This window comes from Panthera pardus, unplaced genomic scaffold, assembly GCF_024362965.1.
Source record: "Panthera pardus isolate Hobbes unplaced genomic scaffold, ASM2436296v1 HiC_scaffold_24, whole genome shotgun sequence".
Lineage (NCBI taxonomy): Eukaryota > Metazoa > Chordata > Mammalia > Carnivora > Felidae > Panthera > Panthera pardus.
Window position 1 is genome coordinate 40,705,200 of NW_026526810.1, and position 144,179 is coordinate 40,849,378.

Sequence of the window (144,179 nt, forward strand, 5' to 3'; positions counted from 1 at the left end):
TTTTCATCAGCTCCTTTAGCATATTAATCATAGTTATATTACTGTTTAATAATCTCCCAATCTGTTCTGTTTCTCCCAATCTGGTTGAGTCTAGTTCTGATGCTTACTTTGCCTTTCAAACTGACTGTTTCCTCGCCTTTAGCCTTGTTGTTTTTTGTTGAAACTGGCTGTGTTATATTGGGTAACAGGAATTGAGGTAAATAGCGTTTAATGTGAGTTTTTTATTACATGGCTAGGAGTTGGGCTGTGCTTCATGTTTGCTGCAGCTGTTTGTTCTAGAGGTTTCAAATACCTCTAGTATTTTTGTTTCTGTCTCCTGTTGTCTTTGGATTTCCCTAAGAATTCCTTGTTAGTATGTGATTTTGCAGTGCTTTCATCTGTACTCAATGTTAAGTGTGGGAAGAATTCCATAATTTTATATTTAAGCCTCTTTAAACCTCTTTGGGCTGTGAGTGTTTCTTAGCTTCCTCCTCTCTACTTAGGAGAGACTGGCAGGCTGGAGGAAGCTATAGTCAGAGAACTGTCCTTGCCTTGGGTGGGATATAGCTTTGGTACAATCTTTTCTTCTGGGAAGTAGGCCTTTATTAAAGAGAAGGCTCTAGATATATTTGATAATAATTATTAATCTTATCTGCTTCCTGGAGCCACAAGATATCTTTCTTGGTTTTTCATGGTGAAAACTTGCTGGAGTTCGTCAAAGCAAAACCCATGCAAGTGTTGGGGCTCCCAAGACTGCAAACCCCGGGTAGTTTAACTCACGCCAGTCTGTGCTCAGTTTCCAACAATTAATCAAAATTAGTATTCAAGTATTCCTTGTTTATGGCTTCAGAGGCTCCTGCTCTAGATAAGTAGGTCTTGGCTGTTACCCCCTGGACTCACCTCTCCAGATTTCAGGGTTGTAGGTTGCCCTGTGACCTCAGTTCTTTGATGAGTCCAAGAAAAGTCATTAGTTTTTAGTTTGTTGAAATTTTTCTGATAGTAAGGACAAGTGATAACTTCCAAGCTTTTACATTTTGGAGCTAGAACTGGAAGTCCTTTTGGTTATTAATCTTTAAGCACAATATTGCTGCACATGATGGGCTTCAAATTAGCTAGCACAAACTAAGTCGAGTTCCCACACTACGTTTAATTTTTTTTTTTTAGTATTATTTTTGAGAGAGATAGAGAGGGAGAGAGTGAGAGGGAGAGCGCAAGTAGGGGAGGGGCAGAGTGGGAGGGAGACACGGAATCTGAAGCAGGCTCCAGGCTCTGAGCTATCAGCTCATACTCACAAACCCCAAGATCATGACCTGAGCTTAAGTCAGATGCCTAACCCACTGAGTCACGCAGGCGCCTCATTTTTTTTAGGGACTTCTCTGTCATCTCTATAATCTTTGACTAATTTTTCTGACCCATTCTTGTTCTTAAATTCTTCCATTTAAAATGGACTGTAGTGTGTAACTGCCAGTAAAATAAACCTGATCACATCCTGCCATCATCTGTATGCTGGCTCATAGATACCTGGACCAGGTATTCCACAGCGGAGAAAGCTCTGTGTGGCCCATGCATTTTATTACCACAGTTTACCAACAGCGTCTGCGGGGTGTGAGGTGAAGGGCGCTGGAAGGACATGCCACCCGCAGTGCCTCACAGTTACCCAGCTAGGGAGACGGTGGCCGTGCCTCCCACTGCTAAAGGTGAAGGCAGTCATCAACTCAGGCAGAACGGGCTTTGAGGGCACAGTATGTTCTATGCGTGGAAAGTGACTTTGGCCCCATGGAATAGGAGTTTGCGTATTTCTGTGTAAAGTTTCCACAGCTTCCCCTTGGCTCCCAAACCCACCCAAATCACACAATTTAGCCGCTTGAGGGAAATCGTGAGCGCCCTAAAAGACTACAAAGAGCTCGCGCCTGGATACAGAATCTGAACTTCCCGCCTGTTAATTAGAGCTGGAGAAGTAGCCCCTCTGCCAGCCTTCCAAGAAGCTCAATGCCCATTGGCTCTTCCTGCGTCCAATGAGAGACTGCGCCCTGCGCCGGTAGGTGGGACCCTCTTTGGCGGCAGTTGCCAGGAAACCGCATCAACATCAGAGAGCTGAGCCTCTGCTTTGGAAGCGGGAGGTGGTGGCCGCTGGAGCACGAGAGGGGGATTTTCATCTGCCAAGATGGTAAGCCGGTTGGGGGTCTGGAAACTACTTGTTTATCTATTGGTTTAATTGTAGTTTAGAGCCAGCTTGCACCTAAAAAGGATTTGAAGTGCCTAATCTGAGAATTAAAGTGGGAAACTCGTACAATTTGCTTTCAGAGGCCTCCTGTGCTATTGTTTAAGCAACGAACACGGTGGCTTCCAGCCTTTTCTCAAATTTCTGGCTGTTATTAGATCTGCCCAGTAAATATGTTTTTTCTCATATTGTGGAAATTTGGGAAAAGATTAAGAACGTTGAACGAATAACTGGGGGAAGAAAACTCCAGGAGAGAGTGAATGAATTAAGTAGCAGCGGCCCGACCTGTTAAATCTATATTAGGAAAACCTGACCAGTTTCTCAACGGAACTTGATGGCCAAGGGGTAAGGGAGAGGGGGTGGAATGGGGAAGGAGGAATTCCCTGTATTGCGCTAAAAGCTAGTTCTACAGAGCTTGACTACGGGTCTTTGAATCTTAGTACTGCGGCATATTTAAGCTGAGGAATCCTGGGTAAAGTTGCTTTTACTTTTTATTCTTCATCTATAAAATGGGGAGTAATAAAAGTTTACTGATATATCAATATATTAGCTACCACGCGTACTTTTTTTTATTTCTCTGAATTTAGGAAGGGGGCCAAAGGTCCTTTGTTTTTATTAGTGTTCCCTATTTTTGTAATGGGAGCTTACATCAGTATACTTTTAAAGTTTATTTATTTATTTTGAGAGCGAGGGAGCACAAGTGGGGGAGGGCAGAAAGAAAGGGAGAGAGAGAACCCCAAGCAGGCTCCACGCTCAGCCGGGCTCAATTCCTTAGCGGGGCTCAATCCCAGGACTGGGAGATAATGACCTGAGCGGAAATCAAGAGTGGTGCATAACCCTCTGAGCCACCCAGGCACTCCACAGCAGTATTCTTTTAAAAATTAGATTTTGGAAAATCAAAGTATGCATACTTTTCTTTTTTTTCATTATAGGCTTCTAAAAGGAGAGCTATGAACTTCAGTGAAAGACATCAGAAATTAGTAGATGTAAACTACTGCAAGAAATTGCATGTCCAATCACTAAGAAAGATACAGAATCAAGTCAGGGACCAAATGGTGCAGAACGAAAATGATGACCGTGTGGAGCGCAGGAGATTCCTCAGATTATTACAGAATGAACAATTTGAGTTGGATATGGAAGAGGCCATTCAAAAGGTACATTTTACTATTCATTCTTACATCATTTTTTTCCCTTCATTTTCTCCTTGGAAATGATAAAAATCAACTACTGATACTGGAATTGAATAGATAACAGCATCAGATAAAGTATGCCTCATTGTATGTCAGTCCAGTGTAGTGGTAAAGAACTGGGTTTTTGGAGTTAGACTGTTATGTCTTTAAATCCTAGTATTGCTGTATATAAGCTGTTGAACCATGATTTTACTTGCTGCCTCATCTATTATGAGGAATATACAGGAATATAACAGGAATTATAATAGTACCCACTTTGTAGGATTGTTTTAATAGTTAATGATTTAATACATGCAAAGCACTTGGAAAAGTACCTGGAACAGAGTAAGACACAGGTTTTCTCGTTTTTTTCATAAACATGAAATCCATAATTACTGAGTTTTGCTCATATAAGTAAAATTCAGTTGCATTCCATAAAATTCAAAAGAAAAAATTTCAGATTACCTTTTTTGAATTTACTGATATTAAACATGTTCATTGTTCAGTGGTAGAAAATGAACATGTATGTATTAGATTTGAATTTACTTGTATTTTTGATTTTTGAAATACTGACTTGAATTCAGGTACAGTACATATATATAACTCCTAAAATATGGAGATAATTTTTCAATGGAAACTTCTAAATATTTTACAGAGTGAAGGTGGTAAAAAAGGGAAACCAATAAGAAACAAGTTGTCATAAATGTGAAAAAGGTGTTCTGATATTTCACTATTTATTGAGTTCCTGCTTTATGTTCAACATTTTGCAGGATATTGTGGGGAATGGCAAAAGCAACTTTTAAAAATGATATCCATCCCTCTGAATTTCAATTTCATAAAGCTTAGACATGATTTTCAACTCTGAGCAATAAGATCCTAGGGATTAGATTTTTTTTCCTATTTTTATTCTTATTTTTTTCTTTAATTTTAAAGAAAATCCTAGATATCAGATGCATCTTACAAAATACAGATATTTTCTAACATAGTAGCAGAACAATGCCATTATCTCACATAATAGAATTAACAGTAAATTCTAGGTATCATTTAATGCCATCCCATAATCAAGTTTTGGGGATTATGTCAAAGTCTGCTTTTACAGTTGGTTTGTTTTAATCAGGATCCGAACAAGGTTCATATAGTATATTTGGTTGTTATGTCTGTTAGGTACCTCTAATCTAAAATAGTCTCTCCCTCATCCTTTATTTATTTGAAAAGAAATTTTTCTTTAACGTTTATTTATTTTTGAGAGACAGAGAGAGACAGAACATGAGTGGAGGAGAGACAGAGAGAGGGAGACACAGAATCCAAAGCAGGCTCCAGGTTCTGAGCTGTCAGCACAGAGCCCGATGCGGGGCTCAAACCCATGAACTGTGAGATCATGACCTGAGCCAAAGTTGGATGCTTAACTGACTGAGCCACCCAGGCCTCTCTGGGTCTCTGGCTTTCTACTCTCAGATCTTAGGAATCACTTGAGCTGATTCATTATCCTATTTGTTCTTTTCCTCTGGTGAATACAAGACTCATCTTGTAAATTTCTGGCTTCACACCCGGAATCAGCCATTGTACCAAAGAGCACTGTTATCATCTAATGGAAATAATATTTAGAGACAATTTTTGAGATAAATTTAGATATATAAGAGTTGCAAAAAATAGTAAAGAGAATTCCTGTATACCCTTTACTGATTTCTCTTTAAGTTAACATCTTAAATAATCATGGAACAATTATCAAAATGAAGAAATTAGCCTTGGTACAATATGTTAACTATAGTATTTATTCAGATCACATGAGTTTTTTCCATTAACATGTTTTCTGTTTCAGGAATACAAACTGCATTTAGTTGTTATGTTTCCTTAATCTCCTCCAATCTGTAATAGTTTTTCACTTTTCCTGTCTTTCATGACCTTGACAATTTTAAAGACTACTGCTCATTTATTATATTAGTTTTCTGTTGCTATGTAACAAATTACCACAAATTTAGTGGCTAAAAACATCTGTTGATTACCTCACGGTTTCTGTTGGTCAGAAATCCAAACATGGTTTATAGCTGGATTGACTGCTTGGTCTCACAAGGCTGAAATCCAGGTGTTGTCTGGAATATATTCTCATCTGAATCTTGGGGTCCTCTTCTAAGCTCATTTAAGTTGGTAGAGTGCATGTTCTCATAGTTCGAAGACTAATGCTCATATCTCTCAGAGATTGCTGACATTCCCTGCCACTTGATCCTTTCCACAACATAGCAGTCTGTTTCCCTGATATCCACAGAACAGTGGCTTCAACTGCTCTTTGTCATTTTGGGGCTCACCTGATTAGGTCAGGCCTACCCAAGAGAATCTCCCTTCTGATTAGCACAGTGGTTATTCTAGCCTTTCTCCTTTCCTTATTCATAATTGCTTTCTCCAACAAAAAGAAACCTGGTTCTCATTATCTATAGTATATTTACTTATTCTTTCAACCCTAGTATACAAATAAAGTAGTCTCAGAATTGTTAACCTGCACCCCTGTGAACAACACATTTACTTACTACAGTACGGATTTGGATATAAATATTTTTTGTCCTTAGCCTTATAATATCTAGTCAGACGCTGTTTCCTAAAATTACTTATGTCTATTTCTACTGCATTTATGTGATTGTCTTTTTAAAAATTTTATTGAGGTATAATTGACATACATTATGATATTAGTTTCAGGTGCACAACATAGCAATTTGACCTTTGTATACATTGTGAAATGATGACCTCAATAAGTCTAGTTACTATCTATTTACCATACAAAGTTAATACGCTATTATTGACTATATTCCCCATCCTGTATGTAAATCCCCATTACTTATTTTATAACTGGAAGTTTGTACTTCTTGATCCTCTTCACTCATTTCACACCTCCACTCCTTCTCCCCTCTCGTCTGGCAACCACCAATTGGTTCTCTATATCTATGAATTTGGGTTTTGTTTTGTTTATTTGTTTTGTTTTTGAGATTCCACATATAAGTGAAATCAAAGATAATGGTCTTTCTCTGACTTATTTCAGTTAGTGTAATACCCTCAAGGTCCATCCAAATTGTCACAAATGGCAAGATTATCTTTATGGCTGAGCAACATTCTATTGTACTTACATACCACATTTTCTCTATCCACTCATCCATTGATGGACATAGGTTATTTCCATATCTTGATTATTATAAATAATGCTACATTTATATATCTTTTCAAATTAGTGCTTTTGTTTTCTTTGGTTGATACCCAGAAGTGAAACTGCTGGATCATGTGATTTTTTAAAAATTTTTGAGAGCTTCCATACTGTTTTCCATTGTGGCTGCACCAATTTATATTCTCACCACCACTGCATGAGGATTCCCTTTTGTCCACACACCAACACTTATTTCTTTCTGCTAATAGCCATTCTGACAAGTGTAAGGTAATAATCACATTATAGTTTTGATTTGCATTTCTCTGATGATGAGTGATGTTAAATATCTTTTCCTGTGCTGGTGGGCATCTGTATGTCATTTTTAAAAAGAGTCTATTTAGGTTCTCTGCTTATTCTTTAATCAGACTGTTTATATTTTGTTTGTTTTTGGGTTTTATGACTTTATATATCTTGGATATTAACCCCATATAGGATATATGATTTGCAAATACTTCTGTCATTCAGTAGGTTGTCTTTTCATTTTGTTGATGGTTTCCTTTGCTGTGCAGAAGCTTTTTAGTTTGTGGTAGTCTCATTTGATTTTGCTTTTTTATTGCAGTTACCTCTGGAATCAGCTTTAAAAAAAAACATTGTTAAGATTAATGTCAGGGAGCTTACTGCCTATGTTTTCCTTTCAGACTTTTATGGTTTCAGGTCTTAGCATTCAAATTTCTGATCCATTTTGAGTTAATTTTTGTATATGTTGTATGATAGTGGTCCAGTTTCATTTTTTTGCATGTTGCTATCCAGTTTTCCCAGCAGCACTTGAAGAGTTTCAACACCACTTTTCCCCGTTGTATATTCTTGCCTCCTTTGTTCTAAATTAATTGACATATATGTGTGGGTTTTCCTGGGCTGTCTGTCCTGTTATATTGATCTATGTGTCTGTTTTTATTTAAAAATTTTTTTAATGTTTATTTATTTTTGAGAGAGAGACAGAGCATGAATGGGGGAGGGTCAGAGACAGAGGGAGACACAGAATCTGAAGCAGGCTCCAGGCTCTGAGCTGTCAGCACAGAGATGGACGTGGGGCTCGAACTCATGAACAGTGAGATCATGACCTGACCAGAAGTCAGACACTCAACCGACTGAGTCACCCAGGAGTCCCTCTATGTGTCTGTTTTTAATGCCAATACTATACTGATTTGATTACTATAGCTTTGTGATAATAGTTTGAAATTTGGGAGCATTACACTTCTGACTTTGTTCTTTTTCAAGATTGCTTTGGTTATCTTAATTCTTTTGTGCTTTTATATGAATTTTAGAATTATTTGTTCAAATTCTGTGAAAATGGTGTTGATATTTCGGTAGGAATTACATTGACTCTGTAGATTGCTTTGAAAAGTACAGACATTTTATACCACTACTCCATGAGCACAGAATATCTTTCCATTTATTTGTGTTTTCTTCAGTTTCTTTCATGAGTATCTTATAGTTTTCAGTATATAGTCACCTTGGTTAAATTTAGTCCTAGGTATTTTGTACTCTTTGATGCAGTTGTAAATGGGATTGTTTTCTGATTTTTCTTTCTGATCTTTTGGTATTGATGTGTAGAAATTCAACAGGTTTTTATGTATTTTTTGTGTCTTATCACTACTGAATTGATTTATTTTAATAGTTTTTTGGTGTAGTCTTTAGTATTGTGTTATTTGCAAATAGTGACAAGTTTGCCTCTTCCTTTCCAATTTGGATGTCTTTTATTTCTTTTTCTTGCCTAATTACTATGGCTAGGTCCAGTGCTATGTTGTATAAAAGTGGGGATGGAGTAAACATTCTTGTCTTGTTCCTGATCTTAGAGCTTGTCACCAATGAGTATGAAACTAACTGTGGGTTTGTCATAAGGGTATTAATTATGTTGAGGCACATTCTCTCCATAATCTGCTTTTCCTGAATCAAAATGATCAATGATTTTTATCTTTCATTTTGTTAATGTGTATAATAGTGATTGATTTGGGGTGTTGAATCATCCTTGCATCCCTGGAATGTCACATTAATCATGGTGTATGGTCCTTTTAATATGTTGTTGAATTTGGTTTGCTTAATATCTTGTTGAGGAATGTTGCATTTATGTTCATCAAGAATATTAGCTTGTAATTTTATTTTTGTATGGCATCCTTGTCTGGTTTTGGTATTAGGATAATGATGGCCTCATGACATGCAGTGAGAGTGTTCCCTCCTCTTCAGTTTTTTGAGAGTTTGAGAAGGGGAAATATTAATTCTTTGAATGTTTGATAGAGTTAACCAGTAAAGCCACATAGTCCTGGACTTTTGTTTTTTGGGAGGTTTTATTGATTCAGTCTCCTTACTAGTAATCTCCCTACTAGTATGTTGATTTTATTCTTGATTCAAGAATTCTTCTTGATTCAGTCTTGGAAGATCGTGTGTTAGGAATTTATCCACTTCTTCTAGTTTGTCTAATTTTTGGCATATAATTGTTTATATTACTCTCTTATGATCCTTTGCATTTCTTTAGTATTAGTTGTAACTCCTTTTTCACTTCTCATTTTTATGTATTTGAGCCCTCTCTCTTTTTTCCTTGGTAAGTCTAGTGTCGCGACTGGCGCGACAAACACCGAGGTCAGGGTCCTGAGGGTAGGGGAATGCAAGAAAAAAGAGAGAGAAGAGAAAGTTTGGGAACAGGAGGGTCCTCTGGGCTGATGGCCCAAGTGACGGCTTTATTGTTGCTGTACACAATCTTTTATATCCAGACTCTTATGGGTCAGTCCATTCTAAGAATAAACAGGTTTCACATAATCGCTGCCAACCAAAACATTTAGTTCTGTGTTTCTTGTGCATTTTCTAGACGGGTCACAACAAGACCTTGTTGATAAGATTGCTAGCAAAACACAATTCCCATGTTTGTTTCTATCTGACTCGGGGTAGAAAAAGGGAGGTAGCATTACTGCCAACACCTGCAGACCACAGGCTTCAGGAATTAACTTTCTCAGCCTTGACAAGGCTTTGGTATGCCCTTGAAAGTGGGGAAATGGGAGGGGGAACCACCGGGTTGGCTAAGTCAACAGGGAACATTGCTCGACCGGGTCTCAGCCTGGCACTGGGGCCCGGTCCCCCACAGTCTAGCTGAAAGTTTGTCAATTTTATTCATATTTTCTTTTTTAAGTTTATTTTTGAGAGAGAGATAGAATGAATGGGGGTGGGGGCAGAGAGAGAGGGAAAGAGAGAATCCCAAGCAGGCTCTGCACTGTCAGCATGGAGCCCAATCTGGGCCTCGAACTCACAAACTGTGAGATCATGACCTGAGCTAAAACCAGTAGTTGAATGCTTAACTGACTGAGCCACCCAGGCACCCCATTTTTATTTATATTTTCAAAGAAGTAGTTCATAGTTTCATTGATGTTTCCTATTGTCTTTTTTTGTCCGTATTTCATTTATTTCCACTCTGATCTTTATTATTTTCCTCCTACTAACCTTAGGCTTCATTTATTCTTACTATAGTTCCTTTTGGTGCAAAGTTAGACTGTTTAATTGAGGGTTTTGTTGTTTCTTCAGAAAGATCTGTACTGCTGTGTACCTCCCTCTTAGAACTGCTTTTGCTGCATTTTGATGTTATTTTCCTGTTTTCATTTGTCTCCAAATTTTTAAAATTTTATTCTTTAATTAAAATTTTTTCTCAATGTTTATTTTTATTTTTGAGAGAGAGACAGACAGAGCATGAGTGGGAGGAAGGGTAGAGAGGGAGAGGGAGACACAGAATCCGAAACAGGCCTAGGCTCTGAGCTGTTAGCACAGAGTCTGACAAAGAGCTTGAACTTGGAAATGGTGAGATCATGACCTAAGCCAAAGTCTGATTCTTAATTGACTGAGCTACCCAGGTGTCCCTGTCTGTAGATTTTTTAAACATTTCTTCTAGGTATTTATTTCTTCGATGCTCTTGTGGTTGCTTTGTAGCATGCTGGTTAATTCTCACATTTTTGTTGTTTTCTTCTTGATAATTGGTAATTCCATACCATTATGGTTGGAAAAGGTGCTTGATATAATATCAATTTTGAATTTATTTAGATTTTCTTTTTTATGTGGCCTAACATTGATCTGGTCTGGAGAATGTTTTATATGCACTTGAGAAGCATGTGTATTCTGCTATTTTTGTACTGAATGTTCTGTATATATCTATTAAGTCCACCTGGTTTAAGGTGTTGTTTAAGGCTGATGTTTCCTTATTGATTTTCTTATTTCTGTCAGATGATATAAGTAGGGTGTTAAAATCCCCTACCATTATTGTATTGTTGATTTCCCCTTTTTGGTGTGTTAATATTTGCTTTATATATTTTGGTGCTTCTATATTAGATACATATATATTTGTAAATTTTATATTTTCTTGCTTGATTGACCTCTTTATCATGAAATGCCCTTCCTTGTCTTTTATTACAGTGTTGGTTTTAAAGCTTATTTTGTCTGATATGAGTATAGCTATACCAGCTTTCTTTTCATTTCCATGGAATATTGTTTCCATTCCTTCACTTACAGCTTGTGTGTATCCCTACTTCTGAAGTAACTCTCTTGCAGGCAATATATAGATGAGTCTTGTTTGTTTTTTGTTTGTTTGTTTATAATCCATTTGGCCAGCTGTCTTTTGAGTGGAACATTTGGTCCATTTATATTTAAAATATTACTGTTAGATCTGTACTTATTGCCATTTGGTTAATTGTTTTCTGGCTGTTTTTGTAGTTCCTCTCTGTTCCATTTTCTTTCTCTCTTTCCTTGTGTTTCATTGTCTTTCTTTAGTGTTGTGTTTAGTTTTTTTATTTACTTATTTACTGTAAGGTTTTGCTTTGTGGTTACTGTGAGATAATTTATGTATACAACATATATAACATCCTATCAACCTTTTAGGTTGATATCGACTTGAACTTACTCCAAAATAGTACACTTTTACCATCTCCCCCATTTTATGTTTTTGATGTCACATTTTATCTCCTATTTTATGTATCACTTAATTATTGTAGTTTTCTTTTACTGTTTTTGTCTTTTAACCTTCATACTAACTTTATGAGTTAACTTATATACTACCTTCACTACATATTAAATCTTACAGAGAGATTTTTACTTTCAAATGTTTTCTCGTTGTTAATTAGTGCCATTTCTTTTCAACTTAAAAGATCCCTTTAACATTTCTTGAAAAACCAGTTTAGTGGTGATGAACTCCTTTAGCTTTTGCTTATCTGAAAAACTATCTCTCCTTCAATTCTGAGTGATAAACTTACTGGGTAGAGTGTTCTTGGTTGGAAGTTTTTTCCTTTTAGCACTTTGAATATGTCATGCCACTCCCTTCTGGCCTGCACAGCTTGGGCTGAGCAATCTGCTGATAGCCTTGTGGGGTTTTCTTTGCAACAAGTTGCTTGTACTGCTTTTAGATTTTCTTTTTTTTTTTTTAATTTCTAAAAATTTTTTTAAAATTTATTTTTGAGAGAGAGAGAGACAGACAGAGTGCAAGCAGGGGAGGGACAGAGAGAGAGGGAGACACAGAATCCAAAGCAGGCTTCAGGCTCTGAGCTGTCAGCACAAAGCCCGATGCAGGGCTCAAACTCATGAACTGCAAGATCATGACCTGAGCCAAAGTTGGACACTTAACCAACTGAGCCACCTAGGGCACCCTAAGATTTTCTCTTTAATTTTTGACATATTAATAATAATGTGTGTTGGCATGGATCTCTTTGGGTTTATTTTACTTGGAACTCTCTGGGTTTCTGGATCTGGGTGTCTGTTTCCTTCCTTAGGTGAGGGAAGTTTTCAGCCATTATTTCTTCAAATAAGTTTTCTGCCTCTTTCCTTTCTCATCTCCTTTGGTATCCCTATAATACAGATATTATTTCACTTGATTTTGTCCCATAGATCTCTTAATTTATCATCTTTTTTTTTAAGAATTCCTTTTTCTTTTTGCTGCTCTGTCTGGGTGATTTCCAGTGCTTTGTTTTCCAGTTCTCTGATCCATTCTTCTGTTCTATCCAATCTGCTGTATAACCCTCTTCGTGTATTTTTCAGTTCAGTTATTATATTCTTCAGCTCTGATTTCGGTTTCATACTTTCTTATATCTTATATCTCTTTGTTGAAGTTCTCACTGTGTTCATTCATTCTTCTCCTAAGCTTGGTGAGCATCTTTATGCCTATTACTTTGAATTCTTTATCTGGTAAATTACTTATCTCTGGAGCAGTAAGGTCTTTTTCTGATGTTTTGTCTTATTCTCTCATTTGGAACATACTTCTCTGTATCCTCATTTTGTTTGGCTGTGTTTGTTTCCCTCTGTTAGGCAAAACAAGTACTTCTTTCAGTCTTGAAGAAGTGGCTTTGTGTAGATGATGAAACTTCTCATTCACCATTGATTAGTTCTTGGTTGTCTCTTGAACGTTTGTGATCGTCTGTGAACAGCCTGATTTTTATTCTTGATATGTCTGTGTTGTTGATGGTATGCCAAGACCTGTCTGTGTTCCAAGGAGAGGAATCTTATTCAGCACCTAGTTTCAGGCTGAATGGAAGCCAGACCCTCAGGCAGCAGCTTTTAATATATGCAAATATATGCAGTCCTGTGGGGCTACAATTGTAAACTCTGTTGGCCTCCAGATCTAGAGATGGAGGTGTTCCCTGGGCAACAGTTGTAAAAACAGGGCTGCAAATGAGTATATAAGCTCCTTTCTGGGAGGTCTTGTTGAGCTGCAGTGAGGCCAACAGGATGGGCAAGAATAATGTCTCCCTACTTATGTTCCCTGGGAGTGCCTTTGTAGCTACTGTTTGTGTGGGAAACCTGAAGACTCTTTCTTAGGCTGGAGCTCCAGGATAAATAGGCCTTTTTCAAGGAAGACTGGGCGTGCAGTGCCCTGGGGGGTTGGCCTGCCAAGAACTGTCTTCTGATGGTAAGAGTCCCTTGGAGCTCAGGACTTTCAGCCCTCTTGGCCACCAAGGCCAAGTGAACAAAGGGCATTCCCTGTGTGGTTTGCACACACCTGCTCCGAAAGGTGCGCTCACCAGGTTCAGAAAGGCAGGGGGGAAATGTCTTGACTGCATGTGACTGAAGGCTTCTGTGATACTGTGGGAGAGTGCCCTGTCTCTGTGCCTGTATGGCCCCAGGTTGGTGGCAGGAGAATGTCACAACTGCTCCCACTTGCCAGTCCAAGCAGGGTATGGGGGATTGCTATGACCGCTCCCACTGCCCAGCTGCAGATAAGCAGCAGGATGTCACTGAGGCCACCTGTCCCACCAGCCCCAGGGAGGCAGTGAGAGGGTGCAGCATCCAGTGTGCTACCCTGGCAGGTTAGGTAGAGAGCACACAAAAGGAGTTAGCCTTGCCTCTGTCTCTGGCAGAGTCCCAACTGTCCCTTACTTCTGCAGCAGATTCCCCCAGATCAGCAAATGAATTCCCTTCAAATTGGTGCTTTTGTGCTTGATCCTGGGATGAGTGAGACTGTAGGTGAGCCTTTAAAATGAGAATCTCAGTTTCCTATAGTACTTTGGGTCCCTTGGATGTCAGCCCTGTTGGTTTTCTAAGCCAGACATTTTTGGTGCAGCTCTGAAGTGTTGGAGTGCCTAATGTGGGGCACCAACCCCTCACTCATCTGGCAGAGGTGCTGGACTGGTGAGATCCCTCTCTGTTGTGTCTCCCTGCCTATTGGATGTAGGGTTTTTTGGCAAGACAGTGTCTCTACCCCTCTCAGTGTGGTCCTTTTATCCTTTGTTGTAGAGAAGCAGTTCATCTAGTTTTCAGATCCTTTTCAGAGAGAAATTGTTAGAAGGTGCAGGAGAGACATGAAGTATCCCCCAAACTGAGAAGGCACTTGGAGACCGGAAAATGAAGTAGGCCACTCCATACAGTTTACACAGTGTTTTACTTCAGGTAACTTACTGACAGGGGGATTGGGTGGAAGACTGACTATTCACAGCAACTGCATAGTTATTCTCTGCCAAATCCAGACCTTAGTCCACAAACCTTATAGAGCAAAGGGACGCATAGAAGGGCACTATACTGAGATCAAAAGGTTCACACACACCGCAGAGAGCTTGAATGTGTCTAATTGACAGCTAACTTTTAATTAGATCTTACAGCCTCACCTGTGCATCAGGAAGGGGAAAGACTATTATTTCTAAAAGATTAATGGGAGACCAAAACAACCTTCTCCCTATTTTGGTCTTGGTGGGCATTTCTAAGGTATGATTATTCATTTCCATGGAATGGCTACATGGAACCTGTAGCCCCAAGAAAGGTCATTGAGCAACCATGAACAAGATGGAGGGCTAAAGATGGAGTCGGTATTGTCAGCATTCCTACACAAATGATCTACATGTAGCTGTAGATTTTGTGTGTCCATGGGAGGAGATGAGTTCAGGATCTTCCTATGCTGCCATCTTGGACCCCCTGATTTTTAATACAGTTAATTTGACATAGTCTGCATTCCATTATTCCCCCCACATGTGGTTGATTTCTTTAAAAAATTTTTTTATGTTGAAATAGTTACAAATTCTTGGGAAATTGCAAAAATCATATGGAGAGGTCCATTGGGCACCATACAGAAGATTCCCCCGGTGGTTACATCTTGCATAACTGCAATATAATATCAAACTCTAGAAAATGATATTGGTACAATATGCATATATACCCATATGTCATTTTTTTCAAATGTGTAGTAGATTTACACAGCCACCACCTAATTCAAGATACAGAACTGTTGTATCACCACCAAGACCTTATTCATGCTACCTCATTATAGTCATATATTTTCTTCACCACCACTGCCCTCCCCTCCCCACCACCCCGCTGCTGCCACCGACTATGCCTGGCAACCATTGATTTGTTCTCCATCTCTGTAATTTTGTTCTTTCAGGAATGTTATATAAATGTAATTGTGTGTGATTCCATATATATGTAGAGTTATATGTGACCTTTAGAGTAGATTTTTTCACTCAGTGTAATGCTTTTGAGAGTCATCCAAGTTGTTGAATTTGTCAATAGTTAATTCTTTTTTATTATTGAGTAGTAGTGCATGGCATGGATTTACTGGTTGATTTCTTTTTAAATTTGCATATTATAAAATTAATTCTCTCTGATGTATATGTAGTTCTATGGATTTTGACAAATGGATAGATTTCTATCTCTACCCTCCCAGTGTCATTCAAACACTTCTATCATCCCCAAAGTCCCCTCATGCTGCCCCTTTGTAGTCAGCCACTCACCCTTCTCCCCAAATCCCTGGAAACCACTGATTTCTTTTATGTCCTGTTAGGTTCACCTTTTCCACAATGTCATAAAAATAACTGGAATTAGGCAATATGTTACCTTTTGGGTCTGACTTCTTTCACTTAGCAAAACAAATGTAAGATTCCATATTGTTGTATGAATTGTTCCTTTTATTGCTGAATGGTATTGTTGTATTCTAGTATATGGATGTACCACAGTTGTTCATTTGCATGTTGAAAAAAATCTGAATTGTTTCCAGTTTATGGCAACTGTGAATAAAACTGCTATAAACGTTTGATTACAAACTTTTATATGAACATAAATTTTCATTTCTCTTAGATAGATATCTGAGAGTAGGATGGTTGTGTCATATAGTAGGTGTATGTTTCACTTGATAAGAAATTGCCAAACCATTTTGCAGAGTTGCTGCATTTTTTTTGCATTTCCTTGGGTGGTATATGGGAATTCCAGTTGTTTTGTGTCATCATCAGTACTTGCAGTTGCTTTTTGTTAATTGAAATTATTATTTAGATAATTGTGGATTCATATGCAGTTGTAAGAAATAATACAGAGAGACCCAATATACCTTGCACCTAATGTCTCCTAATGGTACATCTTGCAAAACTGTAGTACAATATCACAGGCAAAATAACAGCAATGATACAATCCACCAATCTTGTTCAGATTTCCCTACTTTTACTTGTGCTCCTGTCTGTGCATTGGTGTGTGTGTGTGTGTGTGTGTGTGTGTGTGTGTGTGTGTATTTGGTTCCCTACAGTTTATCACACGTGTAGGTTTGTATGTCCAGCACCACAGTCATGATCCAGGGGAGCTCCATGACCACAAGGGTCGCTCATTTTGTCCTTTCATAAACATAACCATCTCTTTCTTGTACACCATACCTCATGCCTGACTCTGGCAACCACTAATATGTTCTCCATTTCTATAATTTTGTCATTTCAAGAATGTTACCTATACAACTCAACAATAAAAAGACAAATAAACTCTTTAATGGACAAAGGACATCAATAGCCATTTCTCCAAAGAAGATACACAAATGAATAATAAGCACATAAAAGATGTTCAACATAATGTCATTAGGGAGATGCAAATCAAAATCGCAGTTAGGTATCCCTTCAGAGCCATGAAAATTGCTCTAATTCTTTTTAAAAAGGATAGTAAGTATCGGAAACGATGTAGAGAACTTCGAACCCTTGTACATTGCTTTTGGAAATGTAAAATGTTGTAGTGGCTGTGGGAGACAGTTGGACAGTTCCTCAAAAAGTTAAATGCAAATGCTGTATCACTTAGCAATTCTTCTACTAAACCCGAGACAATTGAAAACATGTTCACACAAAAACTTGTACATGAATATTGAAAGCAATATTATTCATGATAGCCAAAAGGTGGTTGTTGGAAACAACCCAAGTGCCCATCCACTGATGACTAGATAAAATGTGTTCTATCTATACAGTGGGATATTATACAGACATAAAAGGGAATGAAGTACTGATACATGCTGCAACATGGATGAACCTTGAAAGCATTACACCAAATGATAGAAGCCGAGCACAAAAAGGCCACTTATTCTGTGATTCCATTTAAATGAAGTATCTAGAATAGGCAAGAACATAGAGATAGAAAGCAGATTAGTGGTTCTCAGAAACTAGTGGGTATGTGGAATGGTGAGTGACTGCTAACAGGTATGGGTGTTTTTTTGTTTTTTGTTTTTGTTTTTTTTTTGGAGGCGATGAAACTGTTCTGTAATGTTGAAACTTACATCTACACGAAAGCCTGCATGTGGATGTTTATAGCAGTTTTAATTGCCAAAACTTGTAAGCTACTAAGATGTCCTTCAGTAGATGAATGGATCGTTGATCCAGACAATAGAATATTAGTGCTAAAAGAAGTGAACTATCAAGCCATGAAAAGACATGGAGAAACTTTAAATGTGTATTACTAAGTGAAAGAATCCAACCTGTAAGGGCTTCATACTGCATGAATCCAACTATCTACCAGTTCTGTATGATAACTAATGGTAGATAAATATCATTACATGTTTCTCAAAACCACAGAATGTACAACACCAAGAGTTAACCCTAATATAAACTGTGGACTTTGGGTGATTGTGTCATTGCAGATTAACTGATTGTAACAAACGTACCACGCTGGTGGGGTGTTGATAGTGAGGTGGGGCGGTGCATATGTGTGGGCTTTGGGTATATGGGAACTCTCTTATTTCTGCTCAGTTTTGTTGTGAACACAAAGCTGCTTCAAAAAAAAATATCCACTTAAAAAAAAGTTCTGAAACTAGATAATGATGTTTGTTGCACAACACTGTGAATATACTAAAAAAACACTGAACAGGGGCGCCTGGGTGGCTCAGTCAGTTGAGCGACTGACTTTGGCTCAGGTCATGATCTCGCGGTCCGTGAGTTCGAGCCCCGCGTTGGGCTCTGTGCTGACAGCTCAGAGCCTGGAGCCTGTTTCGGATTCTGTGTCTCCCTCTCTCTGACCCTCCCCCGTTCATGCTCTGTCTCTCTCTGTCTCAAAAATAAATGAACGTTAAAAAAAATTTTTTTAAAACACTGAATTGGGAATTGTGAAAGGTGAATTTTATAATATGTGAATTAAAGCGCAATTGTAAAATAAGGAACGTGTTTCAAGAACATTATATAAATGGGCCCAAACAGTATATTGGGATTGGATTTTTTCACTCAGCTTAATTGCCTGAAATTCATCCAAGTTGTTGCTAGTGTCACTATTCCGTTCCCTTTTGTTGTCGAGCAGTCCTCCATGGTAGGATGTACCACAGTTTATCTCACTATTCACCTGGTAGCATTTGTCTGTTTATTTCCATTATTGGCTATTTTGAATAAATCTGTAAACATTTGGATACAGGTTTTTATTTATTTTTATTTTTTTATTATTTTTTAATATATAATTTATTGTCAAACTTGTTTCATACAACACCCAGTGTTCATCCCAACAGGTGCCCTCCTCAATGCCCATCTGTCACTTTCCCCTCTTCCCCACCCCCATCAACGCTCAGTTTGTTGTCAGTATTTAAGAGTCTCCTATGGTTTGGCTCCCTCCCTCTCTAACTTTTTTTTTTCCTTCCCCTCCCCCCTGGTCTTCTGTTAAGTTTCTCAGGATCCACATATGAGCGAAAATATATGGCATCTGTCTTTCTGTGCCTGACTTATTTCCCATAGCATAATACTCTCCAGTTCCATCCACGTTGCTACAAATGGCCAGATTTCATTCTTTCTCATGGCCAAGTAGTATTCCATTGTATATATAAACCACATCTTCTTTATCCATTTGTCAGTTGATGGACATTTAGGCCCTTTCCATAATTTGGCTATTGTTGAAAGTGCTGCTATAAACATTGGGGTACAAGTGCCCCTATGCATCAGCGCTCCTGTATCCCTTGGGTAAATTCCTAGCAGTGCTATTGCTGGGTCATAGGGTAGGTCTATTCTTAATTTTTTGAGGAACTTCCATACTGTTTTCCAGAGCGGCTGTACCAGTTTGCTTCCCACCAACAGTGCAAGAGGGTCCCTGTTTCTCCACATCCTCTCCAGCATCTGTAGTCTCCTGATTTGTTCATTTTAGCCACTCTGACTGGCACGAGGTGGTATCTCAGTGTGGTTTTGATTTGTATTTCCCTGATGAGGAGTGACGTCGAGCATCTTTTCATGTGCCTGTTGGCCATCTGGATGTCTTCTTTAGAGAAGTGTCTATTCATGTCTTCTGCCCACTATTTCACTGGATTATTTGTTTTTCAGATGTAGAGTTTGGTGAGTTCTTTATAGATTTTGGATACTAGCCCTTATTACCCAGTATGTCATTTGCAAATATCTTTTCCCATTATTTTGGTTGCCTTTTAGTTTTGTTGATTGTTTCCTTTGCAGTGCAGAAACTTTTTATCTTGATGAGGTCCCAATAGTTTATTTTTGCTTTTAATTTCTTTACCTTTGTAGATGTGTCAAGCAAGAAATTGCTGCAGCTGAAGTCACAGAGGTTTTTCCCTGCTTTCTCCTCTAGGGTTTTGATGGCTTCCTGTCTCACGTTTAGGTCCTTCATCCATTTTGAATTTATTTTTGTGAATGGTGAAAGAAAGTGGTCTAGTTTCATTCTTCTGCATGTTGCTGTCCAGTTCTCCTAGCACCATTCGTTAAAGAGACTTTTTTCCATTGGATATTCTTTCCTGCTTTGTCAAAGATTAGTTAGCCATACATTTGTGGGTCCAATTCTGGATATAGGTTTTTAAATAAACATAAGTTTTCATTTCTCTGGGATAAATGCTTGAGTGAAGTTACTGAGTTATATGGTAATTGTATGTTAGCTTTATAACAAACTACCAAACTGTTTTCCAGAGTTGCTCTATCATTTTACATTCCCACCCAGCAAACAATTTCTCACCAACATTTGGTTTTCCATTATTTTTCATTTTAGCCATTGTAATAGGTTTGTAGTGATCTGTCGTTGTAATTTTAATCAGCATTTCCTGAATGCTAATGATAGTGAACATCTTTTCATGTGCTTATTCCTTCCAAATACAGAATTTAGTTAAGCCTGTAGATTCTTCTACCATTTTACCTGTGATACAAAAGAGAAACAAGTTAAATGGTATCCTGGAGAAGCAATCAGTCAAATTCAGAATGTAGGACATTCTATGGGCTACATGTACTAATTTCTACAACAAATAAATGGCTTGAGGGGAAAAATGTGTGTATGGGATGACTATTACAGAACTTATAACTAGATGCCACATGTGGACCTTGTTTGGATTTTGATTTGAAAAAGCAAACTAAAAGCATCTTTGAGACAATTGGGAAAACCTGAAAATGGACTACACCTTACTAAGGAATAACTGTTATTTAGACATGTTAATGGTATGGTTGTTATATGAGATGAAATTCTTATCAGATAGAGATCAATACTGAATTACTTATATGGTAATGACATATCTAGGATATGTTTTAAATAGTCTAGCAAAAAAGAACAAAGAAAAAAATGAAATTGGAGTAGAAGAACAAAGAAAAAAGGTTGACAAAATATTGGTAGTTATTGAAAATGAGTAATGCTACTTGAGGGTGTATTTTAATATTCTTACTACTTAAGATATCTGACATTTTCTATGGTAAAATGTTTGGGAAAGTGTTGATTGAAATAGCGTTTTGTATTTTAAAATAAAACACAAATGGTTGTTGCTCCGAAGGCACTTGAAGTTTTCTGTTACAAAACAGAGTCTTCCTTGAGGAAAAAATATATCTGATTCTGAAGGACAAATAATTGAAGTTTCTGTTTTAAAAAAATTCAGGCAGAAGAAAACAAAAGATTGAGGGAACTTCAGATTGAACAAGAAGAAAAATTGGCTATGGAATTGGCCAAACTAAAACATGAAAGTCTAAAGGATGAGAAGATGAGGCAACAAGTAAGAGAAAACAGGTATCTTGGCCTTTATAAATTTCAGTTATTTTGTTTTTGCCTTTAAACTATTTATGTTATGCTTGGCACCTGAAAGTGAAATTTCTTTCTTTGTATCATTGCACTTAGTTAATATTTTGTCTGGAAATGCTTATTGCTTTAAGTCCTGTATATATTCATTTGAGAAAAGAAGTTGTATTCAAAGTAGTGTTTAAGGTGAAAATAAATATCACTTTCTTATCTTTCCTCTAAATGTAATTTTTTAAATGACCTAAAAAATAGACTCATGAATCCTACTCTTAAGTGAAACCTTACATAATTGAATTTTCTACCCCAGTATTACTGGAAAGTGGCTGGTCAACTATGGGTCAACACCTCTAGTGATTGCCATAGAACTTCTTTTTTCATTCAGCTGTAACTCTGAATATCTTTCCCCCATATTGTTTCAAAATTAATTTCCTTGTAACTTTCATGAATTTATCTCATTTCTGCTATCTAATAAAAAACAAACAAATTTAGTGCTTATTTAGGATATCCTTTCATATTTATGAATCCCATAAATGTTTTACTCTATAAGTTAAACATCCTTCATTCCTTCATTTGTTTCACATATAGTATAATTTCAAGCTTCACCATCCTGGTTCTCTTCTGTAGATATAATTTACATGATTATTGGTCCTTAACAAAATATTACCCCCATAATTATGTGTAATGCTCCAGGGTATTGCTTAATACCCGTACTAGAGGGACTGTTAACCACATTGTTCTAAAATATGTTTCTTAATGTTGCCTAAGACAGAATTACTTATTAGGAGCAGCCATGTCACGCTGTTGGTTAAAACTCAGGGCTAACTAAATACCCATCCTATACTTACATAGTTGAATATAATAGAAATTTATTTACTTTGATAATTGTTACATTTTTTCTTAACTGAGCCAAACTTCCTGTAGGACTATGACCCATGGGTGACCTTCAGGGATTCTAAACTTCATTAATTTATATTTATATGTTTGACAGATGTACCCATGTGTGTTTTTCTGGGTCTATAACTTTTATCAAATTCTTTTACTAATTCTTAAAGATTTAAAATTGCCACTAATGTCTTCGTATTGTTCTAGTCGCAAACTGTCTTTTTGGACATTAATTCTCTAATCATATGAGCTATCCCTTGTGGTTTTATGTTATCTGAAGATGAAACAAATATTTCATCATATTTTTGTCTAATTCACTGATCTAAAAATGAAATGGAGGAACTTTCTACTTCTAGCAATTTTTAGACAAAGTGATTCCAATAATTGCTCCCTCTGAGAACAGGTTATCTGGAGAAAGTATAAAAGTCAGATCTGGGAAAGAAGAAAACCAGAATGGTAAGCTTGGCATTTGAAGCTGCATTTCTTTTGGAAGCTTTGCTGATTCCAAAAGTATGGCTGAGAGTTAAGAACTGAAGCAGAGCTTAGCCAATAAGCATATGGCAAGGTGTTCAACATTTTAATAAACTTTATGTTTAAGATTTTTGCACCTTTGTGTATGTTTTACTTCACTAATACAGAATTCAATTTGATTTTATTAGAAAGAAACAGATGAAGAGAGTCATGTGCAAGCAGGCCAGTGGAAAATATCCAGAATGAAGCACAGAGAGACAAAAAGATAGAAAAATACAAAAGAAAGCTTGAAAGAGATAAGGGCTTTCTATCTCTTTGAAGAGATATTGGCCAAGAATGTCCAAAAATGATAAAAGACATAAAGCCACAGGTTAAAACACAACAAATGTTGAAAACTATACCTGTACTTATCCTAGTCAAACTTTTGAAATCCAACAATAAATAAAACTATGAAAATCACAAAAGCAGCCCCTCAAAAGACTATTACGTTCAGAGGAGCAACAATCAGAAGTACAACTCGATTTTGAAAGTAACAGTGAAAACGAGAAGTCCATGTATTGAAAGGGCTGAAAGAAAATAATGGCCCATCTAGAATACTATATTTTTGAAAATTTTCTTCAAATTTAAGGCAGAAGTCATTCAGCTGAGTGCTTTTTCAAATAGCGTATGTTACTTCTTAGCAGTGTCAAAACTGCTAAGAGTTTTTAATTTTGTGCATAAGCCGTGATGGAATTGTGACTGACGTGCAGAAAGGGACCAGTTTTCTGATCAGTGTTTTCATCTGCAAATTGGCAGTTCTCAAATCAAGGAAATGTTTGCAGTGATACTCAAAATACATCCTAAGTGATTAAAAACCATGTATAGTAAGATTAGCCTCTTTAAATCTAAAAGAAATGAATTTTTAAAACCCAAGGTAAATTTTTAAAGCTCATTGACATTTATTTTGAAAATAATTGACTTTGAAAGTCATGAGATTCTTTGTTATTTGATCTTTGAACACATGATTTTTTAATCCAAGAAAATATTTAAAAGACAGTTTAATTTTATCACTGCTTTTACCTTGAGATGGGACAATCACTTCCTATTTTTATTTTTTTATTTTTTTAGTCACTTCCTATTTTTAGAAGTCTTTTTTAAAATTATACCACAGATCAATAATTATGTGTGATTAATAATTTCAGTTAGTTATTTAAAATTATTATGCTTAATTATATAATTAATTATACAATTTATAATTACATAATTAGCAGCTATACATGTACTATATAGTTAATATATAGTTTTATAAAAGCAAAAACAAGTATCTCATATATAATTGATAGTTAAGTTTAGCAAACACTGGCTCAAAGAGGAGACAGAGATAGGCTTCCTTTATTAAACACATAGCCACTTTGTTCCTGATGGCAGTACAGTTCGAACAGTCAAAGGTTCATAGCAACCAAGTGAATGCTGAATCAAGAAAAAGGCAACTTATAAATGGCAGCAAAGCTTTGTAGTTTTTTCATTTGTCCTTGCTCCATCCCCTCCCAGCTCTAAGGCAGTCTTGAAAGTAGTAGCCTATATTGTGAGTATCTGTCCCTCATTCTGGAGAGAGGAGAGCAGATCAGATCTTATTAGAAAATTATTATGTATGTATGTTTGAACCTACCTGGTAGCTACCTGTAGGATTGACACAAGATGCTCATCTCTGTTACACATAACTCCTAACCAACTCAGACTAGAAAAGCAAATTACATCTCTGATAAGATTTTAATATCCTTGGGGTGCCTGGGTGGCTCAGTCAGTTAAGTGTCTGACTTCTGCTCAGGTCATGATCTCACAGCTGCATCAGGCTCTGTGCTGATAGCTCTGTGCTGATAGCTCGGAGTCTGGAGCCTGCTTCAGATTCTGTGTCTCCCTCTCTGTTTCTGCCCCTCCCTGTCCATTCTCTCTCTCTCTCTCTCTCTCTCTCTCTCTCAAAATAAACATTAAAAAACTTAAAAAAAAAGAATTTAATATCCAGAATATATAAATGATTCCTACAATTCAACAGTTTGGACATAGGCAAAGTACTTAAGAGATTTCTCCAAAGAAGACAGACAAGGGGCAATAAGCGCATGAAAAAAAAACACTCAACATCATTAAGTCATTAGGGAAATTGATAGGATAGCTTTAATAAAAAAATGGAAAGTAAATGCTGGTGAAGATGTGGATAAATTGGAACCCTTGGACATTGCTGGTAGGAACATAAAATGGTGCAAGCACTGTGGAAAATAGTTTGACAATTCTCAAAAAGTTAAATATAGAACTGCCGTATGATCTATCTAGGTAGATACCCACAAGGATTGAAAATTGAGGCTTAATCAGATATTTGTACATTAATGTTTAATGCAGCATTATTCACAATAGCAAAAGGTAGGAACAACCCCGTTGTCCATCAACAACTTTGGTATGTATATACAGTGGAATATCATTCAGTTATGAAAAGGAATGAAGTTCTGATACATGCTACAATATGGCTGAACCTTGAAAGCAATATGTTAAGTGCAGTAAGCCAGACACAACAGGATAAATTACTGTGTAAATCCACTTATGTGAAATAACTAGAACAGGTAAATTTATAGAGACAAAAAGTAGTAAGAGATTACCAGAGGCTAGGAAAAGAGAGGAATGGGAAGTTACTGCTTAAATGAGTACAGCATTTCTATTTAGAATGATGAAAAAGTTTTAGAAATAGTGATGATCGTTGTAGAACATTGTGAATGCAACTAACACCACTGAATTGTACACTTAAAATAGTTAAAAATGGCAAATTTTTCTTTTTTGTATTGTACCACAATAAAAAAATTATAATATGAAAACCCTCAAACTTATGGGGTTTAGCTAAAGCTGTTGCTCAAGAGTAATTTATAATCTGAAATGACTATTAGAAATGAAGGCTCAATCTGGATATTAGAGAATGTACACCAAATTTCCATCTGGAATGATTATAAAAAGAATGTAGGAAGAGAATAATAAGAGCAGAAACAAATGAATTAGAATGTAAACATAAAGTAGAATGAAATCCAGAATTGTGCCTTTAAAAAGGCTAATAAAATTGATTACCTCTGGTTAGAATGGTATAGTGTAAAAGAGAATGAATGCATAAATAACCAATTTTAGGAATGGATGATAAGATATCACTGTAGATCATACAAATGTTTACTAGATCATAGCAAGATATTGTGAATAATTTGATACAAATAAATTTGAAAATTAGATAAATTCTTAAATAGAACTATTTACCAAACTGGCATATGTAGAAACAGAAACATAAATGTTTCTATAACTTTTGAAGATATTACACCTATAATTAACCTTTTTAACAAAGAAACCTACATAGCTAGGTGGTTGGTGAATTTTACCAAACATTCAAATAATAACCCCGATCTCACATAGTTTTGCAGAGTGGGAAAAGAAGAAACACTTTCCAATTGATTGTAATCAGATCAGTACCTGAGTAGGGTAAGAACATTATAGACTAATTTTTCTCTTGAATTTAGCTACTGTAATCTGAAATTAGTTAATGTCAAATCCAACAGTGTGTGAGAAAGATAAAAATCTGACTAAATTTAACTTATTCTAAGAATACAAACTTGTTTTAACATTAGAAAATCAGTAAGTGTAATTCATCCGATGAACAGAATATAATAGAAAAACTGTATGAGCAGAAAAAAACCAATTGGTAGAAATCAACATCACTCTAAGATTAAAAGAGGATTAGCAAATTAGGAATAAAAGGAGTTTACAGTAACATCATACTTAATGGCAAACATTAAACACTTTACTTATATTAAGAAGACAGGAATGCTTGCTATAACAGCTTCTCTTAATAATTGTATTGGGCACACTAGCCAGTGCAATAAGGCAAGAAAAGTAAATGAAAGTTGTTAGGATTGTCAGTAAAGAAATAGAACTTTCATTATTACCAGATGATATGATTGTGTATGTAGAGAATCCAAAAGAATCTATGTATAAATTATAAAAATAAGTTCAGCAGTGTTGTTGGATGTGAAGTCAATATACAACATTAATTGTATTTCTGTAAATTAGCAACAATTAATGAAAGTTTTAAAATAATTTGTACAAGAGCATAGAAAAGTAAGTAACTAATGAAAGAGGTGTAAAACCTCAACACTGAAGAAAAACTATTATCAATAGAGTTTTTAAAAACCTAAATAATTGGAAGGATGTGCCATGTTTATAAAATTGAAGACTCAGTATTGTAAACATGTCAAACTGATATATAAATTCAGTATAATCCTAATCAGAATCTCAGCCAGTATTGTTTATTATGACATTTGACAAGCTTATTCTAAAATGTATATGGAAATGCAAAGTACCTAGAATGGCTAAGACAATCTTTAAGAAGACCAAAATTGGAGACTTATTCTTTAGGATATGAATACTTATTATAAAGCTATAATAATTAAGATATTGTGGTTTTAGCACAGAATAAACAAATGGATCGATGAAATAGGATGGAGCAGATCTTTTCAACCAGAAAATTTAAACCCTAATGGCCTATGGCATTTGTAATGAATTAACTTACTTCCTGTGGATCTAAAACAATGCCTGCTATGTACCGTCTATGAGAGAATTAAAATATAGACTCCATTTTCTGTGAGGCTTAGTTCTCTTATGGAACCCCAGTTGAGGAATGATGGGATGGGATATTCAAAAATGGATCCATGCATATATGCACACTTAAACTTTATGACACTGCAGATCCCTGGCACTACAATGGTAGTGCAGAACATTCAGAAATGGACATCTTTATAAAATGGTACTGCATCAATTAAATAGCCATATATACAAAAACGAACTTGATTTTTTACCTCACTCTACACACAGAATTCAATTCTTGAATGATTATAGTCTAAAAGTCAATGGTGAAACAAAATTTTGAGAGACTAACAAAAGAAAATAACTTTATGTCTGTGCAGTAGGCAACATTTCTTAAAACATGACACAAAAGTCATTGACAATGAAGAAACAGATGGGTGAATTAGAAAACTTCTCTTCATCTAAAGAAACAGCTATAAGAGTAAGTACAGACTGGAATAAGATATTTGCAATGATTGTAACTAACAAGAGACTTATATTAAGAACATACAAAGAACTCTTCTGTAACAAGAAGTAGACAATTTAGTCTAAAAGTGGGCAAAAAATTCTTGAACAAAAACTTCACAGAAGATGAATGACTTCACAGAAATGATTCAAACATATGAAAAGGTCTGAGTTTCATTTTATTAGGGAAACAAATTAAAACCACAGTGATATTTTACCCACAAGAGTGGTTAAAATGAAAAAGAATGACACGACTAAAAAGTGTTGCTGGGATGTGTAGCAGTGGGGGTACTGAAGCACTATGAGTGTAAATCTCTCTACAGAGCATGGAAAGCTGGCATTTTCTATGAAATTTGAATACAGCCTACCCTGTGACTCAGAAATCTCATTCCTAGGTATATATCCAATAGAAATCTGTGCATTTGTCCTTCAAATGAAAGTCATTTATTTGCATGTTAGTTGTTTGGAATTTGATGCACTTTGTTTTGGAGAGGTAATATTATAAATTGGGATTGGGTATGTACATTGGCTTACTAATATTAGTACCTAGCTCTAATCCAACAAAAACTCTTGTAAATATGTCAGCTCCTTAGAGTAAAATATGTGGACTAACCTAGAAACTTAATCCTCATTTATATTATTACTTTTATGAAAGAAGGCAATCTTGTGTCCCATACATTTACAACTACAGCAGTGAGGGCAAGAAGGACACATCACAATACCAAGAATAGCTCTCTTCCCTACCCATGATTGTCTCTTTGGAGGTGTAGGGTACTTCTAAATTGTTTATAATTAGGTGAGTGCTTCTGTTCTAGTAAGAATTAAGATGTGCTTAAAAAATTTTTTTTTAATTTAACTTAATTTTTTGAAACAGCATGCACGAGTCAAGGAAGGGGAAAGGGAGAGGGTGACAGAGAATCTTAGGCAGGCTCCATGATCCACGCGGGGGCTCCCACGACCTTGGGATCATGATCTGAGCTGAAATTAAGAATCAGATGCTCAACTTATAGAGCCACCCCAGTGCCCCAAGATGTGCTTCTAAGTGACATCTAAGTACCCTTCTGACTCAGAATTCTCATATTCAGAAATATGACTGGCACATTAAAATGAAAAGTTGTGTATGGCATATTATTTTCCACTATAGTTAGGGAAGGGATAGATTGAAAAGCAGTTCAGAGGTTTTCTGAGGGTGATCCTCATTTTTAACAGGTAAGTAAACAAGCCCAGAGAAGTGAAGCAAACTTGCCCATGGTCATTCCTCTCCATCATTAATCATCAAAAAATAGTCATGGCTTTCAGAGTGTTTACAACCCCTCCACTATAGTTCTTGTAGCTCAATAGTGTCAGTAGCTGGACAGAAATTTTAACCAATATTGATAAAGCATCTTCTCTGAGTCAGGCACTGGCAAAAAGATTTTTAGTGATGATTATTGGAAATAAAACAGTTGTTTTGTCTGGAAAATTAATTATAATGCCTCATTTTCATTCTGATTTTTCTTTAGATGAAGAGAGAAAAGAGTATTAACTTTCAAGATATTTAATATAAATATACATTTAGAAAAAATTATTTTAAATTTCAGGTACAGATTTTTAAGATGAAAATGTGGTCCTCAATTTTAAATTTCTGTCTTTTTTTTTTAAACAGTATTGAGCTCAGAGAATTGGAGAAGAAATTAAAAGCAGCTTACATGAATAAAGAAAGGGCAGCTCAGATTGCAGAGAAGGATGCCATTAAACATGAGCAAATGGTAATCATGTTTCTGGTCATTATGTTTTCTATATTTTTAGCTTCATTTAGAAAACCAACAATAGACCAATTTTTTGAAAATTGCTACATACTATGAAGAATTTACACTGCTAGATTTCTTAAATACTTTTATGCTTTTCAGATCCTTAAGGTATAGAAACCCAGAAATTATTCAATAGTGAGCCTTGTTTAATTTAATATTAGAGCCTTTCAGAGACACAAAGAATGTGGTTGCTGTTTAGAATGAATAGCTATACTCAGTAAGTCTGAGCATTCTTTGTGGTCTCTGACTGATAATTCTTTGACAAACCAATACAGTACAAGTTGTTAGTGTGATCAATTCATTTTAGAATGTTACTAGATTTTGCATTTGTTAAATGTTTTAAAAAGTGAACTATTTTATAATTTTAAGCAGGAAACTTTCCTGTTTTGTAAGTAGCTATCTCTATCTTTTTTCCTCTGTTTATTCCCTTTTCTAACTCCTGACATACTGCCAGATTCAGGGCAAGAGTTACTCTTGGGCAAAGGAGTTTTAGACACACTCACTAGTGGTGCTACAGTAAATGTAAAATAGGGTTTATTGAGTTAATTCTGAAAAGCAGCGTGCACACCATCACGTGAGCCCTCATGGTCCCCTGGAAAGGCTAGACATCGATGAAAAGGTCTGATTGCAATAGTACACAATCTTAGAAGTTCTTTTCTCTCGTTTCTCTATTAATACATAGAGCATTTTGGTTGTAGAGTTTCCTCTCTCTTGGATCCCTTTCAAGGATTATAAGCTATTAAAAAGAAGAGGTAGAGGTAAATGTTGTGGCTTTTAAAGTTATATTTTAGGTTAAAAAGAAAAAAAAAGTTGCAGAAAAATCAAGTTGGAGAGAAATACACATCACAGACCGTCTTTATTTTTTAAAAACTGTATATTAACATATGTGTATATATTTCAACACATATATGTTGATGCACACATACAATTAGAGGAATAATATCAAAATACTTAACCAGCACAATGCAACATAGGCATCTCATAAGAATAGATGCTGGCCACAGTGATGTGCATGCATGTGTGTTAGTACAGGAAAAGTCTGAAGGGTTGCACAGCATGCTGTTAACTGGGATTGCCTTTGGCGTGGCAGGTGGTAGGAGAGCATGAGGAGACCTCATTTCCTAAGCCATGTAGTTCTTTTCTACCCTTTCAAAAATAAAGTGGAACTGGGGCAACTGGGTGGCTCAGTTGGTTAAGCTGAGCCAGGAGTTGGTCCAACTCTTGATTTTGGCTTAGGTCATGATCTCATGCTTCGTGAGATCAACCCCACATCCTTGTGAGATTTTCTCTCTCCCTCTCTGCTCCTCCCCTCATGTTCTCTCTTTCTTTCTCTCTCAAAATAAATAAAATTAAAAACAAAAATAAAGTAGAACATGAACAGTGTACTCTTTGACCAGTAGTTTGCAGTTTTATTCTGATCATTGAAGTTTTTCCAGGTAGTTGTACATTTAAGTCTGACTCCTGAAAGAATTGCCACTATTTTCTAAATAAAATGAGTCCACAAAAATTAAAGTCAAATAGTCCTACAACTTGACTAGGTGTCAAGATACCTAGGTGCCAATATGGGCTCTGTCTGTCTGAGCTTTAGTGTTCTTAAATCTGTGAAATGAGAACATTGTATGTCTATAAGTGTGTGGCAGTGTGTACATAAATGTTTTTGTCATTTCACATTTTTTTAAAGAACCCAATACAACACGTGCTAAGAAAGTAGAAGAGAAAGAATTTTGGTCAAGTCATATTAATAGTGTATATGTTAAAAACCTCAATTAGATTAGGAATGGCATTCACATTCACATTTTAATCTTTTCTTGTCTATTTGATGCTATTTGGTATGTGATCATAATGGTCAAGGGTAATAAAAATTGCCTCAATATATTTAATTTACAACTTATTTTGTTAAGTGATTTCAAAATGCTCAAAACAAATAAGAGGTTTAACCTAGTTAAGAAGTAAGATTGTCTCTAACTCAGAGGGAATGGTCTTGAATGAGTGAATTAAAAGCTACAGAAAACAGGCACAATGATATATGTGACTCTTTTAAGTTAAAGTGATTATAAAGGGCATTTAATAAATGAAAAATGAGAGACTTCAAAGGCTGGTGGCAAGAAAGAAAGTTTAAGCTGAGAGAAACTTCAGAGTTGCTTAGAGCTGGTTAATAGGAGACTTGTCTGAAAAAGAGTACAATCCTTACTGTAAAGGGCAGCTGATACATAATGGAGCTAAAAATTGCCTACATGACTTTTAAATAAAAGGAAAAGATTACTACTGCTTTTTTTAAAAACAGTTATTAATAAAGTGCTTCTAATTTTTTCAAATTTTTGCTGTTTTTCAAATGCGGAGTTTTTCTAATTTTCTCACACGTGGAGTTATTAGTTACACTTATCTCGTATTTCCTTGAGATCTACTTGAAGGAATGGGAAAGCATCTTTAGGGTTTGACTCATCATTCAAACCCTTCAAGTAACAGTGACTTACCTTTGCATTTACCTGGACAGATGAAAATATTTTATGCAGTACACTTTATAATATTCAATTTCACCTGTTTTGAAATATTCTATCATACTGCACTCACATTTGAAAGTAGAAAGATGAATTTTGTTTTCATAACAGAAACGTGATGCTGAAATAGCCAAAATCATGATGGAAGAACACGAGAGAGCAATAAAGGAAGAGAATGCTGCAGAGAACAAACGGAATAAAGTAAAAGCACAGTATTATCTTGACTTGGAGAAACAACTTGAGGAACAAGAAAGGAAAAAGCAGGAAGCTTATGAGCAGTTACTGAAAGAGAAACTCATGATTGATGAAATTGTTAGGAAAATCTATGAAGAAGATCAATTGTAAGTTTATCCCAGTTTCTTTACATGCCTAAAAATTGAGATGAGATTTATGTCAGGCTTGTTGTGAAGAGGAGAAGCACCTGAACAGTGCTGAATACATACTAAGTTCTCAGGAATTATTACGATCACATAAACGGAGTCCAACTCCTGTTTATCTTTGTGAGCATGATAATTATCTGGTAACAAATGCTTATTAAGTAACAGAATGATTAAACCTTTGTTTTTCTTAAATGTGCCCATATCGTGTCAGAGGACTTGTCTTCTGATCATTTCTTTGCTAGACAACTGAAGTGTAGTGTACTGCTAGGCTTATGTAAACAGGTTGGTGCCTTTCTGAAGTGAGAGGCATAAAACTTCATTAATAGGTTAGAGGAAAGGTATAAGTAGTATTTTACTTGGAAAATTCATACCTGCCATTATATTTAGCAGTACATAGTGGACACTCAAAATGTTTGTGGTATGAATGAATGAACTATAAATAGAAAGGCTGTTTTTTCCCACATTATCAACTGAAGGAAATGACACATTTTTATATTTATATTATTTCTTGTACTATAAAACTGTACTCAACTATTGCTTTTTTAGGGAAAGACAACAAAAGTTAGAAAAAATGAATGTAACTCGAAGGTACATAGAAGAGTTTCAGAAAGAGCAGGCTCTCTGGAGAAAAAAGAAACGTGAGGAGATGGAAGAAGAAAACAGAAAAATCATAGAGTTTGCCAACATGCAGCAACAAAGAGAAGAAGATCGAATGGCAAAAGTTCAAGAAAATGAGGAAAAAAGGCTGCAGCTTCAGAATATGGTATTAAAATAGCCACTTCTTTAACATTGGAGAAATTCAGAAATACTTGATATAGAATTTGTTTCTTATTAATGTTTGTGTGTTTCTTTAAAAATTTAATAGCTGACTCAGAAATTGGAAGAAATGCTGCGGCAACGTGAAGATTTGGAACAAGTGAGACAAGAATTATACCAGGAAGAACAAGCTGAAATACATAAGATGAAACTAAAAGTAAGTTTTGGAAATGGAAAGAATGATTAACATAGAGAAGAATATCATCTTGAGATGAAGCAGTAGAAAAATAGTAGATTTAAACCCAGCCATATTGATAATTACATTATGTGTAAATAGCATAATCACTGCAATTAAAAGAGAAATTTTCAGGCTGGATAAAAAAGTCATACCTAGGTAACAGTTCACAAACTGCATAGAAAGTATGATTCAACTGTGTTATCTATAAGACACACAATTTAAATATGAAGACATATAGTTTAAAAACAAAAGGATGGAGAGAGATATACTAAACACTAATCAAAAGCAAGTGGTGTTGGAAATCATGGTAAATTCATCTAGAGGATATAATAGTCCTAAAGGGTGGATGAACCTAAATAAAGCTTTAAAATGCATGAAGTAAAACTGAAAGGAGAAAGAGACAAATCCATAATTATAGTTGAAGATTTCAGTATCCCTTCTCATTAATATATAGAATAAGTAGTCAGAAAACCACAGGATATATGTTCAACAACATCAAAAACCTTGACCACAAGTCAAGATGATTGGCCAGTTTTCTAATTGTGTTGTTAATTTATCGTAGAGTTTTGAGAGTTCTTTATGTATTATAGATATTAGTCATTTGTCAGGTATGTGGGTTTCATATATTTTCTCTTGGTCTATAGCTTGTCTTTTTATCTTTTTAACAGGGTCTTCTTCCAAGCAAATGTTTTCAGTTTCTCTGAGGTCCAATTTGCTAATTTTATTTTTTTTAGATCATACTTTGGTATCAATTCTAGGAAGTCTTTGCTTAGATCCTGAAGAATTTCTCCTTTTTTTCCTAAAACTTTTTGCCTTTTCCATTTAAGTCTGTGATCTATTTTCAGTTAATATTTTGTGTGGGATGTGAAACTTAGGTCAAAGTTTTTTGCTTTTAGATATTTAGTTGCTCTACATCATTTGTTGAAAAGATTTTCTATCCTACATTGAATTGCTTTTGCAACTTTATTAAAACACAGTTAAGTATATTTGTGTGGATCTGTTCCTGGGATCTCTATTTTGTTCTGTTGATCTATGTATCTGTCCCTCCACCAATACCAGACAGTTTTGGTTATTGTAGCTATGTAATGCTTCAAATTTGCTTTAGCCTTTTCATACATATTTTTAAAAATTTTTTTTAATGTTTATTTATTTTTGAGACAGAGAGAGACAGAGCATGAACGGGGGAGGGTCAGAGAGAAAGGGAGACACAGAATCTGAAACAGGCTCCAGGCTCTGAGCTGTCAGCACAGAGCCTGACGTGGGGCTTGAACTCAGACCGCGAGATCATGACCTGAGCCGAAGTCGGACACTTAACTGACTGAGCCACCCAGGCACCCCAGCCTTTCCATACATATTTTTGAATAATCTTGTCTCTAAGTACAAGTAAGTCTTCTAGGATTTTGAGAGGAATTGCATTAAATCTAAGTATCAATTTGGGGAGAACTGACGTGTTCACTGTTGAGTCTACCAGTCCATGAACATAGTATGATTCTCCATTTATTTAGATCATCTTTGTATTTTTTCTTGTGTTTCATAGTTTTCATCGTACAAATCCTGTATGTGCTTTGTTTTTATATTTAAGTATTTCTTTTTTTTGAATAATTGTAAATGGAATTTTAGTTTTAATTTCAGTGTCCACGGACTCATTACTAGTGAATTCACTTTTTTTATATTTATCTTGTATCTCACAACTTTGTACTGTAGGAGTTTTCTTTTTTTTTTTTTTTTTTTTTTTACCTACCCAGTTATGTTTTCTGAGAATAGGGACAGTTTTAATTCTTTTTTTATCTGTATCCTTTTTATTTCCTTTTCTTGCCTTACTGTTCTGGCTAAAACTTCTAGCATTGTCTACCACTGTGATGAGTAACAGTGATGAGATAGATATCGGCTTTCTTTGTTGTCTATCTTCAGGGAAAGCATTTTGTTAATTGTAGTTCTGTAGATAGATGCTCTTTATTAAGTTGAGGAAGTTCTCTTCTAACCCTATTTTCTGAAGATTTTTATCATGAAGAGATATGAAGTTTGTCAAATGCTTTTTTATATCTATAGATATAGATATCTATATCTATCTATATAGGTATCTATTTATATCTATAGATAACGTTGTGTGTTTTTTCTTTACTTTGGCGGGTTACATTTATTTTTTTTTTGAATATTGAACCAGTCTGATTACTGGAATAAATCCCACTTTGCATTGGTGTATAAGTCTTTTAATATATGGCTGGATTCTATTTTCTAATATTATGCTAAGGATGTTTTCATCCATATTATGAGGAATATTGCTTTTTAGTTTTCTGTTTTCATATTGGTATCAGGGTATTCTGATCTTCATAAAATAAATGCAGAAGTGTTCCCTCTTATGTTTTCTGGAAGATTGTGTAAAATTGGTTTTAATGCTTTGTTAAAATGTTTGGTAGTCTTTTCCAATGAAACCATCTGGCCCTGGAGTTTTATTTTTGAGAGGTTTAAATTATTAATTCAGTGTCCTTAATAGTTATAGATTAATTCAAATGATCTTATTTCATATTTGGTTACTATTAGTGACTTGTGTTTGAGAAAGTGATCCCTTTTGTCTAAGTTGTCAAACGTGTATGTAGAATTATTCATACTGTTCCCTTATTATCCTTTTGATGTCTGCAGGGTCTCCAATGCTATCCCATGTTTCATTCCTGATATTGGTAATTTGTTTCTTTGTTTTTTTGGTCACTCTTGCCTCAGGTTTTTCAAGTTTACTGACTTCTTGAAGTATAATTGACATATAAACTTGTAAGATATTTAAAGCATTATGGTGATTTGATATATGTTTATTTTGGGGAATGATTCTCCCATCTAGTTAATACATCTATCACCTCACATAATTATTTTTTTAATTTCTTTTTGAAGAGAGCACTTAAGTTGGACTTTTAGCAAACTTCACTTATATAATACAGTGTTATTCACTTTAATCACCACATTTTACATTAGATCCTCAGGCCCTATGGCTGAACTTTGTACCCATTATCAACCTCTTCCTATTTCCCCTACCCTCCAGTTTATTATTTTCTGTCTCATTATATACAAAGATTAACTCAAAATAAGTGTGACAAACAAAAAGGCTGAAACTACAAAATTTCTAGAAGAAAACAGAGGAGAAAGTCTTCACCCTTGAGAAGGGTGAAGATTTTTTTGGTACAGTAAAAAAGGTATGATCCATAAAGGAAAAAGTTGCAAATTGGGTTTCATCAAAACTAACACTGTTAGGAAATTGTAAATGCAAGCCACAATCTGGGAAATAGTATTCTGTACGTGTATCTTACAAAAACCTTTTATTAAGAATATAAAAAGAACACTTATAACTCAATAATAGAATAATAAAGAACTATTTTTTTAATGAGCAACAAGTTTGAACAAAGACTTCATACAACAAATACATGAATAGCCAAGTATACAATAGATTGTTGGTTATTAGCATTATTTTTAATATTTTTCTCCTAAAACAAAACATCATTTTAGATAAACTGGAAAGAGTTACCATGTATTGATATCAAAACCCTTTTGGGTGTATATTCTTAATGATTACTGCATGTAAGAATGGAAAATATAGGGGCACCTGGGTGGCTCAGTTGGTTAAGTGTCCGACTTGGGCTCAGGTCATGATCTTGTGGTTCGTAGGTTCAAGCTCCACGTTGGGCTCTGTGCTGACAGCTTAGAGCCTAGAGCCTACTTCGGATTCTGTGTCTCCCTCTCTCTCTGCCCCTCCCCCATTCATTCTCTCTCTCTCTCTCTCTCTTTCAAAAATAATACATTAAAAATTTTTTTAAATGTAAAATATGTACATTTCTTTTTAAAAACAACTTAATGTAATCCATTTATATATACCTAATATCAAATTACCCAAAAAAGTTAAGAATAAAATGATGGATGAAGGTGTAACAGGTATATATGGACCAAGGGGAAGCAAATAGGCAAGGTTAGCATCAGATAGATAGAACATCAAATGAATCCCAGATATCACAGATGAAAGGTACAGTTGACAATGAGGGTATTACAGGATAAACATTTAATCTTCTATGTAACATTGCATTGAAGTACATAACTTGAAAATTTTTTTTAATGTTTTATTTATTTTTGAGAGACAGAGAGACAGAGTGCAAGCAGGGGAAGGGCAGAGAAAGAGGGAGACGCAGAATCTGAAGAAGGCTCCGGTCTCTGAGCTGACAGCACAGAGCCCGACGTGGGGCTCAAACTCACAAACCGTGAGATCATGACCTGAGCCAAAAGTCTATGCTTAACTGACTGAGCCACCCAGGCGCCCCTGAGCGCCCCTGAGCGCCCCTGAAGTACATAACTTTAAAAGCTATTAAACTTCCAAAGAAAATTTACCAGAATAATACAAGGGGAAATGGTATTTATCATCACTAGAAATTAGTTACAAATATTTTCATCTTCTATCTGAAAATCTAAAAATATTATTTTCAGTTATTACTGGTTGAAGAGGAAATTTGTAGGTAATTTAGAGGATGAGATTAGTACACATCAAAATCTTATCAGATTTATAAAACTGATCTCTGAGGCAATTAATCTTTTAAAAATTTTTTTTTATATTTTATTTTTTTAATGTACCTCCAAATTAGTTCGCATTTGTGCAACAATGATTTCAGGAGTAGATTTCTTAATTCCCCTTACCCAATTAGCCCATCCTCACTCCCACAACCCCTCTAGTAACCCTCTGTTTTCCATATTTAAGAGTCTCTTATGTTTTGTCCCCCTGTTTTTATATTATTTTTGCTTCCCTTCCCTTATGTTCATCTGTTTTGTATCTTAAAGTTGGGGCAATTAATTTTTAACAAGAAATACTAGAAAAAATTATCCAGGCAGCCAACTCAGTAACTTAGAAAAACAATACAAATTCAAGTATGGGGCAAGAATATGGAAGGGAATCATAAAGATACAAGTGGAAATTTACCAAAATCAGGAAAACATATTAGAATTAATTAATCCAATTATTTAGTATTGGGTGGTAAAGCTTTTACTCCAGAAAAACATACTAAAAAGGAAAGCAAAAACAAAACTAGAAAGACTAAAAGGTCTGTAAAGAAAAAAGATTAGAAAATAATGAACGGTCATTCAATTGTATACTTATAAAATGGGAAAATCTTAATGGTACTATTTTCTGCATTAAAAATATAGTGATTTCAAAAAAATGTAGAAAAAGCCAAAATAAGATTACTAAGGATATATCCCATGTGAAAAGCTTGCTGTGCCCTGCCTCATACCCTCTTAGCCTCACCTCTAATTTCAGTGACAGCTGTGGAGAACACTTGTGAGGGTTTACACTGACTGTGCTTGACAGTGTCCTAATGTGTGGTGCTGTTGGTGGGGGCAGGGAGTGAACACCCTCTGAGGCATCCCTCAGCCAACAGTGGACAGGAATTAAGGGATAAATGCTTCTTCCTGTCAGCCTTGAGGACAGACCTGAAAGGTGCTTCATGCATTCCTCACAAGATTCTGGCAGGATTAAGCCACACTTGCCCACATAGTAACCAGTTCAGTGATGCACCCACGTGTTGGCTTTTCTCCCTTCCCTATTTCTCTCTGCTTTTCCCTCACTGCTGCTTCCTGAGATCTCTCTCTCTCTCTCATAAAATATGTATACGCAAATATTTGTGTAAGATTATGCTTTCAGAGGAGAACCCAGACCAAGATACCTCTAAAAGTTTCCAGGCTCAAAGTAGTTTTTTCAGCAAATTATTTCAAACCTGCAGTGAAGAGCTATTTCTCAAACCACATTATGGGCTTTAGAATGTAGAAAAGTTTGGAAAATTATGCAGTTCATATTACATTAATATATATTCCTGATCCAGGCATATCAAAGAGTATAGGGACATTTTTCTAGTTGAAAAAAAAATACAGTGAATGGTGTTTTGTTTTGTTTTGTTTTGCTAACATTTCCCTGATTTTTAGCCAGATGTCTTTACCGTTGATTGGATTAAACTAAAATTTGTATGGGAGATGGATGCCAGGAAATGTCAACAGTTGATTTGGTTCTATGTGTATTTTTTGTGTGCAAGGTATTAGGATAAACTCTGGAGGAATTCAAAGCTGAGATAATATCTGCCTTCAGTGAGCCTTCTGACTTCTATATAGAATACATAGAGATGAACACAAACTATAATATCATAAAAACACTGTGCCCAGCATCCCAAAGAAAAATAATATATAAGATAAATAAAATAATAAGAAATAATATGCCTTCTAGGAATTTATTTTTAGTGAGGAGATAATGCATGTATCTGAAGTAAAATTAATGATGGGAAAAATAGATGGTATCAGAGGCCCAAAAGAGAGAGATGTATGAATTACAGTGACTTTCTGGAGGAGGTAGGTTTTGAACAGATTAGATAGAAGTAAGTGAAGAAAAAGAAGTGGAACATCCAAGATAATTAACAAATAGGTGGAACAAACAGCTAATATTCCAGATTGGGTGGCTTAAAATCCACTCCTATACTTTTTTGTCTTACTTTGTTATAAAAGCTATAGAGTTAAAACCACATTTCTTTTAGCTAGAATTCTTCATAGGACCTAGGTTATCTTCCAAGTTACTCTCCACCTCAAGGTGTGAAGATAGAAGTGGGCAAAATGAGGTCACAGTCACATGTAGAAGACTGGGTCTTTGGGAGTAGTTTTGGTAGAGTTACCATCATGGAATTTGAGCCATGATGGTTAACTCTACCAAAGACAGATGGTAACCAAGATGGTGGCTGGCTCCTTGGCCATCCTGGAAGTTCTCTCATAACACCTGCTGGCCTGTAGTAAATCCCTTATAGCTTCTGTTACCTGTAAGAAACCTGACCAAACGGCTGTTATTAAGGCAATATTTTGATTGCCTTGAGGATATGGCTTACCTCCTGGAAATCGTGTTTGAATTAGGCAAGGCAGGTTACAGTTGAGAAGGAATTGTATCAGTCCTAATTGGATAGATGATAAAGCAAAAATAGTAAAATGTTACTGATAGTATCTAGGTGCTAGGTAGATGAGTGATCACTGTAAACTTCTATTTTCCAGTTATGTTTGAAATTTTTCATAATGTTAGGAAAATTAAAGCTTGTAGGAAAACACTTGAACTGCTCCAAGTAAATTTGAATTTTCCTGAAAAACCTGTGCTTGTCACTTGTAGATTATTATTCTGAAAAATATTTCCCAGTAATTTGAATCATAATTTCAGGCAAGATTCTAGAATGATTCTTTGTGGGTACAAATTTCACAGACCACAGATTTAATGATCTCAGTTATGCAAAAAAGTTTTTATGTCAGCTCCTTTCAAAATAGATACAAATTAAAATTTAAAAATAAAAGAAGGCAATCCAAAGTAACATGTCCTTTATCCAACTAGTGTTAACAGGGTGAGGGAAAGTGTTATCTTGAAAAGGCTTAATTTTTCAGCTTTATTTCATATTGTAACACTGCACTTAACCAAACTCTATCCACCCTTTCTTTATAAATCTGTTGTAAAGAAACAGTTACTGAATCAATGTTTATACGGATTGTTGTTTAGGAGGAAGCAGAAGAGAAATTAAGAAAGCAAAAGGAGTTGAAACAAGATTTTCTAGAACAAATGGCCCTGAAGGAACTAGTACTCCAGGCTGCAAAAGAGGAAGAGGAGACCTTTAGAAAAGCTACGCTAGCTAAGCTTGCTGAGGATGATCGAATAGAACTGATGAATGCTCAGAAGCAAAGAATGAAGCAGCTAGAACACAGGAGGGCTGTGGAAAAGCTTATTGAAGAGCGTCGCAACCAGTTCCTTGCAGACAAAGTAAGAAAAAGTGTTCATTTTTGTTATCACTGAACAGTAGTCAGCTCATCTATTCATCCACTCAGCATTTAACTGAGACCCTTTTATGTGCCAGGTAATGTTAGATATCTGCTTACTAGTCACATGGCATAGACATTTTCTGACCATTTATTTATGCATCTAGAATGTATTTATTGATGCTTTCTATGTGCTAGACACCGTTTGGTGTTGAGAACATATGTACAGCTAAGTCTATGACATCTATGATTTTATTTTATGGTCTTGGTTAAAGAAAATATATAAAAACAATCATTGTAAAGATATGCCAGGTACACGTGACAATAATTATACAGGTATGGGCATCTTGGTGTGGTAGACAGGGCACAGATCATGAGTGCCCTGGATGCTATTTTAAGGAAGGTGGTCTTTATCCAGGGGAACCCACTGAAAAATTAAGAAAGCTATCTGATAAGATCTGCACTTGGAAAGATGACTTGAGTAGTGGTACTGGGGGTACTGCCTAGAGTGAGACCAGAGACAGGGAGATCAGTTAGGACATTACTACCATCAGTCCATGATAGGTGGGGAAAGCCTGTGCAAATAGAGAAGGGGGCCATGTGAGAGATGTTAGGGAGATAGACTTGATGGGGCTTGCTGACCAGTTAGCTGGGTCTGGAGAGGTGAGAGCAGGATTATGCCTGCTACTACCACTAAATAATACTATTGCTTCCATCTTCAGTGAGTGAGTGGGTGATGTCCTAAAGAAAACAAAGAAAAATAGATTTCAAGGGGGTATATAATTCCATTTTGTCCACATTGATTTTGAGGCCCCAGGGGTTGATTTCTTAGTTGGAAATATGGATTTAAGAGTTGGAGATGGAACTAGGTTTGTGCCTTTGGACACATTGATTTATCTATTTTATGTTTGATTTATAAAACTGAAATAATACTTAATCTGCCACACCAGCTTGTTGTGCTTTAAGAACCAAATAAGAGGGGCACCTAGGTGGCTCAGTCGGTTAAGCGTCCGACTCGGGCTCAAGTCATGATCTCATGGTTCATGATTTCGAGCTCCGCGTCAGGCTCTGTGCTGACAGCTCAGAGCCTGGAGCCTGCTTCACATTCTGTGTCTCCCTCTCTCTCTGACCCTCCCCCACTCACACTGTGTCTCTCTTTCCTTCAAAAATAAATAAATATTAAAAAAATTCAAAAAAAAGAACCAAATAAGATAACGTATAAGTGCTTTGTAAAGATAAACACTCTAAATATGAAGAGTACAGATTAGGCATAGGGTAAATATTTTAAAATAATTAATATAAGTGGTAGTGTAACAACTAACATTTATTGAGCTTTTACATATGTCATTCAACTATTCTAAGCTCATTTCAAGCAAATAACTTTAACCTTTCAACTCTATGAGTTAGGTAGGTCGGGGTTTTATAGCAAGTAAGTGGCAGAGCTGGAATTAAGTTAATTGATATCCTAATGATGATCTTTTCCAGTATGAGTAGGCAGAAAGAAATCTCAGGATATTCTTGTAATCAATAGATACTGATCTGCTAGGCATTCTGCTGAGTATTGGTGAGAGAACCAAAATAAATACAAGTTAATTCTGGTACTTTCTAGTGTAGTACAAAAAATGGGGTATAGATTCCCAAAACTCTCAATTATATATAAAATTATACTGAGAATACATTTCTTAAATGTACAGTGTACATTTATAGAATTTGGTAGTTATAATTTACCAATTGTGCAATACAGTTGACCCATGAACAACACAGGGGATAAGTAAGGGTGCTGACACCTCCCTCAACCCCCACCCCAAAAATCCACATAAAATTTTTGACTCCTCCAAAACTTAACTAATGGCCTCCTGATGACCAGAAGCCTTCCTGATAACATGAAGAGTCAACTGGCACATGGGGTGCCTGGGTGGCTCAGTCAATTGAGCATCTGACTCTTGATTTCAGCTCACGTCATGATCCTAGGGTTGTGGCACTGAGTCCCACATTGGGCTCTGTGCTGTGCATGGAGCCCTGCTTAAGATATTCTCTCTCTCTCTCTCTCTCTCTCTCTCCCCCACTCCCTCTCCCCGCCTCTGTCCCTCTTCCCAGCTTGTGTTCTCTCTGTAAAATAAAAAAATAAAAAAGATTATCTTATTTTAAAAAAGTCAATTAGCACACATTTTATATACATATTATAAACTATATTCATATAATAAAGTAGCTAGAGAAAACAATCTTATTAAGAAAATCATAAGAGAAAATATCTTTATGGTACCATATTATATTACTGAAAAAAATCTGCAGGTAAGTGGACCCACGCAGTTCAAACCTGTGTTGTTCATGGGTCAACTGTGCATTTATGGCAGAACTATGTGGGTTTTCCTGGAAATACATAAAAGATGAATAAAAGCAGAAGAAGGCTATTCTAAGTTGGCAGCATATGGAATTACCCACAATGAGAAACTTGAGTGATAGACAGAGGACTTTAGACATGATACAATAGGAAATTGGTGATCACAACATGGTCTTAGGAAGAAGAGAATGTAGTGATTCAAGAGTGAGGTGATGAGTACCTAGAATAGGTTAACAAAGCATGGGAGAAGCAAGAAAGGAAGAGTTTAAATATTTTTAAAGGAATATGAGACTGGTATGTTTTGTTTTGTCTTGTTTTGTTTTGTTGGTGGATCATATAGGGTAGACTGGAGGAAGGAGTCAAAATAACTCCAAGGTTTCAACTAGGAGAACTCAAAGAATACCAAGTGCTGTTATGTTTTGAGTCAGAGAAAAAAGATAATTACTTCAGTTTATATCATGTTGGACTTGAAATAGAAATACAAATTGAAAATATCTTGAAGGCACTTGACTCAGAGGAGCAAAGCTTAGGTCAAGTTTTCCTAAACATACATATCTGGCATTAATTAGCACACAGAGATTCCAAGAATATATTATAATGAGAAACAATCAGAAGGCCAATGATGGAGTCTCAGCGAACATTCTTACTTAGGAGTAGAAGGAGGAGGAAAAAAACAATGACAAGACCAAGAGATGGTCAGAAAGGCAAGAGAATCTGGATGGTTGTAGTCACAGAAAACTAAGCGAGGTCAGCTCTTTTTTTTTTTTCTGCTCCATGAAGTGGGGAGGTGGGGGGGATACTTGGAGTTCAATTTTTAGGACTCTTCTATTCTTATTCATTTCATGCTTTTGTTCTGATGCCATATTTCTAGCTGTCTAAATGATATAGTTGGAAATTTTGTAGGTGCCTTAGAATTTAGTTTCCAAAAGTGAACATTCCACACAAACTTTTTACAGTTTCTGTAGCCTGAATCTTGGTTAAAGACAGCATATTCAGTCAGTCACCCAAGTCTATGACTTTGAAATCATCCTGGACTTTTCCCCATTCCTATCTAATAATTTTTAGTCAGCCACCAAATTCCATTGACTTCATTTCAGTAATAAGTCTTAAATCCAGTTTCTTTTCTTAATAACTTAGTTCAGACATTTAATACCATTCCTATGGACTACTGAAATTGTTATCTACTGGTCACCATATGACTAGTCCATCTGCTACTAGTTATAATGGGCTTAAAAAATTCATTATGTCCTCCTCGTACTTAAACCTAAGTGGATTCCTACAGCATAAAATCCCAATTCCTTATCTTTGATAAATCAGTCATGATCTACTCTAACCTTTAAGGGTTAACCTTTAAGCACCTAGCATTTTGCTTGACAAGTGGTGAATAATAAATGTTTGTTGAATCAAGGAGGGTGATCAACAGTGTCAGACAAGCAGAGCAGTCAAGGAGGATGAAAATTAGAATTTTGATGAAAATTTGAAATGATCAGAAGGTTTTGAATACTCCTTGCCTAGAAAGAGGTAGAAACAGTGATAGACCGTCCTATGTCATGGCTTACAGAGGTAATTAGAAAGCTCCTAGAAAAGTTAGCAAGGCAACTATAAATGGAAATCACATAAAACCACCTAAAGCATAGATATTTCTACAATTTATGTCTTAATTTTCTTAATTTTTTCTAATGTAAATATTCCTAATATAAAGCTGTGTGCTAAAAGTGTCTGTGAGATTGGGTCACATTTTTTTGCCCAAGAGCAAGGGTGGAGGTTCTAACTCTGTTTTTTTAGATTTCAGATATATTCCTAAATAGGTAACTACAATTCTGTCTACCTCTAAAAAAATCATATGGTTAGACAAAATATAAAACTCCCCAGGAAAGAGTTACCTAATACCAGCTCTATTGAGTTTGTCTAAATGGACAAATTGGTTTCATACTTTCTATTTACCCTAATTTACTATGAAAGTGTTTATTAGGATAAATATTTAATGTGTTTACCACATCCCAAGTAGAGAAATCTTATATTCTACCCCAACTAGAGACCATACATCATTGGACAAAAATCTAACAACTGACCTTTCCTCACAACGTTTCAGAATCTTTTGCATCTCCTTTTTATAAAGAACAGATCAGTTAGGATTAGGTTTGGCTGCAGGTACAGAGTATCAAATTAATAGTGGCATAGTAGATAGTTTACTATTCTCACATAAAAGTCTAAGGGAATTCAGGGGTGGAATGGAGGCTGTATTCAGCCTTCAGGAACCAGGGTCATCCTAGCATTTCGCTGTGGCTTCTGTAGCCTATACCCTTTATCTTCATGGTCTAAATTGGATCTTCACCCTTCATGTTTCAAGTAGCAGATGGAAGAGTTGAAGAGAGACAAAGTGGGTGTATACGATTGATTCCTGGAATCTGCCATATGACACTTTTGCTTATAGTCCATTGGCAGAAACCAAGTCCTGTTGTGACCACACATGATTATAAGGGAGCCTTAGAAATATAGTCTCAAAACAAATTCAGGTATAACGATTCCATGGCAGATTCTATAACTTTATATCATCTTAGAAAATAAGTAAGAGCCACTCAACTCTTTGATTCAATAACAAGATGGGTAGAGAGTGTAAGTCTTTTCTCAGCTACCAATGCTTCTTCTGATTCTGTAATGCAAATAAGGTAATATCATAGTAGACAAAATAGTCTCATTAGAAGCCATTAAAGGCTTAAGTGGCATTGGATATGGCTGTGTCCTAGCATCCTTCTTTATTTGGTAACTATGAAGAGTTTTGAAGAAATTGTGACCCTAGGAAACTACTTATTGCACAGACCAGCTCAACATTAATACTACTTTAATTCTATGTAGGAATTCATCACTACTTCAGTGGCCTGCCTTTAGCACCCTTCCCTTTCCAATAGATTATTTGGATACAATGCTGTAAGAGTTCTTTTAAGCCCTAAAACTTTTAAAACTGGCCATCTCTTCCATAGCATGTGGCACAGAATTTTGGTGCGGTTACATGAGAGCATTCAGAACTGTTGCCTGAGAAACACTGGTTCTCCTGTTAGAACTCTTGCTGCTACTCCTGTGCTTCATATGGGCTCTTAACATTTTTAACATACATGGAAATATTTATCTTTTAGATATCCCTATTCTGTTTCATCCAGTTTTTGGTTTTGTTTTACACTGAAAGCTGCCTTCAGCAATTGGCATATGGTAAACATTACATAAATATTTGAATTAATTAGGAAGTCCCTTCTTTGTACATTTTTTCCTTGGTGATGAAGATACTGTCCTGAAGACATATACTTGCCTCCCTAAAATCCCAGCCATGCCTATTTTTTTGTATCCTTAAGGGAATAGTGACTGTAAAAAAGAGATTTGTATATATATAATAAATATAAAAGATATATATACTACATAATATTTTCTGAAGTTAGTGTAAAACATAGTTCAGTTTTATCTAATCCACTGCAAGATGGCTTTATTTGATGACTTCTTAAAAGATTAATGTATTCTGTGACAATAAAATTTCATTTACATTTCCAGCAACGTGAACTGGAAGAATGGCAGTTGCAGCAAAGACGACAAGGATGTATTAATGCAATTATTGAAGAAGAAAGACTAAAGCTTCTCAAAGAACATGCTACAAAATTACTAGGATATCTTCCTAAAGTAAGTGAGATTTAATTCAAGGTATAATTTTCCTAAACTCTAATAATGGGGAAAAAAAACAGAGGGCCTGGGTTTCACTTACTTGTGGCTGTTACAAAGCAGCAGTGGGATCAGAGGCAGTCATTGAACATCTGTCTCTAAAATTAGAGTTGGTCTTGGCACATTCTTTTTTTTTTTTTCTTAATATTTATTTTTGAGAGAGAGACAGAGTACAAGCAGCAAAGAGTCAGAGAGAAAGGAGACACAGAATCTGAAGCAGGCTCCAGGCTCTGAGCTGTCCGCACAGAGCCTGACTTGGTGCTTGAACTCATGGACTGTGAGAGCATGACTTGAGCTAAAGTCAGAAGCTTAACTGACTGAGCCACCCAGGTACCCCAAATCTTGGCACATTCTTAAAGTAGGAGCTAGATTTACTGAATTTAAATTTTAGAAGTTCTTTTTCCCTTTTGGTGTAGGAAGTCTAAAACTAAACTACCCTAAAGGAACTGTGATACTTTTTGTACAGGAAACTCTTGTAATTGGTAACACTGATAACAGACACATGCTTGAACCGAGTCCGAGACAGAGCTGCTGTATAATGGGAGGTTATAAGTAGGTACTAAGTAATCTATTTTTAAAAGTACTTCCAGAAGGTAACAGATTTTCATGTATAAGTGGGATACATTCTGACTATAAATGAAGTAACAATGGATTTTCCTAAGCCCCATAAACATCTGGACTCATGTAAATAAAATTTACAACCTTCAAATAGGAATGTCATTTGATATTTTATTCCATTGGAAGAATAAAGTGCTTATTTTGGGTTCAGTCCAGTGCTAAGGAAAGATAAAGGGAAATATATGAGTAATTATTGCTTGTCCACAGGATGTTATAGTCTAATTGGCTGATTGGATTAATGAATATGAAATGATACACTGACAAAAGCTATAAGAAATTCATTTCAAAAAAATTAGACTATAAATTCTGGAGAATCTCAGTTTAGATACTTTTAAAAGGAAATAAATGTGGAGATAAGGAGAGTCTAACAAACCTGTTCTGCCAAAATGATTTTAATCTTTTAGGTCCTAATGGCCCTAAATGACCTAAATTATTCTTTAGCTCCTTTAAATTACATAAGTAAATATTTAACAGCCTTTTATTGTGTACTATAAGGAAAAGAAAAGTAAATAAAAGCATCAAGAATTTCAAAGGGCTTGCTTAAAGGGCATGTAACTCCAAATCTGGAGTCTTTCCTGCAAGACAATGTTTGCTGATCAACCATAGAATGGAGGTGAGAGCCAATCCCATGCATGAATCTGGCAAAGCTCAGTCTCTTAACTCTGACTGCTCTCATACCTTATGAAATTCTCATTCAGCCAATCCAAGCAGTGGTACTTGAGGTAGTAAAATAGAATTCCAGATTCCTATTACAAATTCCTATACTGGAGCTGATAAATAAAATCAGGAAATCAGGTCAAAGATTTCATTATACACAGAGTCATAATTTTCAGAGACTAGTGATATTATATGTAAACCTATGAAATAGATTTCATTATCTTGGAGATAACTTTACAAATTTTTGTAGTCTATATGTTAGTCTTAGAAGCATTTAGTTAAATATTCTGGCATTTGAAGTAACTCACAAAATATTTTTCCTGTAGGGAGTATTTAAAAAGGAGGATGATATTGATATGCTTGGTGAAGAGTTTAGAAAAGTATATCAGAAAAGGAGCGAAATTTGTGAAGAGAAGTGATACCATCAAGATTTGGTAAAACCTGGATTGTTTTGTTTTCACCACTAGATGTCAGTGTGACTTTTGTTTCACAGGTCAGTGATAGAATCCATAATCTATTTGGATTTTGTAAAGCAACTCTGTATTTCATCATTTGTAAACAATTATCTATAAGAAAATATTTGTTTTCTGATAAAATTAAATTGCAGAATATTTTTTATCTATAAAATTAATTGCTATTAGCCAAATTCTTGTTCTTGTACTGATAATTTGAAGAGCTGAGTTACACACCACATTACAACATTTCCTTTATATAAATACAATACAGCCAAACCCAGGAGACTAACTTTTCCATACTACTCCTCCTGCTCAGAGCTTGGTATTTGTGTTTAGGGAAATTATCTTTTTCTTTCTACTATAAGGGAAAAGAATAGTAAAGAGTGAGGAATTTCAAAGTGCTTTATTGTCAATAAGAACTTAAATGACAGTTTATGTGCTAGTACTGTTTTTATTAACTAGAGCTAAATCACCAGAGCATAAAATACTTTATATAAAAGGGCAAGTGGCTCACAATTTTCTAATAATCATCTATCAATTTTGTATCCACCCCAAATCTAAACAGGGAATTTGTTGCAATTGCTTTGATTTCATTATCAAATATCTTATTTATAAAGAGTAAAAATAAATCATTAAAACTTTAAAATGTATATGGGGCACACAGTCAGTTATACAGACTAATTAAAGTAGGTCACTTATCAATTTCCCCATTCAAGTGCCTTCATAAATTCCTCTTCCGTGAAAGACAGCATCTTGGCAGCTTCAATATGCATCTGTGTTTGTAACAAATCAATATTGTTTTAGCATTAAGAGTAGACCACAGGACAACACGCAGTTGATAAAAATGTGTATATAAATATGCTATCAAATGATAAGCTCTGTTGGAATGTGTACTCTAATTCCAATAAACATATTTGAAATAATTACATTCAAGGGTCAGCCTGTAAAAGCCTATTTGTCCATGGTGGTTACTGAATCAACCTGTTGAGAGAACACGTCAGTAGTATTTTAATACGTAACCTTTGCAAAAAGGGAAAGTGGCAGAGCCATGGCTTCGAATCTTCTCACCACCAGGTAATTCATGTGTAGAGAAGGGAAGAGTGATTTGGAATCCATTTTCACTCTTCCGTGTTTAAAGAGGCAAACCAATCCAATAAGATAATAGTATATTATACTCTTGTATATACTTTCTATCATTAGGGAGTACCCATACTGTATTTACCAGTCCCATTTTCCACATTACTAATTTACCTGCCTGAAAATATCCATTTGCTTGGATGACATGTTATGTAGAAATCTTATTATGTATGTTCTATAGGTAAAATTTTGTACCTAAGCATATCAAACACATCTAAAAATATCTACAATTTAACTGTGTTTTTTTTTAGAATAGACTCACCTTCTGCCTTTTTAAAACATCAATTAATTTTAACTGCTTCTTGAACCCTATCATTAATTCTCCTTTTTGTTTTTCTAGCTTCTTGTTTTCAGATTTTAATGCTTCAATTTTTTTGTGGTCTTCATTGGCTATATCCTGCACAAGGAAAAACAAATCCCATATAGTCTTCAAATTATAAAAACTATAGTCACTTTGTAATAACTACCTTTAAAATATAAAATTTTTGTAAATCTTCTTTGCATTACTGAAAAACTGACTTTGATAACTCATACATTTTAAGCATTTTAAATATAATTCAGTTCTAATTCCAGTAGTGGCAGAGTAACTTATAATGGACCAAACTCTTCTGAGGGTAACAATAACATATTTGAAGGCACAGATGAGTAATCAATAGTAAGCAGAAAGTGGAGATGATATGATCCTTGAAAAAAGGGAAATAAACTGACTGAGGTCCATATTCAACTGGCTTCTGAGAGCACTTTCCACTTAATGGGTTCACAGGAGATAGACCTCAAGGAAAAAGTAGTTTTACTGGGCTAAGGAATGAAAGAGCAGGGTTGCCAGGGTGGTAGAAATTTCCAGGTGGCAAATCCTGGAAAGAAAAGAGCCCTCAAAATTCCCTCAAATCCTTGGCAGATACCTAGATAGCCCACGTGCAGAGTGAGACCCCTAGGAAAGACAACATGAAAGGCAAGAGCTGTGGTCTAGAGAGCTGGGAAGAGAATTCAGCCAGTGGCCTGACAAGGCAGAGTTTGTAATTTTGGCAAAAATTACCTGAATGAGCTCTGCAGCAATTTCGACAGTGCAGAAAAAATATCTGTGAGCTTTAAGACAGGTCAGTAGAATTTATTTAAGTATGGGAAGATCTTAAAGAAATATTAAAGGAAGTCTTTCATGCAAAAGGACAATGATACCAGAAGGAAATCTGAATCTACATACACATAAAAAAGTACCAGAAATAATAGAATATTAGACTTCTTTTCAAAATAAATCTCTGTAAAAGATAATTGACAGCGATATCACCAAGATTAGGAAGCTCCAGACCCTTCTCCCCCCAACAAATACACAGGGAAACACTGAAGATACAATATACTCCCCAATGTAACGTGAGAACTCTAGAAGCCAATTAAGCAGCAGTAACAACCAAACACCTAACCAACAAAAAGTCACATTCAAAATGATAGGAAATTTTATGGCCTTTATGCTCACCCTTTCCCCTCACTCTCCTGGCCTAGTGGAAAAAAGCCTCTAAATTCATGGGAAAAAGAGTGGAACTTACTTGTGATGTTCTGACTTGTCTGAGGATTGCTTGAGGGACTGTCTTGCCTGACTCAGAGCACTGATGGGAACTGCTACACCTGAGGGCTACTGGGGGTCTGCAGAACCATGAATGCCTAAGGGCAAGAGATTATGGGCAGAGGAATAAAATACAACATCTAAGGCCCTGAGAAGCAGCAGGGCTGAGACTCCTAGGAAATTAAGACGTTTAAATGACAAAAAGAGCTTTAAGACATATAGAAAATAATACAAAATGGTAGCAGGAATTTCTTCCCCATCAGTAATAACTTGAAATGTAAGTGAATTAAAGTCCCCATAGATTGGATTTAAAAAACAAGATCAAGTATATACTGTCTACAAAAGACTCACTTTAGATCTAAGGACATACACAGATTGAAAATGAAAGGATGGAAAAAGATAATCCATGCAAATGGTAAGCACAAGAGGATGGAGGTAGCTACAATAATACCAGACAAAATAGACTTTCAGTCAAAACAGGTACGAGAGACCAAAAAAAGGCCATTATATAATAATAAAAGGCTTAATTCACCAAGGAGCTATAACAATTATATATGCACCCAACATGAGTTCCTAAATATATGAAGCAAACATGGACAGAATTGGTGGGAGAAAAAGAACCACTCTACAGTTACAGTAGACTTCAATACCCCACTTAAAATAATGGATAGAACCAGAAAGAAGAGCACTAAGAACAGTACTTGAACAACCCTAAAGACCAACTGGACCCAAAAGACATATTAGAACATTACACCCAAGAAAAGCAGAATATATATTTTTCTTAAGTGCACATGGAACATTCTCCAAAATAGACCATTTTAGGCCACAAACAAGTCTTAGGAAATTTTAAAAGATTGAAACCAAAGTGTCTTTCCTGTTCACAGTGAAATGAAACTAGAAATCAATAGCAGAAGGAAAATGGAAAATCCATAAATACATGGGAATTAACATACTTTTAAACAACCAATGGGTCAAAGAAGAAATCACAAGAGAAATTAGAAAAATATCTTCAGATAAATGACGATGAAAACCCAATATAACAAAAGTTATAGGATGCAGTGAGAGCAGTGCTAAGGGGAAAATGAAATGTATAGCTATAAATGCTTACATTAAAAAAGAAGATATCTCAAATCAACAATCTCACTATAACTAGAGAACTAAACCCAAAGCTAGTTGAAAACAGAAAATAAAGCTTAGAGCAGAGATAAATGAAATAGAGAATAAAAAAACAGTAGAGAAAAATCTATGAAACCGAGTTCATTCTTTGTTAAGATCAATAAAATTGACAAACCTTTACCTAGACTAAAAAAAAAAAAAACCCACGATGACTCAACTAACATCAGAAATGAAAGCAGGGGTCACCTGGGTGGCTCAGTCTGTTAAGTGTCTGACTCATGATTTCGGCTCAGGTCATGATCTCATGCTTGTGAGATCAAGTCCCACATTGGGCCCTGCACTGGGCATGGAGTCTACTTAAACTTCTCTCTCTCCCTCTGCCCCTTCCCTGCTCATGTTTGCTCACTCTCAAAAAAATAACAACAAAAATGAAAAAGGGGATATTGCAACTGATTTTACAGAAACAAAGCCATTTTGGAAGATTTTATTTTTTAATTTTTTTTTTTTTTTTTTTTTTAATTTTTTTTTCAACGTTTTTTATTTATTTTTGGGACAGAGAGAGACAGAGCATGAACGGGGGAGGGTCAGAGAGAGAGGGAGACACAGAATCGGAAACAGGCTCCAGGCTCCGAGCCATCAGCCCAGAGCCTGACGCGGGGCTCGAACTCATGGACCGCGAGATCGTCGCGGGGCTCGAACTCACGGACCGCGAGATCGTGACCTGGCTGAAGTCGGACGCTTAACCGACTGCGCCACCCAGGCGCCCCTATTTTTTAATTTTTTTTAATGTTTACAAGAGAGTGCAAGTGGGGGAGGGGCAGAAAGCAAGGGAAACACAGTATCAGAAGCAAGCTTCAGGTTCTGAGCTGTCAGCACAGAGCCCAACGTGAGCTCAAACTCACAAACCGTGAGATTATGACCTAGGTGAAGACGTTTAACCAACTGAGCCACCCAGGTGCCCCCATTTTGGGAGATGTTATTATTTATTTATTTATTATTTTTGGAAGATTTTAAATTAATGGGAGAGTAGACATTACAACTGATATCCCAGAAATACAAAAGGTAAGAGAATACTATGAACAGTGGTACACCAATAAATTGGATAACCTAGATGAAACAAATTCCTAGACATTCCCAATCTACTAAAACTGAATGATAAATTCAGTTTTTTCCTGAAATCAGTTCAGGAAATCCAAATAAATCTGTACCTAGTTAGGAGATTGAAGGAGTATTCAAAAACCTTTTAATAAGGTAATCCCTATTCAAAAACCTTTTAACAAGGAAATCCCTGAACTAGATGGCTTCACTGGTGAATTCTACCAAATATTAAAAAAAAAAAAAAAAATGAACATGAACCATCTTCAAATTCTTTACCCAAACTGAACAGAACAAAAACACTTCCAAACTCATTCTATGAAGACAGCATCAGCCTAATACCAAAGCCAGACAAAAATACAACAAAAAAACTACAGACCTATATCCCTCACAAATGCTTACATGAAAATCCTCAACAAAATAATAGCACACAATTCCACAGTACATGAAAAGGACTGTACAGAATGACCAAGGGGGATATACTCCTGGAAGCAAGGATGGTTCAACATAATGAAAATCAATCAATGTAACACTTCACATTAACACAATGAAAGAAACACACAATCCTCTTGAATGATGTCAAAAAAGGATTTGAGAAGATTAAACACACTTTCATGTTAAAAAACATGAAACAGACAAGGAACAATGATCCTACTTCAACATAATAAAAGCCCCACATGAAAAGCCCACAGCTAATATACTCAGTGGTAAAAGACCAGAAGCTTTTACTCTATTATCAAGAACAAGACAAGGATACCTGCTTTTGCCACTTTATCCAACATAGTACTGGAAGTCTTGGTCAGAGCATCCAGGGAAGAAAAATAATAAAAGGCATCCAAATTAAAAAAAAGAAGAAGAAGAAACATTATTCCTGTTCACAGATAACACATGTATGTGGAAAACCCTAAAGATTCTACATGAAATCAGTTATGTTTTATGTACTAACAATGAATATTCCTAAAAAGAAATAACCATTGTACAATAACCATTGTATTGTAACCATACAATAACCATTGTATTCAAAAGAATACAATACTTAGGAATAAACATAACCAACATGAAAGACTTTTACACTGAAAACTTGAAAACTGCTGAAAGTATTTAAATCCAAATAAATGGACAGATATTCTGTGTTTGTGGATTGGAAAGACTTATTTTTATGATGCCAATACTACCCAAAAGATATTTACAGATTCAATGTCATCTCTATCAAAATCCCAACTGTGTTTTTTTACAGAAATGGAAATATCCATCCTAATATTGATATGGAATCTCAAAAGGATATAAATGGTCAAACAATCCTGAAATGAATAACAACGTTGGAGGTCTCATACTTCTGGATTTCAAAACTTATTACAAAGCTACAGTGATCAAAGCAATGTGATACCTTCATAAAAGACATAGACCAATGGAACAGAATGCCCAGAAATAAACACATAAGGACAAATAATTATATTGACAAGAGTGCCAAGACCATTCCCTGGGAACGGACATCCTCTTTAACACACTGTACTTGGAAACTTGGTATCTCCAAGCAAAATAATGAGCTTGTACCTCTATATCATACTATCTACAAAAATTAACTCAAGTTTGGTTAAAGACCTAAATGTAAACCCTAAAATTATTAAAGTATTAGAAGAAAACACAGGGGACATGGTACATGATATTGGATTCAGTTGTGATTTCTTAGGATGCCAAAAGTACAAGCAACCACAAAAAAATTTTAAAAAATACTACATTAAAGGACAAAATCAACAGAGTGAATGGCAAATCTCTGCAAATCATATATCTGACAAGGAATTAATATCCAGAATATGTAAAGAATTCCTACAAATCAGTAACAGAGCACAGTCAACCAATTCAAGTCCTTGCCTATTTTGTAGACCTTTCTCCAAAAAAAGATATACATATGTCTAGCAAGCACAAAAAAGGTGGTATTACTGATCATTAGGGAAATGTAAATCAAAGCCACAATGAGAAATAACCCCCTAATAAATATTAGGATGACTACTATAAAAAAAAATAAAACAAAAACCACAAAAAATAACTGCTGGTGAAAATACAGAGAAACTAGAACCCTCATGCACCATTGGTGAGGATGTAAAATGAGACCCCTCCTGTGGAAAAGCAGTATGGTTGTTTCCTGAAAAATTAATAAGTATTTGCCATATGATCCAGCAATTCCACATCTGGATATATACCCAAGAAAACTGAAACCAGGGTCTTAAAAAGAGTAATTGTACACTCATGTTCATAGCAGTCAGTTAAGCAGCCAACTTGATTTCGGCTCAGGTCATGATCTCATGGTTCAAGGGTTCGAGCCCTAGGTCAGGCTCTGTGCTGACATTGCAGAGCCTGCTTGGGATTCTCTCTCTCTCCCTCTCTTTCTTAAGCAACCATCAGCTTCATAAGACTATGATAAAGGTAGAAGATGTTATATATACACCTAATGATAACCATAAATCAGAAAACAGTAAAAAATATGCAAAGAATAAAGAGAAAGGAATCCAAGTATATCACTAAAGAAAATCAGCAAACCATGAAAGAGAGCAAGACAAAAGTCAGAGAAAAACTACAAAAAAATCCTACAAAACAAGTAACAAAAGGACAATAAATACATACCTATCAATAATTACTTTGAATGTAAATGGACTAAATACTCCAATGGAAACACAGGATGACAAAGTGGGTAACAACAAAATCCATCTATATGCTGCCTATAAGAGACTCATTTTAGACCTAAAAATACCTGCAGATTGAAAGTGAGGGGATAGAGAAATATTTATTTTGTAAATGGATGTCAAAAGAAAGCTGGGATAGCAGTACTTAGACAAAATAGACTTAAAACACTGTAACATAAAGCAAAGAACACTATATATAATAAAGGGGACAATCCAAGAAGAAGATACAATAATTGAAAATATTTGTACACCTAGCATGGAAGAACCCAGATCCATAAAACAGTTAAAGACAAACATAAGGGAACTAATCAATAGTAACACAATAATAGTAGGGGACTTTAACATCCCACTTACATCAATGGACAGGTCATCTAAACAAAAAATCAACAAAGAAATAGTGGCTTTGAATGACACAGGAGACTAAATGGACTTAACAGATACATTCAAAACATCCTAAAATAGCAGAATACACTTTCTTTTCAAGCACACATGGAACATTCTCCAGAACAGACCACATATTAGGGCACAAAACAAGTCTCAACAGAATTTAAAAGATCAAAGTCACACCATACATCTTTTCTGACCACAGTGCTATGAAACTAGAAATCAATCACAAGAGAAAATCTGGAAAGAACACAAATATCTAGAGGTTAAATAATAGGCTACTAAAAAATGAATGTGTCAACCAAGGTATCAAAGAAGAAATAAAAAATTACATGTAAACAAATGAAAATGAAAACACAACAGTACAAACTCTTTGGGATATAGCAGAAGTGTTTCTAAAAGGGAAGTTTAGGGGCGCCTGGGTGGCTCAGTCGGTTAAGTGTCCGACTTCGGTTCAGGTCATGATCTCACGGTCTGTGAGTTCAAGCCCCGCATTGGGCTCTGTGCTGACAGCTCAGAGCCTGGAGCCTGTTTCGGATTCTGTGTCTCCCTCTCTCTCTGACCCTCCCCCATTCATGCTCTGTCTCTCTCTGTCTCAAAAATAAATAAACGTTAAAAAAAAATGTTAAAAAAAAAAAGGAAGTTTACATAAATACAGGCCTATCTCAACAAACATAAAAAGTCTTAAATAAACAATCTAACCTTACACCTAAAGGAGCGAGAAAAAAAAAAGACCAAACAAAACCCAAAACCAAAAGAAGAAAATAATAAATGTTACAGCAGAAATAAATGATATAGAGACTATAAAAATTATAGAACAGATCAATGACACCAGGAGCTGGTTCTTTGAAAAGATCGACAAGATTGATAAACCTCCAGGGAGACCCATCAAAAAAAAAAAAAAAAAAAAAAAAAAAAAAAAAAAAAAAAGAGGACTCAAACAAAATCATAAATGAAAGGAAAAATGACAACCAACACCATATAAAGAATTTTAAGAGAGTATTATGAGAAACTATATGCCAACAAATTGGACAACCTAGAAGAAATGGATAAATTCCTAGAAACAAATAACCTACCAAAACTGAAAGAAATAGAAAATTTGAACAGAATGATTACCAGCAATGAAATTGAACTAGTCAAAAAACTTCCAACAAACAAAAGTCCAGAACCAGACAGCTTCTCAGGCAAATTCTATTGAACATATTTTATTTTTTAATCTTTATTAATTTATGTTGAGATAAAGAGAATCCCAAGAAGGCTCCATGGTCAGCATGAAGCCTAATGCAGGGCTTGATCCCACAAATCATGAGATCATGACCTAAGCTGAAATTGAGAGCCAGATGCTTAACTGACTGAGCCACCGAGGTGCCCCAAATTCTATCAAACATTTAAAGAAGAGTTAATATCTAGTCTCCTCAAACTATCCCAATAAACATAATAGGAAGAAAAACTTCCAAATTCATTCTATGGGATTAGTATTACTCTGATACCAACACTAGATAAAACCACCACAGACACACACACATATACCCACAAAGAACTACAGGCCAATATCTCTGATGAACACAGATGCAAAACTCCTCATCACAATGTTAGTAAACTGAATCCAGTAGTACATTTAAAAAAATCATTCATCATGATCAAGTGGGATTTATTCCTGGGATTCAAGGGTCGTTTAATATTCATAAATCTCTCAACATGATAGAGCACATCACTAACAGGATACAAACCATATGATCATTTCCAAAAAGCTTTTGACAAAGTACAACATGCTTCATGATAAAAACACAAAACTCAACGAATTAGGTTTAGAGGGAACATAACTAAACATAATAAAGACCTTATATTGAAATCCCACAGCATATATCCTACTCAGTGGTGAAAAACTGAGAGCTTTTCCCCTAAGGTCAGGAGTAACACAAGGATGTCCACTCTCATCACTTTTATTCACCATAGAACTAGAAGTCCTAGCCACAGCAATCAGACAACAAAAAGAAATAAAAGGCATCCAAATTGGTAAGGAAGAAGTAAAACTTTCACTATGTGCAGATGACATGATACTCTATATAGGAAACCCTAAAAAGTTCGCCAGAAAATTACTAGCACTGATAAATGAGTTAAGTTGAGGGATACAAAACCAACGTATAGAAATCTCTTGCATTTTTATACACTAATAATGAAGCAGCAGAAAGAGAAATTAAGCAAGGAATCCCATTACAGTTGCACCAAAAATAATAAAATACCTAGGAATAAACCTAACCAAAGAGGTAAAAGACTTGTACTCTGAAAACTATGAAACACTGATGAAAAAATTGGACATGACACAAAGAAATGGAAAGATATAATAAACATGGTCATGAAATGGGAGAACGAATACTGTTAAAATGTCCTTACTACCAAGCAATCTACAGATTAAATTCAATCCCTATCAAAATACCAACAGCACTTTTCACAGAACTAGAATAAACAATCCTAAAATTTGTATGGAACCATAAAAGACCCCAAGTAGCCAAAACAATCCTGAAAAAGAGAAACAAAACTAGAGGGAAGTATTACAATTCCAGTCTTCAAGTCATATTACAAAGCTCAAGTAATCAAAACAGTATGGTACTGGCACAAAACAGATTAATAGAACAGAGTATAGAGCCCCCAATAAACCCACAATTATATGGTCAATTAATCCTCAACTAAGGAGGAAAGAATATGCAATGGGAAAAAGTGTCTTTAACAAATGGAGTTGGAAAAACTGGACAGCTACATGTGAAAGAATGAAACTGGACCACTTTCTTACACCATACATAAAAATAAATTCAAAATGGATTAAACATGAGACCTGAAACGATGAAAAAAACCTAGAAGAGCAGCAGTAATTCCTGTGACATCAGCTATAGCAATATTTTTTCTAGAGATGTCTCCTGAGGAAAGGGAAATAAAGCTTAAAAAATAACTATTAGGATCACATCAAAATAAAAACCTTCTGCACAGTGAAGTAAACAATGAACAAAACCAAAATGCAACCTACTGAATGGGAGAAAGTATTTGCAAATGGCCTATCCTATAAAGGGTTAATATCCAAAATATATAAAGAACTTCTACAACTCAACACCCAAAACCAAATAATCCAAAAATGGGCCAAAGACATGAATAGACATTTCTTCAAAGACATACAGATGACCAAAAGACATGAAAAGATGCTCAAAATCACTCATCATCAGGAAAATGCAAATCAAACCACAAGAGGTATCACCTCATACATGCCAGAATGGCTAAAATCAAAAACACAAGAAACAACAAGTGTTGGTGAGGATGTGGAGAAAAAGGAACCCTCAATGCACTGTTGGTGGGAATGCAAGCAGGTGCAGCCTCTCTGGAAAACAGTATGGAGGTTCCTCAACAATTTCAAGATAGAAATACCATATGATCCAGTAGCTCCACTACTAAATATTTACCCAAAGAACATGAAAAGAATAATTCAAAAAGATATATATGCATCCCTCTGGTTATTTAAAATAACCAAATAGGTAAGCAGCTCAAGTGTCCATCAACAGATGAAAGGATAAAGAAGCAGTGCATATACACAATGGAGTATTATTAAGCCACAAAAAGAATGAAATCTTGCCATTTGCAACACCATGGATGGAGCTAGAGAATATAATGCTAAGTGAAATAAGTCAGAGAAAGACAAATACCTTATGCTTTCACTCATATGTGGAATTTAAAAAACAAAATAAATGAGCATAAGAGAGAAAGAGAGAATGAAAGAGAGAGAGAAACTAAGTGAACTATAGAGAACTGATGGTTAACAGAGAGGTGAGTAGGGCAATGGGTGAAATAGGTGATGGGGATTAAGAATACGTTTATCAGATATGTGAGTACAGAAAATGTTTAAAATTGTTCAATCAGTATATTGTTTACCTTTAATATAACCTTGTAGGTTAACTATAACTGAATTAAAATAAAAAACTTAAAAAAACAAAAACACAAATTCATTATATGTCCACCATGAATTAAATTAGAAATCAGTAAAAAAAGTATCTGGAAAAATTACCAAATATTTGTAAATGAAACAACAAGCTTCTAAATAACTCATAAGTAAAAAAAGAAATCAAAAGGAAAATTAGACAGTATGTGAATAGAATGAAAATGAAAAAATGACAAATCAAAATTTGTAGCTAAAAGAATGCATAGAAGAAAATTTACAATGTTAAATGCTTATATTAGAAAAGAAAGGGTTCAAATCAACAGATTCTGTTCCCATTTTAAGTAACTAGAAAAAGAACAAATTGAACCCAATTAAAGAGAGAGAAGGAAATAACAAATAGAAATCAATAAAAGAGAAAACTGAGGAAAAATAAATAAAAACCGATTTAGTAAGGTTCTAGTAAGGCTGATCAAGATGATACAAATTACCAATATCAAGAATAAGGAGAAAAAGAAATCTATGAGAATGTGGGAAGAACATCAATATAAATTCTCTAGTTATTCAAAGGACAATAAAGGAATAACAAAAAAAATTATATGCCGATAAATTTGACAACATAGGTAAAATGTAAAGATTCTGGATTTCAGGGATGATGGTGACGTAGGAGGATGCTGGGCTCACCACGTCCTGCTGACCACTTATATTCCACCTACACCTGCCTAAATAACCCAGAAAACCGCCAGAGGATTAGCAGAACGGAGTCTCCGGAGCCAAGTGCAGACGAGAGGCCCACGGAAGAGAGTAGGAAGGGCGGCAAGGCGGTGCATGCTACACAGACTGGCCGGAGGGAGCCGGGGCAGAGGGGCAGCCTGCCAGCCAAGCAGAGCCCCGAGTCTGGCTTGCAAAAGCGGAGGGGCCAGAGGGAGTATGTTCCGACAGCAAGTGGGACTTAACATCTGGGAGGTTATAAGTTAACAGCTCTGCTCAGAAAGCGGGAAGGCTGGAGGACAACGGGAGGGAGAGTTGCTGAGCCCCTGATGACAGAGCTCAGTTTGGCGGGGAACAAAGGCGCTCGCCAGCGCCATCTCCCTTGCCCATCCCCCAGCCAAAATCCCAAAGGGAACCAGTTCCTGCCAGCGAACTTGCTTGCACTGCACAAACACCCAATGCTGTGCTTCTGTGGAGCCACCCCTCTGGCGGTGGGTCTGACTCCCTCCCACTGCCACAGGGCCCCTCCTAAAGCGGATCACGAAGGAGAATTGAGCTAAGCCTGCCCCTCCCGCCCCCGTGCACCTTGCCTATCCACCCCAGCTAATACGCCAGATCCCCAGCACCACAAGCCTGGCAGTGTGCAAGTAGCCCAGACGGGCCACGCCACCCCACAGTGAATCCTGCCCCTAGGAGAGGGGAAGAGAAGGCACACACCAGTCTGACTGTGGCCCCAGTGGTGGGCAGGGGGCAGACATCAGGTCTGACTGCGGCCCCACCCACCAACTCCAGTTATTCAAGACAGCATAGGGGAAGTGCCCTGCAGGTCCGCACCACTCCAGGGACTATCCAAAATAACCAAAGGGAAGAATTCCCCTCAAAAGAATCTCCAGGAAATAACAACAGCTAACGAACTGATCAAAAAGGATTTGAACAATATAACAGAAAGTGAATTTAGAATAATAGTCATAAAATTAATCGCTGGGCTTGAAAACAGTATAGAGGACAGCAGAGAATCTACTGCTGTAGAGATCAAGGGACTAAGGAAGAGTCAGGAGGAACTAAAAAACGCTATAAACGAGCTGCAAAATAAAATGGAAACGACCATGGCTTGGATTGAAGAGGCAGAGGAGAGAATAGGTGAACTAAAAGATAAAATTATGGAAAAAGAAGAAGCTGAGACAAAGAGAGATAAAAAAATCCAGGAGTATGAGGGGAAAATTAGAGAAATAAGTGATGCACTAAAGAGAAATAATATACGCATAATTGGTATCCCAGAGGAGGAAGAGAGAGGGAAAGGTGCTGAAGGGGTACTTGAAGAAATAATAGCTGAGAACTTCCCTGAAGTGGGGAAGGAAAAAGGCATTGAAATCCAAGAGGCACAGAGAACTCCCTTCAGACGTAACTTGAATCGATCTTCTGCACGACATATCATAGTGAAACTGGCAAAATACAAGGATAAAGAGAAAATTCTGAAAGCAGCGAGGGATAAACGTGCCCTAATATATAAAGGGAGACCTATAAGACTCGTGACTCATCTCTCTTCTGAAACTTGGCAGGCCAGAAAGGAATGGCAGGAGATCTTCAATGTGATGAACAGGAAAAATATGTAGCTGAGAATCCTTTATCCAGCAAGTCTGTCATTTAGAATAGAAGGAGAGATAAATGTCTTCCCAAACAAACAAAAACTGAAGGAATTCGTCACCACTAAACCAGTCCTACAAGAGATCCTAAGGGGGCTCCTGTGAGACAAAGTACCAGAGACATCGCTACAAGGATTAAACATACAGACATCACAATGACTCTAAACCAATATCTTTCTATAATAACACTGAATGTAAATGGACTAAATGCACCAACCAAAAGACATAGGATATCAGAATGGATAAAAAAAACAAGACCCATCTATTTGCTGTCTACAAGAGACTCATTTTAGACCTGAGGACACCTTCAGATTGAGAGTGAGGGGATGGAGAACTATTTATCATGCTACTGGAAGTCAAAAGAAAGCTGGAGTAGCCATACTTATATCAGACAAACTAGACTTTAAATTAAAGGCTGTAACAAGAGATGAAGAAGGGCATTATATAATAATTACAGGGTCTATCCATCAGGAAGAGCTAACAATTATAAATGTCTATGTGCCAAATACGGGAGCCCCCAAATACATAAAACAATTACTCATAAACATAAGCAACCTTATTGATAAGAATGTGGTCATTGCAGGGGACTTTAACACTCCACTTACAGAAATGGATAGATCATCTAGACACACAGTCAATAAAGAAACAAGGGCCCTGAATGATACATTGGATCAGATGGACTTGACAGATATATTTAGAACTCTGCATCCCAAAGCAACAGAATATACTTTCTTCTCGAGTGCACATGGAACCTTCTCCAAGATAGATCACATACTGGGTCACAAAACAGCCCTTCATAAGTATACAAGAATTGAAATCATACCATGCATACTTTCAGACCACAACGCTATGAAGCTTGAACTCAACCACAGGAAAAAGTCTGGAAAACCTCCAAAAGCATGGAGGTTAAAGAACACCCTACTAAAGAATGAGTGGGTCAACCAGGCAATTAGAGAAGAAATTAAAAAATATATGAAAACAAACGAAAATGAAAATACAACAATCCAAAAGCTTTGGGATGCAGCGAAGGCAGTCCTGAGAGGAAAATACATTGCAATCCAGGCCTATCTCAAGAAACAAGAAAAAACCCAAATACAAAATCTAACAGCACACCTAAAGGAAATAGAAGCAGAACAGCAAAGACAGGCTAAACCCAGCAGAAGAAGAGAAATAATAAAGATCAGAGCAGAAATAAACAATATAGAATCTAAAAAAACTGTAGAGCAGATCAACGAAACCAAGAGTTGGTTTTTTGAAAAAATAAACAAAATTGACAAACCTCTAGCCAGGCTTCTCAAAAAGAAAAGGGAGATGACCCAAATAGATAAAATCATGAATGAAAATGGAATTATTACAACCAATCCCTCAGAGATACAAGCAATTATCAGGGAATACTATGAAAAATTATATGCCAACAAACTGGACAACCTGGAAGAAATGGACAAATTCCTAAACATCCACACGCTTCCAAAACTCAATCAGGAGGAAATAGAAAGCTTGAACAGACCCATAACCAGCCAAGAAATTCAATCAGTCATCAAAAATCTCCCAACAAATAAGAGTCCAGGACCAGATGGCTTCCCTGGGGAGTTCTACCAGACGTTTAAAGCAGAGATAATACCGATCCTTCTCAAGCTATTCCAAAAAATAGAAAGGGAAGGAAAACTTCCACACTCATTCTACGAAGCCAGTATTACTTTGATTCCTAAACCAGACAGAAACCCAGTAAAAAAAGAGAACTACAGGCCAATATCCCTGATGAATATGGATGCAAAAATTCTCAATAAGATACTAGCAAATCGAATTCAACAGCATATAAAAAGAATTATTCACCATGATCAAGTGGGATTCATTCCTGGGGTGCAGGGCTGGTTCAACATTCACAAATCAATCAACATGATACATCACATTAAGGAAAGAAAAGATAAGAACCATATGATCCTGTCAATTGATGCAGGAAAGACATTTGACAAAATCCAGCACCCTTTCTTAATAAAAACCCTTGAGAAAGTCGGGATAGAAGGAACATACTTAACATCATAAAAGCCATTTATGAAAAGCCCACAGCTAACATCATCCTCAATGGGGAAAAACTGAGAGCTTTCTCCCTGAGATCAGGAACATGACAGGGATGTCCACTCTCACCGCTGTTGTTTAACATAGTGTTGGAAGTTCTAGCATCAGCAATCAGACAACAAAAGGAAATCAAAGGCATCAAAACTGGCAAAGATGAAGTCAAGCTTTCTTTGCAGATGACATGATACTATACATGGAAAATCCGATAGACTCCACCAAAAGTCTGCTAGAACTGATACATGAATTCAGCAAAGTTGCAGGATACAAAATCAATGTACAGAAATCAGTTGCATTCTTATACACTAATAATGAAGCAACAGAAAGACAAATAAAGAAACTGATCCCATTCACAATTGCACCAAGAAGCATAAAATACCTAGGGATAAATCTAACCAAAGATGTAAAAGATCTGTATGCTGAAAACTATAGAAAGCTTATGAAGGAAATTGAAGAAGATATAAAGAAATGGAAGAACATTCCCTGCTCATGGATTGGAAGACTAAATATTGTCAAAATGTCAATACTACCCAAAGCTATCTACACATTCAATGCAATCCCAATCAAAATTGCTCTAGCATTCTTCTCGAAACTAGAACAAGCAATCCTAAAATTCATATGGAACCACAAAAGGCCCCGAATAGCCAAAGTAATTTTGAAGAAGAAGACCAAAGCAGGAGGCATCACAATTCCAGACTTTAGCCTCTACTACAAAGCTGTAATCATCAAGACAGCATGGTATTGGCACAAAAACAGACACATAGACTAATGGAATAGAATAGAAACCCCAGAACTAGACCCACAAACGTATGGCCAACTAATCTTTGACAAAGCAGGAAAGAACATCCAATGGAAAAAAGACAGTCTCTTTAACGAATCGTGCTGGGAGAACCGGACAGCAACATGCAGAAGATTGAAACTAGACCACTTTCTCACACCATTCACAAAAATAAACTCAAAATGGACAAAGGACCTGAATGTGAGACAGGAAACCATCAAAACCCTCGAGGAGAAAGCAGGAAAAGACCTCTCTGACCTCAGCCGTAGCAATGTCTTACTCGACACATCCCCAAAGGCAAGGGAATTAAAAGCAAAAATGAACTACTGGGACTTTATGAAGATAAACAGCTTCTGCACAGCAAAGGAAACAACCAACAAAACTAAAAGACAACCAACAGAATGGGAAAAGATATTTGCAAATGACATATCGGACAAAAGGCTAGTATCCAAAATCTATAAAGAACTCACCAAACTCCACACCCAGAAAACAAATAACCCAGTGAAGAAATGGGCAGAAAACATGAATAGACACTTCTCTAAAGAAGACATCCAGATGGCCAACAGGCACATGAAAAGATGCTCAACGTCGCTCCTCATCAGGGAAATACAAATCAAAACCACACTCAGATATCACCTCACGCCAGTCAGAGTGGCCAAAATGAACAAATCAGGAGACTATAGATGCTGGAGAGGATGTGGAGAAACGGGAACCCTCTTGCACTGTTGGTGGGAATGCAAATTGGTGCAGCCACTCTGGAAAACAGTGTGGAGGTTCCTCAAAAAATTAACAATAGACCTACCCTAAGACCCAGCAATAGCACTGCTAGGAATTTACCCAAGGGATACAGGAGTACTGATGCATAGGGGCACTTGTGCCCCAATGTTTATAGCAGCACTCTCAACAATAGCCAAATTATGGAAAGAGCCTAAATGTCCATCAACTGATGAATAGATAAAGAAATTGTGGTTTATATACACAATGGAGTACTACATGGCAATAAGAAAGAATGAAATCTGGCCCTTTGTAGCAACGTGGATGGAACTGGAGAGTGTGATGCTAAGTGAAATAAGCCATACAGAGAAAGACAGATACCATATGTTTTCACTCTTATGTGGACCCTGAGAAACTTAACAGAAACCCATGGGGGAGGGGAAGGAAAAAAAAAAAAGAGGTTAGAGTGGGAGAGAGCAAAAGCCTAAGAGACTCTTAAAAACTGAGAACAAACTGAGGGTTGATGGGGGGGTGGGAGGGAGGGGAGGGTGGGTGATGGTTATTGAGGAGGGCACCTTTTGGGATGAGCACTGGGTGTTGTATGGAAACCAATTTGACAATAAATTTCATATATTGAAGAAACAAAATAAATAAAACTTTCACTGTGCTTTTTATCACTGGCTGTATAATGTTCTACAATAAATAAAAAAAAAACAATGACTTCGAAAAAAAATGCAAAGATGCTTTGAAAGACACATCCAAATCACACAATAAGGTACAGATGGCCTCTATATAGAATACTTATGTATCTGTTAGAGAAAATGAATTTGAAATTCAAAATATTGTCACATGAACTAAGGATGATTTTCTTTTATTTTGACAAGATTAATTTTTTTAAAAAATGAAATTTGGTGAAGGCCACAAGGACAATATGTAGCCCACAAAACCTAAAATAGTTATTAGCTGGCCCTTTATGGAAAAAGTTTGCCTACCTTTGTCCTGTGTAGAATCCTAAGGATAGAATACGTGACTTTACCAAGTTTCAAGATACAAATTAAATCTATAAAAGTAAACTGTATTTCTCTATACTAGCAACAAATAATTGAAAACTGAAATTTTAAAAATTTACAATAACATGAGGAAGATTAAAAACTAAGGGACAAGTGTGAAAAAAATGTACAAGACCTGTATTCCAAAAACTACAAAAAACTGCCTACAGAAAATGAAGAAGGCTTAAAAAGTAGATATGCTCTATTCATGATGTGGAAAACACAGTATTAAGATGTCACTTTTCCAAGTTGATCTACAGATTTAATGCAACTCCAAGCAAAATTTCCATACTACCAAAACCACCTATAGATTCAATGCAATGCCTCTCTATCAAGATTGCAGTTGCAGTTATTACAGAAGTAGATAAAACAATCATAAAATTGATATAGAACCACAAACGATTTCCAAAAGCCAAAGCAATCCTGAGAGAAAAGAACAAAGCAGGAGGCATCACACTTCCTGATTTCAAGCTATATTGTAAGACTAGTAATTAAAATAGTATGGTATTGGCATAAAAGCAGACACATAGACCACTGGAACAGAATCAAGAGCCCAGAAATTAATCCATGCATATACAGTCAACTAATAATGGGAAAATGATAGTGTTTTCAATAAATGGTGCTGGGAAAATTAGATATTCACATATAAAAGAATGCAACTTGATTCTACCACTATCAGTTTAGTCCAAGCTACCTCATCTTTCACACTGCACCTCTTAACCAGCATCCATCCTTCCAATCAATTATCCACACAGCACACAGAAATACTTTCCAGGTACACATCTGATCATAGCAGAGTCTCCTTTCACCTTTTTCAAATAACCATACAGTGACTTTATACTACTCTTTGGGTAAAACCTGTAATACTTAACATGGCCTAAAGGATCTAGATGGTTTGGCCTCTACCTAATGTTGGAGGCCTCACTTTGCAACACTCCCTTGACATCCATCCCTGACTTTCATACCTTGTCTTTCTTCCTGCCACAGTGCCATTTTTTACATAGGATTCCTTTTGTCCATAATCTAGCATCTAACTCATTAATATTATTTAGAACTTAGCTTAGAATTACTTTTTAAAAAAGCATTCCTTGAGGTGCAGGGTTGGCTCAGTCAGTTAAGTGTCCGACTTCAGCTCAGGTCATGATCTCGTGGTTTGTGGGTTTGAGCCCCGCGTCGGGCTCTGTGCTGACAGCACAGAGCCTGGAGACTGCTTCAAGTTCTGTGTCTCCCTCCCTCTCTGCCCCTGCTCGTGCTCTGTCTCTCTCAAAATAAATAACATTAAAAAAAAAGAATTAAAAAAAAAGCATTCCTTGACCTGGTTACCTGCTGAAAGCACAGTTGCACCTTAGTTTTGCTTGATGAACTAACACACAGCTTCTTCACTATGAAGTGTGTGATTGTAAGCACCACATTTATTTTTATCATGTTTATATCTCTAGCCTCTAGTAAAGATCTGGCAGGTACCTAGAAGGCCCTCATAAATATTTCTGAATGAATTAAGGAAGAATTAGATATTATTTGTTCCTAAATGACATGGACTTGGTGACATGTTTTAAATGGATTACAAGCAAATCATCAAATGCCCTGTTTTAAGAATTCCAATTAAACCATCACAAAGTTGTTTTTCCTCATTCCTTCCTGCAGTGTGTTTCAGGGGCAATTATTATGTTTCAGGCACTGAGACCCAACAATGGATGAGACATTCAGGGTCCCTCCACTCATGCAGCATCTGGTTTAAGCTGACTGACTTTTCATTTTGAAAGTTACTCTTATTCTAAGGCCAGATTACTTGTTTCCTAACCTCTGTGGAGAAGAAATATATCATTATTTTTAAAATAAATCTTTAACTTTCTTATGACTCTGAGGAAATCTTGTTCTATTTTATGGAAAATTTACTCTTTCTTAAACATACAGACCTGAATAATTTTAATTACCTACCTATTTATATGTCTAATGAGAATGAGAAGCAAAGTACAAAGAATTAAAATGGAAAATAAAATATACCTCCTCACAAAACTTATATACAGACTAGACGACAAGCAAAAACCTAACAGCATATGCCCAGAGTCCTTCAAAGACAGAAGTTAGAAATAAAGCAAAGTAATTAAAAAATGAAAAACTTAAAGACATACACATATTTTTTCAGAAATCTGAAATAAGTTATGTCTAAGAACTCTGATCTTGAAATGCCTACTTCATAGCAAATAGTTACACAAAATGTTATCCCAACTATCTTTAAACTCATCACCCATAATGCTGACTTGGGATCAGAAATTTATCTTGGACACATTTGTTTTTACAGTGTTGATGGTTTTAAACTGAGATCGCATACCAAATCCTCATTACTTGAATTTGTAAAATGGCTGATTAGGATTATTGCTGTCATGGAAACTAGTTTTTCCTTCTGCTTCTCTAATGTGTGTGCTAAAACAGACATCACATCTACAACCAAGAATTAGCAAATCCTGGCATATACATGGTTATTCCATTTTCTTCAAAATCCCTTCAGAGTGCACCAAAGTGAAAATAATACTCCAAGAGCATGCTAATTATTGGCAAGTTATAAAGATGACTTCCTAACTTGCTTACTAACTTCTATTAATAAATCCCTGTCATCATACTATCACTGATGGCTCTTGAACATGAACATAGTCTGATCACACAGCATAAACTATCTCACAGAAGATATCTTAAAACTCTTTAGTCACTGTAACATATTTGCCTCTGTTAAACATGTTAGAGGATTCATCAAGTTCAGTTTAGTTCTATGTTCTAACATAGTGTTACTGTTAGTTCTAATACTTATTAAGTGTTATTAATTTAGTCCAAAATGTATCATCTGTGTCTATAATGACAGTGGCTCCTAATTTCATCACCCAAGTCATTGTTAAAGTATTCATTATTGTCCTAAGGGAGAGATTCCAATGGAGCATCACTTTTAGGCTGACATAGAACCAAAAACTAAGAGCCAAAATTTATACAAGATTTTGATATACAAAATAGAGTACACAAAAAGTTTTTACACAACATGGATATGTGAGCCTTTATTTATTCAACAGACATTTCAGGGACTGAGTGCTAATTCTATGACCATCACTGGCTAGATACCAGGATACAACAGTCATCCTTACAACAACCCTATAATAGTGACTATCAAAATGTTGTCTCAGAAGCAGTGGCATCAGCATCAACCTGGGAACTTGTTAAAACTGCTTCCTTAAAGTAGTTACAACAGGCCTCACCCCAGACCTACTAAATCTGAAACTCTAGGGTTGGGGCCCAGCAATGTGTTTTAATAAGCCTCCCAGGTAATTCTGATACACGCTCAAGTTTGAGAACCACATAATTGCATTAATATACTGAAAAATTGAGGCTCAGAGAAGGAAGCAGACTTGAGGTGGAAAAGGGACATTTTCCTTTCATCTATCCCCAGAGATTAGAAAAATGTCTGGCACATAATATGTGCACACAATAAAGATTTTTGGATGGGAAAATGACTGAATCCTCTAAAGAGGTGTGCTATCATCCAATTATGGCAATAGCCCAAGAAATATAATCCTAACTTATTGAAGATGTACATATTGATGATGAAAGTATTTCTTCTTTGAAGAGAATTGTTTGCCATGACATCAAGAATTATAATTTAAAAACTATTATTTTTGACTCTTGCATAAAAGAAGTTACCAAAGGTGACCACTACCCAAACTGTTCAATTTTTCCATACCTTGTTATTTTGCCTTGATTTACTTAACTCCAATTTATACTTTTCTGCCTCTTCTAGAGCTCTATTCAACCGAACTTCTGTAGCACTTTGATTAGTAGCAGCCTGTTTTTGTAGTCTTCTTTTATTTTCTAATTCCTGTACAGTAAAAGAAATATATGGGACATTTATGAATATATCACAAGTTCCCTCTATTATTATATAACATTTTCCATTTCTCCCAAATTTTACACACACACACACACACACACACACACACACACACACACACATACAGCTGGGGGCGGAGGGCTGAAGACTGACAGAAGTCTCAGGGAATTCTCACTTCCACATTAGTAGTAGGAAAATATATCCTTAAAAATGTAGTTATGAATTCAACTTTCAAATTACTATTTGTTTGGAATTTTCTACTTCTTTTTATGTAGTATAGAGATTCTCTGTATTTATTTTATAAGCAACTCCTTGTAACTACAATTCTTCCTTTGGGAACCTCCCCAAAACACCCATGTAAGGCACAAACTCTCTCATAAACACTGTGTTTATGTAAACCTAACAAAGTATAGAAGAAATATTTGTTAAAAACAGAGCATTCTATGTTAGCCTTATAGGGAAAATCCCAACTCTGAGCAAAAACAACAGATCTTGTGGATTAATTTTCCCCATCTTGGGGTAGGTTTAGACTTGCATTTCTGCAAATATTCTAAGAGATGCTGCTGCACAGAGTCTACAGGCCACACATGAAGAAACATGAACATGTAGGATAAACTCCAAATTCTACCATCATCTGGCACTACAGTTTCATCTCCTGCCAGAAATGTTACCTTCAGATGTATCAGCAGTATGTGGATCTCTTCTAAACAGCTATGATGTTTCTTGCCTCTAAGCCTTTGCTCATGCTCTTGCTTCTGCCCTGATCCCTCCTCCTGCCTACTCCTCATTTTTACATGCTTATCCTTTAAAACTCAGTGAAGGGTGTACACGAGGGCTTTACCTCCTCCAATAAGCCTTCCCTCATTATCTTCCTCATTCTCCTCCTAGGCTGGATTAGGTACCCTTCCTTTACAGCTTCTACAACACCGTGACGCACATTTATCACGGTACCTGCTGTGGAGAACTGAAACTATCCATTTACTTCATTTCCCCCACTATAATATAAACTCATTAAGGATAGAAATGGTCTTAATTTCTGTATTCCCAGAACTTTAATGACATGTTTATTCAATTAAATTTATTTTGTAATACTTAACTCACTCTTCTTTGCATTTCCTATAGTGCCTAGTACAGAGCTTTATATACAACAGATACTCAATAAATATCAGGGAATTGAAATGATGCAGTTAAAGCTACAGTTGTCTGTTTTCTTCTTTTATTAAGTTTTTTTTCTCCTGGCTGCATCACTAGGTTTTATTTGAAAACTGATCTCCCTGGCTCTGAGTAATTAAGGGCAAAACAAAACAAAATACAACAAAACACATGCTGCTCTTTATGTAGGTTTCTAAACAAATCAAACTGTGTATGGATACCATCTGCTATCACCAGCCTTCTTCACAGCTTTGTGGGTGGTAGCTACAGTAAGAGCAAGCTTGATTTATCTCACTGTTCACATGGAAAAGGCAGAGATTCTCATTAGCTAGAAAGTCCACAATTCTAGCTGCCTCATTTCAGCCTCCTCTCGTAAGAATATGAGATAAATCTTTGCCCTTCTCTTTCCTCCTGGTGACTTTGTAACCTGCTTCATAGAGAAATGGAAACCATCCTACACCACATTATGTTCCCCTTTTTGTGAATCAATATTGACCTCCTGCTTGGGAGAAGTGAAAAAGAAAAACGGTAGCCATTAGAATACTAAAATACGAAATAAAATATTCCTATACGAGTAAATCTACTAAGGGAAAACCTTACCAAAAACTTGAAAACATTGCTGTTTTCAGTCACACTCAAGGACTCTCTACAAAATGCATACAAAGTACCAATATTTTTTATATATGCTGAAAATAATAAAGTAAACCTATTGTTACCAAAGTTAAGCATTTTACATGTTGTTAGAGAAAATTTTTATGAAAGATCTCAAGCCCTTACTTTTACATCAGCTTTAAAAGAAAAATCTAGATAGCTTAAATAAAATAAAATCTAACTTTAAAACTCAAAGAGTATGAGATCCAAGAAATAATTTGCCATCCTCTGATAACTTTTAAAGCATTCATAAGGCACTACAAGAGGGCAAGAATACAGAGAGGTATGTATCAGTAGCCACAGCACAGGATGAAATGTAGCAAATGCTTTAAGAGGAAAAAGTCGCCACAGTAATTTAGAAGAGAAATAATCACATGAGGACAACAAGTAAATGATCAGATAAGGTTCTAGAAACAGGTGGCTAAGGTACAAAGAGCATTAAATGTGGAGTCAGAAAACCTATGAACTGTGATAGACTCAGTTTCCACATCTGAAATTGGAAGTGATGAGATGTATATCTAATTACTTATGCAACACATTTATCAAGCACTTACTATGTGCCAGGTACTATTCTATATGAATGATGGGCACATGATAATTAACCAAAGTTCCTCCCTTCATAAAGCTTACCTTCTAGACGAAAAGACAGATGATAAGCACATACATATATACATACTCATACATAATATCTGGTAGTGATAAGGGCTATGAAGAAAAATAAAGAAGGCTTGGCGCCAGAAGCGAGAGCCCCTTGGGGCTCATCCTGCCCTCCCCCTCATTGGGTCAGTGAAAAAACGGTAAGAGTAGTGGTATTTCACCGCTGGCCGGCAAGGCCGGCAGACCCTGCCCCGCCCCTTCATGGGGGGGGGGCGGGGACGCCAGGGTCCTCCCACTTATTTTTTTTTTAATGAAATTTATTGTCAGCTTGGTCTCCATACAACACCCAGTGCTCATCCCAAAAGGTGCCCTCCTCAATGCCCATCACCCACTTTCCCCTCCCTCCCATCCCCATCAACCCTCAGTTTATTCTCAGTTTTTAAAAGTCTCTTATGATTTGGCTCCCTAACTTTTTTTTTCCTTCCCCTCCCCCATGGGTTTCTGTTAAGTTTCTCAGGATCCACATAAGAGTGAAAACATGGTTATCTGTCTTTCTCTGTATGACTTATTTCACTTAGCATAACACTCTCCAGTTCCATCCACATTGCTACAAAAGGCCCTATTTCATTCTTTCTCACTGCCAAGTAGTATTCCATTGTGTATATAAACCACAATTTCTTTATCCATTCATCAGTTGATGGACATGTAGGCTCTTTCCATAATTTGGCTATTGTTGAGAGTGCTGCTATAAACATTGGGGTACAAGTGCCCCTATGCATCAGCACTCCTGTATCCCTTGGGTAAATTCCTAGCAGTACTTTTGCTGGGTCACAGAGTAGATCTATTTTTAATTTTTTGAGGAACCTCCACAGTTTTCCAGAGCGGCTGCACCAGTTTGCATTCCCACCAACAGTGCAAGAGGGTTCCCGTTTCTCTACATCCTTTCCAGCATCTATAGTCTCCTGATCTGTTCATTTTAACCACTTTAACTGGCGTGAGGTGATATCTGAGTGTGGTTTTGATTTGTATTTCCCTGATGAGGAGAGATGTTGAGCATCTCTTCATGTGCCTGTTGGCCATCTGGATGTCTTTAGAGAAGTGTCTATTCATGTTTTCTGCCCATTTCTTCACTGGGTTATTTGTTTTCCGGGTGTGGAGTTTGGTGAGCTCTTTATAGATTTTGGATATTAGCCCTTTGTCTGACAAGTCATTTGCAAATATCTTTTCCCATTCTGTTGGTTGCCTTTTAGTTTTGTTGGTGGTTTCCTTTGCTGTGCAGAAGCTTTTTATCTTTATAAGGTCCCAATAGTTCATTTTTGCTTTTAATTCCCTTGCCTTTGGAGATGTATCAAGTAAGAAATTGCTGCGGCTGAGGTCAGAGAGGTTTTTTCCTGCTTTCTCCTCTAAGGTTTTGATGGTTTCCTGTCTCACATTCAGGTCCTTTGTCCATTTCAGTTTATTTTTGTGAATGGTGAAAGAAAGTGGTCTAGTTTCATTCTTCTGCATGTTGCTGTCCAGTTCTCCCAGCACCATTTGTTAAAGAGACTGTCTTTTTCCATTGGATATTCTTTCCTGCTTTGTCAAAGATGAGTTGGCCATACTTTTGTGGGTCCAATTCTGGAGTCTCTATTCTATCGGTCTATGTGTCTGTTTTTGTGCAATACCATGCTGTCTTGATGATGACAGCTTTGTAGTAGAGGCTAAAGTCTGGGATTGTGATGCCTCCCGCTTTGGTCTTCTTCTTCAATATTCTTTGGCTATTCGGGGTCTTTTGTGGTTCCATACGAATTTTAGGATTGCTTGTTCTAGCTTTCAGAAGAATGTTGGTGCCATTTTGATTGGGATTGCATTGAATGTGTAGATTGCTTTGGGTAGTATTGACATTTTAACAATATTTATTCTTCCCATGCATGAGCATGGAATGTTTTTCCATTTCTTTATATCTTCTTCAATTTCCTTCATAAGCTTTCTATAGTTTTCAGCATACAGATCTTTTAAATCTTTAGTTAGGTTTATTCCTAGGTATTTTATGATTCTTGGTGCAATTGTAAATGGGATCAGTTTATTTGTCTTTCTGTTGCTTCATTATTAGTGTATAAGAATGCAACTGATTTCTGTACATTAATTTTGTATCCTGCGACTTTGCTGAATTCATGTATCAGTTCTAGCAGACATTTGGTAGAGTCTATCGGGTTTTCCATGTATATTATCATGTCATCTGCAAAAAGTGAAAGCTTGACTTCATCTTTGCCAATTTTGATGCCTTTGATTTCCTTTTGTTGTCTGATTGCTGATGCTAGACCTTCCAACAGAAGTTGGAATTCCAATGGAATTTGTCCATTTCTTCCAGGTTGTCCAGTTTGTTGGCATATAATTTTTCATAGTATTCCCTGATAATTGGTTGTATTTCTGAGGGATTGGTTGTAATAATTCCATTTTCATTCATTATTTTATCTATTTAGGTCCTCTCCCTTTTCTTTTTGAGAAGCCTGGCTAGAGGTTTATCAATTTTGTTTATTTTTTAAAAAAATCAACTCTTGGTTTCATTGATCTGTTCTACAGGTTTTTTTTTTAGATCCTATATTATTTCTGCTCTGATCTTTATTATTTCTCTTCTGCTGGGTTTGGGGTGTCTTTGCTGTTCTGCTTCTATTTCCTTTACGTGTGCTGTTAGATTTTATATTTGGGATTTTTCTTGTTTCTTGAGATAGGCCAAGATTGCAATGTATATTCCTCTCAGGACTGTCTTTGCTGCATCCCAAAGCATTTGGATTGTTGTATTTTCATTTTCATTTGTTTCCATCTATTTTTAAATTTCTTCTCTAATTGCCTGCTTGACCCATTCCCTGGTTAACCCCTCACAGGGATGGGAGGTGGGCCACTGGGGGCCTCCCACTTATTCTACACCTCTCATGTCTCTTCACCATGCCAGACTAGAGTCAAGGTCAACAGGGTCTTCTTTCCCCCCTGATTCCGCCAAGCCTGTTCCCCTGGCTTTGGTTTCACTGGATAGTAGGTAGGGACAGTGGGAATCTTGTTCATCTATTCATGCATGTCACTAATTAGGTGATGAGGCATTTGGCTACCTTAAGAGAGTCATATTTACTCCCGAAATTTACATTTGGAAGGCTTCCAAATTGGGGACGATTCTTGTAAAGATCTGGAGGGAAGAATTATAGACTGAAGGAACAATGAAAACAAAGATCCTCAGGTAGGAATCCATTCAGCATATTCAAAGATCACCAAGGTGGTATTGCTATTGAGGTAGGACTATCAATCTAGGAGGTTACTGGAATAGAGTAAGTGAACGACAGTAGCTGGGGCTTGGATAGAAGTAGTGAGTTTTTGATAAGTAGTTAATTCTATGTATTTTGAAGATAGAATTGACAGAACTTGTTGATGGGTTGGATGTAGATATGGGAAGAGAGAAGGAGCAACAGGACTTTTGGATTTTGGCCTGAACAACTTGATGTTTTTTACTGAGAAGGAGAGGAAAAGCATGTTTGCAGAAGGCAGGGAAGCAGGAGCTCCTTTTAAGATGTACGAAGTTTAACATATCAAGCAGAAGTATCAAGTGGGCACCAAAGAAGAGGTTAGAGCAAGAAAAAGAAATGTGGTGGTGATCAACATATGGATGGTATATAAAGCCATGGAAGTGAATGAGAGCATCTAACAACTGGATGTAGACAGAATAGTGAAGAGAGCCAAGGACTCAGCCTTGGGCACTTCCACATGTAAAGATCAAGAAAATAAGGACGAAAATCATTAAGTGTGCTATAGAAGTCAAATGAAAAGTATTTCAAGGAGTGAGTAATCAACCATGGCAAATGTTACTGAGAGACAAATTACTGAAAGGAATAATAACTGACTACAACTGGCAGTGTGGATTATTGATGATGTTGTAAAGAATGGTTCTGAGGCAGAGCAGAGATGGAAACCTAACTAGACTAGTTTCAGGAGAGAATGACAAATGAGGAATAGAGACATTGGGTATAAACAACCATTTTAACAAGCTTCACTATAATGGGGAGCAATGTTATAGAGCTGGAGGTACATATAAGATCTATGGAGGTTTTAAAAAATATATTGCATATTCTATAACATGTTTCTATGATAATATGAGTAATCCAATAGATGAATGTGATTTTTGAGAGAGAAAGACAGGATAATTGTAAAAGCAAAGTCCTTGAGTAGGAGAGAGGGTATGTGATCCAGTACACGGTAAAGAGAGGCATTTACACAGAAGAGGTAGGAATCTATTGTCATACATTAGGGGGAAGCAGAGTAGATGGGTACAGAGGCAGAGACATTCACAGATTTAGTGACAGGATGACAAAGGGTTATCTTTTGATTTTATTTTCTTAGTAAAACAGGGGGCAAAGTCATGAACTTAAAATGGGAAAGTTAGAAGTACTGAAAAGTTGAGGAGAAAAGTTCACCTGTTTAATAATCATCTTGGGAGAGGGAAATGACTTCTCAGAAAGTTGGAGAGGAAAATGGCATTACACCTGAGATTTGTAAAATAAATTAAAATAGGACCAATCCATTTGGCTGGTGTTTTTTTGTTTTGTTTTGTTTTGACAGCCCAAATTCACTGCACTTGAGGAAGCATGCAGTAGCAAGGACATTAGGTTTAACTAGGCTTGGGTTTTGCCCACACACTAGATTTGCAGGGAAATTAAGAATATACAATGGATAATTAAGTAGTGAACATGAAAACTAAGCTGGGAGGAAGGGAATAAAGAACTGGGGGGAGATACAGATCTGTATAATAAAAATGTATTTGACTATACACAACTATCTTATGTACGTGATAGCAATTTGTAAACTACACAATATTAAACAAAAGGACCATTAATATAACATCTCTACAGGACACATCTAGGCAAAAATTTAAAAAACTTTCTTTGCAAAATAAGAACTTGAAGAAATTAAGAAAATGATTTTGAGTAGTTTTGCTATAAAAGCAAAAAAGAATAAAGTATCTTCAAGAAATGATACAAACATCAATTTTAGCTGGGGAAAAAGATAAAAAGAGAGCAGACTTTTTAAAAAGTGAGTTACTAATGATAAGCATGTTTGTGTGACACAATCCATGGTCAGAGAAACTTGTGGATGTACCTGCTGACTTTTTTTTTTTTTTTTAATTTTTTTCAACGTTTTTTATTTATTTTTGGGACAGAGAGAAACAGAGCATGAACGGGGGAGGGGCAGAGAGAGAGGGAGACACAGAATCGGAAACAGGCTCCAGGCTCCGAGCCATCAGCCCAGAGCCTGACGCGGGGCTCGAACTCACGGACCGCGAGATCGTGACCTGGCTGAAGCCGGACGCTTAACCGACTGCGCCACCCAGGCGCCCCTGTACCTGCTGACTTTAATTTGACCAAAACCAACATAAAACAGAGATTAAGTCTTCCACACATGATAAACAATAAGGATCTAACATAAAAACACATCATAAGCAACTAAAAGAAATAATCAAAACTTGTTAAATGACTATTTAGAGATCATGGAAAAGAGTAGGATGGTGATTCCTGACAGAAGGGAAATAAATGAAGTAGTCCTATAATCACCCCAGCATTCTGCGTCAAGGCAACACCCACACTTTGGGTACAAGGAGGAGAAAACACAAATAGAGCTCAAGGTCTGTTGAGCTGAGTAAGGAGACAGAGATGGTAGTTGGAGGAGACTGAAGCAGCTAGAATTTCTAAGAAGGGTTCAAGTAAGGAGGAACTCCATTAGGAAGGAACTTCAGGAATCCACATACTGAGGATTAGGCCACACCTGCATACAGAGAAACTCAACAAGGCCAGCAAAGAACAAGCAGGAAGTGTATATAGAACAATTCACGTCATTCAGACAAGGAACGAAGACATTTGAGCTCTATACAGACAGAAGTGAGAGTCCATAGTGATAATCTAAGGCATTCAGTGGAGATTTTGGAAGATATCTTTAAGGGAAACCTTGGTAGTAGAGTTGAATTATTCTTGGAGGCTACTCTAGACACACCCAGCCAAACTTAAAAACAGGCCTCAAAGGGACTATATTGAAAAATATCTGTTAAAACCCAATACTAGCTTCAAAGAGCACACTAAACACAGACACTCAATAATATAACATTCACAATGTCTATCATCCAATATAAAATCACTAACCAATTCTAGAAGCAGGAAAATGTGATTGATCTCCAGGAGAAAAAATAGTCAAGAGAAACAAATCCATATCTGAGAAAAATGATGGATCCAGCAGACAAGGCTTTCCAAACAGCTATTTTAATTATATACATTATTATAATGAGAACATAAAGTGAAAATATAAAACAGAATCAAATGGAACTGGGTTAAGAATAAGAACACATCAGACATTGAAAAGAAAAGATGAGTGAACTACTGAAGACATAGCAACAGAATCTATCCAAACAAAAAATATAAAGGAAAAAGGCTTAAAAACATCAGTGACCTAATATCATTGATATATTATCAGTGTGATAATATCAAGTGGTGTAACAAAAGTATAACTGAAGTCTCAGGGGAGAGAAAGAGAGGATAAAGAAAAAATACTGAAAGAAATAATTGCCAACATTTTCCAAATTTCAGGAACATTATAAACCCACAGATCCAAAAAGTTCGACAAACTTCAAGCAGAATAAACACATTCTCCACACAAAACTAAGAAAACACATCATTATCAAATTGCTGAAAACCAGTACCAGGGAATGTCTTAAAAGCAGAGATAAAAGATGTAAAAATAAAAAGGTAGAGCAAAGAATTACTGTGAAATTTTTGTCAGAAATGACATAACCTAGGAGACAGTGGGATGGTATCTTTAAAGTACTAAAAGAAGACAAAAATTTTCAACTGATAATTCTATCTCTAGAGGAAAATACCCTTCAAAAATGTAAGGGTCCAAACACAAGTGCATACAAAATTGATGAAATATGAATAATACCTGTGGCGTGTACCAATGTTGGTTTCCTGGTTTTGATATTGTACTGTAATTATGTTCAATGTTATCAATGAGGGAACTGAGTGAAGGGTACACAGGACTTATTATTTTTCCAGCTTTCTGTGAATCTATAATTTTCAAAATAAAAAAAATTTAAAGAAAACAGTCTTTTTTCAAAGAAACAAAAACAAAGAATCAGTAATTAGCAAACTGATACCACAAAAATGGAAAGAGCAGTTATTTCAAGCAGACATATACAAAAACAGATCTAAAGAATGAAGAATACCAGAAATGGCAAGTATAAAAGGCATTTTCATACGTTAATCTTTTTAAACTATAACTATTTAAAGAAATATTGTGAGATTTATGACATTTAAAAGTAAATGTATAACAACACAAGCATAAAGGAAAGGAGGTAGAAATGGAGTATATGGTTGTGAGCGTCTTATATTTGAAATAGTATAACATGATTTGAAGGTAGATTGTGATATGGTAAATATGTTTTTTGTGTTTGATGTAATTTATGCATGCAAACATTTTTGATGTTTTTTGTGTTGAGTCTAACATAAAAATATAAAACAAAGATATAGCCAATAGGGGAAAAACCACAAAATACTAAAAAATATTTAATTCACAAGAGAAAGGAAGTAACAGAACAGTTAGAAAAGCAAGATGATAGATTTAAATCCAAATATCAAAACCTGAATTAATGTAATTGGTATGAACATGCCAATGAGAGACAAGACCATCAAAGTAGATAAAAAAGCAAAACCCAATTTTGTACTGGCTATAACAAACTCATTCTCAGTATAAAAGGCAGATGACAAGTAAAAAGATGTATCACACAAACACTATGCATCATGAAGCTGGAACTACTACACTAATATCAGAAAAAGTAAGTCGACTTTGGAACAAGAAATATCATCAGAGATTTTAAAAAAGTATTTACAAAGAAGCATTAATCAAAACCACTACAATCCTAATTCTGCAGGCATCCAAAATAGAGACTGAAAATACATGAATCCAAAACTGTTATAACTGAAAGGAGAAAAAGACAAATCCACAACTCTAGTCAGAGATTTCAGCATCGGCACCTAATAAATGATTAAGCACTTTAACAACACCATCAACAAACTCACCCTAATACTTGCAGAACACTCCACTCAACACAGCATACTATATATTTTTTTCAAATTACATGAAGTATTCATCAAAAGATGCTAAATGCTGGTCCATAAAACTAGTTGAGATAAATTTTAAAAGAATGAAATCATACAGGGTAGGTTCTCACACCACAGAATTAAATTAGAAATCAACAGAAAGACATGAAAAATGCCCAATTATTTAGAAATTAAACAATATACTTCTATATAATCCAATGATCAAGAAAAATTATAAAGGAAATGGGAATATACATTGAACTTAATGAAAATAAAAAGACAACATCAAAATTTGTGGAATGCAGATAAGGCAGCACTTAGAGGAAAATTTATAGCTTTAAGCGCTTATGTAAGCAAAGAAGAGACAGATAGAAATTTGAGAGTTGCCAGCTAACATGGAGGAGCAGCAAGGAAGTTTTTTTTGCCTCTCTTGTCCCTGAAATGCAGCCAGATCAACACCAAACCATCTTGCACACCTAGAAAACTGATTTGAGGATTAACATAACAATACAACCTGAACCACAGAATTCAGCAGGTACGTGGCACAGAGACATGAAATGGGGAGAGAGAAGCCAGAGAGGGTAGGGAGCTGGTTTTGCTTGCAGAGAGAGGATGGAGAGTACAGAAAAAGCACTCCCTCCTAAAGCAGCTGGAGGGAAAGAGAAAGAGTAGAAAACCTGCAAGGGACTGAACAAGAAAGGGAGAAAGGAGAGGGTTTGGATACCTTTCAGACTGTATGAACAGGGGAGTACAGAGTCTGAAACTCTGCAGCTTGATACCTGGTGGAGCTCTAGTAGGAAGAGCGAATCCCCAGGAGAAGACAGTGAGGACCAAGGGGTCCTCAGGCCACATGGAGAGTGGCGGTTCCCCTGCTGGGAGGACATTTGATAGAGGCTGTGCAGCCTCCCCAAAGGCAAAGGTCCCAGGGGTTTCTGGAAAACAGCCATGTTTGCTGGTGTTGGAACAAGGACGTTGAGGGTGAAACCTGGTGCCAGATGTGTGTTGTAACTTCCCATAATCCTTGAAACACTGCTGCTACATGATTGTGCAAACTTTTTCTGGGGCAGGTAGGCACCTGGCTGTAGTCTCTGGGAATCTGCAGCAAAGCAGTCATGTGAAAGTTCCTGAGGGCAGGCCAGCACCTAGCCATTCCCCAGAGGGTCTGAGTGGGTCAAAGCTGCAGGGCCCTCAGAAGTGAGGGGTCTACAAACACAGCCCCATCTGAGATAAAACTTAGGACAGGTGCTGCCTGGCAGGCTGATGGCTTGGTCACAGTATAGAAGTGGTGAGTTAACAGAAGCTGGAGACAAAGGAGGGGTGCTTGATTGCTAATGCTCAAGAGCACAGAGTTCTGATACTAGAGACAGGGTAGCTGGGTGATACCATTTTCACCCCTCTGTTGCCACATGTGCCACAATAATCCACACCAGTAAATTAAGCAGTGCCATCTACCAGTAAATTAGGCAGTGCCATCTAGTGGAGAATAGTGTCCTTACTCCAAGCCCTGTCCAACTGGGCCAACCGTTCCCTAGAGGACCACAAGTCTCTCTGCCTGCATAGTTCACGAACTATAAAGTGCTTCATAGTTGGACTTCTAGGGTAAACTGGACATAACTTTAATCATATTTCATTCTGTTCACTGGTCCATCTATCAATTTTTTTCCTTTTATTCTTGAATATAGGAAGAGAAAACAATTATTTTTATAAAGAAGATTTTTAATTTTTTCTACTATATTTTTTACTTTTTGGTAAATTTTTTAGTTCTATTTTACTCTCACCATTTCAATTTATTCTATTTTAGTGTATTCATCTTTTAAAATTTTCAAACTTTTTTTTTCTTTTCTTTCCCTTTTTTCTCTACTCTATCAAGCCTCTTTCAACAACAAGACCAAAACACATTTAGAATCTAGCATCCTTTGTTTTTTTCTGTGTTGCTTTTAATTAATTATTTATTTATTTTATTGTATTAATTTTCTTCCTGCAAAATGACAAAACGAAGGATTCACCCCAAAAGAAAACAGGACGAAATGACAGCCAGGGACTTAATAAAAGTAAGATGTATGAACTAGAATTCAGAATCACAATAATAAGAATACTACCTGGGGTTTAAAAAAGCATAGAATCCCTTTCTGCAGAGATAAAAAAAAGTAAAATCTAGTCAAGATGACATTAAAAGTGTTGTAACTTAGATGCACTCTCACATGGATGCCCCAGTGGCAAGGATGGATGAAGCAGAGCAGTGAATCAACGATACAGAGGACACACTTATGGAGAATAATGAAGCAGGAAAAAAGAGGGAAACTAAGGCAAAAGAGCACAATATAAGAATTAGAGAACTCAGGGACTCATTAAAAAGGAATAACATTTGAATCATAGGAACTCCAGAAGATGAAGAGAGAGAAAAAGGGGTAGAAGTTTTATGTGAGCAAATCATAGAGGAAACTTTCCTAACCTGGGGAAAGACACAGACATTAAAATCCAGGACACAGAGAACTCTCATTAGATTCAACAAAAACCAACCATTGACAAGACATATCATAGTCAAATTCACAAAATACTCAGACAAGGAAAGAATCATGAAAGCAGCAAGGGAAAAAAGTCCTTAACCTACAAGGGAAGACAGATCAGGTTCACAGCAGACCAATTCACAGAAACTTGGCAGGCCAGAAAGGAGTGGCAGGATATATTCAATGTGCTGAATCAGAAAAATATGCAGCCAAGAATTCTTTATCCAGCAAGTCTGTCATTCAAAATAGGAGAGAAAAAAAGTTACCCAAACAAACACTAAAGCAATTCATGACCATTAAACCAGCCCTGAAAGAAAATTTAAGAGGGACTCTCTGAGGGGAGAAAAGATGGGGAAAAAAAAGACCCAAAGCAACAAAGACTAGAAAGGACCAGAGAACACCACCAGGAACACCAACTCTACAGGCAACATAATGACAATAAATTACTATCTTTCAGTACTCACTCTAAATATAAATGGACTAAACGCTCCAATCAAAAGACATAGGATAACAGAATGGATAAGGAAACAAGATCCATCTATATGCTTTTTACAAGAGACCCATTTTATTTTTATTTTTATTTATTTTTTTAATACGAAATTTATTGTCAAATTGGTTTCCATACAACACCCAGTGCTCATCCCAAAAGGTGCCCTCCTCAAAACCCATCACCCATCCTCCCTTCCCTCCCACCCCCCATCAACCCTCAGTTTATTCTCAGTTTTTAAAAGTCTCTTTGGCAAGAGACCCACTTTAGACCTAAAGCCACCTTCAGATTGAAAGTAAGGAGATGGAGAGCCATCTATCATGCTAATGGTCACCAAAAGAAAGCCCTAGTAGCCATACTTATATCAGACAATCTAGATTTTAAAATAAAGACTCTAACAAGAAATTAAGAAGGGCATTATATCATAATTAAGGGGTCTATCCACCAAGAAGATCTAACAGAGTAAAGATTTATGCTCCAAGTGTGGAAATACCCAAATATATAAATCAATTAATCACAAACATAAACTCATCGATAATAATATCATACTAGCAGGGGACTTCAACACCCCACTTACAACAATGGACAGATCATCTAAACAGAAAATCAACAAGGAAACAATGGCTTTGAATGACACACTGAACCGGATGGACTTAACAGATATATTCAGAACATTTCACCCTAAAGCAGCAAATACACATTCTTCTTGAGTGCACATGGAACATTTGCCAGAAGAGATCACATACTGGGACACAAATCAGCCCTCCACATGTACAAAGAGATAGAGATCATACCATGCATATTTTCAGACCACAGTGCTATGAAACTTGAAATCAATCACAAGAAAAAACTTGGAAAGATAACAAATACTTGGAGACTAAAGAACATCCTACTAAAGAATGAATAGGCTAACCAAGAAGTGAAAGAGAAAATTAACAAGTACATGGAAGCCAATGAAAATGATAACACCACAGCTCAAAACCTCTGGGACGCAGTAAAAGTGGTCATAAGAGGGAAGTACATAGCAATCCAGGCCTTTCTTAAGAAGGAAAAAAGGTCTCAGAAACACAATCTAACCTTATACCTTAAAGAGCTGGAAAAAGAACAGCAAATAAAACCCCAAAACAGCAGAAAACAGGAAATAATAAAGATTAGAGCAGAGATGAATACTACTGAAACCAACAAAAGTAGTAGAACAGATTAATGAAACCAGGAGCTGGTTCTTTGAAAGAAGTAACAAAGTTGATAAACCCCTAGCCAATTTGATCAAAAAGAAAAAGGAAAGGATCCAACTAAACAAAATCAAGATGAAACAGGAGAAATCACAACACAGCAGAAATAAAAACAATAGGAGAGTATTATGAGTAATTATATACCAATAAATTAAGCAATCTGGAAGAAATGGACAAATTCCTGGAAACATATAAACTACCAAACCTGAAACAGGAAGAAACAGAAAATTTAACAGACCCATAACCGGTAAAGAAATCATATTAGTAATCAAAAATCTCTCTCAAAAAAACAAAACAAAACAAAACAAAAAAAACATGAGTCCAGGGCCGGATGGCTTTCCAGGGGAATTCTACCAAACATTTAAAGAAAAGTTAGCACCTATTCTTTTGAAGCTGTTCGAAAAAACAGAAATGGAAGGAAAACTTCGAAACTCATTCTATGAAGCCAGCATTACCTTGATTCCAAAACTAGACAAAGATCCCACTAAAAAGGAGAACTACAGACCAATTTCCCTGATGAACATGGATGCAAAATCCTCAACAAGATCTAGCCAACCAGATTCAACAATACATTAAAAGAATTATTCACCATGACCAAGTGGGATTTATACCTGGGATGCAGGGCTGGTTCAACATCTGCTACATAATCAATGTGATATATCACACCAATAAAAGAAAGGACAAGAACCACATGCTCCTCTTAATAGATGCAGAGAAAGCATCTCACAAAATACAGTATCCTTTCTTGATAAAAACCCTCAAGAAAGTAGGGATAAAGGATCATACTTCAAGATCATAAAATAGGGATAGAAGATCATACCTCAAGATCATAAAAGCCATATATGAAAGACCCACTGGTAATATCATCCCCAATGGGGGAAAAATGAGAGCTTTACCCCTAAGGTCCGGAACACAACAGGAATGTCCACTCTCACCACTGTTATTCAACACAGTATGGGAAGTCCTTGCCTCAGCAAACACAAAGGAATAAAAGGCATCCCAATCGGCAAGGAGGAAGTCAAACTTTCACTCTTCGCAGACAACATGATATTCTATACAGAAACTCAAAAGATTTCACCAAAAAACTGCTAGAATTGATCCATGAATTCAGCAAAGTCGCAGGATATAAGATCAATGCACAGAAATCAGTTGCATTCCTATACACCAATAATGAAGCCACAGAAAGAGAAATCCAGGAATCGACCCCATTTACGATTGCACCAAAACCCATAAAATACCTAGGAACAAACCTAACCAAAGATGTGAAAAATCTATACACTGAAAACTATAGAAAGCTTATGAAAGAAATTGAAGAAGACATTAAAAAAATGGAAAAATATTCCATGCTCATGGATTGGAAGAATATTGTTAAAATGTTGATACTACCCAAAGCAATCTACATATTCAATGCAATCCCTATCAAATTAATACCAGCATTCTTCACAAAGCTAGAACAAACAATCCTAAAATTTGTATGGAACCAGATAAGACCCTGACTAGCCAAAGAAATCCTGAAAAAGAAAACCAAAGCTGGAGGCATCACAATCCCACACTTCAACATGTATTAAAAGGCCAGAATCATCAAGAGAGTATTGTACTTGCACAAAAACACACACTCAGATCAATGGAACAGAATAGACAACCCAGAAATGGACCCACAAACGTATGGCCAACTAATCTTTGACAAAGCAGGGAAGAATATCTAATGGAATAAAGACAGTCTCTTCAGCAAATGATGCTGGGAAAAATGGACAGCAACATGCAGAAAAATGCATCTGGACTACTTTCTTGCACCATAAACAAAAATAAACTCAAAATGGATGAAAGACCTAAATGTAAGACAGGAAGCCATCAAAATCCTAGATAAAGCAGGCAGCAATCTCTTTGACCTTGGCTGCAGAAACTTCTTACTTGACATGTCTCTGGAGGCAAGGCAAACAAAAGCAAAAATGAATTATTGGGACCTCATGAAGCTAAAAAGCTTCTGCCCAGCAAAGGAAACAATCAGCAAAACTAAAAGGCAACCGACAGAATGGGAGAAGGTATTTGCAAAGGACATATTGGATAAAGGGTTAGTATCCAAAATCTGTAAAGAACTTACCAAGCTCAACACCCAAAAAACAAATAATCCAGTGAAGAAATGGGAAAAAGACATAAATAGACACTTTTCCAAAGAAGACATTCAGATGACTAACAGACACATGAAAAGATGCTCAACATCACTCATCATCAGGGAAATACAAACATCACTCATCATCAGGAAATACACAATGAGACACCACCCCACACCAGTCAGAATGGCTAACATCAACAACACAGGCACCAACAGATGTTGGCAAGGATGTGGAGAAAGAGGATCTCTTTTGCACTGCTGGTGGGAACACAAACTGGTACAGCCACTCTGGAAAACAGTATGGAGGTTCCTCAAAAAATTAAAAATACAACTACTCTATGACCTAGCAACTGCACTACTAGGTATTTACCCAAGGGATACAGGTGTGCTGTTTCGAAGGGGCACATGCATCCCAATGTTTATAGCTCTACTATCACCAATAGCCAAAGAATGGAAAGAGCCCAAATGTCCATCAACTGATGAATGGATAAAGAAGATGTGGCATATATATACACAATGGAATATTACTCAGTGCTCAAAAAGAATAAAATCTTGCTATTTGCAACAATGTGGAAGGAACTACAGTTTATTATCCTAAGCAAAATAAGTCACAAAAAGACAAATATCATGATTTCACTCATATGTGTAATTTAAGAAAAAAAACCAAACAAACATAGGGGAAGGGAAGGATAAATAAGATAAAAACAGAGAAGGGACACAAACCATAAGAGACTCTGAAATACAGGGAACAAACTGAGGGTCACTGGAGGGGAGGAAGGAGAGGGATGGGTTAAATGAGTGATGGGCATTAAGGAGGACACTTGTTGGGATGAGAATTGGGTGTTATAGGTTAAGTGATGAATCACTCAGTTCTACTCCTGAAATCATTATTAAACTATATATTATATGTTAACCTGTATTTAAATTTAAATGTTCATTTGAATTAAAATGTTCTAAAATTGATCATGGTGATAGTTGCACAATTCTGTGAATATATTAAAAGCCACTAAATTGGGGGACACCCAGTGGCTTAGTCAGTTAAGCATCTCACTCTTGATTTCAGCTTGGTTCATGATCACATGGTTCATGAGTTTGAGCCCTGCATTGGGATCTGCACTGACAGTGCAGAGCCTGCTTGGGAATCTCTCTCTCCCCCTTTCTCTCTGTCCCTCTCCCACTCATGCTGGATGCCTCTCTTTCTCTCTCAAAATAAGTAAACTTTAAGAAAAAGTCACCAAATTGTATACTTTAAAAGGGTGATTTCAGGGTGCCTGCGTGGCTCAGTCTGTTAAGCATCCAACTTTGCCTCAAGCCGTGATCTCACAGCTCATGAGTTCAAGCCCCGCATTGACTCTTGCTGACAGCTCAGAGCCTGGAGCCTGCTTTGGAATCTGTGTCTCCCTCTCTCTTTCACCCCTTCTCCTGGTTGTGCTCTGTCTCTCTCTCAAAAATAAATAAACATTAAAAAAATTAAAAAAAATTTTAGAGTGTGGTGTGTACTATATGTGAATTTTATCTCAATAAATCTATTAATATTCTCTTATATATGGTGGAAGACTTTTTAGTAAACACTAACAAAATAAGTGAACAAAAGTGATGTCTACACAAACATGTAACTTTAATGTTTTATAGTGTTTTTAACATTAGGGCAGGAAAAATCACAAAATTATTACCTTTTCTACTGAAGACAGCTGTTGCTGTAATCCATCACATTTTTTATTTAGCTCCTCAAAAAGAGTTTTATATTTTTCTGTTTGAGACTGTTGCAAATTAATTGTTCGCTGCTGTCTCATACAATCTTCTTCCAAGTTTTTTATTTGAGACTTTAAATCCTGAATTTCATTTTCCTATAGTTATAAAATTACAGATTATGTGAAAAATACACAAGATTTGGTATCAAAACATAAAGCAGAAAACAAAAAGGAGTTTCCGATGATTTTTAATGAGATACTTATATCCATTTCAAGGAGAATAACAAATTGTGTTCCATTCTCATCTTCAAAAATAGAAGTTTCATTTGTGTTTAATAGCTTCCATTTGTAAATCTTATACAAAAAATTCTAACTGCTAACAAGTATTTAAAATTTTTTCACTTAGTGAAAATTCAACATCTCAGATTAGAATATAAGTCAGTATTTACATACAATTTTTAATTCAAAAGTTAACTGTAAATTACATGTCAATAAACATTTATTGTAAAAATAATGAAACTGCTCCTAACATATCTTTAAATATAGAGCATTTAGTTTAAAAAACATACCTTCTTATTGCATTCATATACAACATTATCCAATTCCTCCTGCATAACACGGAGTTTGGCCTTTAGAAATCTGTTCTGTGCTTCTGTGGATTTAAATGATTACATTTATTGTCCTTCACTGAATCTAAGATGCCATTAACTGCAGACAGACCATTTTATGAGGAAAAAGAATGCTCAAGATGGCAAGTTTATCAGGAGACCCCTGTTTGAGAACACTAAACACACTGAATACTCATACTATCAAGGTAAAGGAAAAACAAATCCACCCAACAGAAAGGAACTGTTCACATTTCAACAGTGGAACTGAGTAAAGAGGGGAAAAAAACCCAAAAACCTCTCCTTAGAATCTGAACCACAAGCCAGTATTCACTCTTGCAAACTGAATTTGTCTTTACCAAGGTGGTACAAAATACCTCAGTCAAAATTTAAAGTGGTTTCAGGTTGGTAACATCCCCAGGTGTTTGGCAGAAACAAACACAAAACCACTCGAACAAAACTCAACTTCAGTCTCAGCCATTGTAATTATAAAATACCATTGACTGTAACACACATGCCAATTTCACGGAAGTTATAATGTAGTCTATGTGCCTTAGAAGCAAAGAAATACACTAATACCTTACTGCTGAAGCTTTCTCGCACAAACTCTAAGATCTGCCTTTGCAAAGTATTTCATTGCTACCTAAAGTTCTTTATTCAATGATATCAGCAGTAAATCTTTGATGTTTCTAGGTGTATACAAGTAAATAAAGTGAAAACTGAAATTAGCACTCACTCCATAATTCATTCAATCATTCATTGAAAAAATATACATTAAGTCTCTACAATGTTCCAGACCTAATGGGGATAAAACAAGCTTTGCCTTCATGGATCTTATGTTGAGTAAACACCCTGAGTGGTCTCTGAGAAGTCATTAGAATATACCCCAGAGAATGCACAAAATCTCTTCATCCATACTCCTTCCAAAGCTCTTCTTTTTATTTTTTTTTTAAGTTTATTTGAGAGAGAGAGAGAGAGAGAGAGTGCACATGTGGGCTGGGGAGGTACAGGGAGACAGGAAGAGAGAAAGAGAATCCCAAGCAGGCTCCGTGCTGTCAGCACAGAGCGTGACGCAAGGCTAGATCTCCCAAACCATGAGATCATGACCTGAGCCAAGATGAAGAGTCTGACGTTTGACTGAGCCACCCAGGTGCCCCCAAAGCTCTCTCTATTAAATGCTTCCAGTGTTATCATGGAGATGATTAATGATGACTGGCTCTAACCCACCTAGATCTCTCCAGCCTCAACTCTCCTTCAAGCCTCTCGTGTCACTCCAGGTTAGCACAGGATAGAAGGGAAATGATAAATTTAAAAATGTGAAGTTTGCAGTAGCTGTTCTCTAAGGGGAAAGGAGGAAGAATGCGAGAGCCTGAGTTTGTCCATCTCTTTCTCTCCCCAACTAACCTTAGTGTCATCAAGGAGTTGAGTGCTCTCATCTCTGTAGGCCACAGCATTAACCTCCCATCCCCATCTCCCTCTGACTTTAGTCTTAGAAAGCAGTATGTGCTACTAAACTACTTTTCTTATCTTTTCCTCTTGCCTGTAAGATACCCATTCATATCTGGAATAAGAGAAAAACTCCCCCAAAAGGGGAGATACCTAGGCCAAAGACTCTGGAAAGGGAATGCAGGGAGACAAAGTGGCAGAGAGGTGATTCAGCAATAAAAACCAAGTGGCAATATAAGGTAGTCTGTTGTATTGGTTCTATGTATCTGGGAGTGGGAATATTGTAATGGGACCACGGGTGACTATGTACTGAGAAACAGCCAACATGTGACCAGTGTGTCCTTGAAGGCATCTTGACAAAGACCTAAAGGCAGCTTCCTGCTTCCTTTATCTTCTCTTCTGACAAGTACACCCAGAAAGCTTAGATTTACTAGCCAGTAAATGTGATAAGTTCATAAATGAACTGCTCATTTATGAATGAGTAGCATGTAGCACAATAATCATTATACATATAAACTGTTATTGTTTTCACAGAATCAGAATTTTAAAGATAACCTTATGACCATCTAATATAAACTGCTAAATTTTGAAATTAAGAAATTGCAATTACAGAGAGGCCAAGTGGCTTGTCTGAACTTACAATTATAGTTCAGTATTAACTCTTCATCTACACTCAACTGTCTTATGTTTATAATAGCATAGGTGGCACCTCATAAATTCAACAGTTCTAGAGGCACTACTGATAATGTTTTTAGAGTATCTAAACTTATTATTATTTTTCAAAGTGATATGCAGAGAATGAGTTTATAAGAAAGAAAATCACATTCATTAGAAAACTAATTTGATTATTTTAACTGATGCCACATGAGTGATTCATTTATCCTTTTAACATGCCATAAGTAGAATACGGTAACAATCAATGAAAGAAATACAAAGACATTGGGTTTTAAAAAGTATTTTAATGTTTAATGATAAGGTATGGGGCATTTTAACCTTAGTTGAACAGTGGTCAATGAAACCAATACCATATAGTCTTTTTCATTTTTACTTTTTATAATGGAAAATGTCAAACATATAAAAGTAGAAAGACACTGTCAATGAAAAACCACTTTCCTATCATCCATCTTCAACAACTGACTCATAACCAATTTTATGTCATCTATAATTCCACTCATTCCTCCTACCATCATGTCCCACTAGATGATTTTGAAACAAGTGCAAGATATCACAATACTTTTTTTAAATGCAAAAAAATATTTCCCAAATATCTGTTTCTAAGTAATTGTGATATACAGATAAAAATAAACAGAAGAAAACTTACCTATTCCAATGTCATTACTAACACCACAAAAAATATCATCATCGATATAATCAGGTAAGCCTTCTTCCTCCAGTTGCCCTTCAATTTTACTAATTGTTTTAGCAAGAGAAAAGTCTGAGAAATCCTCTGGAATGGCAACATCATTGGCAGTCTGTACATCAAAGTATTTCAATTTTATACTATAAATAAACATACACACACATATACATACTCATTATATATTATATACAATGTCAACACACAAAGGAAATATGACTTTTATCCAAATAAAAAAGATCAAAATTATTAATTAAAAAATTATTAATTTTGAATTTATGATGAAACCTATAATTGATACTTCCAAGGATTATATTATAAAAGACTTGGCTGACTTTCAATCTTTATGAATCACACGGCCACAGAGCTAGAGAAGGCTTATGAAACCAGTTTGTCTACACATTGCCTCCAAACAAGTAAACATCAAAACTAAGAGTGCTGAACTTGGCCTCCCAAGTTAGATCCAGACTGTGGATTTTAACTTATATGCTGCTGAAGAACTATATAAAGTGATATTGCATTTAGCCATAATTCTGCAAACACTGAGAATAATACCTCTTAAGAATTAGAGTGAACATTTATTAGCTCAATCAAAATCAACTTTTGGGGCGCCTGGGTGGCGCAGTCGGTTAAGCGTCCGACTTCAGCCAGGTCACGATCTCACGGTCCGTGAGTTCGAGCCCCGCGTCAGGCTCTGGGCTGATGGCTCGGAGCCTGGAGCCTGTTTCCGATTCTGTGTCTCCCTCTCTCTCTGCCCCTCCCCCGTTCATGCTCTGTCTCTCTCTGTCCCAAAAATAAAAAAAAAAAAAAAAAAAAAAAAAAAAATCAACTTTTTTTTCCACCTAAAGAAACACATTCTAACCAGAACCAAAATCAACCAAAAATTGGATTTTCTTTTCTTAACAAGAGAAGAAATATGAAATAAAAGTCACTAGTAAAGGCATTAAGGAATGAGCCAAGCCTAACCCATCAAGTTTATGATTCCAAAAGCCTTGTTTTTAACTTTTTACTTAATTTAAAGCCTAACTTTCTTTTAATACATAAGCACAGACTTCAGAATTCTATTTATAAAAACAACCTTTTCCTTAAAAAGTAGTTTTGAAGTCTGAAAATAAGATAACCAGTTATGTATGCATGCATGTACTGATGTACGCAGTATATGTTCTCTTTTCTTCTATCAATTTATTTATTTATTTTAATGTTTATGTATTTTGAGAGAAAGAGACCATGAGTGTAACCAGGGGAGGGACAGAGGGAGGGACAGAGAGAGAGAAAGAGAGAGAGAGAAAAGAGGGAGGGGGAGGGGGAGGGGGAGGGGGAGGGGGGAGGGGGAGGGGGAGGGGGAGGGGGAGGGGGAGGGGGAGGGGGAGGGGGAGGGGGAGAGGGAGAGGGAGAGGGAGAGGGAGAGGGAGAGGGAGAGGGAGAGGGAGAGGGAGAGGGAGAGGGAGAGGGAGAGGGAGAGGGAGAATCCCAAGCAGGCTCCACGCTATCAGTGCAGAGCTCAATGTGAGGCTCGATCCTACGAACCATGAGATTATGACCTGAGCCGAAACCAATTTGGACCCTCAACCAACTGAGCCACCAGGCTCCCCTATCAATCTATTTTAGATTTATTTTATTTTCCTTATCCCTTTACTGTATTTTTTCTTTTATTCAAAAAACAAAAACAGTTATTTAGCCTATTAAAAGACACCAACATTAACAAAGATTTTTCCAGGATTATAATGCAGTATCAGTTTGGATAAGTAATAGACACTTAATAATTTACTGTGAATAAGAAGCGTGTTGGTACAACCCATTGTAGGTATGACCTTCCTTTTCCAGAAGGTCTCCTATCCTAGATTGCCTCTTGGGTCCCCTTTTCAAGCTTAAACTACTAAGAACCGTCTTGAATTCTTTATCACCAAAAAGAATAGAATGTAAATTATAATGATACTAGAGTGTTATTTAGAGCCTACCAAATCACTCTGTATGTCAATACACACAATAATGTATGGTGTTCTATTAAATGTTCGAAAAAGTAGACTAGTCTGAGAGAACTAAGCAAAGACACCTATGTTCTAGACTCAGTTCTAAGAAAATATCTCACTAAAAATAACATTTAAAAATTTGAAATGTGGCGATTTTGCTTAAAAGAACTGTGTACAATGTTTACTAACTGCTGTAAGACATTTCTGAGTTGAGAATGTTTTAAATTACTGAATGTAGATAAGATATATACGATGCCAGGTATAAAAAGATCTGGAGAAAGAGAAAGAGCTTAATATAACTAAAATCATGATAGTATGAATCATAAAACTAAAAAAATAGAAAGTAATACTTTTAAAACTGTACTATACCTTGAATTTGTTTTCCTTCCTTTATTTGTAGAGTGTAGTCTGTTTTGAATCTTGTTCACTGCATCAACATTTTTGGTCTTTGGCTACATCAAAGAATTTAAATTATTGATTAATTAGATTCTAATCATTTGCCCTGGAAAGCAGTTTTGTAATACAGAGAACTGCTAGTTTACTACACAGAAGAACTCCTATTTTCATGGAATTATTGAATTGTATTTTAAAGAATCCCAGAAACTGTATAGCTGGAAAAGACCTAGATATCACTAGCACCAACAGGTTCAAAGATAAGGAAAATGAGTCCCATAAAGTCAAGGATATTCAGCTGGCTAGTGGAATATTAAACCGGATGTTATGACTCACAGAACTGAGTTCTCCTCACTGATTATTCCCCAGGCAGGCCTTCACATAGGCTGTTTTCTTGGCCTTGTTATCTGTGGGTGGGGAACCTGTAGACCTCAATAAGCCCAGCACCTGTAATAGTGATCTATACACTGCAAATATTTAAATGAATGAATAAACCTTTCAAATTACCTTCTTAGTATATAAATAATTTTCATTTTTGGGTCGAATACCTGGTAAATTTCAGCTTCAGAGGGAAAACAAACTCCTTAGGTTACAGATTCATTTTACTCAGAATTTCTTCCAGTATATAACCAAATTGTTCAGTGAAATTATGAGACAAAAAAGGATTCAGCTTATTTTATAAGTAACACATCATGAAGGCATCTCTTCTAAGTATCAAGGCTTATATTCTATTTCTGTAGAGTCATACTCCTCTCTTTTGTTCTAAGAAAAGCTTAAAAAATAACCTAAATTCTATACAACGTAATTACATTTACAGCAAGTTCAATTTCATACCTTAGTTTCTGAATGAAGATGAACTACCCCTTCAGACAACAGACCTCTACAGACCAAAAATAAACATTATACATTAATAATAGATGATACTACGCTGAGACACAATAAAAGTCAACAGTAATTACATCTGAAAGGGAAAATAGACAACTACCAAGTAGACTTTGCTATAATTCTAGTTATGCGCATGTTAATTTATTAACACAAGAAAATTGCTTTGGTTAAATAATTCACCTTTAAGAAGTTATAATGTAATACCAATATTTTTGTAGGAAAATGAAGCACAAACTTTAACAAATTAAAATCATAAGGAGTGATTATTGCCACACACAGGGATTATCTATTTTACAAAATAATTCACCACAAGGCTTTTTAGTGTGAGCCCGCCCAGTGTTATCCTTTGTTTAATGCATTTAAATACGTGGTCTGTATTTGTTTCTCCCATTACACTGTGAAATCCATGAAGGTAGGAATCATGTCTGCCTTGTTCACTGCTCTATGCCTAGTACATGGTGTAGTACATGGTATATAGGTTCTTAAATTGTCACCAAGTAAATATTTGCTAAATTCATGAATCTAAAATACAATTCATTTTTTAAACATTTTAACTTCACATTTTTTTAATTGACATACAATAGTCTATTAGTTTCAGGTGTACATCATAGTGATTCAGTATTTTTATACAATACAAAATGATCTCCACAATAGGTCTAGTTGCCATCTGTCACCATATAAAGTTGTTATAATATTACTGACTATATTCCCTGTGGTGTACATTACATCCCTGTGACTGACTTAATTTATTACTAGAAATTTGTACCTCTAAAATACAACTCATTTTTCTGCACAGTTTTCAAAATATGTTTTTATTTAGTACAAAGAGTGTTTATGGGGTCTGCACTCTCTGGCCCATGGGCTGAATCCATCCACATCAACACATTTTCACATTATCTATGGCTGTTTTCACACTACCAGCAGCGAAGTTGAGTAGTGACAAAAACTGTAAAGCTGACAAATACAAAAATATTTACTATCTGGCTCTTCACAGGAAGATTCTGCCTACCCCCTGATCAATTGTCTAGATCATCCCCATTACATATATTATTATTTCTATATCTTGTTGCTATTAAAAAACAAAACAGGCACTGGGTGTCTCAGTTGGTGAAGTGTCCTATTCTTGATTTCGGCCCAGGTCATGATCTCATGGTTTGTGGGATGGAGCTCTGCGTGCAGCTCTTCACTGACTGTGTGGAGCCGGATGGGGATTCTCTCCCTCCCTCTCTGCCTTTCCCCCACTCACATTCTCACTCTCTTTCTCCCAAAATAAATAAATAAATAAATAAATAAATAAATAAATAAATAAATAAATAAATAAAATACTTAAAAACAAAACACTTCATCATATCCCCCTGAGAACTCATTACCAGAATAAGGACATAAAAACAAAATTACTTTCTATCAGATGTCACCTACTGAACTAGTTACACATAGGTTATTTCAATATTAAATACAAAAATATACTTAGATAGATATTATATACAACCTCTCAAAGAACCAGAAATAGCTTTGCAAAGAATAAAAAGAAGGCTTTAAAACAGCTTAAAATTACAGACTAAGAATCATTCTCACATATGATATTAAAATGTTACCAAATTTTGTACAAAATTTTAGCTGTCTTCTTCCATGGCCTTCATATCAAAAATATTTGCCATTTCCTTACATTTTCTGTAGCTTCCATTGTTCCTTCCCAGATACACAAACGTATCAGCCAAAAGACATTTAACGGTTATCTGTCTCCCTCAGGTTTAGCTGAGTGACATTACTTTGCTAGTGTATTTCTGTGAAAAATGAACTGAAATACAGTATTCTAGTTACTTTCATTACATTTCTCCATGAAAGGTTTGTACGTAACATGACTGAAATGATTTGTGTGGTAAACCTTGCTTCCAACAGATCGAAGGATATGTATCCCATACTGTTAAGAAGCTAGATTCTGGTTTTCCAACTGTATTGTTTGGCAGAGTAACCTTGGATGTTGAAGACCTATTATAATGTATACTGCCTGACCATAATCATTTAGGTGTATTATTCTCCAAGCTAAAATGGATTGTCTCTCTACAGAATTACCTTCCAGATTCAGCAATTCCCAACTAATAGTCAAGTAGCATGTTTAAAAGCCAATTGTTCAAACAGTAGTATTTTTTTAAAAAGTCACCTGACCAAGGTAAACAGAGGTGTCATCACCACTTTGCACTTAAGGAAAATTTTGTGAAAGAAAACCAACAGATTTATCTTTAGGCTTGTGAAATCAGTCTCTCACTTGCTTCAACAGAAACTAGGCATTAGCAGTCATTACCATCATTTCAATCTATTCATTTACTTGATAAAAGCCATGCCTCATCTTCTCTGTAATCCAAATTTTGGAATTTTGATAGCATCATTTCCCATAAAGTATCAGAAAGTGTTATATATAATAAGGATAAGTTGTTTCATGTGTGTATGTCAAATGATGATATAAAAAAATTTTTATGGGAAAAAATTTTATTAAAAAAAATTAAAATGCACCAGGCATTAACTCCTTGGAAGCAGGACCTGGTCTGTTATCACTGTATCACCAGTAGCTAGACCTGGCATGGATGGTGTTCAAAAATTGTTTCTTTTTTTTTCAGAAAGATTTACTGATTTACAGTAAAATATACTCTTTTTAGCTATACAGCTCTATAAATTTTAACAAACTTTATGATCATATAACCATAACAACCAAGACAGAGAATGTTTCCATCACCCCCAAAAGTTCCCTTGTGCTTTGCAGTTAATTATCTCCCCTCCACAACATAAAACCACGAATCAGATTCTGTCTCTATAGTTTTACCATTTCCAGAATGTCAAATAAAGGAACATAGGGATAAGGGAAAAAAAAGAGAGAGAGAGAGAGAGGCAAACTAGAAAATAGACTCTTAACTACAGAGAACAAACTGATGGTTACCAGAGGGGAGGTGAATGGTGGGGGGATGGGTGAAATAGGTGATGGGGATTAAGCTGTGCACTTGTCATGATGAGCACAGGGTGATGTATGGCAGTGTTGAATCACTATATTGTACACCTGAAACTAATATTACACTGTATGGTAACTAACTGGAATTTAAATAAAAACTTTAAAAAAATGGAATCATACAGCATACATATATTTTAGTCTAGCTTCTTCACTTAGCTTCTATGTTGCTGCTGCATCAATAGTTCATTGCTTGTTACTGCCAAGTAGTATTCCATTGCATGAATATAACATAATTTGCTTATCCTACCTGTTTACTACTTGATAGATATTTGAGTTGTTCCAGTTTTGCAATTATAAATAAAAGTGCTATAAACATTCGCATAAAGGTTTTTGTTTGGACATGTGTCTTCATTTCTCTTGGGTAACCAGCGAAAGGAGAATTGCTGTATCATACGCAGTATTTTTGAGTAAATGAATGATGTCCCAATATTTCAAGTATGAGCCAAATGTACTACTGCTTAAATAACAAATTTCTTTTCTGTTTCTAAGCCTTCTAAGGTGTTTAAACATTAGACCCTCTTGGGGCTGTCCTGCTTTCACAGCCTGCTTCTTCATCTCAGAAGAATGGGAGGACGCACAGCTGTTTTAAGATTTAAACAGTCACAGTTTTAGTCTATCACTCAAAGTTTCTTTGCCAATAAAACTCCCTCAAAAACTAGTGGATTTCACACCTATTTGATTCCAGTTAGTTCTGTGTGCCATTACCACACCTACAGTTCTCTCCGAGACTGTATTTCTTTAAACTGAACACCTCACCCTCCTCCCCTTCTCCTTCCTGACTTTAAAAATGGCTTACTTTGAGGTTGTCAGGCTTCTATGGGGAAACTACAGCTTTAGTTAGATCTTTGTACTGAGCCATTTTACCCAAATGGAAAGTTTCACTAGGTGCCATTCAAAATGATCCTTGCCCTGAAGAATCTTAATCCACTGTAAAGTTTTATCAATAGCATGAAGCGCACATCTTTAGTTTGACTTTTACTTCAAGGCTGAGCTTTAATAGGCTTTTGTTCCTCAAAGAATTTCTCTATATCATAATTTCTCTTGTCAAAAAGCAGCTGATTCTACAAAGCAAGAGTCATCAAGACAGTGAGGGAGGGCATAAGAAAAGATATATAGATTGGGACGCCTGGGTGGCTCAGTTGGTTGAGTGTCCAACTTCAGCTCAGGTCATGATCTCATGGTCCATGAGTTCGAGCCTTGCATCAGGCTCTGTGCTGACAGCTCAGAGCCTAGAGCCTGCTTTGGATTCTGTGTCTCCTTATCTCTCTGCGCCTCCCCTGCTCACACTCTGTCTTTCTCTCTCTCAAAAATAAATAAACATTAAAAAAATTTAAAAAAAAGATATATAGATCAATTGGGTAGAATTGAGAGTCCACCAATAAAACCATGTGTCTCTGGTCAGGTGAATTTTGACAAAAGTGCCAAGACCATTCAGTGGGCAAAGAATAATACAGCTAATAGTAACTAACAGCACATACTACTAATATTCTGTTTTCCAACCTCTCTCCCTAACGCACAAGTTCATTTGACACCTGTTCTGCCTTCCCATTTAGCAAAGGTGGCAGTTTTACTAAATCTACTGCTGGTACATTTAATACAACTTCTCTATCTTTCCAGGATCAGTTTCCTCACTGGCTACCACCTAACTACAAAGCTAAAGCCACACTTTTTTCTACCATAAGTTCCATATGGTCACCCAGAGACAAGGCTGGGAGATTTCATCAACTGGATTTTCACTGATCATGGCATAGAAAGACTCAGCTTGAGGTTCAAAACCCAACTCCTATCTGTTGGCTTCGAAGAGAATAGTCTGACTTTTGCTCATAGCAAGAAACTTAGAATGTTGGGTGATCATTATTGCCTCAGCTTTAAGATTTTATAGTTTTATTCACATAGATTTTTTATGTTTCCTGTTAAATTTATTCCTAAATACTTTTTGGGTCCCTATTTTTTTCTTTTAACATACCTGAAGTCCACATGAAATTCAAGGGAAAAAAGACCTAATATATTTTATTTTTACTAATTTATTTATTTTTACCTAATTTTCATATGCAATTTTAGAAGAAAGTATAGGATGTAAGAACAGGTTCGGAAATCTTACCAACTGTGGTTTGCATCTCAGTGAAATCACATATTATCTATATATCCTTGGGCAAGCTCCTGAACTTTGCTAAGTGCTAGTTTCCTCATTTTTAAAATGAGGACAATAACATTTATTTCAAAATAGTACTCTGAGAATTAAATGAGATAAAGTAGGTAAAGGGTTTACATTGTGTCTGGCTGATATAAGCTCCCATTTTATTACTACATTATACATTACATTATTCTTCAAATTATAAATTTCCAATACTTACATGCAAAAAGATCTTACATAAAAAAAGATCCAAATGCATCATCAAAAAAATGGTATTTGAGATTTAACTTACTTTAAATTGCAATCCTCTTCCTTCTCATATGATTTAATTTGTGTTGAAACGGGCCTCGATTGGTCTTCTTGCTGATCTCTCTAGTTAAATGAGTAAAGGTAAGTCATATAAACAAAAATCACAAAACCAGGATATGGTTAAGTGCCTTTCTGATCATTAATCATTTCAGAGTTGTCCATAGTTTCCATGAAATCCAGGCACAGAATTCGAAATGTTATGGTATGAATATAAGGTTTGGAACAATGTAATTTCGCCTTTCATTCTTTTTGGATTAAGAAAGTCAATTTTAAAGGAAAAATGTATCAATGCCTTATGTGATCTTGTCTAACTCCTGTTTCCCCACTACATTAGTCTTCCAACTTGTAACATACAAAGGAAATTAGGCTCACAGGAAATGAGAACATAAATCTGTTTAATGGGTAGAAATGCTTATCTCAAAATAGGCAAGACTTCAATGTTAAGAAGATCATGAAGCACTAAAGTCCTAAGTTTTTTGTAATGATGTATCAAGAAATGAAAGTGAGTAAACAAAAATTCAAGGGAGCAAAAGTTATATCCATTAGCTTCTGTGGGGCAGCAATGTCTTCTCCCCTTTCCCAGCCCTTCCTGGGCTTCTACTTTACTCTTTTTCGGGTAGAGGTAGATTGTCCTTATTAGAGGATTCTTGGAGCAATAAATCCCTCATTTTCCTATAATATGGTTTGTTATTTTCCTACTCTAGACACTGGCAAAAACTAAAATATATCATAAATATTTTACTAAAAGTAAATTTTTAATTACAAATGAAACTAGCAAGTCTATAACCATTATCTGAATACATTACCTGAAAAGAATGTGATGTGTGTGTATGTATGTGTGTATATATGTGTGTACATGTATATTATATATATTATATTATATATTATATATGTGTATACATAATACATTACATATATACATATTATATATATACGTGTATACCTAATATTATATATAACATACATTTATTATTTCAAAACTAATGAATAATGAAGGACTGTATAAGGCAGTTCAAACAAATTATTCCCTATTCTTCACTACCCTCCTAAGGGGGATGGGTGAGAATTTTAAAAGAAGATGTATTAAGTAGAGTAAAAACTGAAAAAAGTTTGAAAGCAGCCACTTTATTCCTCTAAGGAATAAATAATGGGAATGTTGATGCATACGGAGCTGCTTACATTAGGAATAAACAATTTGGTAGCCAGAATGGGGCAAAATATGCTTATATTGTCTAGTGATAAAACTTCACTACATTTTCTCTAACTATAAAACTGACTACAGTCTAGCCCTAAGAATCTGAGTTACATCCAACTGCAGAATTTAAGAAACAAATTACCATCTGACTATCAGTGATGACTGTTATCCTTTATTCAACTTTTTTGCAGAGCCCATGTTATTTCTATCCTTACTGAATTACCAGAATTAATTATATACATCTACTCTCAAACATTAATTTTAAAGTAGTGGGAAAGATTACTAAGTATGAACGTTCTTACTAATTACATGGCTGGAACATCAAATAGAAAACACTTTTTCAGTGGCTTTTCAAAAATGCGTGCATATCAAAAACATATACTTGCATATATATACATACACCTATTCATATATTCATGTTCATTCTGTGATAATTCATTGAACTAAAAATTTATGTTTTGGGCACTTTTAAAAAGTTAAAAAAAACTAGCGCTCACATGAAATTAGTAATAATTGCATATTTACTTACTATTACTTCCTCAGCTTGTCGAACCAGATCAGCTGTTTTTGCCTCCAATTCTGCATTTAAACGCCTAAAGGCAGAAAATAATTATTATTTGGGATATACTCAAAATTCTAACAAAAATAAAAGCAATTAAATTTCAGTAACTACACTTTAGCTAATCAAAAAAATGCCAAAATACACACATGACATTTTTATCCTAAAATTACCATTACTTTAGAACTCTTACCTCCAACCACTCATGATTCCTTATCTTTTGTGGTAGAAATTCATACAGTAACTCGTGGCCTCTCTGGCCCTCACTTCAGGTGGAATGATTTATTTGGGTAGAACAAACTGGATGGGTTCAACTCAGTTTCACTCTCCATCTTCGTGGGATCAACTCCAACTGGGGACAGGAATAGGGCAGGGCGGGGGAGAGGCCTGCTTTGGTCTGGGGTGTTGCTGCAACTGGGGAGATAACTCTGGGTTTAGTGAGCAGACCTAATGTGGCTCACACCTCAGCTACATACTTCAGTATCAGCTTCAGAAACAAAGGTGACTGTTTTGGCCTCCACTTGCCACTCCTTCCCCCACCCCCATCCCTGCCTCACCCCACCACATCTACTTGGAATCTAACCAAGAATAGGAATACTATTTGGCTCCATTTAGATGGGAAGAATGGCAAGAATGGCAATATCACTGAAGGAAACTCTTTTTAAAGAAAAAAGTGCTCATAATCCTTCCACCATCATCCAATTGTTTTTATTTTTCATATTCCCTTCTAATTTTCATCTATACACACAATTTCATACTATGCTTTCCTACAAAAAAACAGAAGGAATATGTATCTCCACATAATCTTTATAATTCATGCCTTAAATGGCTACACAATTCTAATGAGTTGCACTTAACATAATGTACTAAACTCTTCCTACTGTTAAAGATTCTTTTTCACTTTTAAAGGTTAACACTATAATAAATATCTTCAAAAGCATGTAACTTTTTAATTTTATTCATAGGTCACATTTCTAGACCATCTAGTCTCTTTTGAAATTACATGAAGGGAATATGTTGAGCAATTTTTAAAATGAGATATGATATTTTGTTTTTCTTCGATATGTGATTCAGAAGAAACAAAATTCAGACAATCCCCACCCCCCAGTAAAAAAAAAAAAAAAAAAGGAAGAAGAAGAGAAGCAATACTACATTCCTTATGCCTTCCTAAAACAGTCTAATGTTGTAAGAAATATTTTTACATCTTAAGATCAGTTAATCAAAAGAAAAATAACTAATAAAGACTTAAAGTTGCATTTAAGATGCCATTACTTGATTTTTCACATTTTCTTAAGAATCATGAGAACTTAAATAGAAGCTTCTGGTCAATATAGTTTCCTCAGGATGACTCCGAACACTATTCTGCTCCAAACCATGGATGTCCAAATGGACATGTTGGATAAAATGTAATGAAGGAAATATTGCTAAACTCCAACCCAGGCAAGGAAAATACCCTGACACTAAAAATAAAGCAGTAACTCAAAGTGAGAGCAGTAAACAGGAACAGAAGCCAAAAGAGTCTAACAGCTAAAAACTGATGCATGTGTGGGAGTCATGAAGGACTACACCTGTGAAACACAGACTATAAAACACTACCCATAACATTAGGCAAATGGGAATGAAACTGGAGTCACGGGTGGAAAAGATTCTCTTGTCAGTGGTCAGAGCAAATTCATCTTTCCCAGATGGTGTGGGGACACTGTGCCAAATTTTAGTGTAGAAAGGTACACCGAAAGCAGTGAAAACTTTGATAAGCTAGGAAAGGTAAATGTGAAATCAACCTATAATGACATTTATTCATGTAGAACATATGGAAACCCTCAGAAAGCAAACCCTGCTAAAAATAACCTCACAAACATAACAAACTGCATAAAGAAGTTACCAAGACAGAGAAACGGCAGACACGACAAAACTTGTACCATAATAACTAGATTTTCTAAATCTATAAATAAAAATCTAAATCTAAAATCTATTTTTAAATATTTTAAATCAGGATTTTTCATTTGCCCACTCCCCAAAAAGCAGGAATAGAAACTATTAGGCAAGAGCTAATATTTTTTTTTAACAAAAGAACACTGAATTTAGAAAAGAACCAAGTAGAAATTACATTAACAAAAACACAGTCATTGCACTTAAAAACTCAAACTCAATGGTTACACTGAACAATCAAATGAACTGAAGAGGAAATGAATGAGAGATAAGAGACAATGCACCTAAAAGGAGATAAAGAGAAGCAAAACGATAAAAATACAAAAGAAAGGTTAACATGCATTGAAGAGAGACTGACAAAGACATATGTACATCTACCTAATAGAAGCTGCAGAAGGAAATCCCAGAAGCAGGAACATCAATATTCAAATACTGAGAATTTTCTAGTACTGAAGAAAGACATGGATCTCAAGTGGAATTAAAATAGTGAAATTAGTCAGAGAAAGACAAAAATCATATGACTTCACTAATATGAGGACTTTCAGAGACAAAACAGATGAACATAAGGGAAGGGAAACAAAAATGTTATAAAAACAGGGAGGGAGACAAAACAGAAGAGACTCATAAATATGGAGAACAAACTGAGGGTTATGGGAGGGGTTGTGGGGAGGAGGGATGAGCTAAATGGGTAAGGGGCACTAAGGAATCTACTCCTGAAATCATTTTTGCACTATATGCTAACTAATTTGGATGTAAATTTAAAAAAATAAAAAATAAAACAAGTTAAAAAAAAAGACTGTAATCTGGGCACTAAGGTTGGTGTTGTTAGAATGGTTACTGTTTCTAGGTCTTTTCATGGACAAAGCTAGGAAATAGTGGGTGGGGGGAAGGGGAGGAGATGTTTTGTTTATTTATTATATATTTATTTATTTATTTTTAATGTTTATTTATTTCTGAGAGAGAGACAGAGCATGAGTGGGGGAGGGGCAGAGAGAGAGGGAGACACAGAATATGAAGCAGGTTCCAGATTCTGAGCTGTCAGCACAGAGCACGACACGGGGCCCGAACTCACAAACCTTGAGATCATGACCTGAGCCGAAGTTGCTCAACCGACTGAGCCACCCAGGCACCCCTATTTTGTTTTAAAGATAAAATAAATCATAAGTTCAAACATTCTTCCAATCCAAATTCAAGACTACAGAGCTTTTACTTAGCCTCTTTTATGTTACATTCATATCTCCTTTTCCCACTCTGATCATTCTGGTTCTCAAAGTCACTGGGGATAAAAGAATTAAAATTATTATATAACAAACATTTATCAAAACATATATATATAATCATATAACAAACATAAATCAAAAAAGAAAACAGGGGCACCTGGACGACTCAGTCAGTAGAGTATATGACTCGTAATCTCAGGGTTGTGGGGTTGAGCTCCATGCTGGGATTAGAAATTACTTAAATCGAAAGAAAGAAAGAAAGAAAGAAAGAAAGAAAGAAAGAAAGAAAGAAAGAAAGGAAGGAAGGAAGGAAGGAAGAAAGAAGGAAAGAAAGAAGGAAAGAAAGAAGGAAAGAAAGAAGGAAAGAAAGAAGGAAAGAAAGAAAAAAAGAAAGAAAGAAAGAAAGAAAGAAAGAAAGAAAGAAAGAAAATTAGCCCACACCTATATATGTCATAGTGAAATTACAGAACTTCAAAGACAAAAATAATCTTTAAATTATCAAAGCAATTATTTAAAAAAAAAATAGTCTACCAGCATGATGTTCTAAAAAGCTGAGAGTAGACAGTTTATCAACATCTCTAGATTCCAATAGACAATGAAGTGTTAACTTCAATGGATTGCAGAGGAAGAAAACTGACCATTTAGAATTCTATGTCCAGCTAAACTACCATAGAAGAATAAGTGTTAACAAAATTTTCAAAAAAGACTGCAGACTCAGAAAAAGTAATGAAGGGTCTACACTTCAGGAAGGAGGAAGCTGGACCTAGAAAAAAGGTCACAACAGGGAAAAAAATTAGAAAGCATGATGATAAATCTAAATTAGTACAGAACATGAAAATAACATTAATGATAACCTGGAGAGCAGGAATGTTCAAAACTAAGAGCAAGTCAAGTATTATCTAACTTGACAGATAGAAGGAAACCAAGTTAAAGCATTTTAAGGTCTTCCCAAACCAGAAAAAGAAAAATAGAGATACAACAAAAACTTCAACCCAATAGAAGACAGAAAAGAACAAAGGGATAGTAAAGAGGAAATACAAAAAATAAAATGACCCAAAGAATTTCAAATTAATGACACAATAATGTAAATAAATTCACTTATCAGAGGCAGAAATGATCAGACAGGATATAAAAACAATGTTTTTAAAACTAAATGATATAAAAAGCTTGTAAATAAAAGAATAAAAAATGGAACTAATAATGAAAGGAATAATTCATTTCATCTGGAAGATTTAAGGAAATCAAACAATATAGTGTCCAAGCAAAAAAATGAACACAATTCTATGAAGAAGTTTTTAAATTATAGTTATAGCTTATTTCAATACACCTCTAACAGGAATCAACAGAGCTAGCAAGAAAAAAAAAATGGTGAGGATACTGATATTATGGAAAGCCAAATTAATTTGCTTGAGCTAAGAGATTAATCAACAAATAGCAAATATACTTTCTATCAGAGAATACATGAACGTTTACAAAAACTGAACATGTATCTATTCAGAAGTAAGTTTCAATACATTTTCAAATATCATTAGTATGTAATTCTCTGACCATAGTGCAATTAAACGTAAATTTTAAAATTATAAAAATAAAGCAATCAAACAATCTATATGCCTGGGAACTAAAAAACTCCTAAATAATCACTTATGAAAATCATAAAATATTTAAAACAAATAACCACAAAAGAAATAAATATCAAACTAGGCCCTGAAATACAAATAAGCTGTAGGTGGAGAAAAATTTACAAAAATTAAATGTATTTATTAAAAAATTAAAAACAAAACTAAAAATGAAACTAAAGTAAATTAAAAATAACTTTTTTGTTTAAATTTGAGACAGAGAACATGAGCAGGGGAGAGGGGTGAGGGAGAAAGAGAGTCTTAGCAGACTCTATGCTCAGTGTGGAGCCCAACACAGGGCTGCATCTCACAACCCTGTAATCATGATCTAAGCAGAAGTCAGGAGCCAGTTGCTCAACTGAGTGAGCCACCCAGGTGCCCTAGTAAACTAAATATGAACTAAATTACTAAACTAAAGAGTAAAAAAAAAATCCACCACAATTAGAAGAGCTAGGATAAAGACCAAATAAAAAAACATAGATTAGCAGCAAAATCAAAAGCTAGTTCTCTGGGGGCATCTGGATGGCTCAGTCAGTTAAGCATCTGACTCTCGATCTCTGCTCAGGTCTTGATCTCAGGGTCATGAGTTCAAGTTCCGTGTTGGGCTGGGCATGGAGCCTACTTAAAGAAAAAAAAAAAAAAAGCTAGTTCTCTGAAAAGACCAATAAAATAGACCTTCCAGCAAGACTGCAAAAAAGAAAAGGCAAAAATAAATGACACTAGAAAGCTTCCATAAGATGTGTGTGTATAAGGTAACAAACACGCACAAGACTTAAAATACACACACACACACACACACACACACACACACACACACATCAGACACATATACACATAATGGAACATTATTCAGCCATAAAAAAGAATGAAATCTTGCTACCTGCAACAACGTGGATGATGGTAGAGAGTATTATGTTAGTGAAATTAAATCAGAGAAAGACAAATAACATATGATTTCACTGATGTGGAACTTAAGAAACAAAACAAATGAGCAAAGGAGGAAAAAAAGAGAAAGAGAACCAAGAAATACTTAACCACAGAGAACAAACTGATGGTTACCAGAGGGGAGGTGGGTGAGGAGATAGGTCAACTTCGGGATGGGCATTAAAAAGCACACTTGTCGTGATCAGCAAAGAGTGGTGTATGGAAGTGTTGAATCACCACACTGTACACCTGAAACAAATATAACACTATATGCTAACTATACTGGAATTAAAAAAAAATAGTAATAAATTAACTATTTCTTAAAAAATAAACATATTAAGAGTATATTTATGTTTTTATATTATAAATTTACCTTTTTAAAACATACATGAAGTGGACACTTTTCTAGAAAACTATAAATTACCAAAATTTATTCTGGAAGCACTAGTACATCTAAATTAATGATTATTCATTTATGAAACTGAAATGATAGGCAAAAAAATTCCATCAACAAAAAATACATCAGACTCAATTTCAGTTTTAATCAAAGGATAGATGATCCCTAGTTACAAAAAGCTTCCAAGAACAGAAAAAAACAAAAAGGAAAACTATTCTGTTGTTTCATGTGGCTAGGATAATATGGGTATCAAAATCAGAAAGGAAAAGAACTAGAAAAAAGTATAAGACCAATTTCATTTGTTTGAAGATGCAAAAAACCTACATAAAATTAGAGCAGTCAAATCCAGCAGGCTTTAAAGGAAAATAAAAAATCTGCTTAGTAGTTCAAAGTGTTAAAACATTAAATATGGTGGGGGAGGGCATTTAGTCACCTAAATTAATTAGGGAAAAAAGTTTTGATAGGATTTAACATTCATTCAAAACAGGAATTAAAGGAAACAATGTCCTTAAACCTAATAAAACAATCTAGTAAAACTCTATTATCAAATTTCATACACAGTGATAAATTAAGTGGGCTCCTTAAAATCATAACCAAGATAAGGATGCTCATCATCACTTTTTCTATTCCATACTGCAGTGGAGGTGCTAACCAGATTGATTTAAAAAAATGCATAAGAAACTGTGAAGACACAAAACTATCCTTATCTGCATTTAATATAACAATGATTATAAAAAATCCAAGGGACTCTATCTACACAACGACTAAGAGAGTTCAGCAGGACTGACTATATATAAATACAGGCGTAAGATCAACATACAAAATCACCAATGTTCCTACACATCTAATCAATTAGAAATATTTTAAAAAGCCATTCATTATAGCCACAAAAACTATAAGGCACCTAGAAATAGATTACATATGTGAGGGTTTAATGTAGTAATATAAAATATTAAAGGACACCAAAAAACCCCAACCCCTGTATAAATGGAGATGTATCAATATTCATGGAAAGAAAGATTCAATACCATAAAGATGCCAGTTCTCTGCCAATTAATCTATAAATCCAATGTCAGTAGTATTTATGGGTATGGGATGTGGGGAGGAGTGGGGCTTGCCCTACCGGTTATCAAGACCATTATAACAGAGGTCACAGAATCTTACTGTTTAGATTTCTAGTTTTATAATATAGGCAAGAAACTTGGAAAACCTACTGACTTGAGTAATCAGCACATTCTTTAGTATATTCTCTCAGATGGTGATTATTTCCTGAAAATATCTAACAGCAGTTGATTGTAGACCATTCTATACTGGGATCCCGGCAAGTTCTGTGTTCTGCTGATTGGAGACATCCCAAATATGCTTAATATCAAGAGCGCATGTGGCAAAATACTTTGTTATTACCTCTTATTTTTGCCCATTAGAATGGCCAGATATTTTACTCTTCTGCATGGCACAGAAGTGATCTATAGCTTCAGGCAGAGCCAGGAAGCTACTCTGTTCATATATGCCTCAGATTTGCACACCTGAGTACAGGTAACAGAACAAGCAACAACTGGCCACCTTTACCACAAAATGACTTTTGTTAAAATAGAATAGCTCCTATAAACGTCTTTAAGAAGACTTGAAGCAGGACCATAACAACATACCAGAGCTAGATGCAAATTATACCCCTAAATAAGTAAATGAATTAACCTAATCAGTGCAGGTATTTAGTGCTATCTAGAGTATAATGAAAATAGCCATTTGGGGTTGAGCACAGCTGCTTCAGACCTGTACACAGATAACAGATGAGTTACTTAGGTAAACTCCTGAAGTGAATTAATAGGCCCATTTCATTAAATAGAGGAGAATTATTATCTTCCTACATGTTATGGCAAATTAACGAGTACATGTCTAGTTCATCAAGAGAGTTCACTTCAGTTTTAACTTTAAATATGCTTTAATTTTAAGTACAGATCATATGGTAACTCTATGTTTAACTATATGATGCAGTACTATAATGTTTCCCAATTTTAAATTAAATTAGATAAATTAAAAAGAAAATGAGTTTGGTAAAATATAATTTTTTGTAAGGGTATATGCAATGACAAATAAAAGACGTGGTCTCTTACTTTAAAGAACTTACAGCCCAGTGGAAGAAACAGACAAAAAGTACACTAACAAATGAATTTGTAACAATTATGCTAACTGCAAAGAAAAATTAGTAAGTCCCTATAAAAAGAGTAACTGGGGAGCTTACTTTAACATAGTTCAGGAAGACCACGCAGAGCATTACAGGTGGAAGGCATATGTGTGATTGTCCTCAAGGGAAAAGTCTGAGAAGCTTAAAGACCAGTGAGGCTCAAAATTGGTACGCAAAAAAGGGCACCAGGTCAAACTAGAGACAGGAGCCAGATCAGACAGCTTCTTTTTTGATTTTTTGATTTTTATTTATTTTAATATGAAATTTATTGTCAAATTGGTTTCCATACAACACACAGTGCTCATCCCAACAGGTGCCCTCCTCAATGCCCATCACCCACTTTCCCCTCCTTCCCACCCCCCATCAACCTTCAGTTTATTCTCAGTTTTTAAACGTCTCTTAGGGTTTGGCTCCCTCCCTAACTTCAGACAGTTTCTAAAGTGCAACAGGGAACCACTGCAAAGTTTCAAGCAAGGGAGTGACATGATCAAATTGAATGATTACTCTGGGTCTGTGTGAAAACTGGGGCATGAAGGCAGAAATGATCTAAAAATGAAAGCACGTGTTGTCAGAATAGGTATAATTACACTGAGCGCAGATAAGGAAATGCTCCTCCCAACTCCACCAAATGTGGATGAGAACGGGAATTCCAACTTCAATGAGAAACACGCTTTCAATTTAAAAACCAAGAGAAATTTACATAACTAAACTCTAGGGACTCCAAATTAAGTGGATTTTCTTAAACTAGAAACTGAAATACTGGCAATTCCTGCTATCCTACTCACAAAGAGCATTATCATTTTCCTGATGAACATGTTTACTTGGGGTAAATTTCCATCCCCTTCAAACACTGACGATGCAAGCGGAGAAAAGATGAAGAAAGACTAGCGAATAGGATGATGAAAGGAGAGTGGTAAACAGTGAGTAACCCCGAAGACCCCGTCAGTCACCAGGAAAGTACTTGCAAGCAGCCTCATTTGGGTAAAGGAAAGTAGGAAAAGCTGAACGGCTTCTTACTTATATTCTTCCTCCCGGGCAAGTAGGTCACGTCGAGGCGCAGCAGGTTGCTGAATACGCTGCGGGAGCGGAGTGCCTGGAACGCTCCGTCTCTGTAAAAGAGAAAGGGACTTTCAGACCCGAAGTTAAATGAGGTTCCGCGTTCTCAGCCCGCTGGAAATCTAGTCGCTACTCGCGTGTCTGTGTTTGAACTGACCCGGGGACCGACACTGCGCCCCGCCATCTTTCACGACCGACGCTGTTACCGAGGCAACGAACTCATCTTCCCGCGAGAGTTCCCGCATCCCAGACAGCCTACCGCCCTGGGCGCAGACTCCGTCTAGTCCTGGACTCTAGAGCTGTCTGAGACTGGGGTGGGGCATGAGGGCTAGGGAATAAGCACAGAGGAAGCTCTAGCTGTGGACTGAAAGGGGGAACCCTGATCTGCACTGCCCCAGTAGCCCAAGAAGCCAGCCTACTGGGTCGACATACAAATTGTGAAGTTGGGGTTGGAAACGTTTCAATCAAGGAAGGCAGGTCCGTTTCTAAAACTCAGAAGCAAGCTAGTAAAGCTCCTTCTCTGTTGTGCTTTTCCAAACTTACTAGCCAATTCGACCTCCACCTGGTTTTTAAAAAATGAACTCGTTATTGGGATTTTAGGTTCTAATTTCTCACAGAGCATCAGCCAGCCTAAATTCATGTCCTGGCTCTGCCGCTTACTAGTTGTACGGTCTTGGGTAAATCACTCTGTATCTTGGCTACTTCACCTGTAAAAGGAGAATAAAAATAGTTCCCATCTCATAGAGTTACAATGAGGAGTAAATGAATTTGTGATTAGGATTGTGGCTGAAACACAGCAAGCAGTTAAATTTTCCAGCTCTTTTGGAATAAAATTGAGAGTTCAAAAATAAACCTTCACATGTTAAAAAATAAAACTGCCAGTTATTTTACCAGCAAAAATGGGTTTGGGAATAGCAGAGAACTGGAATCTGGAACAAGCAAGCTGCAGCAGAACCACAGGCAAATCCACAGAACAAAGGAGAGGACTGCTCTTATACAGGAAAGGGGGATGCTGGGAAAGCTGTTATAAACAAAAAGCCTATTGGAATAAAAACTGGGAGTTTGAAGTATAGTTGCTATTCATTGGCTGAGCTGTGACAGTCTGTTATTGGCTGGGCTGTTGTCAGGCTATGGGAAACACCCTTCCTCCTAAGGAAGTGTATCCACGTGCAAGGTCTATCTCTTCCTGTTAGATTTGCAATTGTTAAGTGGTAGAGTTTAAGAGCTTCCCCCTCCTGGTCTCCTGACTCCATTCTCAATAAGGTTTCCTTTTATTAATTTTTACAAGTGTCAACATTTGGCAAGGATGCCAAGACCATTCAATGGGGGAAAGAATAGTCTTTTCAACAAATGGTACTGGGATGCAGAAGAGTTAAATAGGACCCTTATCTCACACCAGGTATAACAATTAACTCAAACTGGATCAAACACCTAACCTTAAGAGATAAAATTATAAAGCTCTTCAAAGAAACTGTAAGTGAAAATCTTCACCTTGAATCAAGTAATCATCTCTTAAATATAACACCAAAAACAAACCACAAGAGAATAATCAATAAACTGAACATCATGAAAATCAAAAACATTTTGTTTTGGGGCATCTTGGTGGCTTAGTTGGTTAAGTGTCCACTTCGGCTCAGGTCATGATCTCACACTTAGCGAGTTTGTGCCTCACATTGGGATCTGTGCTGACAGCTCAGAGCCTGGAGACTGCTTCAGCTTCTATGTCTCCCTCTCTCTCTGCCCCTTCCCCACTCATGCTCTGTCTCTTTCTCTCTCTCAAAAATAAACATTAAAAAAAACATTTTGTTTCAAAGTATACCATAAATAAAGTGAAAGACGAACAATAACAAGTGTTGGGGAAAATGTGGAGAAATTCAAACCCTCATACACTATTGGTGGGAATATAAAATTGTGCAGCCACTTCAGAAAACAGTCTGGCAGTTACACATAGAGTTACCAGATGATCTAGGAACCAACTCTTAGGTATATGCCCAAGAAAAATGAAAACATACGCCCTCACATAAAGTTGTACACAAATATTTATATAACAGCATTATTCAGAATAGCCAAAAAGTGAACATAACCTAAATGATCATATGCTGATTAATGAGCAAATAAAAGTGGTATAATAATAAAATGGAATATTACTCTGCACCCAAGAATGAAGTACTGACACATACTATAATACGGATCAGCCTTGAAAACATGAAATGTGAAAGAAGCAATTCATAAAAGGCCACATATTAACTGAATCCATTCCAATATGACCACATATTATGTGAAATGTCCAGAATAGGAAAATATATATTGACAGAAACTAGATTAGTGGTTGCCCAGTTTTACAGATGATGGAGGATTGGCTAAGTTGCAAGGTTTTCGTGGGGGTATTGTAAATATACTAAAATTGATTGTGATGATGGTTGCACGACCTTTTGACTACACTAAAAGCCAATGAATAGTACAGTTTACATGGGTGAATCATAGGTATGTGAAATACATCAATTAAGTTGTTAAAACATTAAAAAAAATAAATTATTAAAATGAAAAGATCAAGGGATGGAGAAAAGTACACCACACTAATGCCAATCAAAAGAGAGTTGAAGTGGCTGTATTAATTTCAAGCAAAGCTGACTTCAGAACAAGGAAAATTATCAGCAACAAGGAAAAGCATTACATAATGATAAAGAGGTTAACACTCCATGGAGAGGCAGCAATCCTTAATGTGTATGCGACAAACATTTTAGTGTTAAAATGCATGAGGCAAAAACTAACGGGATAAGATACGGATAAGTCCACTAATATATTTGGAGATTTTGACACCCCTCTTTCAGTAATTGATAGTTTAAACAGGAAGAAAAACATTAAGGATGTAATTGCTATTAATCATCTTGATCTAATTGACATTTGGAGAATACTCCCTCCAACAAGAGCAGAACACACATTCTTCTCAATGTCACATTAAACATTCATCCAAATAGACCACATCCTGTATCAAAAAATGCAAAATAAAAAAATTTAAAAGAATATAATTTATATTAGTTTCCTAGAGCTGCTGTAACAAAGTATCACAAACTAGGTGGCTTAACACAGAAGAGGGACACCTGGTTGACTCAGGTGGTTGAGCATCCGATTTCAGCGTGGGCCATGATCTCACAGTTCATGAGTTTGAGCCCCATGTCAGGCTCTGTGCTGACAGCTCACAGCCTGGAGCCTCCTTCGGATTCTGTGTCTCCCTTTCTCTCTGCCCACCCCCCAGCCCCCGCCCTGCTCATACTCTCTCTCTCTCTTTCAGGAAATGAATAAACATAAAAAAATTTTAAATAAATTCATTTTAAAAATTAAAAACACAGCAGAAATGTATTGTCTCACAGTTCTAGAGGACAGAGGTATAAAAAAGTGTTGGCAGGGCCATGCTCCTTTTGAAACATATAGGGGAGAATCTTTCCTTGCCTCTTCCTAGCCTCTGGCGGTGGCTGTCACTCTTTGGCATTCCTTGACTTGCAGGTGCATCACTTGAATCTCTGCCTCTGTAATCACACTGTGTTCTCCCCAAGCGTCTCTGTCTTCACATGGCATTTCTTCTCATAAAGACTGCCAGTGTATTGGCCAAATACACTGTTTTAGTGTCAATATCAGTCTACCAGTAGTGATGCTATCAGTCAGGAATGCCTGGGGGACTCACCTGGACCCATACCACTTGTGGCAAGCCCCCACGGATATTTCCCCAACCAGAGCCAGTGTTGTGGCTGGACTGACCTTTATGGTTCTTATTATGAATGTAAGATACACCCCAGCAACAGCCATGAAGGAAAAAATGAGGTTTATTACTCACAAATCCTGGAGGGTACACAGCATGCCTAAGGGCCATACAAGGGAGGCTGCAGGTAGAAAGGGAGTACAGACCTGGGATTCTGCCTTTATCAGGGTTGAAGACGGGTTGCCTAAGGTTTCCTTGATTCACTTCTATTGGTGAATTTTCAAACCTAAGAGTAAGAATTGGGGCATGGAAAGGGGAAAGGGGTGTGGACACTCAAGCAGTCCGTTATCTAGGTTTCCTTTATAAAAGGAGAAGTCCATGGATAGGGGAGGCCTCGCTCCTTATCTAGTTATTTAGTTAGTAGCTGTGTCATCCAGCTGGCAACATGTTTATTCGAGATGGATGTCTTTGAAAGGGATGTCTTGGCAATCAAAAGCTTAAGGTCAGCCACTTACTACAGACCCACCTTAAATGACCTCATCTTAACTTGATTACCTCTACAAAGACCCTATTTCCAAATAAGCTCAATCCACAGGTTGGGGAGCATGGCTGAGGACTTGAACATATCTTTTGAGGGGACAAAATTCAACCTATAACAGGATCATACGAACTATATTCTCAGCCCATGATAGAATTAAACTAGAAGTCAGTAACATAAAAATAGCTGGAAAATCTCAAAATACTTAGAGATAAAACACAGACTTCTAAATTATATATGAGCCAAAGAACAAGTAGCAAGAGAAATTTTAAAAACATTTTGAACTAAATGAAAACAAAAATACAACTTATCAAAACTTACTGGAAGCAGCAAACCAGTACTTAGAGTACTTAGCATTAAATGCATATATTAGAAAAGATGAAAACCTTAAAATTGACAGTCTTAGGTTCCAACTTAGGCAATGAAAGAAAGAAGAGCAACTTAAGCTTAAAGAGAGAAAAAAACAAAAGAAAAGGGAAAAAAAGAAGTAAAAGAACAGCAATCATTGGAATTGAAAACAGGAAAACAATAGAGAAAATCACAGAAACTAAAAATCTGGTTCTTTGGAAAGATTAATAAAATCAATAAACCTCTAGTCATGCTAACCTAGGAAAAGGAAAGAAGACACAAAATAAATTACCTATTCTGTGTTATTTTATGTGATGGTTAGTCAGATATGACCATGAGAGGAGTCACAGGAGAGAAACAGGTGGCAAAGAATGCCACACAAAACTACAGGGGAAAGCCTCTGGTGGTAAGGAGACAGAAAACACAAGCAAGAGGGAAACCTAGGCTAGAGCTTTTATTGGGGTTTCTGCAGGAAAGGCAAGGCAGTTTAGGGTTGACTAGTTTGAATAATTTCAGCAGGCCTTGGGGCAGAGGAGCTGTCCCTAGTTGCCTGGTATCTGGTCCTGGGACAATTAAGGCAGAGGAGTATTGCCTCCTGGGGTGTACAGGACAGGTAAAAGAGATATGACTCTGGATTGGTTAATTTGCATACCAAAGGCATGCTCCTGGCTGAGTCCTTTGCTATCTCTGAGAATTGGCTTAACCCCCGGAGAGACAGTCTTTCCCCAGGCAGAAAGGTTTTTTAAGATGTCAAAACACCATAATCCACAGAAAAATTAAAAATATAAATGATATAATACCAGGGTCAGAAATGGAAATGGGATCATCATTAGTTATCTCATAAACATTAAAAGAATAATAAGAGAATACTATAAACAACTCTATATTCACACATTTGATAAATTAGATGAAATGGACCAATTCCTTGAAAGATGCAAATGACCAAAACTCAGACAAGGAGAAATGTATAATTTGCATAGTCAAGGACTGAGTCACTAACCCTCTGAGAAAGAAAGCACTAGGCTGAGATAGTTTCATTGATGAATTCTACCAAATATTTAAAGAAGAAATGGTACCAATTCTCCACAATATCTTCTAGAAAGTAGAAACAGAGCGAACACTTCTAATCATTCTATTAGTCCCTAATACTGAAAAGCAGTTAAACACATTATAAGAAGAGAAAACAATGGACTGATATCTCTCACGAACATAAACACAAAAATCTTCAACAAATATTAGCAAATAGAATCCAACAATGTACAAAAAGAATTATACACACAACCAAATGGGAGATTTATTCCAGGTATACAAAAATAGTTAAACCATTCTACAATCAATATAATTTAGCATATAAAGAAGAAAAAACACATGATCATAAATATTGATGTGGCAAAAGCTTTTAGAAAATCCAACAACTTTTATGGTAGAAAATTTCTTGGCTAAAATTCTCAGAGCAGAACATCCGCAACTTGATAAAGAACATCTACAAAAAACCCACAGCTTTCATCATACTTAATGGTGAGAAGCTGAATAGTTCCCCCTAGAGGGGCACCTGGGTGACTCAGTCGGTTGAGTGTGACTTTGGCTCAGGTCATGATCTCACTGTTTATGAGTTCGAGCCCCGCATAGGGCTCTGTGCGGACAGCTCAGAGCCTGAAGCCTGCTTCAGATTCTGTGTCTCCCTCTCTTTCTGCCCCTCCCCGACTTGCACTCTGTCTCTCTGTATCATTCTCAAAATAAATAAACATTAAAAAAATAAATAAATAAGAAAAAAAGAAAAAAAATGAATACTTCCCCCTAGGGCCTGGAACAAGACAAGAATGTCCTCTCTCACCATTCTTATTTAATATCATACCTGAAGTCCTAGCTGATAATAAGACAAGAAAAGGAACTAAAAGGTATACATTGGGAAGGAATAAATAAAATGTCTTTGTTCAGACATGATATAAGTGTCTATGAAGAAAATTTCAAAGAATTACTGAAAAAACTCTTGCAGCTAATAAACAAAATTGATAAACAAAAGGCGGTATACACACACATATATATGTGTATATATGTGTATATATATTTATACATAATGAAATTTGGATCCATGCTATAACATGGATGACTTTGAAAACATGTTAAGTGATAAAAACTGGACACAGAAGGACAAATATTACATGACTCTATTTATACAAGGTGCCTAGAATGGGCAAATTCAGAGACAGAATATAGACTAGAGAGGGAGAGAGGGACTGGGTAGCTACTTTTTAATTAGAGAGTTTCTGTTTGGGATGATGAAAAAATTCTGGACGTAGCTAATATCGATCATTGCACAACATTGTGAATATACATAATGCCACCAAATTTTAGACTTAAAAATAGTTAAAATGGTATATTTTATGTTATATATATTTTACCACAATAAAAAATATTCCAGTTGAGGAGCATCCTACAAAATACCTGATCAGTACTTATCAAAACTGTCAAAATCTTCCAAAACAGGGTAAGTTTGAGAAACTGTCACAACCACAAAAAGCCTACAGAGACATGACAATGAAACATAATGTGGTATTCTGTATAGAATATTGGGACAGAAAAATCTATTATGTTAAAAGACAAAGAAATCTGAATAAACTATAGACCTTAGTTAATAATGATGTATCAAGAATGGTTCATTAGCTTTAATAAATGTACTATACTGGTAGAAGATGTTAATGATAGAATAAACTGGGTGCAGGGTATATGGAAACTCTCTGTACTATATTCTCAATTTTTCTGCAAGCCTAAATATGTTCTAAAAAATAAAGTCTATTTTTTAAAAAATAAGCTAAAAGAGACTTCTTTAACAGAATTGTGAGCTAGATTCTCTTCTTGTACAACAACCAGATTCTGTTAAACAAGCATATACGCATTGCTTAATTTGCAGAGGTAAGGAAAACTTCTGTGTCCTGCTGACATCTGCCACTCCAGCTCTCTGCCCTCCCAAATGAACAAAACGGATTCTTGTGAATAGGCAATTAAAAAAATAAAATGAGCTGGGGTGTCTGGGTGGCTCAGTTGGTTAAATGTCTGACTTTGGCTCAGGTCATGATTTCATGGTTCATGGGTTCAAGTCTTGCATTGGGCTCTGTGCTGACACTGCAGAGCCTGCTTGGGATTCTCTCTCTCTCTCTCTCTCTGCCCCACCTCTCAAAGCAAACAAAGAAATAAACTTTTTAGAAAAAGTTTTTAAAAAATAAAATGGGTTAACCTGAGAAAATGCCCATAAAAGGACTGTGCTCAGAAAGCAAGGTTGAGATCATCAGTAATATGGAAGATCTGAACCTGAGACCCTTCTTCTAAGCTACTGAACTAACTGATAAAGACTAAAATAGCTCCAAATTGATAATGTACCTAGGCTCCCAACAGAATCAAATACAAAGCCTTTTCAGAGGAAAAATATCCCTAATTAAGCCCACCAGATTCCTGGATTAAGATCAACAAAATGTGAGTGCACCATCAAAAATAACCAGGCATAAAGGAAGCAAGCAAGTCACCATGAGGGAGAAATCAAAAGAAATAATAAATATTTATAATCCCCAATAAACTCAGATATAAAAATTTTTATCAGTTGTGAAATGTAGAATATTTATTTAGAATATATTTAAAGAAATAAGGGATAGAATTATAGTGATGATGAAGCAACAAAGGACTCTCAGGAATCATCAAGCAGATGTGACAAATAATTGTATGACACTTTTAGACATTAAACGCCTTTTTGTTGAAATGAAAACACTCAGTGGATAGGTCGAATGCCAGATTATACACAAATAATTTGTTAACCATAAAATATCTAGGAGAACTATCCAGAATGAACAGAGAATGACAAGGACATGGTAAATATAAAAGAAATGTTAATCATAGGAGTCAGACTGAGAAGATCTGACACGTACATAATCAGATTCCAAGGACAGATTTTAAATATCGAGAAGCAACATTACAAAAGTTAATTGCTTAGAATTTTTGAGAATTTAGGAAAGACATGAATGTATAGATTCAAGAAACACAGGAGGATAAAGTTAAAAATCTATTCTTAGACCTGTTATACAACCCAAAAGTTTTTTTTCAAGCATCTTTAAAATAGCCAGAGAGAAAAAAGACAACCTACAAAGAAGGAATTAGACTGAAAGCAGATGTTTTAATAGCAACAATGGAAGCCAGAAGACAGTAAAATGATGAGTGAAATCCCAGGATAGTAAGCTCCATTATAGTGAGAATTTGGATCAAGCATAATGGATGACTAATCACCAATTAATCATTAATGATTGGCTACCTTCTCTCTAGCCCCCATTTTCAAACTGGGTGGGAGAAACCTTTATTTTCTGAGTGGAAGAGATAGAGGGTGTGGAGTGATGAAGAAAGGGGACATAAAAGCTGTGTGAGAAAAACTAAGCACCCAATCTCAGGACGCAGAGAAGCAGAGGCTGAGTCCTTTATTGCCAGTATTCTTCCAATCTACCCTCCTTTGATTAGAATGATTAAATGGGCCCCAGCTATATAGAAGATTACTATAAATTACTATAAATGCTGTCACTGTCCTGGAAGCTCTAGTCAGTGAGACAGGATCCAGAATTGGCATCACTGGTGTTTATTTTGATTCAGACCGCCACCACCAAGTGGTGCAAAACCACAATCAGGATGAGCAAAGATTTTAATTATAGAGCCAGAACACTAAAACTTCTAGCCAGCCAGCTAGACAGACTCAGGTGACTCCTTTCTTTAATTTCCACAATAATCCCACTCTTCTTTGTATATAGTTCCACATTTTCATCTTCCCTAATATTGCCATATTGTTTCCATATTCTGAGGGGATTTTATTGTATCCTCAAAGGGATCAAAGAAAATTTCAGTCTAGAACCATGCACTCACTACTACTATATTGCAAGAGTGAGAGTATAATAAAGATATCTTCAGATAAATAACACTTAAGAGACTCACCACCCACATACACATACTAAGGGAACTTCTACAAGATGTACTCAGGAAGAAAGAAAATCATACCATAAGAACACTTTGAGATGCCAGAAGAAATAGTAAGCATATAAAATGGTAAACAGGCATGTCAGTCTAAATAAATAATGTCTCTAAAAATGCCTACTAATAATAATGCCTAATATGTAGAGATTAAACATTGGATTCTCACCATACTGGGAGGAGAAAGGAACGTCTTCAACCTGATAAAGAGCATCTCAAAAAAAAAAAAATCTGCATCTAACCTCATATTTAATGATAAAAAAATAAATGCTTTCCCCATAATATGAGGAACAAGACAAGAACTTCCATTTTTACCACTCTTATTCATAATCATACTGGAGAACTGAAGTTCCCTCCTATGCAATAAGGTAAATTAATTTATCAATCTGGGAAGGGAGGAAATAAAAGTGTCTCTATTCACAGATCACATGATTGTCTATTTGAAAAACCCCAAAGAATCTACCCCCAAAGGTCCACGGAAATATTTAGAGATATTAGCAAAGTTGCAAGATACAAGTCCAGTACACAAAAACTAGATGCAGTTCTAAATACTAGCAATGAACAATTGGAAATTGAATTCTGAAATGCAGTACTATTTACAATAGCACCAAAAGAATGTGAAATGCTTAAGAATAAATCTACCAAAATATATGAAAAATCTATAAGCTGAAAACTGCAAAACGCTGATGAAAGATACCAAAGACCAAATATATGTAAAGAGATTCCAAGTTTATTAAGTAGGAGACTCAATATTGTGAAAAATACCAATTCTCTCTCATCAGCATTCCAGCTGGATTTTTGTAGAAATTGACAAACTGATTATAAAACTTGTATGAAATGACAAGGAAACTACAGTAGCCAAAACAATTTTGAGAAAGAACAGCAATGTTGGAGGACTCACAATACCTGATATTAAGACCACAGTGATCCCGACAATATAGTACTGAAAAAAAAATATGTATAGATCAATGGAACAGAAAAGAGAGCCCAAAAGTAAACCCACACATTTCAATAAAAGTACAAAGGTATTCAATGGGGGAAAGGATAGTCTCTTTAATAAATATTAGTGGGATAATTATAAATCCTTATTTTAAAAGTTAACTATGATTCCTACTTCCCACCATATAAAAAACAATTTGGATGTGACTTATAAAGTTCAACATATAGTTACCATATAACACAACAATTTAGGTAGTTACCCAACACAAATGAAAGCACGTCAAACACAAAAGACTGTATGCTATATGATTCCATCATATTAAATTCTGGAAAAGGCAAATCATAGTGACTGAAAGCAAATTGATAGCTGTCTAGAATTGGAGGTGAGATGAAGGCATTGACTGGAAAGGGCCACAGAGAAATTTTAATTGTTGGAAATGTTCTCTAATCTTAACTGTGGTGGTAGATACATCGCTATTCATAAATACCCAACCTCATTAAACTACCCAATTAAAATCAGTGAATTTTATTGTGCATACTTATTTCTCAATAAAACTGTGGGAAAAATGATTGGTTAAGATATTCCTAAATATTCCAATTCAGTTTGGCTTGCTTGAATCACTTTTCAACGAAGAGTCATCAATGTCCACCCTTCTCCATACAGTATTATTTTCTGTATCATCAAGTGTGGGTTATGAAGCACTTATTAAGAGTGCTCCACTATTTTCTCCAGAATTCTCTTCCATGTCTCTGACACCCATTCTGCAGGTTCTGATGTAAACACTGAACCATTGATAATTATAAGCAAACCTTTTATGTTTGGCTGCTTGTCTGACTTTAACTGCGAGATGCCTTCTGACTTCAGATATATTAAAATGTGAAAAAAGGAGAACATTTTGGAATTAAAATGTGGTAGAGGCAAACAAGGTTTTATTATTATGTAATAATCTATCCCCAATAATGCTTTTTGGTCAATTTTATCTCATATTAGTGTAACTAACTTGGCTATCTTTTGATTAGTCACTTTCATCAGTCTATCTGTTCCTCCCCTTTCTTATTTCTGGAACTCAGCCCAACTTTGACAATGCAAGGGCTCTAGGGAGCCAAACGTGGTGTTCAGCAGAGTCCAGGATACCTGCTGGAAGAGGGGTAGATACCTTGCAGAGGAGTAATAGTACCTTTAAGATAAGACCTGTTTGTAAATACAAGAAAGATACCTCTAGGAGCCCCCAGAAATACTTGAAGGACACAAAAGTGGATAGTGACTTCTGTAAGCAGGTAGAGCAAAAGCCAGTGACATCTGAATATTAATAAAGGAATGACTCCTATCTCTGACCCCAACAAACATAACTCAGGATACAAATGTGCCAAGTATATACATGTAATTAAAGCCAGGAAAGATTCCACTAAAATGTTCATGGAAATTGAAAACCTTTTTAAAAATAATCTGGATTTTCTAATCACTACAAAGTACACATATTACTTTTGTAATATTTAGAATGCTAAAAGTAAAATGAAACAAATATGAGGTTACCCAACTAAAATACCATGGAAAAACTGAGCAATAGGCAGACTGAGAAAAGCCCTCTGGATTTGGCAAGAAAGAAGCTACTGGCCTCAAGAAGGGTATTTATAGGAAAGTGGAAGAATTAGAAGCCATGTTAGAAGGGAATGAGTAGAAGGCAATTACTGTCAACAATATGTTTGAGGAATTTGGTGCCAAAGGATGGTCATATCCTTCTCTTAAATCAGTCCATATCCTAAAACCTGAAGCTTAGGCCTGACCAACTGAATTGATTCATGCTGCTTTCTTTACATGTACCAATTTAAATGTTTATCACATCATCTCTTTTTGTTAGATTTCTTTCCACTTTTTATTAGATTTTATTTTAAGTAAGTAATTTTTTTTAAAAAAAAGTTTTATTTATTTTTGAGAGAGTGCAAGTGGGGGAAGGACAGAGAGGGGGACAGAACATCCAAACTGGATTCTGCCCTGAAAGCAGGAAGCCCAATGTGGGGCTTGAATTTATAAACTGTGAGATCATGACCTGAGCTGAGCTCAACCAACTGAGCCACCCAGGTGCCCCTTAAATAAGTAATTTTAGTCACAATTTTAATCATCCTCAAAAATTTCTTTTAATAATTTTTTACTCCTTTCAAATTAATATGAATTTTAAAGAATTAGTTATGCACAACTTATAAAGCATAGGTTATATTTTTCAAAAGTGCCTTCTATTAATTTAGAGTGCTAATGTGATTTATATTTTTCCCCAGTGTACTATAGAGATATCAGAAATTGGGCAATAATTGTTAGTTTCATTATTTCATTAAAAATATCCAAAGCTGAACATTTCTTTGTGGCATCCTTAGGAGTTGACTATTCATTTTTCAATAGGCTAGTCACGGTTTTCCTTAAGGGAAATAACCAGAAACAAAAACAACAGCATATACATTAATTTAATTAAAACAAGCTTATATGTTCTGAGTACTTCTCAACATACAATAAAATTTTACTGCAAACAGTAAAATAAATCAAGTTTACATTAAAATGTATAAAGTAGTTATAAGCAGATAAGAAAAAAATAAAACCAGTCTAGTCAGGGTAATAAGAAAAGAATTACGGAAACAACTTAGTCTTAATTTATCTCTTCTTGGTTATAAGTTCATTAGAAAAACCTTAAATGTGTTTTCCAGCTTCAGTTATTAAAGAACTTTATAACACAAATTCATATAGGAGAAGTTCTCACCTTTTCTTCACCTATAGAAAAAGCTACTGTTATTAAAATCTGTATCATCTCTCCAATACTTTATGATAAATATCGATGCCTAAGTAAAACCTATCTGTTTGTTGAAATTATTTGCTTTAAAATTACCAGTAAAAATTTTAATTTAAGCTTTAAGAAACACTAATCTAATGCTATACAATAATATACTATAGAATGGTCAACTTCTTATAAGAATCATCTTCAATACACAAAACGAATAGTCAAAAAAAATTTCTTTCTATCTTACCATTGTCTCCAAACTCGTTTATATAATCTATGTTGGGAGGGAGATATGATTTTTGGGTGTTCTTCCTCAGCAGATTGACAACTGGCCGCAAACAACAAGACGCATTCACTACCCGCCCCCCCTTATTCTTTGTTATGTATTTTTCAGCAGCTGTTCCCTACCTTCAAACATTGTGTAATTAATGTCAGATGAGGTCAGACAAGAGTGTGTTAAATCCATAGCTCTTCTAGAGCAAAAGCAGAACATTAGCTGTAATTACTCAAAATCTTCTCTATGTCAATGTTTATGTACAATAATTATTAGATCTTGTTGCAGAGTTGCTCCATACTTTGATCTGTCATCCTTCAAATGGCAGAGATCTCCTCTAGTCCTGCCCTGATAAACCAATCTGCTAATGTTTTCAATAATACTAAGTGACTATAAGTGTCATCTAGAAGGCAAGTCATGGGTGACACATATCATCTCTCACAGTGCCACTTTTAAATCGGAGGTACTTTGTGATACACTTTTCAGACAGTGCTTCTGGAGCTTGAAAATTCACAACTAGTCATCCATAATTCAATTCCACAAGTCTTCAAAAAAAATTAGGAATGTTTAGATGTTATGTAGTTTTGAAATATGTTTCACAGTAATGAAAATGTATGAAACATAGCATTCTGCTATGGAAACATTGTGAAAGCAAACATGAATTTAAAGGATGTTGTGAATTCTGGATCTTTGTACAATAAAGTTCATCACTATGAGTGTGACCTGAATAAACATTTGCAGCTGATTCAACAGTATAGATCTTGTAACAGGATAGATAAAAGTCTTAAGCGAATGGGTAGGATGAATCTAATTGGAATTCAGTTAAATGTGTGAAAAAACAAACACAACTTGGAAATTGTGTCTAAGATACCCTTAACATTAGCTGGAACGGAATCCCGATCTATTTAAGATTAAGTATTTTTAGGGGCGCCTGGGTATCTCAGTCAGTTAAGCTTCCAACTTCAGCTCAGGTCATGATCTCATGTTTCATGGGTTTGAGCCCCATGTCAGGCTCTATGCTGACAGCTTGGAGCCTGGAGCCTGCTTTGGATTCTGTGTCTCCCTCTCTCTCTCTGCCCCTCCCCTGATTGCGCTCTGTCTCTCTCTCTCTCTCTCTCTCTCTCTCGCTCTCGCTCTTGCTCTCTCTCAAAATTAAACATTACAAATTTTTAAAAAAATTATTTGAAAAGTATTTTTAAAGTTCAGATGAGATCGTACTACAGAATCATAATTTTAGAGTAGTACATAATCTGGCATAAGCCCCTCATTTTACAGTAACAAGGAAGCCAATTTCTAGAGAGATTTAAAAATTCATTCAAGGTTACATGGTTCATTAACAATAGATTTAGGATTAAAGCTATGTTTTATGACCCATCCCCACTGCTTTTTTTTTACTACAAAAAATTTTTTAGGGGCGCCTGAGTGGCTCAGTCGGTTGGGTGTCTTACTTCCTCTCAGGTCATGATCTCATGGTTCGTGAGTTCGAGCCCCACGTCGGCCTCTGTGCTGACAGCTTGGAGCTTGGAGCCTGCTTCCTATTCTATGTCTCCCTCCCTCCCTCTCTCTCTTGAAAATAAATAAACACCAAAAAAATTTTTTAGTCATATTTTCATTATAACCAGTATATAACCAGTATAATAGTTTATTTTCTCTAATGTGTTTCAAAATAAAAATTTGACCCTTCAAAATGTGAAAAGTACAAGGTTATGGAAAAAAAGCCTATCCTGATGTTATATGTATAGCAAGTATAAAAAGCATAAAAATAAAATACTTGTTATTTCAGGGGCGAAAACCGAGCTGGATAGAAAAATCCATTACATATAAAGCTGTATGTTAGCTTTAAAATGATTTTAGAGGAAAGGAGATTGAAAAATTGCCAAAGTTAAGGCAACAATATGATCAAATTTGTGATTAAGGAAGAGCTAAAATGTGTAATAGACATTATGGGGATTCAAGAAGGGAACACTTCTGGAGTTCTTGAGAAATAAGACCTACTTCCTGGGGAAGAAAGGATTTGGTTTGCACCATAAAGAACCTTAACATTTGGCAATTACTGAGAAACAAAAGAATTATGTGGATGTGGAGTGATGGAAAGAAGAAATGGGGGTGTCTTCTAGAAATTCAGTGGAGGTCGATGGATGGAGGGCAGTGAGTAATAAGGTGCAAATGATAATCAGAAAACACTGGAGGCTCTGGAACCGGGGAGTGTATGATAATTAGGAATAGGAGGAGAGAAACTATGTGCAGGGGTGTTAGCTAAGAAACTATTTTAGTAATACAGACATTTAAAGTATTTGAAAGAAACAAAATTGTATTTTGAAAGACAATATAGTATTGTACCAAGAACACCCACTTTAGACTCAGACAGATCTAAGGTTTCCTGGATCTGCCACCTAAGAGCTGTGCAACTTTGGGTAATTAACCTACCTACCCAGAGCCTCAATTTCTTTACTTGTAAAATGAAGAAAACCATTAGTGTTGTTATGACAATCAGTGGGTGGTAGATACAATTATTTTTAAATACTCTATGATTCACAGTTTTGTACATTTAGACAAAGCTTTGTTGTAATTAGATTCTGCCTTTAGGAGGCTTTGTAGCCATAGTTGTTGAAATGGACTATCTTGCAGGTAGTGAATTCTTCATCACTTTTCATAACCACAGTTATGAGAGCCAGAGGTAGTAAGTGACCTGGCAAGCAGGTATAGCCCTATCATGAGAGCTGCAGCTTAAGTATAGTGCCCTTGTGCCCAATAACTGGCCAATACCAGCAGAGATTTCCCTTAGAGAGTTTGAAAGAGACTCCCACTGTGAAAGAGTTATTTCATTGTTATTGACAGGAGCAGTAGCAATAAAGACAGTAAATGAGTGGTGGAGCACCGGAACTGGGAGCAATGAGTCTTTATACTTTACTGGAGGCAACAAACAGCAAGCTGGCATAAATTTCAAACAAAGTTACTTTGCATCCATGATATCCTGTTTATTGCCATAATGTGAATTTATCTCTTAGAAAGGTGCATAAAATCTCAGTAAGACTTACTCATGAATCATGGTTAATAGCCACAAATTATTTTCATATTTTTATCAAAGAGAGGAAAATATTCATTGTACACTAAGTGCCTGAGGTTTGGAAGCCTGTGAAGGGAAAACTAACTAATGATCTTCCCAAACAGTGACCCTCCATAAAGCTATGGAAATGTTTTACAGTTTGTGTTCTTCCATCATACACACTCCACTGCCATATATGCTATACTATAAAATTATTCAAGAATAATTAACATACAGTGTTATATGAGTTTCAGGTGTACTATGTATAGATTCAACAATTCCATACATTTCTCCTATGTCCTATTCTTGCCTGGTCTTGGCCTCAGCTAGCTATCAGTTAATTGACTGTCTTCTAAACTATTACCCTTCCCACAGATATTTTTACTGAATTTAAATGAATTTGAATTTGAATTTGAATCAATTTAATGAAATGAATATAAAATTACGACTTTCTGGGACCAGGATTGATGTGTCCCCTAGCAGAAATAACTTTCATCACTGAAGATCACTAGATTAAAGGCCAGACTAATCCAGTTTTAAGGCTATTCCAGATTAAATGCGTAGATTTTTAAATTGGTTGGTGCGAATGGAATGAGAACCCTCCAGGCACCTGTAGACTCAGTATGTGGCTGCCTTCTTCTCTAACCCCTGTCATCAGTGCCTGCTCAACAGGATAGATTCTGCTTCCATTCCTAGTTTTAATTGTCATTCCCACTGCTAAATCTGGAATCTTTCCAAGGACCCCAGTCTACTTGGCTATCTCCATAACCATCCTATACTTACTAGGCCAACAGTTATATTGGACTTATCCCCTTGAACACTGTGGTTTTAATACCTGGACACTACATACCTACCAACATGAAGAGAATAATAAAAATTATACACTCACATACGCTATATTTACTAAATTTAGGGGCACCTGGGTATTTCAGTCAGTTAAGCATCCAACTCTTGATTTTGGCTCAGGTTATGATCTCACTGTTTGTGATATTGAGCCCCACTTGGGCTGACCGGTCTATCTCTCTCTCTCTGCCCCTTCTCCCTACTCATGCTCTCTCTCATTTAGACTCCTGTTTGCATGTCTTGCAATATCTAGTATATTTTAAACAGAGTATCTTTTTCACATTTTAACGTTTATTTATTTTTGAGACAGAGAGAGACAGAGCATGAACAGGGGAGGAGCAGAGAGAGAGGGAGACACAGAATCTGAAACAGGCTCCAGGCTCCGAGCTGTCAGCACAGAGCCCGACGCGGGGCTCGAACTCACGGACCGTGAGATCATGCCCTGAGCCGAAGTTGGACGCTTAACCGAACAAGCCACCCAGGCGCCCCTCTTTTTCACATTTTAAAGAGAAAGATTTCCCTCCCCCCTGTTTTTGAGAACTTTCAAGTTATTCTGGACCTCATATCCATCTTGTTTACCTTCTCATTTATTTTTTGTTGCAAAAAGGTGGTTTTATTATACCAGAGGCCTGGGACTTGTGGGCAGCAAGAGCCACACTGGCGTTGTGAAGAGTGACTGGTTATATATTATGGAGTTGGGGGAAGAAGAGGCCCCCTTCTGGGGCCTCCAGAAGGACTTTCATATGTTAGGAGGACTCATAAGATATTTTAAGACTTGTATTATTGCGTTTTCTTAATCCTGGTCTACAGAGAGATGATAAAGCATCCATATTGGAACTAAAGGGGAAACTATTCTTCTTGAGTGATCTCCCAGGACCAGACCCCATCAGCAAGAGGAAATCCAGACTCAATGCCTTCCCCCTTTGGATCTGTCATAAAGGGAATGTTTTCAATACTTGCAGGACTTTATTTCAAAGTACAATTGTTAACGCCCTACTGGAAGCCAGGTTGAAGAATGTAGAGAAGACTCCAGGTTAAATGGGAGAAGAGTTCTAATGACCTAACCTTGAGTACCATTACTGAGAAGGCTTAAAAATTTAAGTGAAAACACGAGGCAGAAACATCAGAAATAGAGAAATCAACATTTGCGATTTCTAAATGCATGGAATTTTAGGTGAAAAAGATGACTCAGCCTCCGACCTGGGACACCAGGCTTACCTGAGAGCTGGCCATTTCTTCTTTCACCTCATCCTCTAGATCTCTTTCTCAGAAGATAGTTGTGGAGAATTCACAGCTGCATCAGGAGAAAATGCCCTTAAAGGCACCAACAGAACATCTTCACCAGAAAACTACTCACTGGCAGGCAGGACTTTGAAATGCCCAACTTCCTAGTTTTTTGTAGCAGGAGCTTTTCAGAAACAAAGACTTCCTACTTGGGGACCAATCTCTGAGTTTTCCTTCTATACTTTCAGGGGCTTCCTCTCCCACAGACACCCACAAATTCTACTACAGCATAGGAAGAGTGTGCTGCATTGACTTAATCCTCCCACACTCATGTAGAGGAGACCCTGTTACCTCTCCTTGAGCAAAAGCCTGCACTCAACTCCTATAAATTAATGGGAAGCTTTGCCAACTAATACTGGCCTCACCTGGAGCACTTAATTAAATCAAACACTGTGGATGGTGTTTCCATCCACACCAATTTACAAAATCTGAGGAGGGGGGTAATAGCAAGGATGGGTTTTGAAACTCCACAGGGGATCCTATTTGGAATCATTTGGGGGAAGTAAGGAAGACTATGGTTATTATCCAGACTTAAATCCATTTCTTCTTCACTTATCAGAGTTTCTGGACATTGGAAAAAAGAGTGTTACAAATTTAAGAGCCTAACGCACCTTCAGCTCTTTAATCAACCTTTTCAGTGTCTTCCTAATTCCCAATGACAGGGCTCTGAGGAACCACAGGGATCTTCCCAATCCTCCTTCTCAATTGGCTTGAAGAAACTACTCTCCACATTGGGGAAAAAAAAAAAATCTGTCTCTGTCCTTATTGACACCTGAGCTACACTCTCAACCCTCAAACCCAATGCTACCAAGCAGCCCCTGCCTCAGAGAACTGAAAAAGTTCAAAGAATATGGGTCCCTCTCTATGAAGTTACTCCTTTGTGTCTCAGCCTTTTGAGCATTACACACCCATTTCTCCTTAGTCCATCTGCCCCAATTCATTTACTGGACTGACATTTCTTTGAAAAAATGTCATGTCAGAATTTCTTTTTCCCAAAAAGGGGAAAAATATCTAGAATTTGACAGTAGGAACCACATTAGGAAACAAGGGGAAATGAATGACATTTCAACGTGTAAAAATAAATAAACAAATAAATAAATAAACTTAAAAAAAAAAAAAGTCTTCTCATTGTCCAGGCCCTCTTGTTATACAACCAAAAGACTGGCAGTTGGTGTTTCTCTTTTCCCTTCAAAGTTTGAGGTTAGCAGTTTTATAGATGAGGGCAGTCCTGATCATAAACCTGACTGCATTTGCACAAAATAGTAGAGTTAGCCTATCCCTTCCTGCCATAAACCTCAATGCTCACTTCTCTGCCTTACTAATAAATGCCTTTTGTGGCATTTTCTTTTCCAGGATAGGGCACTTTTGTCTGCACTAAAAATCTGTCCAGGCAGATATCATTTCTTCTCAATGATTTTCTTAGTGGTATCTGTGAACTCGTCTTCGACCTCATAGTTGGCAGACGCTATTCCTGTTATCTTGACATTTTTTATTTTTATTTTTATTTATTTTTTTTAAATTTTTTTTAACGTTTATTTATTTTTGAGACAGAGAGAGAGTATGAACGGGGGAGGGGCAGAGAGAGAGGGAGACACAGAATTGGAAGCAGGCTCCAGGCTCTGAGCCATCAGCCCAGAGCCCTACGCGGGGCTCGAACTCACGGACCGTGAGATCGTGACCTGAGCTGAAGTCGGACGCTTAACCGACTGAGCCACCCAGGCGCCCCTATCTTGACATTTTTTAAATTAAACCTCTTTCTAAAATTATCAAACAATCCTTTGCTGGAATTAAATTCTCTAGCTTTAACTCCTTCGCTTTCCTTTTGTTTTAAGTTGTCATATAATGTTTTATCTTGAATCATATTAGTCTATAGGTGTGCCTTTCTTATAGCAATGCCGCACCTACCTGAAAGCTGCATTTTCAATATGAGATTAAAAAGTATTTTGTAAAAATTGCAAGGTTTTTCCACCTCCTGGTGTAGCTTCAGTGATGATTTCATGGATTTCCTTTTCTTTTTTTCAATGGTCCTTAACACTGGATTAATTTATCTTAAAATGGTAAGCAACCGCAGCTGTAGACCTCAATCTATAGCGCATACCAAGAAGCTCAACTTTTTCTTGCAATGTCATGACTCTGCTTCTTGGGAGGACTTCCAGCATCACCAGTGGCACTTTGTATGGGTCCCCTGGTATTATTTAAGGTTTATGGTATTGCACTAAACACAATGAAAAATACATGAGAACCACAAGAGACCACTTTTTACTGTGATATGCAATTTACTGGAAAGACAAACAGCTCATGCAGAGATGATTAGCATCACATGGCATTTTAAGCAAATAGTCAACACCTGAGCTCACCGCAGTAGCAACGGGAGGTGGCTATGAAATTATTACAGCAATACAGTATGTAATACACTTAATTTTATGCAGTTATGATTTAATACGAATCTTAAGCTTGTCAACTGTGAACGGCACCATGTACACTCTGTGCATAAATTCTGATAAACTTTAACTTTTTATAATAGATTTGTGTATATTTTATGGTAGTAAATGATAAATAAAATGGACTAGCATCTATATATATTTGATGTATCTATGGCATGCCTATCTTTTTATTAATTTTTTCAATATTTCTAAGGTTATGTGGTTTGTATGCAAGTTTTTTCAAATTGTCACAAATCTCTAAACAATTTTCCAGTATATTGATTGAAAATAATCCATGTATAACTAGACCCATGCAGTTAAAGGGTCAACTGAATATGCATATACACACAGTAGATGTAAATGTATTTTCACTTCCTTATGATTTTCTTAATAACATTTTCTTTTCTCTAGCTTACTTTATTGTAAAAATATAGTATATAATGCATATAACATACAAAAATATGTTTTAATGACTGTTTATGTTAGTAAGGCTTCCAGTTAATAGTAGGCTATTAGTAGTTAAGTTTTGGGGGAGTTAAAGTTATGCAGATTTTAGACTGTGGGCAGTTGACCCCCCTAATCCCCATGTTGTTCAAGAGTCAATGTGTATCTCTATCTCTATCTCTATCTCTATCTCTATCTCTGTCTCTGTCTCTGTCTCTATCTCTGTCTCCATCTCTATCTCTATCTCTCTCTCTATCTGTCTATCTCTGTAGTGTCACACAGTGCTACAAGATGTATATATATCAACACAGAATGTTTGACAAAATAGTCTATGCACCAGATCTTATACAACACACAAGGAATATAAAGATAAATAAACTAGGATCTCTGAGCTCAAATTCTTATAGTCAGTTGAAAAAGAAATATACACATGAATAACTTCATTAAAAGTTCTCTAAGCAATGTTGACACAAGTTCCTATGAAAGCCCAGAGGAGAGACACCTAATCAGCTCTTATGTAGCTAACTAACTTTCAACCTGAAAGAAATGAAAGAAAGAGAGGGTTTCTGTGGGGAGGTAATGTCTTAACTATTCTTGACAGATGAGCAGATGTCCTTTTGGTAAAAAAGAGAAGGAAGGATTTGAAATTCTGGTATGGCTGAGTAACCTACTGGACCAACACTGTTGCAGATAACAACTATAAACTCTGAATGCAATCACCTGTAGGAACTGGAAGGTGACCAAAACAGACAATTTATGGAAGAAAAATTATACTTGAGTGTAGGGCATGGCATAGAGTGAGTTTCCCATTATTATAGCTTTAGATGTAAAAACAGCTGCAGTTGGCACAACAAAAAATGTCTAAAACTCTGACAGAAAACCCAGTCTTTCTGGTTTGAAGAACCAGAGAACAGAGTTTGGAACAACTTGAAAAGAGCACCAACCAAGAAGAGCCCAAAATTCTGTGTATAAACTGTACCCAAAGCTCTAGTTGACCAGTGAATTACAAGTGGTTGGGAAGATTTCAATCAGCTCATCTAATAAAGGATGTGAGATTTGAAGTGTTTCCTAAGAGACAAAGTTTTCGGGGTGAGTGTGACCAACTTTATTTCATTCTAAAACAACTCTTTGGGGGAATAAAATAGGATCCAGAATCTCTACAACATTAGTATTAACGTTGTTCAAGATACAACCCCAAATTACTTGACATATGAAGAAACAGGAAAATGTGACCTATTCTCAAAATAAAAACCATCAATGGTAACTGACCTTGAGATGACCCAAATGTTGGAATTAGCAAACAGGGAATTTAAAACTGCTATCCCAACTATTGTCAGTGAAAATTTGAAAACTTCATTAGACAGGCTGAATGGAAAAATAACGATAAAGGAACTTCAGTGAACTTGAAAATTAATCATTAGAAATTATTCAATCTGAACAACGGAGAGAAAAATATTAAATATATGATAAGAGATTCAAGAGCCTATAGGATAATATCAGTCATTCTAATATATGTGATATATGAGTTATTGAAGTCACAGAAGAAGAGATTTAGAATGGGACAGAATATGTAAAGAAATAATGGCTAAAAATTCCCCAAATTTGATTAAAGAAGTAAATTTACAGCTTCAAGAAGCTCAGTGAACTCCACACAGTATAAATATAAAGAAAATAATGCTTAAACATCATAACCAAATTTCTGAAAACAAAAGAGAAAGAAAAAATTTTAACATAGTCAAAGAAAATTAATGCAACGGAGATCACCATATAGAGACACAGGTTATTACTGACTTCATCCCCAACTCACAAAACGAGCAACTCAAGACAACACTGAGAGAATCCTAGAACACAGAGTGAAGCTGAAGCACCCCACTGTACCTCAGAGACCAAGACAGATTGCATTAGAAGGGTAAGAGAAGTGCCTACACACTGACCATATGTCCCTCCACCAGACCAGTGCAGCACCATACAGAAAGGTCTCCCCTGAGCCTCTGGTTCCTCCAGTGAGAAAAGAGAACCCAGGGAAGACAAACAGTGCTCCCAACATTCTGAATCACTTTGCAGGAGTCCCTACTCTGACCTCACTCCACAGGGATTGCAAGAGAATTTGTGGGTTGTAGCCAAAGGGAATCTGACTGTGACAGAGAAGAAAGGAGGGTTTGCAACAACCAGCACACATATCCTGCCAGATTGAGTTCATATTGGCAGTGACCAAGTAGTAACCCCAGCCAGTAACTATGTTAATCTGCAAAACCAACTCAGGGTTGTACTCTGATCAGGGAACCCAGTGGGGTGCAGAATTTTCTGATTGAATTCTCAGAGAAGTTATTTCTCTGGCTTTAGAGTCCACTTTGCTGACATGCTGAGTTAAAGACCCATACACTATACAGAGTATTTTCTAGCTCCCTACCAGAAGAGCTAGTGACAACTCATGGAAACTGTCTAGCCCAGTAGCACTTGAGCCAAGAATTAGGTATTAAAAGCTGATTCCCCCAGAAAAAAAGCCAGTACCAGGCATGGAAAGTTCACACATTATGCACAGGCACGAGCATTAATTCGTAAACAAGGCTCAGGGTAGATAGTGGTCCCTCCCAACCAGAGAGTATGTTTGGGAAATTGAGAGTAGCCAGGACCAGCTTCTACCACTTCCACCCAAACAAGGGGGCTGAGACCTAGTTTCACTCACTGTGGAGAGTGCCTTCCAGCCCCATTCAACCAGAAGGGTTGCCAAAAACACCTGGAAGCTGTACATCACAGTGGCACTCAAGCCAAAGAAGGAAAGACAGAGTTGATGGTTTGCAGAACAAAGTCAGTGGCCATGTAGAGCCAGTGAACATAGGGTATAAATCAACTTAAGTTTAGACAACAAAGAGATTTACCAGTTTTAGAGCTGCTTCTCCTGGTTTGAACAGTCAGGGAATCTAATTTGTAGCTCTTCCCATCACTGAATACACCCTTCAGACTTTCAGATCAGGGAACCTAACCAAAATGCATAAGAAGCCACATAGTCCATTTAATAGTCCTTCATACAGTGGCACTTGAACAGAGAGCATAGCTCACAGTTTCCCCTATCTGCAGAGCAAAATCAGTGGCCTCACCAGACCAGGGAATAAAGCACACACTTTGGCCTGATGTAGGCCCCAAACAACGAGCCGTGTAGGCCCTGGGCCCTGGCCTGCCACCCTGCCATGGTAGGGAAGCTAACTTATATCCCCACCTATTACCAAACATATTACTCATCTGCAGCCATCTACCAAGCCTGACCAGATTATTCAGACAATTACAGAACCCATACTACAGACTCACTTGGGCAAGAAACCAAGACAGTAGTTTTATCCAATAGTTCTCACCAATGGCATAGCCCCCCATCCCTGTCTTCATAGCTCAGTTGCCTCACCCAAAATTAGACCATAAAAATTAGACCATAATATTAGACAACCTACCCAAACACATTATCATCAGACATACTCAGAAACCCAAACTAAGCTGACTGGTGAAGAACTATTTCTGTTAAAGCAAACCTGTAAAGTCTGGAAGAGGAGCCTCATTATTTAAATGTACAGATGCCAAAATAAGGAATCAAGAATCATGAAAAACCAGGTAAATATGAATACACCAAAGGAAACTAATAAAGCTCTAATAACTGACCAAAGAAATGAAAATATACTATCAGACAAATAATTTAGAATAATCTTCTAAAGGACATTTAGTGAAATACAAGAAAACACAGACAACTAAAAAGTTAAAAAAAAAAAAACAATGCATGAACAATATAAGCAGTTTGACAAAGAAATAGCAACTATCAAACATAACAACAACACAAATAGAAATTCTAGACTGGGCCATGCAAAAAATGTAGACTGGACCATGCAAAAAAAGAATCAGCAACTTAGAAGATAGGACATTGGAAACTACCCAGAGCAAAATAGAAAGAAATACAGAGAGAAAGAATGACAGAAAGAAAAAAAGGAAAAAATCAAGGAAAAAAAGAAAAAATGAAGAAAGCTTATAGGAATTTATAAGACATAATGAAAAGGAACAATATTCACATTATGGGAATTCCAGAAAGCAAAGAGAAAAGGAAAGGGACAGAAGGTATATTTAAAGCAATAATGGCTGAAAACTTACCAAATCTAGGGAATGGACATCCAGATCCATGAAACCCAAGTAGGTTGAACTCAAATAGGACTACAAAGACACTTTAAAATTAGTATATCAAAAGTCAAAGACAAAGAAAGAATTTTAAGAGCATCAAGAAAAGAAAGAGAAGCGACATGCAAGAGAACCCCTATAAGATTACTGGCACATTTCTCAATAGAAACTTTCCAGGCCAGGAGAGAATCAGATGACATATTTAAAATATTAAAAGAAAATAACTGTCAACCAAGAATTCTATACCCAGATAAGTTTTCCTTCAGAAACACAGGAGGGATTACACTTTTCTAAACAAAGAAAAGTTGGGGGAGTACATTACCACCAGACCTGCCTTACAAGAAATACTAAAGGGAGTTCTTTGAGTGGAAGTAAAAGAATGCTAATTAATATTATAAAAACACAATAAGGTAGCAAAACTCTCACTGGTAATGATAAATATATAGTCATAATTAGATTCTGCAATGGTGGTGCATAATTTACTTACAACTCTAGCTTAAAATTTTTCTAAATTAATGTAGTAAAAACACCCACAAGTACAATAATCTATTGTTACACAGTACAAAAAACATGCAAATCCTAACACCAATAACTTAAAATGTGGGGGGAGAAGTAAAAGTGTAAAGTTTACAAATACTATTGAAGTGAAGTTTTTATTAGTTGAAAATAGGGTGTTAGAAGTTTAAGACACTTTATGGAAGCCTTATAGTAACTAAAATGAAAATCCTATAGTAATTATATAAAAGAACATGAAAAAGAAGTCAAAGCATACCCATACCAAATGACATCAAAACACAAAAAAAAAGCAGGAAAAGAAAAAAGGACCAATGAATATATAAAATAATCAGAAAACAATTAACTAAATGCCATTAGTAAATAGTTACCTGTCAACAATTACTTTAAACATAAACAGATTGAATGCTCCAGTGAAAAGACACAGAACAGCTGAATGGATTAAAAAAACCAAGATTTGGAGTGCCTGGGTGGCTCAGTCAGTTGAGCGTCCAACTCTTGATTTTGGTTCAGATCATGATCCCAGGATCGTGGGATCAAGCCCTGCATATGAGACATCACCCAGAAAATGCCAGGATGGCTAAAATCAACAACACCAGGAAACAACAGATGTTGGAGAGGATGTGGAGAAAGGGAACCCTCTTGCACTGTTGGTGGGAATGCAAACTGGTGCAGCCTCTCTGGAAAACAGTATGTATTACCCCAAAAAGATAAAAAAATAGAACTATCCTATGATCCAGCAATTGCATTACCAGGTATTTACCCAAAGAATGCAAAAATACAAATTCAAAGGGATACATGCATCCTGATGTTTATAGCAGCATTATCTATAATAGCCAAATTATGGAAATAGTCCAGTGTCCATCGACTGATGAATGGATAAAGAAGATGTGGTTTATATACACAATGGAATATGAATGAAATCTTGTCATTTGCAGTGATGTGCATGGAGCTAGATAGTATTATACTAAGCATAATAAGTCAGTCAGAGAAAGACAAATACTGTATATATGATTTCACTCATATGTGGAATTTAAGAAACAAAACAAGTGAGCAAGCGTAGCGGGGAGAGAGAGGCAAACCAAAAAACAGACTCTAAACTATAGAGAACAAACTGATGGGTGCTAGAAGGGAGGTAGGTAGGGGACATGGGTTAATAGGTGATGGGGATTAAGGAATGCACTGTGATAAGCACTGGGTGTTTTATGAAAGGGTTGATTCACTATATTGTACACCTGAAAGTAATATTACACTGGAATATAAATAAAAACTTTTTAAAAAAAGCAAGAAGATGCTACTTGAAAATAAAAAAAAATTTACCATATGATACAACAATTCCCCTTCTGGGAATATATCCCAAAGTAATGAAAACACTAACTCAAAAAGAAATCTGCAGACCTTTGTTCACTGCAACATTATTTATAATAGCCAAGCCATGGAAGCTATTTATGAGACCCACTGATACATGAATGGATAAAGAAATTGTAGCCTAGGGCGCCTCGGAGGTTCAGTCAGTTATGTCCAATCCTTGATTTCATCACAGGACATCATCTCCCAGTTTGTTAGATCCAGCCCTACAACAAGCTCTGCACTCACAGCACAGAGCCTGCCTGGGATTCTCTCTCTCCCCCCTCTGTCTGCCCCTCCCCTGCTCTTTGTCTCATGCACCCATGCATGTGTTCTCTCTCTCTCTCTCTCTCTCTCTCTCTCAAAATAAATAAATGAACACTAAAAAAGAAATTGTAGTATATAAAAATACAATTGAAAGTATTTAAAAACACAGAAATCCTACCAATTGTAACAACGTGGTTGAACCTTGAAGGCATTAATTGCTAAGTGAAATAAGTCAGACAGAAAAAGGCAAATACTATGGAACATTCTCCAAGATAGATCATATACTGGGTCACAAAACAGCCCTTCATAAGTTTACAAGAATTGAAATTATACCATGCATACTTTCAGACCACAATGCTATGAAGCTTGAAATCAACCACAGGAAAAAGTCTGGAAAACCTCCAAAAGCATGGAGGTCAAAGAACACCCTACTAACGAATGAATGGGTCAACCAGGCAATTAGAGAAGAAATTAAAACATATATGGAAACAAACGAAAATGAAAATACAACAATCCAAACGCTCTGGGATGCAGCGAAGGCAGTCCTGAGAGGAAAATACATTGCAATCCAGGCCTATCTCAAGAAACAAGAAAAATCCCAAATACAAAATCTAACAGCACACCTAAAGGAAATAGAAGCAGAACAGCAAAGGCAGCCTAAACCCAGCAGAAGAAGAGAAATAATAAAGATCAGAGCAGAAATAAACAATATAGAATCTAAAAAAACTGTAGAGCAGATCAACGAAACCAAGAGTTGGTTTTTTGAAAAAATAAACAAAATTGACAAACCTCTAGCCAGGCTTCTCAAAAAGAAAAGGGAGATGACCCAAATAGATAAAATCATGAATGAAAATGGAATGATTACAACCAATCCCTCAGAGATACAAACAATTATCAGGGAATACTATGAAAAATTATATGCCAGCAAATTGGACAACCTGGAAGAAATGGACAAATTTCTAAACACCCACACTCTTCCAAAACTCAATCAGGAGGAAATAGAAAGCTTGAACAGACCCATAACCAGTGAAGAAATTGAATCGGTTATCAAAAATCTCCCAACAAATAAGAGTCCAGGACCAGATGGCTTCCCAGGGGAGTTCTACCAGACATTTAAAGCAGAGATAATACCTATCCTTCTCAAGCTATTCCAAGAAATAGAAAGGGAAGGAAAACTTCCAGACTCATTCTATGAAGCCAGTATTACTTTGATTCCTAAACCAGACAGAGACCCAGTAAAAAAAGAGAACTACAGGCCAATATCCCTGATGAATATGGATGCAAAAATTCTTAATAAGATACTAGCAAATCGAATTCAACAGCATATAAAAAGAATTATTCACCATGATCAAGTGGGATTCATTCCTGGGATGCAGGGCTGGTTCAACATTCGCAAATCGATCAACGTGATACATCACATTAACAAAAAAAAAGAGAAGAACCATATGATCCTGTCAATCGATGCAGAAAAGGCCTTTGACAAAATCCAGCACCCTTTCTTAATAAAAACCCTTGAGAAAGTCGGGATAGAAGGAACATACTTAAAGATCATAAAGGCCATTTATGAAAAGCCCACAGCTAACATCATCCTCAACGGGGAAAAACTGAGAGCTTTTTCCCTGAGATCAGGAACACGACAGGGATGCCCACTGTCACCGCTGCTGTTTAATATAGTGCTGGAAGTTCTAGCATCAGCAATCAGACAACAAAAGGAAATCAAAGGCATCAAAATTGGCAAAGATGAAGTCAAGCTTTCGCTTTTTGCAGATGACATGATATTATACATGGAAAATCCGATAGACTCCACCAAAAGTCTGCTAGAACTGATACATGAATTCAGCAAAGTTGCAGGATACAAAATCAATGTGCAGAAGTCAGTTGCATTCTTATACACTAACAATGAAGCAACAGAAAGACAAATGAAGAAACTGATCCCATTCACAATTGCACCAAGAAGCATAAAATACCTAGGAATAAATCTAACCAAAGATGTAAAAGATCTGTATGCTGAAAACTATAGAAAGCTTATGCAGGTAATTGAAGAAGATATAAAGAAATGGAAAGACATTCCCTGCTCATGGATTGGAAGAATAAATATTGTCAAAATGTCAATACTACCCAAAGCTATCTACACATTCAATGCAATCCCAATCAAAATTGCACCAGCATTCTTCTCGAAACTAGAACAAGCAATCCTAAAATTCATATGGAACCACAAAAGGCCCCGAATAGCCAAAGTAATTTTGAAGAAGAAGACCAAAGCAGGAGGCATCACAATCCCAGACTTTAGCCTCTACTACAAAGCTGTCATCATCAAGACAGCATGGTATTGGCATAAAAACAGACACATAGACCAATGGAATAGAATAGAAACCCCAGAACTAGACCCACAAACGTATGGCCAACTCATCTTTGACAAAGCAGGAAAGAACATCCAATGGAAAAAAGACAGTCTCTTTAACAAATGGTGCTGGGAGAACTGGACAGCAACATGCAGAAGGTTGAAACTAGACCACTTTCTCACACCATTCACAAAAATAAACTCAAAATGGATAAAGGACCTGAATGTGAGACAGGAAACCATCAAAACCTTAGAGGAGAAAGCAGGAAAAGACCTCTCTGACCTCAGCCGTAGCAATCTCTTACTCGGCACATCCCCAAAGGCAAGGGAATTAAAAGCAAAAGTGAATTACTGGGACCTTATGAAGATAAAAAGCTTCTGCACAGCAAAGGAAACAACCAACAAAACTAAAAGGCAACCAACGGAATGGGAAAAGATATTTGCAAATGACACATCGGACAAAGGGCTAGTATCCAAACTCTATAAAGAGCTCATCAAACTCCACACCAGAAAAACAAATAACCCAGTGAAGAAATGGGCAGAAAACATGAATAGACACTTCTCTAAAGAAGACATCCGGATGGCCAACAGGCACATGAAAAGATGTTCAACGTCGCTCCTTATCAGGGAAATACAAATCAAA

At 36.2% G+C, this 144,179-nt stretch overlaps 2 protein-coding genes across 4 annotated transcripts; one reads left to right on the forward strand and one right to left on the reverse strand.

Moving 5' to 3' along the window:
* Nucleotides 1-1,579: 1,579 nt before the first annotated feature.
* MNS1 (meiosis specific nuclear structural 1) lies at nucleotides 1,580-49,805 on the forward strand. Of its 2 annotated transcripts, none has more exons than XM_019442020.2 (10): nucleotides 1,580-2,146; nucleotides 3,133-3,354; nucleotides 21,069-21,196; nucleotides 29,292-29,394; nucleotides 32,046-32,275; nucleotides 32,861-33,077; nucleotides 33,180-33,287; nucleotides 40,843-41,100; nucleotides 46,978-47,103; nucleotides 48,744-49,805. In XM_019442020.2, the coding sequence occupies exons 1-10, from the start codon at nucleotides 2,144-2,146 to the stop codon at nucleotides 48,834-48,836; spliced, it is 1,488 nt and encodes a 495-aa protein (XP_019297565.2). In that variant the 5' UTR covers nucleotides 1,580-2,143; the 3' UTR covers nucleotides 48,837-49,805. The 2 variants fall into 2 exon arrangements, with proteins under 2 accessions (XP_019297565.2, XP_053745011.1); XM_053889036.1 differs by lacking the exon at nucleotides 1,580-2,146 and adding an exon at nucleotides 2,213-2,367.
* On the reverse strand, nucleotides 49,261-113,567 carry TEX9 (testis expressed 9). 2 transcript variants are annotated; one of them, XM_019442021.2, is made up of 12 exons: nucleotides 113,475-113,567; nucleotides 113,279-113,370; nucleotides 103,961-104,024; nucleotides 102,220-102,299; nucleotides 96,742-96,787; nucleotides 95,884-95,966; nucleotides 93,509-93,687; nucleotides 90,706-90,788; nucleotides 90,119-90,292; nucleotides 71,455-71,589; nucleotides 50,272-50,406; nucleotides 49,261-49,645 (listed from the first exon to the last, which is right to left on the reverse strand). In XM_019442021.2, the coding sequence occupies exons 1-12, from the start codon at nucleotides 113,499-113,501 to the stop codon at nucleotides 49,571-49,573; spliced, it is 1,173 nt and encodes a 390-aa protein (XP_019297566.1). In that variant the 5' UTR covers nucleotides 113,502-113,567; the 3' UTR covers nucleotides 49,261-49,570. The 2 variants fall into 2 exon arrangements, with proteins under 2 accessions (XP_019297566.1, XP_019297567.1); XM_019442022.2 differs by lacking the exon at nucleotides 113,475-113,567 and adding an exon at nucleotides 104,184-104,342.
* Nucleotides 113,568-144,179: the final 30,612 nt, after the last annotated feature.

Excerpts from the sequence above, each read along its gene's own strand:
- MNS1 (XM_019442020.2), top strand. Across the intron at positions 3,355-21,068 it reads TGGAAGAGGCCATTCAAAAG|GCAGAAGAAAACAAAAGATT; the intron begins GTACATTTTACT and ends AAAAAAATTCAG. Across the intron at positions 33,078-33,179 it reads GGCTGCAGCTTCAGAATATG|CTGACTCAGAAATTGGAAGA; the intron begins GTATTAAAATAG and ends AAAATTTAATAG.
- TEX9 (XM_019442021.2), bottom strand. The coding sequence starts at position 113,501 with ATGGCGGGGCGCAGTGTCGGTCCCCGG. Across the intron at positions 113,371-113,474 it reads GGCGCAGTGTCGGTCCCCGG|AGACGGAGCGTTCCAGGCAC; the intron begins GTCAGTTCAAAC and ends TCTCTTTTACAG. Across the intron at positions 90,293-90,705 it reads TATATGAATGCAATAAGAAG|GAAAATGAAATTCAGGATTT; the intron begins GTATGTTTTTTA and ends TTATAACTATAG.